The 144,179-nt window shown below is 42.0% G+C and overlaps 1 protein-coding gene across 2 annotated transcripts; it reads right to left on the bottom strand.

The window, feature by feature from the left end:
- Positions 1–38,976: 38,976 nt before the first annotated feature.
- On the bottom strand, positions 38,977–128,171 carry RUNX1 (RUNX family transcription factor 1). 2 transcript variants are annotated; one of them, XM_074946555.1, is made up of 6 exons: positions 127,902–128,171; positions 122,114–122,270; positions 101,985–102,089; positions 77,157–77,348; positions 45,678–45,839; positions 38,977–39,470 (listed from the first exon to the last, which is right to left on the bottom strand). In XM_074946555.1, exons 1-6 carry the CDS (start codon positions 128,169–128,171, stop codon positions 38,977–38,979), a joined length of 1,380 nt encoding a protein of 459 aa, XP_074802656.1. The 2 variants fall into 2 exon arrangements, with proteins under 2 accessions (XP_074802656.1, XP_074802663.1); XM_074946562.1 differs by lacking the exon at positions 77,157–77,348.
- Positions 128,172–144,179: the final 16,008 nt, after the last annotated feature.

The following is a 144,179-nucleotide window of genomic DNA, read 5'->3' as shown; positions in this document are numbered from 1 at the left end:
GAAAAGGTGTCAGTGATGCGGCCCTCGGGCCAACGTACTAGTCCTCATGTGGCCCTCGTGGTGATTTGAGTTTGAGATCCCTGCTCTAGTCGTATATTAGGAATACAGTCCATTGTGTTGAAGTGCTATATAGCTGCACTCAGTAGTAGGTACTACTATCAATCATCAGTTTTCATCTTCCAGTATCACCAGCCCCATGCATTCAAAAATCATGAATCAGACCTCCAAAATGTTGAAATTGGCTTAACAAGATCAGATATTATTGATTTGATTTCTGTAGTCTTCAGGATGCACTTGGGTCAAGTTTTTCTCTGCCACCTCAAGGCCTAGACGCTTATTTTTTTGAAAAATGAAAGTGCCGAAAGTCTTATTCCAAGACGTGGGACATTAAGAAGCACACCACATATGAGACTTTGATAACAATCATATTGAATTATCCTAATGCTTCAAATAACAACAGTTATGATGTATAATCTACAGTACACTGTGCCAAAGTTTACGTGTCTCTCTCTAGCTTCACGACGCTGCCCTCTGCTGGATGGAATGTCATTGTTACATGAGGTCAGTTGTGTGTGATTAATTATTGCCTTTTAGATCTACTGAGGATATAAACCCTAAGGAAGGGAATTGGAAGAAACCTGGAAAAGAGAAAGAGGGTGAAAAAGGGGAAGATGGAGGAACAAGGAAGTGAAAAGGAGGAAAACAGGGAGCAAGGAGGAGGGAGAGCTTGGAGCTATTTCTGATGCTATAATCCCACCAATCTGGGAGCACCAGGTCATCTATTATATAGGCTCCTATACATACTTATGTATAATACACACACATTTATAGAAAATATACTCATGCTTATCAAATGCCTGCTGCTTGCTCTCACCAACTATGAACATAAACTGATCATATCTATCTAGCTAAATTATATGACTAGAGTTGCATGGGAACCTGATTTTTCGTTTCACTGGAAAATCCAGTATTTTGAAAAAAATATCCTTCGAAAATGAAATACAAAAATTTCCAAATTTCCTGTGAAATAAAATTCTGAAAAATATTGTTTGGGTCAAATAATTTTGTTTCAATAAAATCAAAACATTTGGATCAGATTTTTACACTTGAAAATTTTTTTTATATAAAATAAATGTTGAAACAAAAAGTCATTTTGAAATGAAAAATCAAAATGTTTTGTGCTAAAAATGTTGAAATGGGACACTAATATTTTTGAAATACTTCATTTTGATTTTCCCCCCAAAACTAAATTTAGTGTCTGTGCCTCTCACAATCTTCAATGTATTTATCCCCACAACAGCCATGTGAGGTAGGAAAGCACTATTATGCCCTTTTTACCCATGGGAAACTGAGGTATAGAGAGACTGTGTCACTGGCCCATGATCACATAGAAGGTCTGTGGTGTGAGCAAGGAATTGAACTCAGGTCTCCTGACTTTGGCACAAAAAGTAGGAGTGTGTTAATAAAGACTGTGGCTGACACAAAGTTGGGAGGTATTGCCAATACAGAAAAGGACCGGAATATCATACAAGAAGATCTGGATGACCTTGAAAACTGAAGTAATAGAAATGGGATGAAATTTAAGAGTGCAAAGTGCAAGGTCATGCACTTAAGGACTAACAACACATTTTTTTGCTATAAACTGGGGACCTATCAGTTGGGAGTGACAGAGGACGAGAAAGATCTGGGTGAATTGGTTGATCACAGGATGACTATGAGCCACCAATGTGATGCGTCTGTGAAAAAGGCTAATATAATCCTAGGGTGCATCAGGCGAGGTATTTCCAGTAGAGATAGGGAAGAGTTATTACCATTCTGCAAGGCACTGGTGAGACCTCATCTGGGATACTGTGTACAATTCTGGTCCCCCATCTTTAAGAAAGACGCATTTAGACTGGAACAGGCACAGAAAAGCGCTACTAGTTGATCAGAGGAATGGAAAACTTTTTGGCTTGTTTAGCTTAACTAATTGATAAATACATCAGAGGGATAAATACAAGGGAGAGAGAGGAGTTATTTAGGTTAAGCATCAACGTAGCTACAAGAACAAAGGGATATAAGCTGTCCATCAACAAGTTAGGCTTGAAAATAGAAGAAGGCTTCTCACTATCGGAGGAGTGAAGTTCTGGAACGGCCTTTCAAGGGAAGCAGTGGGGGCAAAAAACTTAACTGGTTTCAGGACTGAGCTTGACAAGTGTATGAAGGAGATGGTCTGATGTGACTGCCTACAGTGACATGGTGCCCATCTGTGATTGCTAGTAGCAAATATCTCTAACGGCCACAGATGGGACACTAGATGGGGAGGGCTCTAAGTTACTACAGCAAATTCTTTCCCAGGTGTCTGGCTGGTGGGTCTTGGCCACATGCTCAGGGTCCAACTGATCACCATATTTGGGGTTAGGAAGGAATTTTCCCCTTGTCAAATTGACTGAGACACTGGGTTTTTATTGCCTTCCTCTGCAGCGTGGGGCATGAGTCACTTGCAGGTTTAAACTCGTGTAAATGGTGGATTCTCTGTAACATGAAGTCTTTAAACCATAATTTGAGGACTTCAGTAACTCAGCCAGAGGTTAGGGGTCTATTACAGGAGTGGGTGGGTGAGGTTCTGTGGCCTGCAATGTGCAGGAGGTCAGAGCAGATGATCATGATGGTTCCTTCTGGCCTTAAAGTCTATGAGTCCCAAGCTAGTGCCCTAGCCACTGGAACCTAACCTTCTTGGTATAAAATTTATAATTAATTTGTGGCTGGATCTGGGGAAGCTACATATCCTTTCACCTCTGGGACACAAGTCCAAATATGACTCAAGGAAACAGAAGTCTACTGTCTGATGACTGTTCCGTGGCTTTTATATTAAATGGATGTGATGGTTTCAGTCCAGTTTCTATGCAACAGATATCCACATCACAGAAGAGACCATCATAAATGCCACTTGGCACTTTCTCCACAGACCAAAGAATAGGTGGCCAGAGAGAGGGAACTATCTGTTCCCCTATTGAAGCCAGGGTGGAAATCCATTAGTGAGAAGCAGTGTGGGGATGCTTCTGCCTTTGCTCTACTGTTCTGTGGCTAGAAGAGTCCAGTCTCCAGTGTGGTTAATCTAGCACCTTCCACAAGCACCAAATTACAATAAGCTTTATCAGGTATCAAAGTGACCAAGCACCAAGGTGAGCAGGGTACATCATCACACTGCTGGAAGTCCTACCTCTCTTCTTGGATTTCTTGGGGGATTGTGGTGCTGACTTCCTGAAGTTCTTCCCACTTAGAAGATTTATTTCCAGGAGATCCTTGCTCAACTCAGCAGCACCTTCTTGATGGGCAAGGGGATTGGACTGCCCTTCATTTAAACCTTCCTGCCCCAAACGAAACACACGAAAGACAATTTGAATAATACAATTTCTAAAAGCTAGGAACACAAACAATCCAGAGAAGCAGTGAAATAAATAGCCAGCCATCAGTGAACCAGCTGTGTGGTGAGGAGGTGAATTTTACAAGTATTAGATGATGACTAGAGCTGGAAATTAAGAAAATATAGAATTGGTCTTACCATTTTGACTTTCTTCCCAAACATCTTGGCATAAGCTGAAATAAAAAAAAGGAGGGGGGGGGACATTTAGCAGCTTTTCTTTTGAGAGATGGTATCTGCTTTCTTGCAAACTTAATTGTGATGCACCATTTGACAAAACTGCTGGAAGAGTCCCGTTTTGGTGGGGGGGACAGTAAGGAGGATATATAGATTGAAGGGACACACCATGTAAGTACACCAAGAACTCAATCCTGCAAGCTCCTACGGGTGGGAACTGTCCATACTCACCCACTGAAATCAGTGGGCCTACTTGTATGAGTAAAGATCTGCAAAACAGGACCCCCCCCAACATGACAGAGGCCTTCCATCAAGGCAGTGTTTCCATTTCCCTTGCTTCTTTTTCTGTTTTAATTTAAGGTGTATATTACTGCCCACCCTCAATAAGTATCATTCACTGAGTTGTCTGGTCATCCATTTACAGATGTGGAAAATGAAGGAGATATGTTAAATGACTTAACTGAGGTGACAAAGGGCATTAGTGTCAAAGCTAGAACACATGAGTACGTGGCTCTCACGCCTGCGTTCAGATCATTAGCTAATACTCTCATCCATTGTGTAAGTATAGTTTAGTCCTGGATGTCAATCCCAGTGCAGCAGTCGCAGAACTGAGTGAGGCTCGTTGGGGTGAAGGCCTTTCCCACATGAGGAGAAGGGCAGAGGCACTGGGAATCAGGTTGGGGAATAAGGAGAGCATGCTGTCAGTTGGGACGGACATTTTGAATGTGTGACAGGAGGAACGGAGGTGGAAGGGGTGCTTCAGAGTGTGCCGAGAACGTCCCCGGCCCTTTGAATTTTTGCCTGGGGCCCTTCTCAGTGCCATACCCCTGATTTTAAGAACTTTTTGAAAGAAGAATTTTAGAATAGAGCACAAAGCACAATGGTTATGCAGCCGTTGTGCAGTGGCCACTGCTTATCATGCTAGCCAGCACTGCCTTGTTGTTTCCTTGTGCTCCCCCTGCCTGTTTGTTGTATCCAGCTGTTGTCTCTCATCTTCTATTTAAATTGTAAGCTCTTTGAGGCAGGGGCTGTCTCTTTGTTATATGTTTGGACAGCACCTAGCCCAACGGGGCCCTGCAATACAAATGCAAATATAAATACAAATCATCATCATCGATGCCCAGAAGAGGGAACTGAGGTGGAGTAGCCTTGCTGGGAATTTCAGAAAAAATTTGCATTATTTATAGTTATCTTTTTTAAAAAATCTGCTTTGAATCATAAGAGAGCAACCTAGTGTCAGAAGCTACTAAGTGCTCAGAGTAAGGACTTTGCTATACAGAGAGTTAGTGCACGGCAAGCCAGGGTGTGAATCTACAGCACTGCAGCTTGGCTCTCACTAACTCTCCATGTGGACTGTGTTACCACAGTCTGAAAGGTCTGTAGTGTGCATTCACGTGCTGCTGTTTTGTTGCAGGATGGCATGATTTGCTGGTGCATGAGATGGGTGGTTGTGTAGCCCCCCGCCTCCCCCCGCCTCTTGGTTAAGTTAATAAAGTTGTGGCTTGCTGATTAAATCCACCCGTGTGTCTATCTTCCATTTGCCCATGTGTCCTGAGCCATAGCAAACGATACAGGAAGTGTCCTTCTGGGTCGCAGTGCAATAAGCAAAGTACCTATGAATTAAATTTCCATTCATTGGGCTGGACTCCTCTCATGCCAATGTAACTCAGGAATAACCAATGAAGCTACAGCAGTGTGAAACTAGAAAGTGAGAGGCGGATGGGGAATCATTATCCTTTTAGCAGACACAGGAGCTGTGATGTCGCCCAGCACGTACATTTTCCTTCTGAAAGGAAGAACGTGTCACTTCTTTGCACAAAACAAAAGAACACAGGCTAGACTCCAGCAGAGATTTAATAAGAGAATTTACTGCAGACAAGAAATTAAATAACCAACTCGCTTATATATTTATCTCAGTTATTGTCTGAGTGAACTGCTCATTTATGCAGAAGGACAGTGTTGACAGTTTTGAGGGTGAGATATAAGGAATTGAAGCTGTGGATTACTGGGATTGGAGACAAGGAGGCTGTATGGGGGAATGTGGCAGAGGAAGGCAGTTTAGGCTCTGATCCTGTATTGGGATCTGCTAGCATGGATCCCTATGTCCCTGTGATGTTTCATTGAGTTAGACAGGCCCTCTGCATTTGAATGAATTTTATCCTGAATGAAAATGACTATTCACCTAGGGCTTGATCCAAAGCCCCTTGAAATCAGTGGGATTCTTTCCACTGGCTTCAATGGGCTTAAGATCAGGCCCCTAGTTTTGTCCCTCTCCTACAACAGACACAACTCACAGGTAAGTGAGGATAGTAATGGGGCCTGTAATAAAGCAATGCGGAGTTTGCACAGTTAAAGTTAGAGAGTCAAGAAATGCAATATACAGGGCCTGATTCTCCAGTGCTTGGAGCCTTATGTGTCATTTTTACATGTGCAAAGTGACCATAAAATGCTACCATTCTAATTTGCACAGATGTAAATGATTACATGAGTTACAAGGCAGTGGAGAATCAAGCCCTCAGTATTTGTGTACAATGGTCTAAAAAAAAAAAAGCAATCTGGCTAAATAAGACTCAAATCTTGGGTAGTATGTGTCGAAAGATGTAGGAGGCAGAACATGCTGCCTCAGATCCCCCAGCTCAGTGCACCCACAGAATAAGGTAGCAAATTCCACAACAAGCTGGCAGTTTGGAAATTTATGTGTTTATCATTTTGCTCACTGAGCTAGCCCTTATTATCAGGAGAGGGCCACGGGCACAACGGCTAGCCAATCTTACTCAAGTGTACACAAGCAATATCATGCCAGACACTTCTGGCAGAAACTGACCCTCAATCGAAACTAGAAGAAAACAACAGTAAATAGCCCCACCTGCAGTACATTTTATATGGTCAAGGTGATACAAGCATGGTCCAAAACCAAACTAAAGACATCTAGTCTTTCCATTAGCTTTAGCAGGCTTTGGATCAGGCCTTAAGTTGCCATGGGCTTGATTCTGTTCTCACTTACACCAGGGTTATAACAGTTTAAATCCATTAACATCAATGGTGTGACTTCCAATTTACACTGGTATGAGTGAAATCAGATCATATATATAAAATCTGTCTATCTCTACATTGGTATACAGGTGAAAAATAACTGACATAATATTAACAGCTTGAATGGGCTTTTTCAACTCACATCTGAGGAACTGTCCCAGACTGAGGTGTCGGTAGAGGAGGTTTGGGAACAAATTGATAAATTAAACAGTAATAAGTCACCAGGACCAGATGATATTCACCCAAGAGTTCTGAAGGAATCCAAATATGAAACTGCAGAACTACTAACTGTGGTATGTAACCTATCACTTAAATCAGCCTCTGTACCAGATGACTGCCGGACAGTTTATGCAATGCTGCTTCTTATAAAAGGCTCCAGAGGTGATCCTGGCAATTAAAGGTCAGTAAGCCCAGCTTCAGGACCAAGCAAATTGGGTGAAACTATGGTAAAGAATGGAATTATAAGACATATAGATGAACACAATATGTTGGGGAAGAGTCAACTTGGCTTTTGTAAAGGGAAATCATGCCTCACCAATCTATTAGAATTCTTTGAGGGGGTCAACAAACATGTGGACAAGGGTGATCCAGTAGACTTAGTGCACGTGGATTTTCAGAAAGCCTTTGACAAGGGCCCTCACCAAACACTCTTAAGTAAAGTAAGCTGTCCTCGGATAAGAAGGAAGGTCCTCTTATCAGTAACTGGTTAAAAGATAGAAAACAAAGGGCAGGAATAAATGGTCAGTTTTCACAGTGGAGAGAGGTAAACAGCGGGGCCCCCCAAGGATCTGTACTGGAACCAGTGCTGGCCAACATATTCATAAATGAGCTCAAAAAAGGGGTAAACAGGGAGGTTTGCAGACAATACGACATTACTTGAGGTAGTTAAGTCCAAAGCTGACTATGAAGAGTTACAAAGGGATCTCACAAAACTGGGTGTCTGGGCAACAAAATGGCAGATGAAATTCAGTGTTGATAAATGCAAAGTAATGCATGTTGGAAACCATAATCCTAACTATACATACACAGTGATGGGGTCTAAATTAGCTATTACCATTTAAGAAAGAGATTTTGGTGTCATGGTGGATAGTTCTCTGAAAACATCTGCTCAGTGTGCAGCGGCAGTTAAAAAGGCTAACAGAATGTTAGGAACTATTAGAAAGGGATAGATAATACAACAGAAAATATTATAATGTTACTATATAAATCCATGATACACCCACACCTTGAATACCACATGCAGTTCTGATTGCTTCATCTCAAAAAATATATATTAGAATTGGAAAAAGTACAGAGAAGGACAACAAAATGGTTAGGGGTATGGAACAGCTCCTAGACAAGGAGAGATTAAAAAGAGTGGGACTGTTCAGTTTAGAAAAGAGGAGACTAAGGGGGGATATGATGGAGGGCTATAAAATCATGACTGGTGTGGAGAAAGTGAATAAGGACATGTTATTCATCCCTTCACATAACACAAGAACCAGGGTCACCCAATTAAATTAATAGGCAGCAGGTTTAAAACAAACATAAGGAAGTACTGTGGAACTTGTTGCCAAGGGATGTTGTGAAGGCCAAATTAAAATGGGGTTCAAAAAAGAATTAGGTAAATTCATGGAGGATAAGTCGAGCAATGGCTATTAGCCAAGAGGTCAGGCATGCAACCCCACATTCTGGGTGTCCCTAAACCTCTGACTGCCAGAAGCTGGGACTGGACAAGAGGGGATGGATCAACCGACAATTGTCCTGTTCTGCTCATTCCCTCTGAAGTGTCTGGCACTGGCCATTGCCAGAAGACAGGATAGTGGGCTAGATGGACCATTGGTCTGGCCCATTATGGTCATTTTTATGTCTTATGAAAGCTACACTGCCCCAGGAGTGGACCAGAAGAACTGAGCCTCGGAGACATGCAGTAATACTGGCAGGGGACAAAACAATTTGCAACCCCCCTTTCTGGGGTGCAGCTCTTTCTCCATCCACCCATCACACTGTCAGCCAGCATGTAGGGAGTACAATACTGGCTCCACTCGTTCCCCACCTACTCTCTGCTCAGCTGCTCCCAGGGGAAGTATCTGGCGCACAGTCTCTGTGCTTGGACTGTGAATCTGGGAAGCCCTTATGTGCATGGGGTAGGGAGTCCTTACTCTCTCCTACTCCCCTATACGGCCACAAATTAATAGGCAAGGGAGGATCCAACTCAGATTGTGCAAGGTGCAAACTGTATATTGGCCACCTGCAGTTGGAACCAGTGAAATGTGTAACAGAATTATGGGACAAGACCAAACCAAGCAAAATACTAGGAGAATAACCAGAAATCCTATGGCCCAAAGTATAATAAAGCAGTGATTACAAAGCCAGATAAATTGGTGAAGCAAGGGAGTGAATACATTTAAGAAGTGAATTCACAGCAGACATGGAAACACAATGACCATTCCCATAGGGTAATGACATGAGACAGATGAGCAACGTATAACAGGAAGAAAACAAGTGCAAAACAAAATGAAGCAGCTTTCCATTGTTTCATGACGTTAAACCCCCTAAACCAATAAATACTGCGGCACTGCAATAACCGGTCTCAGCAGCAAGGAGGGTAAGAAACAGTCACATGCCAAGAATGAGAGAAAACTGCCAAAACAGAAAGACACAAAAAGAAACAAAGTCCCTAAGCACTATTTTTTTTAACCAGGCGATAATCTATGATTCGCCTCTCTAAACCTCTATTTAAGAGCACCACAGTCAAGGGACATCATCATCTAAACACACTATTACAGATAATAGGCAAAGTCATAAAATGACACCCCCAGGATAAAAGTAGCTTAGCTAGGATAGCCAGCTAACGCAAGAAAACACACACAGTCACAGATCCTAGGGTCATGTCCAGGTGATGAAAGGCTGAAGAGGTTCTCAGTTTTAAAGCACTTTTGAAATGTTTGAATTCTCAAACTGTAAAGACAGGAATATGTACAAATATATGACAGTTGCCTTGCAGCACCAGCTAGAGATAAATTTGCAAAACGGTTTCAGTGGTAATCCCTGTTTTCACATATTCATAATTTTACAAAAAATGCCCCTTTTGAGGAGAAATCTTCCATGCTTGGGTTTCTGCCCCAAAGAAAATTTTACTGGAAAATTTCAGCAAAATCCCCCCAGCTTTTTCTGTATTCTGAAATGATTAAATAAATACAGTTTTCCTATTTAAAAAATGGCCCTACCCCCAGTGCAGACAACTCCAAGAGGGGTGAACTTGGAAACTTGAAACACAACAAAATTGATATGAGGTTTAGAAAACATGTCCCATGAGGAAAGGTTGAAAGGACGGGGTGTGTTTAGTCTAGAGAAGAGAAGGCTTCAGGGGCACATCAGAACAGTCTACAAACCTGTAAAAGGTTGTTTTAAAGAGGATGGTGATCAATTATTCTCCATGTCCAATGAGATTAGGACAAGAAGTAATCAATGTAGTTTGCAGCAAGGAAGATTAAGGCTGGTCTAACTCTGGGAAGCCCCATCCTGAGAATTAGGGAGCCATGACTGGCTCCCTGGGAGCCCCCAATCTTTGTTGCAAAGAGAATCTGGGACAATAAATACACATCGTGACACTAATAGTCACGATGATATTAATAGTCTTGTTATTGGGAGATAATTTCTCACTCCTTGCCAGAGGATGTTGTGCAGTTCAAGACTATAACAGGATTCAAAAAAGAACTAGGTAAGTTCATAGAGGATAGGTCAATCAATGGCTATTAGCCAGGATGGGCAGGGATGGCGTCCCTAGCCTCTGTTTGCCAGGAGCTGGGAATGGGCGACAGGAGATGGATCACTTGATGATTGTCTGTTCTGTTCATTCCCTCTGGGGTACCTGGCATTGGCTGCTGTCGGAAGACAGGATACTGGGCTAGATGGATATATTGGTCTGACCCAGTATGGCCGTTCTTATGTTCTTAAGTTCCCATGACCATATATCCTTGATTCACATAGAAACTACTGTTCCTGATAAATAAATCAAGCAATAAATCCTGCTGGATAACATGATGACAGCTATGAAAATAACATGGATCACCATTGTACATACAGTATATGACACTTCAGTTGACTATAATATATATAGTCCTTCTAAATACCTGAATATATATTTTAAAATTCATATTTGGCAGAGGCTTTAACCCTAGACTAATTATTCTCTGGTGCTCTGATCCCTTACAGGTTCAAACTAACATGGCTGAAAATGTCTCTTTTTATTTGGCTTGGTGTTTAGCTGGATGGTTTGGTTGCCTTGACTTTATACCATTTATGGATAAGTAACATTTATTGCTGCTTCCCATGCCAGCCCCTCCGTGGAGTGATTTAGAACAGTGTTCAGTGCACACAGGTTCACATTCTTCCTTTAAATGCATCCAGTATCTCAGCAATAGGGTTAACTTCGACCCTTCAGATAAATCCTGCTCTTAGGTTTCATTTGCACACTTTCAGTACTTGATTAATTAAGTTATAATGAGTCCCTGTTATTTTGTGTCTCGTGTTTCGTGGAGAAGTTTTATAGCAGGACCATGAACAAATATTTAACCCAAGCCCTAGAAGTTTGTGATTTAAATGGCACTCTCTATGTTTCACGTCTGAACCCAACAATTTGCTGTATATGAAACATTAAGATGCAGTAATGAAAAGTTCTTTATTTAAACCTGGTTTTAGAAAGGAAAATTCCCTGATTCTCATTAACACTAAAATAATTTTATAGCTCTCTGGTGACGGAAAGGGGCTTTCAAGTGAGCATAAATGTCATTTGCACTATTTTTGGTCCGTTTACTTGGCTAAAGTGGTATAAAATGGACTCAGTGTACATGAAAATCAAACTATATAACTTTAAGTTCTTGAAGTTAGAAAACAATCTATAAGGGTATACATGTGGGTGTGATTTTAAAAAGCACCTAAGGGATTTAGGAGGACCACATCAATTGCCAAATGAAAGTCAACAGGACTTGTGCTGCTAGCTCCTTTAGGTGGGTTCTTAAAAACTTCCCCGTAAATGTATTATTGCTTCCAAACATGGCTAAACTTGATCTATGCACAGCAGATATGGCCCCTAAATTATGCAAAATTTGAGCTGCACTGAATATTTGAATAATATTTAATATCTGAATTACACCTTAAATAATATTGGGAGTCAAATGTATGAAATTAATACTAGGACTCATACCACCCATGAAAAACTACAGTACTTTCCCCCATTAAGTGCTGGCAATAACATATACTGTATTTTGTTACACACTTCCCTCAATTTTAGCATCTCATAGAAAACAAACCTCACTAACATTTTAAATACTTTGCACTTCTATAGCATCTCCCATCAGAGAAGACTGAAGGGTTTTTGTGCATAGTACACTTTGAACTAGGGCAGTATTATTGTTCCCCATTTTATAGATGGGGAAACTGAGTCACCAAGCAGTTACTGGTAAGCGACTTGCCAGATTATACTCAAACACTGATGCTTCCTTCAACCTTCCCTCATCTCCTCTACCAAACCAACAGAAAACAACTGTACCCCATGCAGACTTTTTATACTCCCCCCCCGCCACAAAAAAAAGCGAATCAGAGATTCCGTGAAGTCACTATTGTTATCAATTTTATATAGCAGGTGCTCAGATACTGAGGTAATGAGCAGCAGCATAAAAACTTAAAATACATAGATAGATTTCCTGACCTCCAATCTTGAGCTTTAATCACTAGTATCCACTAACTCATCTTGTAGAGCTATTGTTTACATTTTAGAGGTGGGGTAAAAAATGAATTAATGATCTGACACTCCAGCTAGAATCTAGGGGACTCGTAAATAAGCCCCAGATCTGAACCACCGTGCGTCTCAAAAAAACTTGATTTACAAGGTGTTGAAAAATCGAAACCATCTCCAGTTTTGCTCATTTCTATACAGAAATTAGTTTTGAAATAGACTGTACTTTAGCTATATTGAAACATGTTTACTAGACTGCAACCCATTATTTATGCATAGAACTGGGTGAATAATATTTTTAGTTTGCAGGCAATTCCAAAAAATTTGTTTAGAGTCTAACCAAAAATTAAATTTTTCATTATTTTCATAGCTCTATGCATAAATGCAAGACAGCAGTCTATTAAACATATTTCAATATAGCTACATTACAGTATATTCAAAATGATTCAGTAATTCACATATATATTTTATTTCAAATACCTACCTGGAAACAAATTCGGTACCTATGTATTGAGATCTGAGCAGAAGGTGAATTCACAGGAAAAAAAAAATCTCAGCATTTCAAAGGGTTACCTTTCTGTGTCTACCTTTTAAATTGCAAGGAAGCATTTCAGACAACTTTTGTACCTAACCTCTGTTTGTTTTCGATGCACATAACAATCATGCTGAACAAAAAAACAAGTGGCATCTTAACTAAGAGACACCTTCTGAACCAAGAGATATTTTTGCAATTACCTTTTCGTCCAGTGGTTTTGGGGCTTAATCTGGGATTGGCACGTTTTTGTGCCTCGTCAAATGCCGATAAAATTTTCAGGATCTTCCCTTGTTGATCAACTGCAGGGTTTTCCAAAGCTGTACGCCTTTCGTCTTCTTTTAGGAAAAAGAAGAACATTACCACTTCTTTAAACGATTTATCTAAAATATTTTCATGCATATATAAACAATGCCAAAATATAGATTATCCTCAAGTTAAGAACTCATATAGCGCTGTCTCTGCGTATATAAATTAACCTTTCCTCATGTTCTTACACTTATAACCCAAGGAAAGCATTGAACTTCCTGAAAGTGCAATTCTCAAACAGAGTTTTAGAACAATTTACTCTTGATAGTTCAACTAAACTGAACGACTGGATATAAAAAGTTCAGTCATGATAAGCTTTCTGTTCATATTAGCCATGCATTAAAAGGACACAATACATTTGATGGGCCAGATCTTCAGCTTGTATAAATTGGCATTGCTCAATTATCTTCAGTGGAACTCTCCTAATGTGTAGAAGCTGAGAATCTATCCCAAACATAATAAGCATTGCTCTTGTTATAGTGAAACCAATGGTCCCGTCATTGGTTTAATTAACTCTTATGAACCCTTCTTTCATTCAAACTCACTTACTACCTAAAAGCTTCGTATAGTGCCAGGATTGCACTGAGACACTGGATTGCACTGTGGCACAGTGTGAGATGGCACTGCAGCATTGCTTACCTTCTTGAAGTTGCAGTTTTTCAGGCACCCCTGGAGAAGCAGATGCCTGAAAAGCTGTAGAAACAACAGCAGCTATAAGAATGTGAATTAACACACTAGTTTCCATTGTAGCCAAATAGGACCGTTTTGAGTCCTACGTCTCTACTGTGAGCACTTTTCTACAAAGCTTGTCAAGACTCCTTCGTCCACGTTTTCTGTCTGGTTGAACGAGCCATCCCAGCTATGCACTTTTAAACCTCTGCTTCCCCTCATTACCTAGAGAACAAATTCCCAATCAAATTCCACTTTACTAACCTGCCTTTTGACATTTGGCGACATGTCTCTTTCTATTTTTGGTGGTTTGCTTTGTGCCATTCTGGTAATAGAGTTTCCAACGTCAGAGCTCTTTTCTGTTCTTAAGCAAACACATTAACTTTGTGTTATCGCTGCTTGAACAGGAGAATCTCCCAAACATGTATGCAAACTTTGGAATAGAGTAAGGGGTCAGCTATCGGCAGTGCAGGAACTAGCCCCAGGTCTTACATTGTCTCCTTTCTGCATCTTAACAAGGATGCCAATTAAAGAGCAAAGATTTCAAACATCCCAGTGACGCCAGCGGTCGGCATAGCAAACAGCCAAGAAACAGAATAAACAGCAAAGCCTCCCGAGTAAGCCAAATCACCAGGACTAAATAAAAGTATGAGATAGATGCATGAGGATGTAGGCAGCCTGGGCAGATTTGTCAGAAGTGAGACCACGTCACTAAATATTTGGGGTGTTAATATCATTCCACCTATCAAGCCAAAAACTTTGCTCAGCTTGAGTCTTCTGACAGCTGAGCGCTTTCCATTGTTATGTATTACAGGCATTCAATCACCTTGGTATCACAAATTTCCTTATGACAACAAGAGGGTTTCTTCCCACTGGCTGAATGGAATTCAAGCTTCATACTATATAATGTCTACACACTGATGCATGTTGTTTATTTACTTTGCTATTGCACTCTGTGATGGGGTGTACAAACTCCATCACTGAGCAACAAGGGGTTAAGGAACTGCTCTGGGTCCAGTAAGCCCCACCCCACTGCCCCTGCAAGAGATGCACAGGCTGGAGGAGGAGTTAAAAAGGAGCAGAACAGCTGACTCGTGGGCAGGCCAGGGACCAGAGCAGACCTGCAACTTGCAGCTCCTGAGGAAAGGGCTGAGGAAAGGCAGGGTACCTCCCACCAACCACTGATCATAGGTCCTTCCCTGAGGGAAGGGAGGACCTGCTACAGATACACCCTGAGAGGAAGGCAATCCCCTCTTACTCTCATGTGAACTCGTTTGTTTGTGCTAATTCCCTATGTATTGTTTGTGGACTATCCAGATAGGGGAGAGACCTGGAACTGACCTGGCTAGAGGGCCGAGTCACAGGAGGAGGTAGCCACCACCCCAAGAGAGCCAAGCATGGCCATGAGGAGGAGCCCAGGGGTGAGCTGACCCCCTTCATGTCTCCTTGCCACAGACTACAAACTGTGGACAAAAATGGGGTAGTAGGACATGTCCCAGGGAAGGCAGACTTATGGCACTCCTGGGTGTCAAACCTCAGAGCCCTGGCCCAGAGCCTAGTGGAGTGGGAGGGCCTGGGCTCCCCTGCCAACCCCGTTCCCCCCACCCCATGTTGAAGGACTTAAGACCCTGACAACTAGATAATCTTCCCCATAAGTGCCATGCATCACTGTCAAATCTGAGCACTTCACAGACTGAGACATTTACCCTCAGAACTCCCCTATGACATAGGGAAATGTTATTATCCCCATTGTACAGGTGTGTAAATTGAGGCATGGAAGTTAAGAGCATTCCCCAAGGATATGCAAGGAGTTTATGGTACAGCTGAGACTGGAACCCATCTCTCCAGTACAGGGCCTTACCCACAAGACCTTTCTTCCTCTTTGTACACTCCATGTTATATATACACTCCTAGAAAGAGGAGCACTGTTGTTACTAAAAGAAATAAATAAGCCTTTCTGAAAGAAAACAGGCAACCTAAAAGCCTTTAATGATGCCTACCTAATGGTTTGGTCCTGTTTGAAACAGCAATAAGTCATCGTGGACTGTGGCACTTTTAGTGTGTGTTAGTAGGTTCACATGACCAGCTAGTTCATGGCAGCTAGTGCGCTGTAGCTTTACACGGGAACTTGCTGTGTATTCGCTCCCCCTGTAGACAAGCCCCCAGATTTCAGAGGGAGTTTAAGTACCCTGTGGAAACATTTTGCAAATGGTTGCAAAGTCTACTTAGTTCTACTGTAAGCCTCTTTAATTTGTTATTGATCTCCAAAAAACCAGTGCTTGCTGTATGAAACTGGCTCATATCATCCATTAAGCAGCTGTGTCTTGAAGTAGCTGGTGTGAGTACTGATCATGCACAGACTATCCAGCACTTTTGAGTGATTAAGGAAGCAGCTAGAAAACACCATGGGTGGTGGTGGTGGGGGGCAACCTAGCTTTTATTTACTGGGAAAAGATCACTGCATTTACAAACAGGATTTCACGGTGTAGGAGCACTTCATCGATGCATGGATATTGCAGATTACTGATGTTTCAGAATATGAATGTCAATAAAGCATGGAAAGGGATGGTCCACTAGCTAGCCTGCTAGTCAAGGCATCTGGAGTCCTGGCTTCAAGACCCTGCTCTGCTGCAGACCCCTTTTGTGATGTTAGGAAAGCTGTTTAGTGTCTGAATTCCCCTTGGGGCTGATAACATTTCCTTACCTCGCAGTGGTGTTGGGAGGCTAAATACATGAAACATTGAGGAGTTCAGATACGACAGGGTTTGGGGCCCTGTAAGTACCTTAGACAGATAGAAATATAATTTCCTAAATATCCATCTATTTACATTGCGGCTTTGTATTTTTCTGCAAGAAAAATATACTCTCTCCTACGAAGAGTTGGAAAAATGCCCTTGTTTTAAAATGAATGTATTAAATGACTTCTTTTTAAAGGCCCTGATCATGCAAACATGCACTCACTCATCTTTCAGCATGTGAGTAATCTCACTGAAGTCAGTAGGACTGCTCACTGGCTGAATGTTGAGCACATGTGTAAGCGTGTGCAAGATTGGAGCTATAGATTCCTGGCCAGCTTCAGAAAAGCTGTTACAAGCTGAAATCTCTCTACGCCTGATAAACCATTCAGGGATTCAGCCCTGTCATAAATATAAAGGGAAGGGTAACCACCTTTCTGTATACAGTGCTATAAAATCACTCCTGGCCAGAGGCAAAGTCCTTTTACCTGTAAAGGGTTAAGAAGCTCAGGTAACCTGGCTGGCACCTGACCCAAAATGATCAATGAGGGGACAAGATACTTTCAAATCTGGAGGAGGGGAAAAGGCTTTTGTCCGTCTGTGTGATACCTTTGCCGGGAACAGATCAAGGATGCAAGCCCACCAACTCCTGTAAAGTTAGTAAGTAATCTAGCTAGAGAATGCGTTAGGTTTTCTTTGTTTTGGTTTGTGAAATTCGCTGTGCTGGAGGAAATGTGTATTCCTGTTTTTGTGTCTTTTTGTAACTTAAGGTTTTGCCTAGAGGGATTCTCTATGTTTTGAATCTGACTGCCTGTAAGATTATCTTCCATTCTGATCTTACAGAGTTGTTCTCTTATCTTTTTTGTTCTTCTAATAAAGTTCTGTTTTTAAGAATCTGATTGGGTTTTTTGGGTCTTAAAAATCCAAGGTTGGTTTGTGCTCATCTTGTTTATCCTCAAGCCTCCCCAGGAAAGGGGGTGTAAGGGCTTGGGGGGATATTTTGGGGAAATAGGAACTCCAAGTGGTCCTTTCCCTCTTCTTTGTCTAAGTCACTTGGTGGTAGCAGCATACTGTTCAAAGACAAGGCAAAATTTGTGCCTTGGGAAAGTTTTTAACCTAAGCTGGTTAGGGGTTTTTTCATGTGGGTCCCCACATCTGTACCCTAGAGTTCAGAGTGGGGAGCCAATATAAGGACAGCAGTGTCACCAGAACTCTCCCTAGGGATTACAGATTGGAGCTTTAAAGTAGCCAGAACTCTAGTGGCATCAGCCATTTAGGGAGGAGCTAATTCAGTGTCCTCCCGAACTCTTGTGACCAGACCTGCTCAGCTTTGAGAGCTGAGCTGGTTGCTTACAGCTTACCTCTTGCTATAATCGAGGTTGCAATTTCTTCCTCTACCCGGGACCTCTGCAAAGAGGCATTTTGTTATGCTGGCATTTCTTTATTGTTATGCCTGCTATGGAGGCCTTTCCATGGTTTTGATTATCGTGCCAGCTGCCAGGTACACATATGCGTTAGAGCAGATGGAATGGGTGAGTGTATGAGCTGTTGTCATTTGGATATTGGAAAATGTTTAAAATGACATAAAATGACGTAAATGACATAAAAGCACTGAGTGTGTGAGGTGGAGTGCAACAATATTTGTATAAAATCCAGAGACACAAATATAGTTAAAAATGTACAGCTGAGACCTAATGTATTTGGGACTTGGATAATAAATGTCACCTCAGAAACAGGTTTAAGTTAAACCCATTTTAGTGCTTCCCCACTGATAGCTCTGAAGACCTCTGTGTATGCAGAGGAAGTGATGACTAATGTGCTTAAGCTCTGAAATCAAGAAACCCGTTTTTGAGCTGAGAGGGCAGTTCAGTTTCTATTTCTGGTCAAATCTTGGCCTCCCTGTTGAGTCTGCTAACAATGGTCCCGTTAGTGCCAATTTTCATGTGCACACAGCAGTGGACCTAGAGATTACCAACTCGTTTCATGCGGCCCACCAACTATCCAGCAGAAGGTCACATCATTAATGCAGTAGCACCATGGAGCTGATTCAAGCTGCAGCTAAGAGTAAAGATGGATCCTATGACCAGTCATTTGAGCAAACCAATCTCATTACTTGCAGCTATAGAGCAGTTCACTTCTTAATAGAGGTATGCAAGATTAAATGAGACACGAACTAATATTTTTACTTACAAATAACCTTGCCTTTAACTGGGTACAGAGTCACAGAAGAGATCCACTTCTCCTCAAATCTTACTTTGCTGTAGCCAGCTCCTTCCTCCCCAACTCAGTATCAGGATTTAGGTTGAAGGACGTCAGTAATTTATGCCAGTGGCATAATGATAGTGGGAACTTTGAAGTAGGAACAAAAGTTACACATAGTGTTGTATGAGGGGAATCATTATGAGCATTGTCTGCAGTTGAAATCAGGTAGGCAAGCCTGCAAGATCTGGCCTGGCTGTATAGATCTTGGCAACAAGTTAAGTAAAGTGTTTCCTGTCACTTAATTATTCTCCAGTATCTTTTCATATGTTATAATAGCAAGATGGTAACAGCTGTTACATCTGGCATCAAATCACTTTTCTCCCAAGCCGCTGCCGAGATCATTTCTTTCTCCTGAATGTGGTCAAGATGGCGGTAACTATTAACTCAGTGGCAGTCTGGCATTGGTTTCCTATGTCAACAGGTGCGATGTGTATAGACAGGACATCTGAAAGACATAAATTGGCTGTGTGTGGATCGTCTTCCTCATGCCCACTACATTAGCAAGACATGAGAAGTAATTCTTCTGCTCTACGCCACGCTCATTAGGCCTCAACTGGAGTATTGTGTCCAGTTCTGGGCGCCACATTTCAGGAAAGATGTGGACAAGTTGGAGAAATTCCAGAGAAGAGCAACAAAAATGATTGAAGGTCTAGAAAACATGACTTATGAGGGAAGATTGAAAAAATTTGGTTTATTTAGTCTGGAAAAGAGAAGACTGAGAGGGGACATGATAACAGTTTTCAAGTATGTAAAAGGTTGTTACAAGGAGAAGGGAGAAAAATTGTTCTTCTTAACCTCTGAGGATAGGACAAGACGCAATGGGCTTAAATTGCAGCAAAGGAGGTTTATGTTGGACATTAGGAAAAATTTCCTAACTCTCAGAGTGGTTAAACACTGGAATAAATTGCCTAGGGAGGTTGTGGACTCTCTGTCATTGGAGATTTTTAAGAGCAGGTTAGACAAACACCCAGCAGGAATGCTCTAGATAATACTTAGTCCTGCTATGAGTGCAGGGGACTGGACTAGATGACCTCTTGAGGTCCCTTCCAGTTCTATGATTCTATGATTAGAGTTCAGTATATCCTCAGGGGCCTGACTATTTCTGACATTTTCCAAAGATCCTAATCCCTGATCATCTTCTTAACAACTGTCTTGCTCATAACTGACCTCCTTCCACACCACTGTGCCCTGGGACTTGTCTTGCTTCTTCTTTGGTTCCAGCTGTGTTTCACAGAGTCCTTTGCATTTATGCATACAAGACAGCTATTCACTTTTGCATTCTGCAACTTTCCTGTGTCTTCTCAGGTTGTTAAGGTCCTATGCATGCTGTCTCATTTAGTGTTTAATATTTCTAAAAGGCTCTAGAATTCCTATATTGGTTCGTATTATTTCCACAGCATTGCTGGCCAGGAGACCGAACCTGCTAACAGAACTAGCCTTTGTAAGCCAGCATATTTTTCTGAAATCCTTTTCCCCTCCATTATAGCAATGGCATTTGTTAGTTCTAGTAAATATCCACATACCATTAAAGTTATGGTACTGGTGTGTTGCTCAGGGGATTGATAATGATGAGCTATGGAGTCTCTCTATTAGGGTGCCAGTTCTTACATAGATATCAAATCGGCACGGACCAAAAGTCATTATTCTGGGAAGGCTGATCAGGGCCTATATGATGGTGGTCTCAGTCTAGCTTCTAGAGGGCAGCTGTCCATGTCAAAACACCAGCACTGACACCCTGCTTGGCAGTCTCAGCAGAGGGATCAAGAACTGAATAGGTACGGCAGCTGATTTACCCTCTCCAGGCAGAGGTTATGGAAGAGACACAGTAAGGGGCAGAGTGAGGGAAGCCATCACTGCCAATGCTGTGCCTGTTTGGGGTCAGAACAGAAATCTGTATGCCTAGCACTGTCGAGCCAATGCCTTCTGCTAGCACTACTTTAGCTTTAGAAAAAAGAAAAGAAAGTGACGGATGAGACACTGAGTCAGAAATTATTACCAAGCTAGGTTCTGCAATGAGAGAATACACTGCAAGTGACCACCACTTTCCAAAGCTCACATAGAGCATGTCCAGTTTCGAGGATGTGCCACTGTCACAGAAATATGCAAACTCCTGCTTTGTGTGATGAGTGCATATTAAAATAATAGTATTTTAAGGAGCGCACATGTGAAATGACTGAGGCTGATGATGGCGCATGCCTCTGTGAGCCATTCTTTCATGTCACGGGTTGGACTGTGGGAACCTTAAATGGTCCTACTGGTGTTTTAATTTTCTCACTGTTGCCATTTTGCCAGAATACCCTTGAAACAGAAGAGGGAAATTCTGCCTTTTGTTACCCCAGTGTACATCAGAAGTAATTCCTCTGATCAGGTGTGTTATTCTGGCCATACACTGTTATGAGAGCAGAACTGGGCCCCAAGCCTCGGCTTTTTCAAAGGTGCCTAAGGGATTTAGATGGCCAGATCTCACTGGGCATCTAATCGCCTTTGGTTCCAAGGCAAATCCTAGCCCAAGAGTCTCTCTCACGGATTTTTACACTGCTTTATATATATGTAAATAAAATCATTTGGAATATTTGAATATTACATGCATCTGAAGGGTGGACTGGAATTTCAGGGTCAGCACCACAAGGACTTTGAATGCATTTGTGCCAGCACTGCTTGACCTATTATTTTTGTGTGTCTGCTCTTTGGAAACACCCACTGTAAACTGAGTTTCTCTCTGATTTGTCCTTTACTTCTTAGAGATGGGTTTGAATCAGAACCCCAGAGATGAACCCCCCTGTATTTTTGAGGGACAAGATGGGGGAGGTAGTATCTTTTATCGAACCAAATTCTGTTGGATTTTTGCGTGATATATGGAGTTGGGTCAGACCTTCACCAGCCAGTGCTCATCTCTAATTGATTTTAAAATTGCCTGGTTCCTCTTGCTGGGGCCATTTATAGAGATGGGCTTTACCACTGCAAACAAGCCAGTGAACAGATTTATTTGTCATTTCCTGTTGATTCTGGTGAGGTGAAAGTATGCCTGAGCTTGAATGAATGCAAACATTTACCAAGCAGAATGCCACTAAGTTAGAGAAATGTTCTGATTGTCCCCTGGATTGCTTTTTGCCTTTACTCTGGGCCCTTTGTGCTAGTTCTGGGTCCACCAGAGAAAATTACAAATCTCAGGGTCACGACATCAGACTTGATGGGAGCCTGCTCCACCCACATTGTCACAGAGTCAAACCAGTCCTTAGAAACCTGCAGCCATGCAAACCAAGGGTCACAGAATGCCGATACCCCTGACCTCCAGGCGTTGGGATCCGAACGAGTTGGAGGCAACTACTGGGCAGTAATGTTCTGAATGTTGCCAGTGAAACGGGAATTGTGCTGCTTACAGAGCACTTTAGGAGGCCTGCACCATGCTGAGCCATGGCATCTGATGCATAGCTGCAGCAACAGACCTACATAATCTTGCCAGAGAATTTATCCTATTTGCCTTAAACCTGGAATTATAATCAGGTCTTGGCTTCTTCAAAGCCTCCTTGCTTTGGGTTTTCAAAATCTGAAAAAAAACCCTGAGACCCGTTACCTTAGCATGAGGTCTCTGAGGTATGGAGGGGAGTTTTTTGATGCCACTTCCCATTTGGAAGTTTTTGATGGATTTTGATACTTTTGACCCACTCCCTCACTTCTTGAAATGTTACCCTGCATTGGTTTCCATGGTCCTGCCCACTGTTGGTTCTCCTCCTACCTGTCTGATCATTCTTTCAGAGTTTCATTTTGTAGGTCATCTGCTTCTCTTCTTCCTGAAGGTGTCCCTAGAGGCTCCATCCTTGCCTCCCACCCTCCTTATCCTATTTCTAGGTGTTCCTAGCCACAAGCATGTCTTTAGCAACCATGCTTATGCTGATAACTCAGAAATCTACCTCTGGAATGGTGAGCTATCTCCCTTCATCCGTTCTCAGCCTGTCTTCCTGACATCTCTGCAAGGATGTCGAGGCATCATCTTAAACTCAACATGCGTAAAACTGAGCTCTTGACTTTCCCACCCCCTAAGAACTTAAGAACAGCCATACTGGATCAGACCAAAGGTCCATCTAACCCAGTATCTGTCTTCCAACAATGACCAATGCCAGGTGCTTCAGAGACAATGAACAGAACAGGTCATCATCAAATGATCCACCTCCTTTATTCTCCCCCTTCTTTTTCTATCTCTGTGTACAGTGAAAAGAAAAGGAGTACTTGTGGCACCTTAGAGACTAACCAATTTATCTGAGCATAAGCTTTCGTGAGCTACAGCTCACTTCATCGGATGCATCTGATGAAGTGAGCTGTAGCTCACCAAAGCTTATGCTCAAATAAATTGGTTAGTCTCTAAGGTGCCACAAGTACTCCTTTTCTTTTTGCGAATACAGACTAACACGGCTGTTACTCTGAAATCTGTGTACAGTGACACCATGCTCCCAGTCACTCAGGCCAATGACCTGGGTGTAATCTTTACTTGGCCCTTTCACTGGACCAAGTATTCATGTTCATGACTTTGTTACACATCATCTCTAAAATCTGGCCTTTCCTCTCTGTCTACACAGTCAAAACTCTCCTCCAAGCCCTCATCTCTTCACGGCTGAAACCACCTCTTTTCTGGACTAGACTACTGAACCTTGCTGGCCTCAACTCTAATCAGACTTCTGCTGCCAAAAGCATTCTCTTGGGCTGTCACTGTGACCACGCCAATGCCCTCTTTGAGTCCCTTCACCCTTTCCCCCTTCATCTCCACATCAGCTACAACCTTTGTGTCTTTTACCACATCACAATTTAACCCCCCCCCCGATACCCTAAGCTGACCTAGTCACCTGTCATGATATTGACCCTGCCGGCATTAACCATCCTCCTGTCAGATGCTCCCTCTGGGTTTTCTCCCATGCTGCCCAATGTGCATGGGGAAACTCCCTGATAAAATCCAAACAGCCACTACCTTCCTCATCCCTTCTTAAGCCTCACCTGTCATGATGCCTACAATATCTGGCCTGCTGATCATGGCTAGGCAGAGTTAAGATGTGACCACTTTTCCCTTCCCCTTCTTTCTGTGTCCTAGTCCCGTCCTCTGTGCTTTCGTATCCAATTTAAAAAAAGAGTAACAAAATTGTGCCAGTTCTGCACTATGTTCATTTGCGTGTTTGCTATATCCCCATCCCCCTATCCTTCATCTCTGTGTTTCTCTAGATTGTAAGGCCTTCAGGTTGGGGTTTGTCTCTTTTCTGTGTTCATACAGCATCCGGCACAATGGGGCACCCATCCTTACTGGGACTTTTGGATGCTTTATATTGCCCAAACTTATAGCAATGTTCAGATAGGCCACAAGGTGGCACTACATCACAATGGGCCACTTGTATCTTCCCCATGTACAGAAATAAAAGAAAATCAGAAAAAAGCGTAGAGAAGGGGACCAGGATCAGTGGTTGAGATGTTCAAAGCAGCGTGGGAGAGTTAGCCACATGTTTTCCATTCATTTTAAGAGAAGTTGCGTGACTACATCCCCTTTGCCACTGTGGAAGCTGTTTAGCTAAATCCCTTGGTGGTGCTGCGTTGAATATCTCAACCCTCATTATTCAGTGCACTAGATTGAAATGGGTTTACAGACAAGGTCAGTTAACTTTTACTTAGTTCCATCAGAAAAAAGAAGCACATGGTTATTCTGACTAGAGCAACCACTAAAACATTTAATTCATTCCCGTAGTTAGTTCTGTGTCACAGTTAGTCTGATTTGGAGGCCCATGAACCATAGCTGGACCTGTGCAGTATGGTCGAGATCTTTCTTACTCACAGTTGCAGTTTTCCATTCAGTGCTGGCACTAGTTACTAGTTCTTATAGTGACCTTCTCAACCTAAACTCAGCAAGCCAGCTCCATGTGAACCAGGAAAATATCTGCTAAGTTCACAGAGGACAAGCAAACTTTGCAAACACTTCTCCCAACTTTATTGATTTACCAGCATACCAAACAGCATTCAGATTCCCAGCAAATAGCTCAGCCCTGTTTGAGATGTTGAGCTTCCATGTACCATTAGATTTAATGGCTGACAATTACTTATATTTGCTTCATTTCAGTTACTGTTGCTTTGTCAGTGCCACAATGCTTAAACTACCAGTGGCCGGTGATCAGCCTTTGAAAGCATAGTATAGCGCATGATATTTGAGATGTCTCTACTAGAACCTTTCATCCAGAATGACCACAAAGTGCTTCATAACCTTGGCACTCAGAGCATTAGTGGAATGGGTAGCCAGCTGCATGCCGCACAGGGTGGAGAGAGGGGAAATTCTGATACGACAGCAAACCTCTGCTAGTGATATGGGATTTTTTTAACATCCACACAGCGCCGGCAAAGACCTCTGTTTTTAAAGTCTCAGGCAGCTTTTATTCACCTACATAGTAAACAGCATGGCTCACAATGTATCTGTTGCAAATAGATGAAGGGCTGAGACAGCAGTGCTAGGATTTCACCCTGAGAGTCCAAGGAATCTTGACATTTCAAAGCAGATGCATAGAACCTTGAGTCATTCCTTGTCTAACTAGATATTTACATCCCTTCCCCCTCCCCCGACACCACAATCACTATAGCATCTTGGTACATAACCATCATTAGTGTACTCAGCCCTGCAACACTCCTAGGAGGGAGGGAGGTATTAGTGTTCCAGTTTCACAGATGGGGAAGTGAGGCCCAGAGAGAGGGCCCAGAGTGAGGCCCAGAGAGAGGGTTGATTTGCCCAAGGTCACCCTGAAAGACTACAGCAGAACTGAAAATTGAGCCAAGGTCTCCTGAGTTCCAGGACACTGCCTTAACCCCAAGACCATCTTTCCTCCATTTGGGGTGGAAGGAGTAGTGGTAGTCTAGTGTTCTGGTGCTGTGCTGGTGCAATCATTTCTCTTGGGGAGACACTGCTGCAGTGATGGGATGAGAAGGAAAGACTAAAATCAGGCATAACACCAGGTAGCTGCCTAGGATCCTTTGGGATTGCCAGTTCTTGCCAACCAATTGCACAATCGTTTCCATATATCTGGGCTTCTCTCTCTATATGTAAACACACTGAGGTTTTAGCTCAGTCACCATTTTAATCTCAGTAACTCCGCAATCTGAAATGTATATTTCATGTGGTGTAACGTGTAACAGTGTAGTATACGTTATCGTGAAATGACAAATCCATTGTATTAAGCACCTTGTGGAAACTGCTGTACCCTCCCAGTGTTAACAGTGACTGCCCTCTAGTGGTACAATTACTAACCACTTGTCTGACTGCCTACAGGACTACACGGCACACTTCCTTCAGCGGCGTGTACTGTACACACACATGTACCCCCCCCCCCCCCCCGCAGCAGGGGTATCAATGGCAGTGTAGAAATGACACACAGCTTAGGCAAGTAGAGAAAAGAGAAAAGGGTGTAGATATATACTGGTGTACATACCTGGCACAGCTCTCGACTCCCTCAAGCTGCGCCTTCCTCTCTACACTGCTATTTTTTAGCAAAGTAATGTCCTGCTGCCAGAGCCTTCACTCAGCAGGGGAAGACTCCAGCCGCTCCACACCACTGGAGCCCTAACCTGCTGCCTCCCCTCTGTCAGAGCCTTTCACTGACACATGCAGCTACACGCTGCAGTGTGGGCGCGGCCTGCTTTTCCCGGGGGTGCGCAGCTACACACACGCAACACACTGCCACAAGCAGCGTGTCGCGTGGATGTCGCCTCAGAGGTTTGCTGAGTTCACAGCAGGATAAAAGACTGACTTCAGAGAGCAGGAGGAGGAGGAGGGACGGTGACATTTTAAATGAAAACTGTAGCTCTACAGTCCGCCCTGGAGAGTTAGTAAAGTTAATAACCACATGAGAGCACGCCGGCGAGAGATTCACACAGCGCAAATTGCTGCTTGAATGAAGAACAAGTAGGTCACGTTGCTTCATCAGGCCTTTATTACTCCAGCGGCTTCAGTCCATGTGTGCCACACGTTTCGCCCTTCAATGCACATATTCAGCTCCTGCTGAAGTCAAGTAGCTCAAGAGCTTTTCAATGGGAGACAAAGGCTTCTAAGGGCAGAATGTCTAAAGTTTAAAATCTTTGAAGGCTTAAGCGATGTTCCTGCTCTCTCACTTTGTTATTTCACAGACTGGGTCTGTCTCCCCTCATCCTCTGTCTCCTCCTCCCCATTGCCCCCTGGCATCTTTGTGCTAGGTCTCTCCTCTGCCCTTTCTGTTGTCTCCCTTTTTCTGGAGAGCACTCTCCATTTCTCTAGCTGCTCCCCTGAAATCTGTAGTTTCTCACCTTTTCACTTCTTCCCACCCTTGTCTCCCCTTCCTGACTCCACAGTGTTTTCCTTAGAGCCTGATATAAACCCCATTAAGTCAGTGGGAGTTTTTCCACTGACTCTAGTGGATTTGGATCAGGTCCTTAGTTAGGGGACCCAGGTGGTCTGCAACTGACCTATAAAAGTGCATGCAGAGAGCACAGCTGCAGAAAGGAGAGAAACTGAACTCTTTTCTTTCCCTTTCAGCAAGGTCTCTCGCGTGTCGGAGTGTACATGCGAGTAAAGGGTTCACTACTCAGACCTAGATCTTGTTATGTTCACAGCCTAAACATGGAGAAGCTAGATAAAATCATAAATACTCTTGCTGGCAGTTTGTAACCTTACACTACTATGTTTCTTAGAATTCAGAACGATAACACACAAGAACCCAAAAACAGAGGGACACCAAGTAGCTGGTTCCCTAAAACAGAGAGGCACAACTCACCCCACCTTACTATTCACTGTCTGTCTGCAGATACGCTTCACTATAGAGCTTCCGAGTCTGAAAGCTCCCCCCTCTTAAAGTGATAGCTTACAATTCCAATACAGTCCTCAATACGCCACATATCTATAATGGTTGAACTAAAACAAAACAAAAAACTCTTGAACTTTGGGGTATCTAAAGACTGGGATGAGATTCCAGATGCACTTGGCCGCTTTCCTATTTTACTAATTTTGTTACGGTGCTTCAAAAAGAGGCACCTAAGAAATTAAACTACCCTAACTTACCCTAGCATGGTTACAGGGAGTAGAAGGGAAAGTTGACGGCAGAAGAACACGAGGCAACAAAAGAAGATCGTGGATGGATGATGTGGTGTCCTGTGTGGATCAAAAGGGCTATTCATTCGCAAAGAGATTAGCAGCAGATCATAGTGAATGGACTACCATGGTTGTAAACCTCCAGTAATGGAGATGCCACATAAGAAGGAGCAGCCTAGGTCAAATTCTACAGGCAAGTCCAATCTCCTACAGTGGGAGATGCATTTGTGTAGCTGAGGGCAATACTTAACACTGTGTGGACTTGCTCCTTTCTAAAGTAATGCAGCTGGTTCTGGCTTGATTCAAAAATATTGCCTCTGGAGCGCTTTTCTCTAAGAATCGAGGTATCAGGAAGTCATAGATTTTAAGGCCAGAGTGGACCATAATGATCTTCCAGGTTGACCTCCTGCATAGGACAGACAATAGGTATAAGTTCTATTTAACTTCTCCATTGAGAGGCCAATGCAGGGCACTGGGGTGCGGTAATATCCTAAGCTTTTATTTCCTCAAGGCCTGGTTTTATGGACGTAGCAAACCACCCCATTAAATCTCTCAACACACAAGCAAGGAAGAGTAATTCACTCTTCTACACAATAGACTCAATTGATTGAGTCAGATGTTTGGTACCTAAACCAAATACCTGAGGAAGGTGGGGTGAAAGGAGGCATGTGCTGGAGGGAGATGCACAATTACTAAACCAGAGCTAAAGAATATCTAAAGCGAGAGCTGAAAGTTATTAAAGCAAGTGGGAAATGCTGATGAGGGAAATTCTTCTATTCAGACACCCAACTTCATAGCAAATGAACCTTCTTTACCATCAGTGAAGGAAAATTTACTGGCATGTTTTGAAGTGGCAGATGTTGGAGTAAGGTTCTAAAGAGGTAGGTGAGCTAATGAGATGGTTTGCCCCTATTCAAGCTGGTCAAGGATACTGAATCTTTCCTTTATGTTGTGCATGGATAAATGTGAAAGCAAGAAAAGGGTGTAAGGGGGTGTGTGTGTGTGTGCATGCGTGCGTGCGCGTGTGCACCAGTGATAACTGGACAAGTCTAGGGGAAAGATAATGATTCCAAAGCACTGAAAAGTACTAGAAAAATCTGCACTTAGAGCCACATAACAATGGTCAATGCAATAATCAGATCCCTGGCTATCTGTCAGTTTCTAATGATGAGTAATTGCCAGTAATTGGGAGTATTGGATCGTACAATTGTACAATTTATATGGGCTGTGAGACAAAGTACACTGTAAGGGCCCAGCCCCGAGAAGTCCTGTGTCCCGATATAAAATGCTGAGCACACACTTAAGTCCTCTTAGTTTCAGTGGGAGTTGAAGGTACTCAGCACCTTGCAGGATCTGGCTTTGTAGTGACACAAAGGAGAATATAACCCACTGGATAGTTTTGCTGTCCTGGTTTCTGATGAGCAGTTTATTTTATCAGGGATATAAAACAAAACTTAGGGGTGTTCTCTTCAGTTATTTACAGCCCTGTTCATGAGCTCCTAGGAGCAATTAGCCTTTAGACACTGGGCTTTTAATAGCATCTTGACAACAGTGATTCATAAGTCTACATTCTATTTTTCCCTTTCTTTCCTGATGTTGCTTTTCTTTTCTAGTCAGAAAATAGGTGTGGGAAGTAAAGGATGCAGAAAAAAATATGCTTTGTTTGAACAGGTCAGACCTAAGAAAAGCAAGATCCTGGGCCAAATCCTGCTTGCCTTATTCATATGATTAGTCACCCCGTTGAAGCCAGGCATCCACCTGTGGAAGGTGAACAGGATTTGACCTTTTATGTGCTTATGATTATTGTAGCAAACAGGGCTTTAAAACCATTGCACAGTCCAGGGTCGCACCCAGGAATGACACAAGAGCCGCCTCTCTTTTGGTCTTTTTACACTACCTGCTGTAATCAAAGCAATGGTGGTTGGTGACATCCACCACTCCAGATGAGGGAACTGAATGAATGACTGGCCTCCCAATCATGCAGTGTGATTTACTGAATCAAAGTCTGGTATCATCTTGGCCATTGAATGTATGGGCATACATGGTAGGGCAAGGCCTGGACAGACTTTTGGCCCAAAGACCCTAAAATCTGACCAACATGTCCTGAAGAGTCATAGCCCTGTCACCTCATAAGAAACAGGAAGTGATGGAGACAGAGAGCACCTCTGACAACAAAGATTGCCTCCTGGCATGTCTGGAGAACAACCCCCCTTTATGAACTGTGCACCCACCATCTTTCATTGCTTTTCACACATAGTTTTTCTTCTGTCTCAATAATGGTGAATAAGATTCTGGAGCGATAGGAAGCAGCGAATTAGACATGACTCTGCAATGAAATATGGCAGCAAAATGCCAGTGCAATTATGGATTGCCCATGGAGAAGCATCAAATTACAAAGCAGGGCAGTGATAGCCCCAGATTAGCCCCACCCTGCCTATCGTCTCTTGTATGCTGTTGGGATGTCGACTCCTCCCTCTGTTCTCACTTCATTGCCTGTGTGTGTGTTAAATTTTCCAAGAACCACCTTTGGCGCTTTCTCCCAAGCTGCTGCTAAGCATGGGAGAAGCTCCGTTTAAACATCCTCTATGCCACTATGTTATCCCTTGTCTCCTCTGCTGTGATGCCTACAAGACACTGAACAGTGGGTAGACAAGCTGGTGTGCTGAGATCGCTGCCCATTGTGCTGACCAGTATCATCGTTTTGTTACCTTGTGTTCCCCTCATCTGTTCCCCATACCCACCTGCTTTCTGTAGCATTACTCTTAGCCTGTAAGCTCTTTGGGGCAGGAGCCATCTTTTTATTGCCTGTTAGTACAGCACCTAGCACAATGGGGCCACCGCCAGTCCCACAATACAAATAATACACGGTAATAATAGTCCCCTTTTAAGTCGTTTTGGTGAGACTACGGGTGAAATATGACGTTCACTTCTGGGCATCTCAACACCACAAATGTCCTGGGGAGGAAACTAGACGTGGGCACAATGAGTGCCATGTCTCCTCAGTGAGAGATGTTGGTATTCCAGGGAAAATTGGTTGAGATTTGGCAGAGTTAGGAGGCGCTGGCCATCACCTCTCGTGCCTGCGCAAAATGGGCAAATTTCTCCTCATGCAGATGGACAGCACAAAGCCAATGCACCATTTCAGCCCTCAAAGTAGCTTTTCAGTGCTACGTAGGCTGTGTGGTGATCCCCCGCACAGAGTGAGCATCATCCCCTATTGTTAACCTTGGTCTCCCAGTGTTCAGCACGGAGGTAAGCTGTGTTGAGCGTGCATGGAGCAAAGCTTCCCAGCCAACATGCACCACCTCCAGGGTGCACATTGGGACCCTGCCTCACGAGCTAGACAGGGAATATGGGACAGCTCCATAGGAACCCTGTTTCAGTCACAGCTTGCTAAACTGTAGATTCCATAGGACACGGGCTGTATTTCCTCTGTTTGTATAACACTGAACATAACAATGGTCCTCCATACTCAGATAACTATAAGCTGGTGGAATAGCCTCCAAAAGAAAAGCCACAGATGCTCCCTCTCTAAGTTGGGACATTTAAAACTACATTAGACAGAAGCACTTTTAACTGCGTGATAGGAAGCAGTCCTATGTGGCAGGTGATGGGCCATATGACGTGACATAACTTGTCCATCTCTATTTATTTTTTTATGACTCTCTGTTTTGTGAAGCCCTGAAATTGAACATAACCCCCTCAGAGCTTTGAAAGCACATTGTGTTTGAAAACACTGTATTAGCTTTTCTTTCTAATTTGTTTTAGCCTCCTCTTGCAAACCCAAACAATTCCTAGACAGTGACTCGCAATGACTAATGCAGTCTGGAAGACTTCTAGGTGTCCCTGTAATTTAAAACCAGAAAACAAGCTCCCTAATTCAGCAGCTAGACATTCCATTGAAGACCTGTAGCTTCTGAGTTTTTATTTTCCTTCTCCTCAGGGTTAAACATGCTTTTATCTACAGCTTGTCTCCCTCCCCCACAAAGCAATAACGTAAGACCTGCAGTAGTTTAAGATGAGCTGTAATTCAAACATTCTTTGGCTATGGTGCTGCCTACATTCTAAGTTCTCCTGCACTGGGGAGCCCGGTGGCAACATGGTAGCTCCTGGACATACTTAAAAAAATGAAATGTGCTGTGAGCTTGCCGTAAAGAAGGGTGGGAAACCATAGTTTAGGCAGGTTCCCAAATCATTCTATAGCTCTGCAAGACCCCGAACCTGTCGCACAAAGCGGGAGCAAGTTTAAAATACAGTTTTGGCCCATTTACACTGCCATGGTTTAGCCGTGTTAGGAAACCAGGGTGGCATAAGCCAGTCTTCCAACATGGTAGAACGGTAGTGTTGTTGGAACCGTACAATGTAAAGACTGTGAATAAGGGCCTCCCTATGCACAAGAGGATTTTACTGAGTTTATAGCCAGGTGTGTGTCCTCACCAACCATGCTTATAATGTAATTTTTAACTATCTGGGTGTACCGGGATGTTTTATACCTGCTCTTGAGAAGGGCTGTAACATGATTTCCAGGCTCAGACCAACTCCAAACTTGCCAGCGTGTGAGACAAGCCACAGAAATGTGAGACCAAAAATGTGGCACACCTGTGCTTTGTTGTGTGTTGTCCCCATGGCTGACGGTTTAGTGGCTTCTAGTGTTTAATGGCTTCTAACCTGTGTTTAAGGATGTTTTTTCTCACTGTTTGAGTAAAACTGGTTTATTATTTGACGCATACAGTGAGGAAACCTCCTTAACAACAGGCTTTATAATTATAAGCCATTAAAATCTGACACTCAACAAAATGCAACAGCTCATTTGTCCGCCATGTCATTCCCCCTGTCACAAACAGCCGCTTCTGTCCTTTGTCTCCATCACTTTCCCCACTTGGCTCCCTCTCCCAGTTCTTTACCCTCCCCTCTTCCTGCCCTTCCCAAATGAGCCAGAGGCTGAAGATAAGAGTGCTCTTACTCCACTCCCAAAATAAGGTATCAGGAAACTACCTGGAGCTATTAGGGAACAGCAACGGAGGAGTGTTCTGGTGGCAATGGCTCCTCTTGAATTTCTCACTCTCCTTCTTATCTGCCCAGACAGCAAGCTCATCTAGGGAGGTGGAGGTGGAAGGCATAGGCGGCTCCTCAGGGTCCTTCCTGGCTCCACTCTTCCTTGGGATATAGATGGGCAGCAGATGGTGGCTTGCAATGGCTCCTTCCATGTGCACGAAGAGGGAAGGTGCTGCCAACACACACCTGGGCCCTGCACATAGTCATGTCACCACCACCACACAAGCCCGGGAGCGTGCTCCTTGGACAGTGTCTCTTCCTTCCACCCCGCCACCAGTTGGCAGCTGATGCAGACTATTGTCCAAGCTGCTGCAGTCCAGTTTACACTGTCAACCTTAGCAATATTGCGGGACAGGGAGTCTCAAGGGGCTCTAAAGTGGAACTTATTGTGAAATGTGTTACGGTTGAAAGCTCTGGGTTGGATCCCCCTGGACTCCTCTAGCAAGGTTTTGCTCCCACCTGCTCCCATCAACCTAAGCAAGCTGAGAGCTCCGCTCTATTAGCCTCAGTATCGTTTTCAAGAACTAAGATAAACATTTCCACTGATGTGCCCTGGATATAATAGTGTTTGGTGTTTGTTGCCTCCCTGCTTGGCATGTTTAAGCGAGAAACCAAATGAATAGATTCCCAGTACCTCACCAATTTCTCTACAAGTGCACTCACTCCAGTTGTGTGGCTTTTCCCAGGCAAAGGAGGAAAATCTGTGTGGGGGACCTCCACTAAAATAGCAGCAGCCCAACGCTGCTTGTGCTGAGGCAAGTGCTGCTCTGGGGCCATACTGAACTGAGTTACCAGTAATTCTGTCAGATGAGCACATCTGCGCAAGCTTCCACAGAACCTGGTTCTGTCTGGGGTGTGGCTTGTATGGTTACTGCGCCCAGTAAGAGAGTTTAACCATCTCTAATTCGGAAACAGTTTTCCCTTAGTTCATGTTTCTGACCATAATTTTATAGTGACTGCATGAATCATCACGTGAGGGACTGTGTGGTGTCTGACAAGGTGTCATATAGCAGAACAGATTCTCTTTATACTGGCTTGTTTTGTAGATCTCACTGACAACATAAATGAAGGCAAAACTGATAAATACTGTACTGCACCTTGCTGTATGGAAGGATGCATAAGAGGCTTAATTTGTATTACATAATACAGTGTATTGACAAATTTAGTGTAAAGCTACAAAAACATATTTTAAAATATACGCACAAATGGAAGATGTAAGATTGAACTTTCAGTCTTAGCTCTGTTGATCCACTCGATTCCCTGACATTAATGTTGCATTAATGCTAGTCGTTGGCATAGCATTTCTTCATTTGTTTGAAAAAAAATTGCCAATGCCCCTTGTAAGTTACATTATCTAGGACTATTTGTTTTGATGCTTCCTGAATTAAAGTACTGCTCAGCAGAGCCAGACAGAATGCATCCTACAATGCCAAATGAAGTGGTGAAAGAGATAAGAGACTGTTGGAACACCCACTGAAGACTGCAAGTCTCTTCTGAAACAGGGGAAATTTACTTTAATGTTTTGTATCTGAAGAAAGATCTAGAGTGGGAGAGAAGATATAGGACCTCTTGGAAAGTTCTGATTTAATTAAGAAGCCAAAGACTTAATTCAATTGTTAGGCCTCCGCAGCACTTAAGTTCGATTTTGAAGACTGAAGTGGCCTAATAGGTCTTGTGCTGGCCTTCTCCAGAAGGGTATGGAATTAAAAAAAAGAAAAGAAAAGAGTAAGCATGTCAGCATATGACTGGCAAACTGTAAGGAAAATCTTTTTGAAATTGTGACTGATACCTTGCCAATGGCCTTTCACTGTCGGAGTTATAGGCTAGTCCCTTCCTAATAAAAGAACAAACCAATCCAACGTGCATACTTGCCAAACATTTTATTTGTCATTCACACTAATTATAATATTGAATTTACAGAAGAAACTGTGGTACAAAGAAAGAAAGCAAGTCTCCATTCGAACTAAGTTAGCAGTCCCGCTGCTCGGCATGCTAGTCATAATGAATTTTCCTGTAGCACTGGACACTGTCTTCACTATGTACAGTAAGTGTCTACTTTGACGTGGTATTTAGAGACATCTTGTAGTGGGGGAAATCTACTCCATTTTCTTTTCCTATCTGGTTAAAACAACAACAACAACAACAAATAAACCACCAGTGCTGGAAAGTTTCCCCTTCTGAAAATGTTCAGGGTGACAGTGTTGAAGGAAAATGTGACCATTCCAGTACATTGCAATGTCTGTTTTGTAAACATATCCAGTAAATGCTGAACAAACATACTCTGGTGCTGTTCTGATAGGATCACATTTCCCATTGTTTTCTCTATCAGATTTACCATACAGTCATTTCAGACTGAAAGTTTCTTTTTTAAAATGAAGTCATAACTGTCACAGCCAGAAAACCACAAAGAACCCACAGTTGTTTGCACATTCATTTCACCCCTACCAAAAAAAAAGAAGTGAAGAGTGTTTGAGAGAGACCATGCTATAACTGTTTATAAAAGTGAATAAAATGTAGTTAATTTTGAAGCCTAAAATAACTAAGTTGGAAAGAAACAAGCTTCACTCCAGTATTTAGCCAACACAAGGATAAATTCATTAAAAACGCAGAAAAATTTAAAAAATGCAGAGTAATTACAAGCACTAACAAGATTTTGCTATGTAGCTTTTTAACTCTATTTACATACATAAATACAAGTAAGTCTGTTGATGCAACTCTTCTACAATAAGGAGGAAAAAATGCCAAGTGATCAGTACTGACCAAGCTAAATGAACAAAAACTGTTAGGATGCAGGTAAACAAGAAAGAATTTTGCTCAAATAAAAGATCATCTATTATTTCTGAATTGTCAAATAAACGAATGAAAAAGGTCACTCAGAAAATAATAATGAATGTTTCAAAGACAAAGGTAAACCAGGACACATATCACCTATCTCAGACTGTGGGCCACTTTCTGGAAATTGATTGTTTCCTTTCCAAAAAATTATTTATCATAATTATGCAAAAAATCCTCAGTAGCAGTACGACAGGATGGGCCTGACTGCTACATACACAAAGGCCTGCTCTGGCTGTGTAACGGGGGGCCTTAAAGTGGGTATAACTGTAACTTACAGAGCAGTGTAAAGGGGCCGTCATGCAAATGAGAGTTAAGTCCTATATTTACTTAAATCTAATAGTAATTTGACTGCTAAGCTGGGTTGTTTCAAACATGGTTACAAATGATAGTTTGCAAAAAGAACATTCAAACCCAGCCCTTGGGGGAAAATATGAATTATTGTCTATTGTAGTGGGATTAGAATCCTGAGCCGTCTGCTGGGGCAGAACAGTTTGTAGGGAAATGGAACTGCCCTTTTAGGTTTAATTCAACAATGGGAATGATAAAACTGAATTAATTTAGAGATGCATGAATACAGGAAATGTCTTCCTTAAACTTCCTTCTTTCAACTGCTAAGTGCTTCTGTACAGTCTCAAACATATGCCACGTACATTGTCCTCATCATTTATTGATGATGAAGACAATTCCTTAAAAACAAAGTACATGGCTACTGGGCATGAAGGGGGGATAGTTTTCAAAAGACAGATGTGGTTTGTTTTCTGGCCAATTTATGATTTTTCATGTGGACTTGTATGGATTCTCCAGTAGCGCTACAGTCTAAGCAGTGAAGAAGGACTTTTTTCAAGGTCACTGGAGACAAGAGACACTGACTATGCAAAGTGTCACAAAGGCTGGTTTAAAGTTCAGTATGGTCACCGTACTTTCAAAATATACTTTAACGCTTTGTGTCTTCCACTTCTTTTGTTCTTAGCAAATTTAATATAGAATTCTTATATTGAACTAAAAGGACAATGCCAATTTATGTAGTTTAAATAATAAGAAAACAACTCTGAGCGTCCACTGAGATCCTTTGAAACATTCCCCATTTTCTGCATGAGAATGACCTTATTGACCATGTTAGATGCTTCAATTTGTAACTTGTTTTATTCCAAAGTGCTACTGCATCTGACCAAAACAAAGAAGCAAAACCTAACACACATATATATATATATAATATATATATATATTTATATAAAGAAAACTCGAAAAACAAATGGTTTTAAATAAGTCCAGCTGTTTTGCTGCCTGCAGCCAAGGATCTTTGTAATTCAAATCCTTTACATTTTTTTTTTAAACATCAAACACTGATCTGAAGTCCTGCTTTCAAATACTCTTCTGAGTTGACCTGCAATTGTTTCACTAATTTAAGAGATACATTAAATAACAATCCGATCATTTTGAATGCACACATGTCAACATCAGCAGTTTGTAATTAATGAGTAGTACAACAAATGCATTCAGACCAAACCCTCCAATAAAATAGTGCCTTAAAATTTACAGTGACATCTGATATGTTTGTGCTGTTAATGATGGGCAACAGTGATGATTCCATAATAGCAGATTAGTACTATTATAATGCATTGCAAATTTTCTACAGGACAGAATATTCTGTGCACCAGTTTTGAATATTCTTCTTCCTTCAGAACTATATGACCACAGAACTTTTAAACTCCACTTGTTTGATATTCTGGTTTCCAGTTGAGTCTGAGAGCACTTTTCAGCTCCATTTACTTGTGATTTGTTAATCTGCTTTCTTTTTGAATACACTGGTATGTAGAATGTTGTGCTGGAAACTTTGCGTGAAATTCTGACCCCATTTAAGTCAATGGCAAACCTCCAATTGACTTAAATGGCACCAGGATTTCACTCTTGGAGTGCCAACTATGTGCTAGATTCTGTCCTTGGATGAGTACTTGACTCCTACTAAAGTCAATAAGAAGCCCAGGCAGGATCAATAGCAGAATATGGCCCTAAATATTTGGTTGAAGGGAGATGCATGACCCCATTGTGTCTGCTTTACAAATTATATACTTCCATACTGCTGATCCTTAAAATGTTTCAACCGTTGGTGTTGAAAGACAAGCAGAGGAAAAGAATGACTTTATAGGGTTTCAAATGGCAGATTAAATAAATGGAGCAAAATGTAAACAATATGGCTAGATAACTAGATGTCACGTTACCCATCGTTATGTCAGCCTTTTTTCAATGTTATAAATTTACCTTTGGCTGCTGTAAAAAAAAAGAGCATATTTAAATAATAATAGTATCAACAAATAAGAAAAGTCTAAACATCAAGCATAAATATTGAGGAAATCATCATAGTACAGTAGTTGAAAATGACCTAAGGCTGTAGCCATTGCATTAAACGAAGTCCAAAAGAAAAAAACGTTAAATTACCTCATTGAAAAGGGGCTGATTCTTTCAGCTGACAAAGCAATAAAGAAGCAAGCATGATTTTTTTTAAAAGTGAAATCTTTTTGCAATGTATAAGGTGCCAAAAAAGAAATAAAAGAAGTTAGATGCAAAGCAGGATGAGTTGCATCCTTAAAAATTAATAATAATAAAAAAAAATCCATATTCTTTGGAATATATAACCTGGTAAAAAAGTCAATGTCCAAGATATAAAACTTCTCATTCACAGCATTGCTAAATCAGAAGCATTCACAGTTTCCCTCTGGGAATCTTCCTATACTTCCTTATAACTAACACGTCCTTATGACTAAGTATACTCACTAAGATTGTGTTAGATTTTAAGTCTGAAAATTAGAAGTGAACCAAAGCACTTTTTAGGACTTTGGAGACCTCCAAAATAAAGGATGTTTGGAGGCCACTGGTCCAAAAACAGCCTGGGTGTCTATCTACCCACCTTCCCTATCTCTAGACCAACTTCAATGTTTTCCTTTCCAAAGTTCAGCCCTTGAAAAAGGCTACTTTTCTGGAATGACATCCCTTCACTGATTGGCTAACACCATGACATCATTCCTGAAGTCCTGACTTCTGGACCGTTTGCTTCTGAAAGTGATGTATAAACATGGCAGTGCCCACAGGCAGGAAAAGTTATTTATGGGATACCTATGGACATCAGCAGATAAAAAGCACTTTAGTCCTGGCCCATCTCTACTTGTAATTAATTCAATATGGTCGCCATACTGCTTCTTCCAGCCTTGCTGTGCTGCCCATGTTGGTAGGGGAGTTGCTGTGACTACCTTCTGCCTCTACCACATCGCTTTGGTTTGGAAGATTAGGGTTGAGGAGAGTAGACCCTGTGGAAGCATTAGTGCAAGGAGGGAGGATACGTGGAGGTGACCGATCTCCCCCAGACATCATGGAGAACTGGTATGACCCTGCTGATGTTCCGTAATAGAGATGGTAAGAAGGTGAGCTGGTCTGAAATGGGCTGCCTTGAGACTGAGAAGAACCAGGATATGGAGGAGGGAGATAAGTGTGATATCTTGTGGCAGTGGTCATAGCAGACATACCAATTCCTATTCCTGAACTGACAGGTGTTGGGGTGTAGGTGAATGCTCCAGGATAGTGCATACGAGGATCAGAAATTGAAGGAAGAGTAGAGAACGGGCGATCAATTCCCACCCTGGGATCACTGAATGCTGTTAGGTCAGAAGCACCTAGTTTTTGAGAGAAGAAAAACAAATCAATTTTAAATGGAAAGAACAAGATTTTAATGAGTCACAAAAGGACAATGCTTTCTCATGGCAGATCAGTGATAGGTTATTGGTAACACTGGCTATCTGAAACTTTTGGATTCATTTCAGTAAAGGGGCAATTAAGAGGGATTGCCCTTGCCCTATAGGTTTTTATTTGTCTGTTTGTTCTCAAAGCACTTGCAGCCTACGCAGCATTTACAGTTTCAGAGTGCTCTATAAACATTAACAAAATAGTCATCACAATGGCCTTGTCAAGTAGGAATACGATAGTAACAAGTAGTTTTGGAGAGGAGGAAACTGAGACACCAAAGCGAAGTAATTTGCCAAGGACCACACACTGGCAGAGATGGGACCTTGAATGCAGGTGTTGCAGGTTTTCAGTCCAATGCTTAGTCTCTTATAACTGCCTTATTTGTCTGTCTTAAAAATCGGAAGCTCCTTGGAGCAGACTCTGGTTTTAGGTATACATATGTGTGTTCTGTACACTACAGCTAATAATAGTGGTCCACATTGCCTATCAACATGACTGAAGTTAAGAAAAATCAGGTCTCTTTAAGGTGTCCAAAGTTGAGCACTGAAAAATGGAGTCTCCTGAAATCACTACCGACTTTTGAAAATCTTGGCTTTAAGAAATCAACAAAATGACATCAGTTGCAGATTTGTTTCCAAGCGGGATACTTTGGGATTAAAAGATTGAAGTGGGTTTTTTTATGGAAATGTTTTACACCTGACTGAGCTGAACATCTGATATAAGAACAGCCATACTGGGTCAGACCAAAGGTCCATCCAGCCTAGTATCCTGTCTACCAACAGTGGCCAATGCCAGGTGCCCCAGAGGGAGTGAACCTAACAGGTAATGATCAAGTGATCTCTCTCCTGCCATCCATCTCCACCCTCTGACAAACAGAGGCTAGGGACACCATTCCTTCCCCATCCTGGCTAATAGCCATTAATGGACTTAATCTCTATGAATTTATCCAGTTCTCTTTTAAATCCTGTTACAGTCCTAGCCTTCACAACCTCCCCAGGCAAGGAGTTCCACAGGTTGACTGTACGCTGAGTGAAGAACTTCCTTTTATTTGTTTTAAACCTGCTACCCATTCATTTCATTTGGTGGCCCCTAGTTCTTATATTATGGGAACAAGTAAATAACTTTTCTTTATTCACTTTTTCCACACCACTCATGATTTTATAGACCTCTAGCATATCCCCCCTTAGTCTCCTCTTTTCCAAGCTGAAAAGTCCTAGCCTCTTTAATCTCTCCTCATGTGAGACCTGTTCCAAAACCCTCATCATTTTAGTTGCCCTTTTCTGAACCTTTTCTAATGCCAGTATATCTTTTTTGAGATGAGGGGACCACATCTGTACGCAGTATTCAAGATGTGGGCGTACCATGGATATATATAAGGGCAATAAGATATTCTCCATCTTATTCTCTATCTCTTTTTAAATGATTCCTAACATCCCGTTTGCTTTTTTGACTGCCGCTGCACACTGCGTGGACGTCTTCAGAGAACTATCCACGATGACTCCAAGATATTTCTCCTGATTAGTTGTAGCTAAATTAGCCCCCATTATATTGTATGTATAGTTGGGGTTATTGTTTCCAATGTGCATCACTTTACATTTATCCACATTAAATTTCATTTGCCATTTTGTTGCCCAATCACTCAGTTTTGTGAGATCTTTTTGAAGTTCTTCACATTCTGCTTTAGTCTTAACTATCCTGAGCAGTTTAGTATAATCTGCAAACTTTGCCACCTCACTGTTTACCCCTTTCTCCAGATCGTGTATGAATAAGTTGAATAGGATTGGTCCTAGGACTGACCCTTGGGGAACACCACTAGTTACCCCTCTCCATTCTGAAAATTTACCATTTATTCCTACCCTTTGTTCCCTGTCTTTTAACCAGTTCTCAGTCCATGAAAGGATCTTCCCTCTTATCCCATGACAACTTAATTTATGTAAGAGCCTTTGGTGAGGGACCTTGTCAAAGGCTTTCTGGAAATCTAAATACACTATGTCCACTGGATCCCCCTTGTCCACATGTTTGTTGACCCCTTCAAAGAACTCTAATAGATTAGTAAGACCTGATCTCCCTTTACAGAAACCATGTTGACTTTTGTGCAACAATTTATGTTCTTCTATGTGTCTGACAATTTTATTCTTTACTGTTGTTTCAACTAATTTGTCTGGTACTGACATTAGACTTACCGGTCTGTAATTGCCAGGATCACCTCTAGAGCCCTTCTTAAATATTGGAGTTACATTAGCTATCTTCCAGTCATTGGGTACAGTGAGCTGATTTAAAGGACAGGTTACAAACCATAGTTAATAGTTCCGCAATTTCACAGTTGAGTTCTTTCAGAACTCTTGGGTGAACGCCATCTGGTCCCGGTGACTTGTTACTGTTAAGTTTCTCAATTAATTCCAAAACCTCCTCCGGTGACACTTCAATCTGTGACAATTCCTCAGGATTTGTCACCTACAAAAGACGGCTCAGGTTTGGGAATCTCCCTAACATCCTCAGCCGTGAAGACTGAAGCAAAGAATTCATTTAGTTTCTCTGCGATGACTTTATCGTCTTTAAGTGCTCCTTTTGTAGCTCGATCATCCAGGGGCCCCGCTGGTTGTTTAGCAGGCTCCCTGCTTCTGATATACTTAAAAAACATTTTGTTATTATCTTTTGAGTTTTTTGGCTAGCTGTTCTTCAAACTCCTTTTTGGCTTTCCTTATTACATTTTTACGTGTAATTTGTCAGTGTTTATGCTCCTTTCTATTTATGACAGCTAAAATCTGGTCCCATTGCTTTGACACAGATGAAAGTGGGCTCCCTCCCACCATTGCCTCCTCCAAAGGGATTAAAGAACCTGAACAGATAATGGCCTCCTTAAAAGGATCTTCATCCTGACTCAGATGAATGGAAGCTGTCAGTCCTCTGACTTGGCAGCTATGTATTATCAAAATAACAATAATAAGAAAACTTTCCTGAAGACAACTCCTTTCCGACAAGGGGCGGAGTCTGTATGAAAGGCGTGTGTGTGCAGAAGGAAGCACTAGGAAGAAGGAAAACAAAGTACTCTGCTCTGACTGGATTGAAAGGTAGAACAGACATATTACAGTGTCAGGTTCTGACAGCGTGTCATAGCCAGCTTTCTTCAATGAGTTTCTAAACCTTTCTTAGAAGAACTCTGACATATGGTGTAGGCTTCGTTTCTGAGTCTGCCATGTTACAAGTAGGCTGCCTTTTTGTTTAACAAGATCAATGAACCCCTGAATACATTTCCTTCCACCATACAGCACCACATTGCAATTTTAAATTGCAGTTATGCAGTATTATGGAATGGTGGCAGCTAATCTATAGTGAAGGTTGACGCTAGATTCACATTGTGGTCCTGATATTCAATGCTCCCTCTACTACCAACTTCCCCAGAGAAAGATCAGTGTCTTTGAAGTTTCACATGCCACACCTAAGGCCAGGATAGGGTTTGTTTATGGCAAATCTGACAAAATCAGAAAATGAATTTTAATGTTATGATGTTTCAAAAAGGTCCCTGTTCATCAGTTTGAAAATTTTCCTCATTTTTTTTCTTGACTACCAGAGCTGCAGTTAACTTGCCCTACAGACTTCCAGGTTGTTGTTTTGCTGATCTTGCCAAGGAGAAGTTCCTTGGAGTGTTTTTGTGTGCAAGTGTGGGTTTTCCTGGGGGACTTACAATGATACAAAGAGAGATTTTATGTGACTACGGAAGAGTATTTAAAATCTAAATAATATCCCACAAACAAAAACTTAATTACAAACCAGTTAAGGTTGCTTGAAGGCAAAACCCACCCACCCAGAGCCATGAAAGCAAGGAAATTGCACGTGAAAGAAGCACTCAGACAGCAAAAATTGGGGATTGGTCCTGCTTTGAGCAGGGGGTTGGACTAGATGACCTCCTGAGGTCCCTTCCAACCCTGATATTCTATGATTCTATAACACTAACTCCGGTCACTGACAGATTCTGCATCTCCACATGGAACCCACTTCCACCTCCAATAGATACAGAAACAAATTACACCCCCCAAATTCATCTGACGTGCTGTAATGTAAAACCTTTCCACCGATCTCACAGTTTCCCACATAAAATAACTCATCATACAGTAACTTAGTGTGCGTATTTCTATAATAACTATAAGTGAATTTCCTCGAGATCAGAGTTAAGGTTTTGTAATACTGTCCGCGTGAGATGAACTCAGGGCATGTGGTGTATTTCTTTATGTGTTGGAGTTGGAAGTGATTTTCCTGTCAGTGATAATGTTATGCCGGAGTGGTAAGGGAAGATGAAAGAGTGTTCCCTTTACACAGACACCTGTACACATGTACGAACTGGAGAAAAAATGGGGGCAAAAATATGTCTTTAAAAAAAAGAGTTTAAATTAGTTTTCCTACCATCTTTAACACACACACACACACAATCTGTATGTTAAAGCTGGTCAAAATGTTTGGTTCCAAAACAATTTTCAACAAAAAAATGGTTTTTCATTTGTAAATAAAATCTTTCCTGGACAATTTTGTTTGGTTTAAAAATTTCTGGTTAGTCAGCTAAAGATTTTTTCCTCCTGATTTTTCTTTTTTCTTTCTCCCTTTTTTTATTTTGCTCATGGAAAAGGGGGTGGTGGGAGGAAAAAAAGGAGTGAAAGAGGAAGAAAAAACAAAAATAATCAAACCGTTTCATTGTTTTGGATTTAGCTTGTCACTGAAAAACAAAACCATTTCACAAAAGTTTTTTTTTTAAGTTTTAATTTTCCACAAAAAGCCATTATCAATTTTCAGCCTGCTTTAATATCTACTTCTACTGAGAAGCCCAGATAAGGATAGGTAAGTGATTAAAAAGTGCATCTTTGAAAACAGTATTTTTAAGCAGGTACAACCCACTACAAGTCCAACAGCAGCATAGACTATAGGCCACTCAAAGGGTCCCACTGATGTCAGAAGGATCCCTACCTACTCCAACAAGGCCAAAATTTGCTGCCAAGGGGTAAAGTTCCAAAGAGCTGTGCAGGAACTTTTGTTGTGTGGTTCCCATTCATTTAAAGAGAATTCATGATGGTGAACACCCAAATGTTGGTTCAAGATTCATAGATTCATATATACTAAGGTCAGAAGGGACCATTATGATCATCTAGTCTGAGCTCCTGCGCAACACAGGCCACAGAATCTCACCCACCCGCTCCTGTGAAAAACCTCTCACCTATGTCTGAACTATTGAAGTCCTCAAATCGTGGTTTAAAGATTTCAAGGAGCAGAGAATCCTCCAGCAAGTGACCCGTGCCCCATGCTACAGTGGAAGGCGAAAAACCTCCAGGGCCTCTTCCAGTCTGCCCTGGAGGAAAATTCCTTCCCGACCCCAAATATGGCGATCAGCTAAACCCTGAGCATATGGGCAAGATTCACCTGCCAGATACTACAGAAAATTCTTTCCTGGGTAAAATGTGGGGGTTAATGTCAGTAGATGCACTGTGGTAAATGATACAAAACCAGGTGGTAAGTGTTCATTTAGAGATACATTTTTATGTTGGCCTATAAAGTTCTGCAGTGCAATTCGACAAAGACATAACATGACACAGTAAAACACAACACTTAAAATGTCAAAAAACCCATCATCCTCTGTTCAGCTGTAAGCCCCTAATCTTCTGTGATCTGCTCTGAATTTAGTGTGAGGGAAGGAAGCAGAGATGAAACATCCGCAGCATTCATTTCTTGGCAGATATTGCAGCTTTCCAGCAATCTAAACTATTTTTATAGTTCTGCATATCTCCCATTTCAAAGCAGCTCAAATTAATTTCTCTTCTGGTTTTTGACAGTGACATTCTGGATTTCCCCATCACTTAGGCAAAGCCAAGTAAACACTTGAAAACATTTTCTTGCAGACTCAAAATGTTTTTCATCCCGAACTGAGTAAAAAGTTAAGAAGCTCCAACCACTGGTATCTCTGTGGTTTGGAAAGAGTCACGTGGCTTTGGTGGTACCTGTTTAGTGTGAAAAGAAAAGGAGGACTTGGGGCACTTTAGAGAAATTGGTTAGTCTCTAAGGTGCCACAAGTCCTCCTTTTCTTTTTGCGAATACAGACTAACACGGCTGCTACTCCGACACCTGTTTAGTGTGAATAACTTTTAGGTACTTACTTGAGAGTCGGCTTGAGAGTTCCGCAGTGAGGGATGTCATGCCACTAGCTCTCCCAGGTGAAATTGGAGTGGCAGGGTGCACGGAGGGCGTGGCGATTGATCCCAAGTACTGGTAGGACTGATCATAGGACCATGGAGGAGATGGCTGTACTTGCCTTGTATCTGCAAAGGAAAAGAAGTATTGAGAGAGAGGGGTTATTTTTAGCTTCTAAACACCAGTGATCAAACATAGGAACTGAACCAAATGGTTTATACAGAAACATCATTACAATTCACTTCAAACATTCCCCTTTGTTAAGACGCCTTCAGATGAATGGCTCTTTAAAATGTTATTTGTGCTGCTGTGATTTTTGATCAGTTGAAGCTTTTTGCTAATTCACATTGATGGTGGTCAGGGAAAAGCGGATTAAGCTTCCCAAGGTGAGAGTGTCAATGCACAAACTGTTCATTGTTGAGGTACCTTAGTATTTCACTTGTGCAGTGTTGCTGTTGCTGTGCCACAAAAGTAAGACTCACATGTCACTGAGTAGAAGACAGCTCTGCTAAATTGTGACAGTTTAGACTGGGATATTCAAAGGATGCTAAGGGAGTTAGGTGCCCAGTTCAAAAGGATGTGGGTGTCTAATGCCCTTAGGCTTACTTGAAAATTCCAGACTTAGTTCTGTGACAATTAATTTTGTTAGAAATAGTGGTTACAATGATTACGGAAGGTTTGTTAATAGATGTGAATGAAACGAATAGAGCTGGATGAACTTCAGTTCTTGTGCAAGCCTCTTGGAACTGAAAAATTGGGAAAACAGGATATTTCATGATTTCTGGTGCTTCTAGGCGAAATCTGGAAATGCAAACAGTTTTTTTTAAAATAGGGCAGAAAGTTAACCAATTATTTTTTAGCCTCAGAACTAGTTTGACTTAAGTTTGGGGTCAAAGGTTTGTAGCAGGGATGAGGGGCAGTATTTATATTTGTCCAAAGCAGTTTGTTCATTGTAGGAATCACCTCTTTTTGCCAACTGAGCATCCACATGTGAAACTGGCATTTTCCCACCTACACCAGCTGCCTTTTACTTTCAGGAAAAAACACAAAGCAAGAATGGAAATTGTCTCTTTTTCCCACAAATCTGAGGTTTCTCACTAGTTTTCCCAACAGTGAGAATTTTCTCCTACCGCTCAAACTGACCAATTGTCTCTTTGAAAGACACAAATATCAGAGTGGCAAAAAGCTGATACCATGCACAGAATGAATACCAGCATGGAAAGAAATGCTCTCAAGTTCTAGGTGAAGGACTTTGAGCTTTCATAAGAAACCATATTTGGAGATTTTTATTTTGTTGCGAATTATGGAGATGAGATCTACATTTCGTTTCTTTTGTTTGTTTGGAAGTGGAGATTTATCCAAAAGCAGAGTGGAGTAACCTGGCCTTTTAAAAAGTTACTTGTAAAGCTACTTGCAGATTAAACCTACTAAATCAATCTAGTCCCATTGATTTCAATATGTCTATTCACCTGAGTGCCAGGATAATTGGATCCTGGAAGGACCAGCTCTAGCAGGGAAACTGTATAGTTCAGTCTCCTTGCCCATTCAGTCTTTGGTGAATCTGCTGAGACTGCTATCCCAGAAGCCAATTTTTTTTTACCTCTTTTATCTGAAGGATTTTCTAATACCCCCATCACTGCAGAAGAAGGTCCCTAATGGGCTTTCTGGACTCTCTGCTTTTCTTTCTTCCTTGGAGGGAAGAAGCTCCACTTCATTTGTATTTGCTTCTGTTTTCCTTCACCACCATTTCCAGTTATGGTAGGAAAACTATTTCAAAGAGGGAAGGCTCTTGCAGCATGCCCTAAATGTGGTCATACTCTGAATTAGTCTAATCGGCCCTGGAAGTTTGTTTCACAGCGGAACCCCCGTGATTCAGCATACTTATCTCCTGCTCTCACGTGCTCTGTCTTGGCCGATAGGTGTTGAAGAAGAGTGAGGAAGGATCTCTACCTATGGGGATCGACATGTGAGTGCCTTTGGGAAGGAGCAGTAGCTTCCCATCATCTTTCTCTGACTCTTCTTGGAGAGGATAATGGGAGGCAGTCACACCACCTATTCCAGTTATGCCACGTAGATGGGTCAGCACCACCTTCTCACTGATTGTGTCTAAAACTAAAGGAGTCAGCAGTCTGAACACTGAAATACGAACTCTACCCCTCTTTTAAGGCCAGTTCAACTGCCTCAGTGCTGTGCCCTGGCCAGAAACCCAAGAGTGGTGTATTTTATGATGCATGCACATGCCCATTAGCAACTGGACAGAGGCTACCAATATATTTGCTCTAGCTCATTCAAGGTCCACTGTCAATTACTGTTGACCTGAGATGGATTTGAAGCAGTGACAGAGAAATGAAAGGCTCTGTATCTCATTACTAACCCCATAACCCATCTCAGTCTTCCTCAAGTAAAAAAAATCTAACTGCCAAAAATCAAGCTTATGTTTTGTTACCTGAATTCCCAAACACATAATTTTCATTAGTAGTTGGCCTAGAATGGCTTTAAAAATGAAGAGCTCTGATTGGTTAACAAATTGCATTCCATTCAATGACACTAATGCAGCATAACCACAATACCTGGGTTGGAAACTCACTGACCCCATCCGCCTCTTCCTTCAGTCATTTACTACCAAATAAAGTGATGAAAATAGCACTGGAAAATTTCTGTAGGTTTTTTTTTTTGAGGGGTGGGGGTGGGGAGAGGGTTCTGCCACTGTTTCAGTATTTAGGGCTTCGTTCAACTCCCACGAAGGTCAATGGGAGCATTTCCACTGACTTCAAAGGGAGCTGGAAATATTTCTGATATCCTTCTTTCTTTAGGACCCAACAGTGAGCTTTCAGTTTATCTTAACTTGAACTGCAGACTGTCACAGCTGGAGGCAGAATGAGGCTGTTTAAAGAAATACAATCCTCCTCCCCGCCCCAAACTCACCATTCTATTCCCAATCAGAGTAAAGATTTAATTTTATCAAAATGTAGCAACCTGGGGTGGGGAAGTCGGTGTGTGTGTGTGTGTGTGTGTGTGTGTGTGAGAGAGAGAGAGAGAGAGAGAGAGAGAGAGACGTTAAATGTATGAAAACCTGCTTTACAAAAATCTTAGTTTCTTCCCAAACCATAGTATCTCCAAAAGAATCTGCAGGGAGAGCCGGAGGTACTCCAGTTTAACTTCAGGGAAAAAAATAGGGGCTTTAGGGCCTTTGGGGTCTTAATGCCAAATAGGATTGCAGAATTATTTAAAAGGAGATCAAAACAGCATGAAGTCAGTGGAGCTGCAGCTGTTTATACCAATTTGAGGATCTGGGCCCAATTCTTTCTGCATTTCTCCTATTAGCATGCACTTTCATTTCTGCTTTTCATCATAGGAGAAAATATATTTCAAAAAATGAAAACAGTTAGTAATTGCAATAAAACACTCCAGGGCAATAATTACAGCACAGTAATTCACACCTTGTTGTGTAGTCACTAGATCTTGGCCTCTTGCCTAACAAGCTATTAAGCATGATGTATTGGGCCATCTTTTATGCCTCGTCATGTTGTAGTGCCCTGAAAAAGTTGTGGTGTTTGGCTTTTTAAAAAAAACCCTCATAATTAAACAGTGCCAATGTTGCGTAATGTTTAATGGTTAATAAAATAAGCTTTGGCAAAAGACTCAGGTAAGAGGGTTAAATCTCTTCCCTCCCATGTTGCTTCTTGTGGTATCACATATAGCATTTTTCTAATGATTGTTGCAGTGGAAAATCAAAGCATAATTTGCAGAAGGTTGGCATCTTCAAAGAATGTTGATAATTCTGCCTTCCAACCTGAGATTTCACCGTCACTGGTTTGTCAGCAGGTGGCGCTGGAGAACTTTTTGCACAGCCCCATAATTGTTAGCACATATTCTGGCTAATGTGTGCTTGGCACCAAATAATTGCACTACAGAAGTATCATGCCTTAACAGTGGTGATTTTCCAGAACTGTATGACCCACGACAGGAAAGAGTAGTAAGGTTGGCTTTGAGTCCCCATGCAAAATGCCATTTTGCACATGCAACTCTCCCAAGAGCTGTCTAAGCCATTTATATAATACTTGTAACACTCTTTAGTCCAGTAGAACCCACAACTGTACTCTGAAAAGTGATTGTGTAAAAGTAGTGCCTTCTTACTTAGCAGATCTGTTCCCTGGGTGTATTCAGTCTCATTTGCTGACTTTAGGGACTTTTTCTCTTTTTTTATTGTTTGTTAGCACTGCAGAACAAGAGTGAGCAAATACCTGCCAGGCAATGGAGTTGCACAGATATAACTCAGGGCATAATTTGGCCTACAGAAACTTTATTAATGGCAAGGATGCATGAGGAGGAGAGAACTCAGCTTGGCTTCAGAGCCCCAAGTGATTTTGTGGGGCAGTCATTAAAAAACCTCCCAAATAGCTCTTTACCTGCAAACTGAGCACACATGACATAGAAATCAGTGAGACACAACAAACACAGAGCTTCATGATGCCATTTCTATAGAACCACTTTTCAGATCAGACTTGCACTTCAAAATGTACAGCGAAATAAAGCCAGATGCTCAGCTGGTGTAAATCAGCACAGTTCCACAAACTTCAATAGAACTGTGCCAATTTACCCAAGCTGAGGATTTGGCCCCTTTGTTGTGGTAGTGGGTGGGTCTGTTTTCATCACCCACTCATTTCTAAGGTAAAAAAAAATCCATATTGGACCATAGGAGGGAAACGACATAAAAGATCTTACAATCTGAAACTTCTTAATCGTTGTGGTATAAAACTAAATCCTTAAAGAGATTGGAAGTTTTAAGTTTAAGTGGTCAATCAGATATGGAAATCAGATAGCTGGTACCACTGTGCCTATGAGAATGAAGAGAACTGTCTTAATGATTATGTGAATTTCTGTCTTGTCTGTGCTGGGTAGGATACAATCTGCCTTTGGAGATGGTTTGTGCCACCATAGTACAGAGTGAGACAGCGTAATGCATAGTACAGAGTAAGACAGATCTGTGTCACGGCAGATCAGACTTTACAGTCTGATTTTAGCCAAGTGGAGCAATGTGAGCCAAATCTCACTATGACATAGTGTGTTTACTGGAAGCTTCAGCAAGGAGCTGCAGGATGTGAGTCAGTTTTTCATGGTGCGAGTCAGGATTGAGAATGATGCATCAGTAATCAGCAAGGTAATAGGTACCCCCTTGACTAGATTTGGGTGCATTTTACCTCCATTTTACCTGGACACCCCTGGCTAAACTAGGGTAAATTCCAAAGGCACCACATGAAAATAATGTTTCATTCCCATAAACAATACATACTTAGCTAAAAAGTCTTATTATCTTGACATCTTTCCTTCCAGAAATGATTTTACAGCACAAGGGTCAATGGGTAAAAGGGAGTCACCCACAAGTATATACAAGTAGCAAGCAGTTGCTTAGCCAGATATCTGTATCAGTTAAAATTCCATAATAACATGAGTCAGTCCCTGGTAGCATGCTGCAGACAAAATGTGAAACAGCCTCTGCAGTTGCCAGCCATTTCTCTCAAGTTCCAAAAATGTCTGTCAGTCACACACAAAAATTTCTACCAGTCACATAGTGTCAAGCTTTGCAACTCCTCCATAGTCCTGGCTAGCACCTTAAAGGGAACATCTGGCACAAAAGATGGGATGAAAGAAGGCTGGGATCCCATCTCAATGGCTAAGCAGGGGCTTACTAATGTCATCCCAGAGGGAGATAAGAAATTACTAGGGCCATCAACTACTTTGCAAAGCTTCACTGACTCCAGTATTCATTTTCTTTTTCCCCACCGCCTGCATGATTTGCCAAACTTTCCAAAGGGAAGCAGTTCTCATCGTGCGAATTTCCCTCTCTGCCAGTGTAAGTAAGGAATGGTCTTGATTAGACATGTTCATTCAGAGAGGTTTCTTGCTGAACAGGGGCAATGGGCTGAGAGGAGGGAAGTTTTAGGCCTCAGGAAAAGAATGAAGACATTTTGCAAAGTTCTTTTAGTTTTTTTCTCTCTCCCGCTTTTCCCTTTTTTCTCCATAATCTTTCACATTCCTTTCTCTGCTTCATCCACTGCTACCCTCACCATCTTCCATCTACTCCTTCCAACCTCAGGTGCACAAAGGACCGATTGGGGCCCTACAATCTTGCATGGATTTGACCTGATCTCCCATCCAGCAGCATGACCAACATGGCTCCATCACTCTCTCCCTTTCCTACCGACTTGGGGCCCAACAAATCACAAAGACAAGACTTAAATCCCAGCCTACAGCAGCACTCTGGAGAGCTGTGTCACCTTTCAGCAGCTGAAAGGATTAGTCAGTGGCTTGGAGAAGGTGGCACTTTCCAAAGGGCCAGGTCATCGCTGGCAGCAGCAGACACACAAGGCAAATATTCTAATGCTTCTCAGTGCTAGAATATGAGGAACTGGAAAATTACAGAGCAAACTGTAAAAATTCCACCCTCACCTATTTCACTATACAGGGTGCTTCCCCGAGCATGACACACGGTGGAAACTACTACGCTGCTCTGTCACACCACAGAGCCATTTCCCAATGTAACGGCGAGGAGATGTTTGGGATTCATGGAAGTGGGCACAAATTTTAGGGGTGGGATTTTTAAAGCCACCCCAGGACTTGAAAATTGGAAATGAATGGGAATTGGGCATCCAAATCCCCACTGCGGCTTTGAAAACCTCACACTAGATTTGCAATGGTTGACAATGGCTCTTTTGGCAGAGAATTCCAGTGGTTGCCACCACTCCATTGTCTTTACATGCTTAAGGTTTAGCTGCCTGTTCCACATCGACTTCAGTGCCTTCCTCTGTGGGAGCCGCAAGATAACCCCCCTTTTATATGCACTTCATGGCACACTGTTGGCTTGAAATCTCTGATTGTGTGGAGCCCCCAGATTACCTCATGTAGCCCTTCCACTATATGAACTGGTGTCAATGAAGGCCACACCGGATTATGGTGCACATCATGTTTTCCTGGCACTGCCAAAGCTACTCAATCTCCATAAAAGGCACCTTTCAGCACTGGCCTCATACCCCAATATTTACTTTTATGTCAGCGCTTCTGAGGTTTTGTGAAATGTTCAAACTGTTTGAGGAGTTCTAGAGGAGTCTGAGCCTCTGAATTGTTTCCCATGGGACCATGAAATGCGTGCAGTTCCACACAATTCCTGCAGTGGCATCAGTTCCTTAGGTTTTAGAGCACAATATGGGCTAGAGTGGCAACCTTTCAAAAGGTTACTCTTAATTGCACCATATTAATTTACCTTTACTGCGGTATTTGTGGAATTCCCTAAGCTTATTATTATTGCAGAAGTTGCCAACATATGCTGGGTGTTCTACAGCTATGTAAGAAGATACAGTCTCTACAAAGTGCGCAGCCTATAATGTGAGAGACGAAAAAGGAAACACAAATATTGGAGAGGATGAGACACAACAGGCCAAGAGGCCAAGGTGATGGCTGGCAGTTCTAGTGTTAGTTTTGCTTTTTATTTATTTTCTATGTATCATCAGTCCCCAGCTTGCCCTCTATGTAGCCCTAATTTGTCAGTTGGCTACTTTCTTTTAGGCATTGCCCAAGAAATAAGTCTTGAGGAAGCAAATCTCGGAGTGCCTCTAACTGCTGGCGATCGTCATCCTCCAGTTTTTAATGCCCCCCACTGCAATTCTGTAAAATAACACATGAACAGTTTCAACAACTACTTCTTTAAAAATGGGTGGGTCAGGGGATGTCACTGGGCAGCTGGCCCCAGTAAATGAAGTAGGTCCAGAACCCCTGTGCCAGAGCAGGTTCTCCTAATTGGCCGATTAAGACCAGGGTTGCAGCTGGAGGCTAAAAAGGATCAAGGAAAGACCCAGTGAAGTCCCTGGAGGAAACCAGGAAATAAGAGTCCCAGTGAGTCAGAGCAGACTGGTTCAGTCAGAGGCAGGTGAGAGCTGCCAGAGGGACTGGAGAATGTCCTGGAAGGAAGCAGAAGGTGTTTACAAAGCCAAGGTGAGCAGCAAGGCGTGGTTGCTGATTGGTGTCTTCAAGCCAGAGAGTCAGGGCTGGAAAGGGCTGAAGGCAGGAAGAGCAGCAGAGGGAGATGCCTTCTGGCTCTGAGCCAGAGCCAAGGGCCAGAGAGGGCTCAAGGCAGGGGTGCAGTGGAGGGACTTGCCCTCTGACATCTCCAGGGCTGGAAAGCTGGGCCCAGAGGCACCATGACAAGTGATGCTCCACTGACTAGGATGCTCCCAGCATAGTGGCTGAGGGGGTTCCCACTAGGAAAAGCAGGGTTGCACCCCAGCTAGAAGGGCAGGGCTGGCTCTCCTGGTACCAGGACAGGAGAGGACTAGGCTGAGTGCTGGGGTGTGGTGAGGGAAGCTGGGGCTGTGGTGGAGAGCTGGGACATGGTGAAGAATGCCAGGGTTGTATGTTGCGCTTACTGTTTGGACTATGTTGGGCGACTGCTGGTTTATGGTACTGGGACTGGTTCTGTTATGGTTTAGGGGCACAGTACTTTTGGATTACATGAACTCCACACAGGCTATGTGTATATTTGGGCAGATGCTTTGGACTATTTCTGGGGACTTAAAAGGAGGGGAAACTAAGGCAGGTGCGCTTGCCACATGAGGGCGCTCTGGTAGGGCTGCCCTCTTACAGAAGGGAAAAAACAAGCACTCCCTAGCAGTTTGTTTTAACTTGTTTCACTCTATTCCAGGCCATGTCAGCAAGTGAATGCTGCAAAATAGCTAAAATGGCAAAAGGATACCAAAGGCAATGGAAGAAAGTACTTGCTGAAGGGAGCCCCCACCCCCTCCATTCTCCTACACTGCGGTTTAGGTCCTCCCTAATGAACTGTCCAAGCTAGAAGCAGAGAACAGCTTGCATGCTGTATTGTACTGCCAAATAAATACATAAATAATAAAGATGGAATGCTTATGAAATACTGATTGTCTGGGGGCCCCTGGGAATCTTCTGCAGTTCTTCTTGCTAACCTGATGCCAACACTGGGAGGCGCAACAGAGCAAGCACTGAACTGTGAAAACTGTGATTTCACAATCAATGTGTGTGCTGTTCTAGCAGGTTAGTACATAAGCTGCTCAGATGAAATACAAACCATCTCTCCCACTGAGTAAGCACACTCTTTCTGGGCTGGCGTCACGGTTGCTTTGAAGAACACGACTGCGTTATGTGCAAATGGCAGAGTCTCGCAGTGCCAGCGACACACAGAAATCAGAAAGCTAAGTTTTGTAAATTAAGGATGCATTGTTCTTTGTCTTCTGAGGTATGACTCACCCTGGAGAGTGATTTATTTATTTATTCAAAAAACTCTATTCCTTCTCCCCCCACACCCATCTTCCTCACTCTCCAAAAAAGAATATTAACAATGAATGAAATCAAAGTATTCAACCCTGACCTTCTACTTTTTTGGCTTCCTGTGAAAGGCACTCAAGCAGACTCTGGCATGGTGCAGTTTTCCCCCCTCCCTGTCCCCAAATTCTCTCCTAGAGCATAAAAAGAATAGCTAGGAAATCATAGCTCTAAGACTCGGGAGTCAAAGAATACCTTGGCTACCATGACAGCTTCACACAAGCTATTGCTATATTCTTTATAATAAGGCCTGGCATATAACTGACCCTTATTATTAATTATTATTTGTATTACTGTAGCTCCTAGGAGCCCCCTTCATACACCAGGCCCCCACTGTGCTAGGCACTGTACTAACACAGAACAAACATTATTATTGGCCCACCTTTCAGCTCCACTGCTTCAAACATCTGTTTATCTAGGTACTTATACATTCCCCAGCATTGCAGAATTTTAGCACCTCACAAATGTTAATGAATTTACCTTCACACCACACCTGCGAGGAAGGACAATATTATTATAATCCTCAGTTTTACAGATAGGGAACTGGGCACAGATATCAAGACTCCAGTTCAGCAAAGCACATAAGCGTGTGCTTTAAATGCTGAATCAAAGCTTAAGTGAATTGCTCAAGGTCTCAGGATCTGTAACAGAGCCATGTAGCTAGAGTGCTGGTTTAGTGCCCTAACCACAATACCATCCCGTCTCCTGATGGCTACTACAATATTTTTCTTGTACAAGAGAGGGGAGATTCAAGGAACCCACCAATTGCTTTCTGGTGCCAGTCCATGGGGAATGGAGGAGGAGGATGAGCAGTGTGGTCAGCGGAAGTGGGGTTGCTCTGATTTCATAGCTCCACCATGTTGTGCCTGCTCTCAGCAGCCCTGGGGTAAGGGTCACTGGAAACGTAATTTGCCAATTGCCAAACCACTGAAACATCTTCTTGAAATGTCATAGAAGGACTTGGGACCTTGTGTTCGAAAGGACAGTCAAGAAGGCACACAGTCTGGTTTTAATTCATGTGGAATTGCCTCCTATTTCTATATATATGTTTGAAGACCATTTAATTTGAGGTTGGACATTTCTTAGAGGAATTATTCCCCTTGGAAATAAAGAGTAGCAAAGAAGCAAGTCACCTCAACGAGTCTGTACAGACTGCTGTGGGACACAGTGATAAAGGAATGACTACAACATGGCGTCAAGTATCTCACAGGTAGCTCCTGAAGATGTGAACTAATTACACCATATTAAAGTTCTCTAGCTCACAGATAAGCAAAGACTCCTTCCCAGTCTCATCTTTCATACCTTCAGCACTTCTCTCTCCACATCAAAGCTGCATAAGAAAAAACTTGCTCTCTGGAGTTTGCAGTCATTTTATCCACCACAAAACTTGACCTTGATGTGAACTAATTAGGATTGAAATAGACTAATAATACAGGTTGGCAAGGTGGAGCTTTGTCAGTATAAAAGAGGCCTTTGAAGATAACAGCCATTTACACTTTCATGATGTCATCCCTAGTGCTCAGAAGAGAGAACATAAACTAATCATGTGGAATTCATCTAGGGGCATTCTACACACAGCAGCAGAATATCATGCCTCCCCCCACCCCCAACTTTTATTCAGGATGGCAAATTAAATCTGACGGGATTCTTTTAAATTCCAACACAGATTATTATTTACAAAAAAAAACTTTTGTTAATAAGAAGACCTCTGATGATCTAAAGATGCACTGGTTCATTTTATTGACTTAGAGAAAGTAAATGACATATCAAATGCAACCTTCAGACTTTAACAGATGAAGTCACCTTGAGAAAAATGATACCTAGCACAGTAGTATGAAACCTCTCTCCAGAGTACAGCTTTGATTTATAAGGTGAAGTAAGGACTTCATCATGTGAACATATATTTTTAAAGTTACGTTGGCTTAGACTGTACCATGCGTTTTTTAAAGTAGATAACTGAGATAACTGACAGGTTTCAGAGTAACAGCCGTGTTAGTCTGTATTCGCAAAAAGAAAAGGAGTACTAGTGGCACCTTAGAGACTAACCAATTTATTTGAGCATAAGCTTTTGTGAGCTACAGCTCACTTCATCGGATGCATTGAGATAACTGAGAAACTGTTGCTATTTAAAGTCCTAAATGAAGTGGGTGACTTGTGAAGAAAACAATAGCTCTTGAAAATAATATTAAAATCTCTGCTTTTCTAAACACTGAGCTAATGATTTACATCAAACTGGTTTACAGAAGATCTGCAAAGCTGAAATGAAAAATGAGTTAAGCCCCCAAAAATGTGCTGAAAGCCCCAACTAACTGGGCGGTGGGACACATTCAACCCATAAATACATTTAACATACCTTTTAAAAAATGCTTTCCTCTCTCTGTGAAATCCTCTGGCACTTCCTGTTTAGTTGAGGAATGCAACTTACTGTAACATTGTGGATATCAGAAATTCCATGCAGCCCTATGGCACCAGTGAAGTCACAGAAGGCTGTATCTTGTGATTCTTTAGGCAATCGTAAAATGCCAGAGGATTTCATTTACAGAAAGAAAGTAGTAAAAGAAAGGTAAGTGGAAATGTAATGGCCTCCCCTCCAGCCCCAGGTCATATAAGCAGGGGTCTTCAAGCACACATATCTGGGTTTGGTTCAATGTTAATGTTAACTTTGCAATTCACTTTTCAATGCTACATTGACTAATTTCAGATCAGGACAAATCTAAATCTGACGGAGAAGAGATATATGCCGTAAACTGTGAAGTCCAAGTGTGGGATTCTCAGAAGCACCATGGAGTTTATACTCCTAAATCACTTTTTGAAAATCCCATCCAAAGTGCACAAAATGAACCACGTGCACACGTCTTTGTAGGACGGAGCCATTGGCCAGCATCTGCAAAGTTAGGTGCCTAAAGTTAGGCCCCTAAATATGTGGCGTGAGTTTCGAAAGTGCAGAGCACTCTCGGCTCCTACTGAGTCACTTGTCATTTCATCTATTAGCAATTTGATGTCCGTGGGAGTTGCAGGGGCTCAGCACCTTTCAAAAACAGGCCACTTAATATAAGTGATGAAATATGGATTTGTGCTCCTAACTGTAGGTCCCTACATTAAAAAGAATGGCCTTCATTTCTATTTTGTGCCCTGATAGTATTACAATAGACTAGGGAATGAAAATAAATTTATATATAGCTGGAACTACGCAGTACAATTAAAGGAAAATTGTAATATATTATAAAACAAACAATCTTCATCATAATATCTGATTACTATTTATTAAAAAAATGTTGCAAAATGGCACATATGAAGAAATGAATAATTAACATTAATAATTAACAAAAAGTCATAACTTTTTTGACAGTCTGAGAACATCAGTTTTTTGCATAGCTCAGCATGAATAAGGAAAACTATTGTATGTTCTGATTATTTGTGTAACTAAAAAAACAATTTGCATTAAACCACTGATAAAGTAACCACAACTCTTTTCAAACAACTTGGAAAGGCTCCTCCTTCCTCCATGTTTCAGGAAGATGTCTTACACTTCCTGTGTCTCAAATTATGTCATCTGACTAGACTTTCTGCTGGGAAAGATCAGTAAGATAACAGCTCTTACCCTAATCATGGATACTGACTCGCCAGCAGCTATATCTAAAACTTTTTAGAATCTTGACTGATCCCAATGACACCTCCCTAAACGCATTGAAGACAAAGAGTTAATCAATAATTTTCCAGTGACCTTATTGTGCACTCCTTACCCCGGCAAACCTGCTAAGAAACACCCTCAAAGCTGAAGGAATCTTGATATGCAGTTTCCTGCTTTATTTAAAAGGGTATGTCAAGACTGGTAAACCCCAAATTTGACCTACTGTACATTTTTGTTCATGCCTGTGTGGAAAGTCCAGGAACTTTTGTATGTGCGCGTGTTTAGTTTTAAAAAGAAATACTTCGAAGCTCATTATTTCTAATGGGGGGAAATAATGGCAGTGGCTGAGCGCTCACATGTAACCTGGTCTGTGTGTGTACAATGGAACAAAAAACAATTTCAATCAGGAAATGGATTTCATTTTCAAGACTCCTAAGAGTTCTTATAAACAACAGCAAGAACAAATATGATCAAAGCCATTTTGACTGTCTTTTTAAAATGACCTAAAACTGCAAAGGGACGGCAAGAAGCCAAGTCCCTTTAAAGGAAAGTGCCATCTTTTACATTTTTTGCTAACATGATCCCAAAATGATGAGTTAGCTGCCCTTGTGTTAATCTCGCTTGCAAGTGAATTAAATACAAAATGACTTGCTCCCACCCCATCCTCACATGCTCCTTTAGCCAGTCTGAACCTACAGATAAGCTGATGATGAGACACTAAAAGGCAAAAGCAGACAATTACCTAGGCAAATGTTTGAAGGATTTGGGCCCTGGAGCAAAATGCTGTTTACTAAAGACTGAAAGCGCCATTTGTACTTAGCACAACCAAGTCTGTCTGAACTCAGTCGTTCTGGATAGTGGCCACCAGTGGACTCGGAGCAAGGTTTATAGGTGTGAGATAACATCACACTCCTGTCTGTGTTTCATCGCCTCAGGGCTTTTGCAGTATTTTTAAACAAGAAAATGCAAGTACCAACAAAAGCATATTATAACATCTGTCTTTATGTTCACTTATTGCACTGGTTAATCATTTATTTTTATGCTGCAGACCACCCTGTCAAGATTCAGAGCCAGATCCCCAGGTGATGTAAATGTGCGTAGCTCTCTTGAAGTCAGTGGAGCGATGCCAGTTTACCTCAGCTGACAATCTGCTCCATAGTTTTCACTTAACTTCATCTCTTTCAAACCTAACTGCAAACAAATAGGGTTTCCAATACGTATGTCTTTCTTCTTTTCCTTAAAAAAACCCCTTGTAAACATACATATCGGTCAATTTGTGGGAAGAGTCCAGAGAGATCAGTAAAAGGGGAGATAGAGAGAGATAAGAGACTTTGCAGCATAGGGACCACCCCTTCCCTCTCCACTTCTCTCTACACTTCATACATACATTCTTCTCTGCATGGTTATCATCAGTAGGATCAGTGATGATATGGACAGAACATGGAGGAGTCAGGACATAAATGGAGGGGATAAAAAGATGGTAGGAAAATTATTGCGCAGATGAGCAATCTTCCATCTGTACTATGGCCCAGCACCATAATATCTGAGTGTTGCATATACATTAGTGGCTGTGTCCTCACAACATGCCTATGAGGTCAGGAAATGCTTTTGTCCCTATTTTAGAGAGGGGAACTGAGACAAAGAGAGATTAAGTAACTTGAACAAGACCTCACAGGAAGCTTGTTGCAGAATTAGAAATGAAACCCATATCCCTTTAATTTCAAACAAGTGCTTTAACCACAAGACCATTCTTCCTCTTCACATTCCTGATGGAGGAAACATTGCCATTAACATACCTGACAGAAAACAAACCTTGATGGGTCATGGGCTACACTTCCCTTTTCCTCCACACCTGAAAGACCTCAAAGAAAAGTGCAGAAAAGTACGACACAAGGTTAGGACCAATAACAGGAAAAGAACAGAGCCAGAGAACAAATCAGAACTTGACTCTGACGTAACATTGTAATATGCAGGACTAGGACTAGCCAATAGCAGAGTTTCTGAAGGTCACAAGTCTATCTAAGGTTATGTCTACACTACAGCGGCACAGCTACGGCACTGCAGCTGTCCCACTGTAGCGCCATAATGCAATTAAATCGCTACAGCAATGGAAGGGGTTTTGCCATCGCTGTAGTTAATTCAGCCCCTCAGGAGACAGTAGCAGGGTCTATGGAAGCATTCTTATGTCGACCTAGCAGTGTTTATACCAGGGTTTAGGTCCGCTTGATAGGTCTGGCAGGGGTGTGAGGGATGTAGCTAGGTCGAGCTAAGTTTTAGGTGTAGGCCAGGCCTAAGATACCTGAACAGGAGAACTTGGGCAGGGAGGGGACAAGAGAACAGAGAACCAAAGATTGACAGAAGATGAGTCGAGGGCGAAGGGAAGCCTGCATTACACTTGCCCATGTTTGTACCACTTCTGTGTCAATAAATAGAGTACTCCAGTCCCCAAGGCTGTCAAACATAGCACCCCAAGCACTAAATTCTCAAGGAAGGGAAGGAGCAGCAGCAGCAGAAGAGCAAGACAAATCAATGGGAAGATACTGATAATACTAAAGCAGCAGGAGGTATGTTTTCAGTGATTGTGTGACAAACTAGATGCATGTCTCCCATGTCTAATCCACCAGCAGAGTCCTATAAAATTGCCCCTTAAAGAATAGCACTCCCTTATGTTTTACTGCAGGATTAAGCTGTTTTTGTTTTGTAAATCCATTTTCCCGTCAAATAAATTTAAAAAAAGAAAAGAAAAAGGATGCTGCATCAGAGGATCAGGAATGTGTCTTTTAAAGAGACAGCATTTCCTCAGTCTCGTCTCTATTCTGCCCCCTCACCCCCATGCAAAAAATAAGTAATAAGACAGACTTTGCTGGAGATGTGTCTAACAAGGCCTTCATTGTTTCAGACAGGTGTGAGACTGGAACTGATTCAGAACCAACAACCCCAGTATCAGAGCCAGCTCTGTGAACTGAAAACATGCACCAACCATCCAGTAATACCACTGCAGCCAGCCAGAGACTCAACAATTTAAGGCTTAACACACACACAACATAAATCAGATGAGGATGTACCAGCCAACCGTCAGCTTCTTGGGCAGATGCCTGCAGACTGTCTGTGCAGATCAGACCCTGCCTGTTTGGGTTATTAGAAACATTTTTTTTGTCATATAAAGAGAGGCTGGGTGGAGCAGCTAGCACAGACACATTTATGTTTGCCCTATCTTGTTCCAACAGCCCTCGTATGTACGCTGTTTGTGAGGTAGTGCTTCTTGTGAAGTTGCTTTATTCAAAGCACAGGAGGGAATGAATTACATCTCGTGGAAATGTTTAATGTCTAGAAATCACATGTACATGCATTCTGTACCAGCTACTCTCACAAAACAAAATCATTCCCTGTCCATGGGCGTTTATGAGGCTCTAAACATGACCAAACAAGCACAAGAATTAATACAGCCGCTTACTCTCATATACATTTCCTTCACTTTTCCAGGAAAACCAGTTTTGCTCTCTCTTCTCCATCTCCTGATACCTGCTTTGAACTAGACCCTAATCTGCATTTGGCTATAATTTGGATCACTCCCATGACAGGTCAGAGCAACAATTCAGAATCTGGGATTAAGGAACCTCTCGGTTATGTTTGGTTATCCACGATCTCATAAACCTGCCCAAAGAATTATTCCTCCTTTGACACACTACTGCTGGTTTTGTAGGAGCCAAGAAGGCAAAGCTGTAATAAAGGTGTGATATACAGGAGTGCTGATGAGAGACTAAGCTTTGATTCCTGGCCCCAATCATATGGACAGGATAGAAAATTTCACTCAGAGTTCTCTGCTGTACTACTTGCTGTCTGGAAAATTATGGAAGCCGGTGGGCACCTCCTCCAGGTTCTTTTCCAGATTCAGGCGGCTTCGTTTGCTCTATTTTTAGTGAAAAGATTCCGTTTATTTCTGACACCATGTAATAAAGGTGTGACACACAGAAGTGCTAGTAATAGACTGGTCTTTATTTCCTGTCCTGTCACATGCACCAGTCCTGCCTCTCTGCACCCTTCAGTGGCTGAGTCCAGTGTTTGAAACCCTGACTTGCTAATGGCTGCCGTTTGGAACAGCAACAGCAGCTCTAGATCTCCACAGCCATCTTTGGCTGCCCCAGACTCTGCAGCCCTTACCTTCTAGTGACTGCTCAGGGGAGCTAACTAAGCCATGCATAGCTCTCTCTTTGCGATTCCTCTGCTTCTGTAACACTTATTGTCAGTACTCCCTTTCCCTTGCAGAGTGAAAGTCAACAGGCTGACTGCTGCTCCCCCAGTTCAGAGCCGATTCATATCCACTCCAATAATAGACCAGGGCACTCACAGCTGTGGAGCTGTGGCCATTTTTCTGTCACACACACCTGTTTGGTTTTATGCTTTTGGCTGGACAGTTTGAGCCACAGCTGCGAGTGGCCTTTGAAGGGTAGAGTCTCCTGAGTGGAATCAACATGATAGTCTGGCACAAGCAGCGAGGTATGCACTTAAAATAATAAAGAAGTGAGTTTACAGAAGTATTTGTAGAGGGGAAAAAAATGCCAACATGCTAATAATCAATGCATGTTTACATGCAAGCCAGGCAAATATAGTTTGCAAGCCCTGATTTGCAGTCTTTACCTGACTACCTTCTTGAGGTAGTTTTATGCTCATTACTAAAGTTTTCACCTTTATAATGTATAGCAGCTGCAGACATTTCTAGGTGATACTATTGTTCATAAACTCAGTAATATAGGGCCCACATATGCTAACACCGTTGCTTGTAAATTGACATATGTGTGTAGTCTCATTGATGTCAAAGAGACCACTCTTATAAGTAAAGTTACATGCATACGCGTCTGCAACCATTGGGCATATTTTGTAATCAGGATGTTTAAAATAAAATATACTGCATTTCAATACCTTTGTACATGGAGCTCCAGGGTAACTCAGAGGGACAACTGAAATCAACTGAAATGGTATGTTTGTTAGCCTAGCTTTAAACCATATTATACAAATAAATAATCACGTCTGTCAAAGTGTTGCTATTTCTACAATTCTGCTTGACAACACAATATATTTCAGAAAAGGGGAGATTATAACAACTTCTCTGAATACTGAACACTTAGCAGTGAATAAAACAAAGATCAAATGACATTTGGTTAGATTTTATTTTTGATTTCCAAGAAATTAAGAGAATCTATAATTGACCAAGTCACCTCTAAAAGCTTTCATCATTATGATTGTTCAAAAGAGCAAACAATGTAAATTACTGTGGCCTGAATTTTCAAAAGTGAGTGGTGATCCATTTCGATTGTTGGATGCTCATCTGGAAATCTTGAAGTGTCTGATTTTTCAGAAAGTGTGTGATCTGCAGTTTCTGAAAACCAGGCCTCTTTAAGGTGTTCCAGGAAGGTCATCCAAAAATGGAGGCAACCCAAATCACTAATCACTCGTGAATAGCTCAGCCCATAGATAAAAATTAACAAATCTCTGAAACAGAGACAGAAAGAAAGCACTCGTTAGAAATGTCAAGTCAACTTTCTTTGCTCATGTAGATTTCACACAATGTATATGAGTACGTTTCCCACTACATCAATTCTTGTATTTGAGATGTGTTAATGGAGGAAGAATGGTCATATTGTGACAATAATCTTCTTGAGCATATAATATGCGCTTCTTCATACAATTTACTGTTCTTCAAAATTTATCCCATCACATTTTGTTTTGTATGTAATCAAGCTCCTCTTTCTTTATGCACCACATACTGTATGGGATGTACAGGGAGCCTCCAATGACAGGCAGACTCCAATGATTTGGGTGGCTGCAGTGGTGCACCTATGTATAGCTATGCTAAGTGCTCAATGTGTATTTGTTATGCTATTCCTGGAGAGAGTTCTGTGAGCCACTCATGACCATTACAGCAACTCTGTCCACACAGCCTCTTGTAAAGGCCACACCTGCTAATGTGACAAGGGAAATCTGCACTTTATATTTTATTTTAAGAGAAAAAATCTAGTGCATAAACCCCACCCTTAAAGAAAGCAGAGACAGTGAAAATCCTATTGCAACAGTCATGCCAGCTTAAATAGTCTTGTGTGGAGGTAGAGTTGTGGGGGTGAACCTGGAAGGGGTCATTGGATCCGTGATTATGTGGATTTAGCATATACCCCATGTCCACACCCTGCACGCTATTGAATCTTTGTATAAAATATGCCTTGTGAGGTATCATTTGAAAATTCATAATTTGCTGGTCATTACTGTCCTGATAAAGTGTGTGTGGCAATGTCGTATATGAAGTTATACGATTCCACCATATGGTGTTCTTAACACATGTTCCAAACTGAGGTTGGCAAACAGGTCTGTCTCAAACAAAGGAATGTGTGCTCTGCTTAATTTGTGTTTGAGCACTAAACAGAGTCATTAAGCAGGAAGGGAAATAAAGGGTGCTCAAACAAGTGAAGAAAAAGCAGCAGGGAACATGCTTCCCCATAGACTCTTTGTCTCCTGAATGTCATCTGGAAATGTTTTTCAAGAGGGGAACTGGCACTATAAAAAGGAAGGACAAACACCCCCACAGCACTCCCCATCTCTCTGCCCATCGCCTTCACAGCACCTGAAGAACAAAGGCAGTAGCACTGGACTGGGGGAAGGGTCCTGACCTAAGAAGTTTGGTCAGTAAGACTGCTGAGAGCATGCAGTGAGAAAACTTTGTTTTGAGTTTAACATAGTTTGGTATATTAGGCACCAGTTGCGTTTTATTTTTCTTATAACCATTTCTGACTTTTATGTCTCATTACTTGTACTCACTTAAAATCTATCTCTTTGTAGTTAATACATTTGTTTTATTGCTTTATCTAATCCAGTGTGGTTAACCAAAGTGTCTGGGAAACTCCATTTGGGGTGGCAAGTTCTGTGCATATTATTTCTATTAAAGCAATAATGGACTTTGTATAAGCTTGTATTGTCCAGGAGAGGCCTAGGCAGCAGAGGACATAAATGTCTTGGGGAAAACCTAATACTGGGGGTATGTTGGGGTCACTCTGCAGTATAACCAAGGCTAGTAAGAGCCAAGGCGTGTCTGGCTGCAGCACACACACAGAAACAACTGGGAGTGACTTGCATGCTGGAGGCTGCTTGTGAGCAGTCCAGGCTGGAGGCTACAGCTGCAAAGCATTGAAAGGGCACCCGAGGTTAGAGGGCAGGGGTGACACCACTACTCCTTAGTCTGGATTGCATCCTGTTATGTCACATATGGCTTGGGGGGAAGTCATGCCAGCTCAAAGAGTCTTGTGTGGGGGTGGAGTTGTGGGGGTGAACCTGGGAGAGGTTGTTGGATTCGTGAGTATCTCGATTTAGTGGTGTGGATCTCACACACCATGGATGTGAAGACTGTGGTTGCTACTCCAGCTAATAGGAATTGCAGCCTCATGAGCTTACCTGTGGTTTAGGTGGGTTGACTTTACCCCTGGGCTAGTCTTGTCTGTATTTAGAGAGGGGTGAATTTCACTCAGGGTGAAATTTCACTCAGGGTAATTTCACTCAGGGTGAATTTCACTCAGGGTGAATTTCATATCATGGGAAATATCTGACTTCTGCTGGACTCATTTACAGTCAGAAAAAACAAATATTGAAAACTTACCATTCAAACAATATTCTCATCATTTTATCTTTCTTCATTTTAATGTAGTTGTAACATTTAGAGATGTATGTGATTTCCATGGCACAGCTGCTGAGTGTTTTGGCAATTTGGAGAATATCTACACAGCACAACCAGGGGAAAAAATCAGTTGCAGAATCAAATTGGTCTCTTCTGGCACACGAGTGCCATCCGATGAATAATAAGCTCGTTTCAGCCGGTTTTATTTTTTAGGGTAAGGAGCTCTTTTTTTTTTATTTTTTGTTTATTTTATTTATCATGCGAGGTAATTTGAGCTCTGGTATCAAACATGAAGTGTTCTGCCAAGAAGGGATTAAAGGAGAAAATTCTATGGAAAGAAACTGGGTTTGTCAGTAAAAGACTAAGAGATTTTATTTACCAGAGTTTTGCAATCAGCACTTTTAATCTTCATCACAATTGGGCTATTCAAAGGCCAAGAACATGCTTCAAAGGCCATTAAAGAATAATCCAAAAACTAGTGGGTGTAGGACTCGAATGTGAAAATGTGATCAAATAGGCAACAGCTTGTGTGTGTCTGAAGTCCAGGATAGTCAGTACACCTGCTTGTTAGGCAGGAAGGTATTTTCACTGTCAGCAAGTTCACTGTGTTAATGTGAAAGGTGAGAGTAGTGGGGGAAGGAGCCATGCTAGAGCTCCAGAATCAGGTTGTCTAGTGAAAGAATACTAATTGCTCAATGCCACTGTTGATCTGAATGGCAAATATGAAACTCAAATAAATAATAGCATGACTTAAATAATTGCATTAAGGGCTCAATCCTGCAAGGTACTGAGCACTCTTAACTCCCACAGAAGTCAACAGGGAGGGAGGGAAATCAGAACCTCTAAGTGCTCAGAATCTTGAAGGATCAAGCCACAAATTATTTTGGCACTGGTGGTAAAAGTGTAATGGTGTTAAGGAAGCCTGAAATTAATCTAAGTTATTTAAACTCTTCTGTTGAAAACTGAAGGCAACAACAACTAATGAGCACACGAACCAGTGCAATATACCAGGCCAGATTCTGCTCTCATCTGCACTGTAAGTCCAGGAGAACTCCTTGTGACTCTAGTTTTGTGCTGGTGCAAATGAGAACAGTTTGGCTCAGTGAGCCTAAAAACTACAAAAAAGATTTGTGATGTTAATTAAAAACTAAAACAAGGACATTTTTTCCTACCTGAAAATTAGCTTTCTGTAAAAAGTCTTCACCTATCTGACATCATGCTTTGCTCCACCTTATCATGTGATAGACCAGACAGACAATTTTGTGGCCAGGGCTTAAGGGCCAGATTTTTTAAGCTATTTAGGAACCTAAAGATGCAAATAGGTGCCTACTGGGATTTTCAAAAATGCTTAGGTATCGAATTCCCACTAGGCAACTATCTGCATCTTTAAGTGCCTAAATATCTTTAAAAATCTGGCCCTAAATGACTTGCCCAAAGACACACAGGAAGTCTGTTGCAGACCTGGAAAGAAAACCCAGGTCTCCTGACTCCCAGCTTTCTGCCTTTAACCCAAGACTATCATTCCTCCAGTCAGATTTGCTCTTTCTGCTAGGACCTTCCTGCGAACACTGGGAATAGAATAGATAAGAGCGAGCTTGGGTAGCAGAAGACCTTGCTAGGGGACTGAGAAGCCATTTATATTGCCCCGCCTGTAGTACCTTTGAATCTTTGAAACTTCAGAGCAATTGGCATATGAAGACAAATATCCTTTAAACCTACAAACACCAGGAAATTGCCTGGCTTAACCCACACTATGATGGGCCTACCTCTCTCCATCAGAGTCTGAAGTTGACTAAATAGCTGAACCACTTCAAGTGGAGCACAGAACTTTTTTTTGGAATTGAAAATAAGGGGACAGACTATATTCCTGAGAAAGGCTTCTGCCATGAAGGTGGACATACTCTGGAGTCCTGCCGGGTGATGAAGAGCTTGTTTCATTGCTCTGCTCTTCCTCAGGTGCGAGAAGATGGAGGAGGGACAAGTCTGTGCTTTAGAGCAGCGGTTCCCAAGCTGTTGGATGTGTACCCCTGAGAGTACGCGAGCCATCTCTGGCAGGTACGCAGGAGAAATTGTGTAAAGGTAGATTTTATTTATTGCATTTTCATAATAGGCTACTCAGATGAAGCTTTAAAATCCTGTGGGAATTTGTTATATAAAATACAGTCGTTAATTTACTTCAAGATGTACCAATGAGAACACAGACACATCGAGACCCTGAGGTACAGAGCCCTCACCTCCAATCACCGTACAGAGTGGGTTCAGTTGCCCAGCAACTGTCCAGTCTAATTGAGCTCAGAACTTACTCAGAGTTCTTTTTTTTTTCCAGTTGTATATGTTGTACTGTAACTATATCTGTATGTTACAGTGAAATATGGACAGACGGCGAAAGATAGGTAGTGTTAAGAAGAATACACAAAGTATCAAATGATGAGAAGGATAGGGGTACGTGAGCAGCTGGTACATCTGGAAGGGGGTACATGGGCAGCTGGTAGACCCAAGGGGGGTAAACAATAAGAAAAGTTTGGGAACCTCTGGTTTAGAGGGAAAGAGTGGAACTGCATGAAGCACACTGAAATGACGATAGGCAGAACACACTGGACGTCTGTGAAGGAAATGCACTAGTTTGAAATGAAGTTTTTCCTTTAACAGGCAAAGTGAGAGATTTACACTTCTGGCAACAAAAAGTCTTAGCTGGCTTTAGTTTATTCCAGCAGCTCTGGTGTTAGATAGCTGATTGAACCTGTATCTGAAATAAGATGTATTCAATGAGCTCCAGAATATTTGGCAATCTAAGTGGAAATAAGAAATGTCTGAGGAGTTCACAGAGATTTTATCTCATCCTGGAGATCTTAAAAATAGTCAAGGGAATCCCCAAGCAGTTTCCTGCCTATAAAGGGGACTGCAATTTGGCATTGTTTTGACTGAATGAAGACATAGGGTGAGATTATTGGTCAGTAGCAGCAAAAGCAGTGACCTGTGTGAGAGAGGGAGATATTTTAGGCCTTGTCTACACTACACAGTTTTGTCAACAAAAGTCAGCTTTTGTTGACAAAACAGTGGAGGTGTACACATTGAAATGCTTCTCCTGCTGATATAACTCCCCTGCTATGCTGACATAATACAACCACATTGACCAGAGGCCTGGGGCTTATGTCGGTGGAGCTAGGGTAATGCAGTGTTGGTAGGGTTGCCAACTGTCTCATCACACAAACCCAAACACGCTTGCCCTGCCTCCTGCTCCATCCCTTCCCCTTCCTCTGGGAGGGAGTTTGGGTGCAGGAGGGGGCTCAGGGCTGGGGCAGAAGTATAGGAGGAGGTGAGGGGTGGGGGCTCTGGCCAGGAGGCGCTTACCTCGGGCAGCTCCCAGTTGGTGGTGCAGCAGGGCTAAGACAGGCCATGGCCCTGCGCTGCTCCCAGAAGCAGCGAGCATGTCCCTCTAGCAGCAGCTCCTAGGAGGGGGAAAGGAGGTCTCCGTGCACTGCCCGCACCTGCAGGCACCGCCCCCGCCGCTCCCATTGGCCGCAGTTCCCAGCCAATGGGAGCTGCAGAATTGGCGCATGGGGTGGGGGCAGCATGCAAAGACCCACCTCCCCCTCCCTCCCGCCTAGGACCAGCTGTCAGAGGGACGTGCCAGCTGCTTCTGGGAACGGCGCAGGGTCAGGGTAGGCAGGCAGCCTGTCTTAGCCCAGCTGCGCCTGTGGACATTTAGTGCCTAAAATCTCCCGGTTTGGCTTCAGTAGCCTCCAGGAGATAGGGCCTGATTCCGGGAGACTCCCGGCGAAACCGGGAAGGTTGGCAACCCTATAAACAGAGGTGATAAGCCCTGGGGGGCAGCTGGGCTCCTGGTAGGGAGCTGCACGGAGCTGAGAGCCCTGGCTGTTAATCCTCCACACTGCCCCTCTTCAGTCGGTGGAAGTGCTCCTGGTGAGGACGGACACCTCCAACAGAAGGAATGTAGTGTGGACATCAGCCACCGCAGTAATTAATGTAGTGGCTATAAGTCGACCTAAGATAGGTCGACTTAAGATTGCAGCGTAGACATAGATAAGAGAGAAGTTATGGTCATGAGGTCCAATGAGGAATTCTGATGCCAAAGGGAGGGAATTCCATCGGACTATTCCTACTTCTAAGAGACTTCCCGATGTAAAATCTGTAACCATCTCCCTAATATGCCATGGCAGAGCTGGTGGAGATGCCCTTGGTAACAAAATCATGGCCATTAAAAATTAATATTTAGACAAGACCCAAAGGACGCTAGGAGCTTTACAGAACATATAAAAGACACACGCACCCTGCCCCAGGGTGGCTAATTTGAGATATAATAAAACAAGTAAGAGCAACACACAATGGAAAGAGGAGGGTCCAAGAGAATGGAAAACGTGAAGGTGAGGATTACACAAAAACAAGGTTACATATTTCCTGATGCACACACATTGCACATGGCTTCCCCATATTCATTTTTAAATTATGTTTTTTTCCGCATCTTATGCCCTGCTACTTGTCAAACCTTCTGTCAGACACAGACACGGCTTTGGGAAAATGCGGGTTTCGGGATGGGGTTTTTTTTGGCAAAGTGAGCGGGCTCTTCCAACAGAGAGTGCTATGCAACCTAGTCTTGCCATGCTAGAGATGGAAAGAATCGCATTAAAGATGCTCCCATTTAGTTTGATCTTTTTTAAAAAAACTAGATTTTCAAGAATACCTTTGGTTTGGTTGGCACAGTTAATGCTGGGCAAAAGTGGTAGCATTCATTTCTGCAAAACTGAAGGGCAGAATTAGGCCCCTTTAAAAATCAGACCCATTATAGTCTTATGGTGGTAGGCTTCTAGGAAAGCAGTGTGAAACTTTTTTCTGGATTAGAATTCTATTTATTTTAATGAAAGAAAAATTGTTATGAGAACTTTAATATGGTATGCTTTCCGTGTCTTACAAGAGCTGTTTTGTGACACAATAAATAAATTTGATATCGAGGGTTTGCTTCTCTTGTAGAACAAAGAAAAGGAGGACTTGTGGCACCTTAGAGACTAACCAATTTATTTGAGCATAAGCTTTCGTGAGCTACAGATGCATCTGATGAAGTGAGCTGTAGCTCACGAAAGCTTATGCTCAAATAAATTGGTTAGTCTCTAAGGTGCCACAAGTACTCCTTTTCTTTTTGCGAATACAGACTAACACGGCTGCTACTCTGAAACCCGTAGAACAACACCATTCATTTTTAAAGGACAAACTGCTGAGATGATTTATATCAATTTAACTGATCAGAGATTAAACATGAGTCAAAGAAACACATTGTACTCTTAGAAAAAAGCAGATTTCTCTGTCTGACATTCACTAACACATTTAAAAGATAAGTGAAGAGATCATTCTTCTTAGGCATGAAGAAATCTCTTTTCACTATTAACTTCGAATGCCTTACATTTCTTTACAAGATGATGTCCATCAGTCTCTACCCAACCAAGAAACATAATTTAGTTAATCTTTTGCCCTATTCAGGAAAACCCATAGAGCTGGATTCTGGCTGCCAGGCATACATAGGTATGTGTGCGCACACACACACACAAACACGAGTCCATACAGAAGACAGGGTGCATGGGACAAAAGTTTTCCAGCCCTCTCTTGGATCCTCTCCAAAGCTGTGGGGAGGATGCTTTGCAAACCATCTGCAACAGAAATGATGGCAGAGCATTCTGGGGTTAGGAGTGGGGCAAAGGTCCATACCTTGGTGCTCAAACATCCTTTGACCCAGTGGCAATGGCAACTATGTTTTCCTTCCACCAAAGCAGATTTGTCATGCTCCTAACAGGAGTAATCTGTATCGAGTGCCTTTGAATATTGCTGCTTAGAATACTGTACCGGTGTAGTATGGGGGACATTGGTGGAGGAATACAGGCACACAGTAATGCTGCTCTGCCAGCAAATGTGTACACCTGTTCTTGCAGCTATTGACTAAGGAAGTCTGAATTTGATCCACACCCCTCATTATCCATTTCTTTTTTTAGATTATATAATTATCACAATCACAGATGCAAAGAAACCAGCATAAATATACAATCAAAAATTGTTTGAAAATATAGTGCAGACATGTAATCAGTAATTAATCAGTAAGGTCTGAGATATCATATTTAACCTTTTTTATATAGCTTTAGTGGTAGAAGTACAAACTATGCAATTACATGACCTATGGGGTATAAATCAGCATAATAAACTACTCAGATTAATCAAAGAAAACAGTATGATATTCCATTAATAAGCTATATACTTATTGTAAGCACCTACAGTTCAAGGAAAATACATTAATCGAAAAAGAGGGAGCTACAGCATCATCCAGAGAGAACATATTTAGAAAAATAGAAGTATTTTTAAATATTACACAGTGAAAAGACAATTCACTGTCCTAGTCTTGAGTGTCTGCCTGTCTGTGTCTGCAGTAAGAAATCAGTCAGTTAGAACTCTCTAAAGTGCCTTAAAAATTACATTTTACACTTAAGCCAAAGACGTTCTCAGCAGCAAATGTCACTGACTGCCAGACCATTCTGAAACCCTACCCTATGAACACTTCTAACACTGTTAACGTATTAGAGAAACCAGGTGCGATCAACACGGCTACAACAACACTGCAAACTATTAGCCTATGACCTACCAAGCTGATTTAAAAGTGGGGGAAAAAAATTGGGGCAGGATACAGTTGTAATAGGAGCAAAGCCATTGAAATTCCTTGTGCTTACACATAGCCCTTGATTCCACTTCACTGTTTCTTTAGTACATGGGAACCCTGATAAACAGGGCTATTTTCAGTGGAACAAGATTATGATAGTATGGACCTTGAAACGTCTCTTAAACAAAGCATACTGCACCTGGGAGAAGACAAAAGGCTGGGTCGTAACCAGAAAATCTCAGCTTTAATGTTCCTTACTCACCCAAAGAGTAGATCTCTACATTAATAAAATAAGCACATAAATATGTAAAAGTCTTTGTTTTGTTTATAAACTGCAACACTGGTTAAAAATCTGTCAACATTTTTATTATGAATTCTTGTTTCCAGGGTCTTTAAACTTGGCCATAAAAATGTAGTCCCAGATGAAACTTAACATATTAGGTTACAGGTTTTTTTAAAAAGCTCCAATTTTTTAAGGCTATCAAGGTGTAAAACGAACCAGAAGTGTGTTGTTGAAGATGATTATTTGCTTTTTCTAGACAGGAAAAATAGCTGTCTTATTTATTTTTCAAACTTATGGGTGATTAATAAATCGTGAGTTGGAAACACTGTTTTGGCTAATTTAAATAAACCAAAACTATGTAGGTCTTTCATTGGAAATATATGTAAATATATGTTACCCCTTAAAATTGCTTATGGTAGTTACTGTGCATTGGCTCAACTCTAATGGCCCCACAGGAGTAGATTCTTGGGTCAATGATCTACAAATTTAAAAATATTTATGTTGGCCCTGACCAGACAAATTGTAATGGAACCATATAATCCATATTTTTAAAAGTTTCTAATTATGTATCTACCTACTCCAGTCAACATTATGAAAAGCCAACTTCCTAGTTATGTATTTACTCACTCCAGAATGACACTACAGGAAACTCAGTCACAAAAGTATATACTTAAATCATGATCAAAGGCCTTACCTAACTGCTCAAAAGCAACAATCCGGGCCTAGCTCACACTGCTCTGCCCGTTCTTTCTTTCTTTCGTTCTTTCCTTCTTTCTTTCGCACAAAAAGGGGGTGCGTTAAGGCTGAATAGTTATCTGGATTTTCAGCCTTAACTGAATTTCCTTGTTTTTGGGAAGTTAGGTCAGGTCGTTAACATTATAGGCTTGGTACTTGCACAAAGTAATCTTTCAACTTGAAACTTGTGTGATGTGGTAGCTGCTCTTCTCCCCCCACCAGCTTTTGTCGGTGAACTGGTATGGTTAGATCTTTCAAATGAACAGGTGTACTTTCTCCCTTCTTGTGATATGAAAGAAGCATAAAACTCGATTACAGCAATTTATGATCTCCTAACTTGCATGGACTTGTATCCATGACACAAGCAGCTTTATGTTCAAATTCAAGACCTGATAAAATGGGAAGTTAAAATTAACCTCAAGCCCTTTATAGATGAAAACCTCAACAAATAAACAGTGGTTTAGCGGCATGGCAATCTGCCCCTTTAAATCTATGAACTAGCCCAAGATGTCTACTTTGAGTTAGGGTTTTTTAAAAAAAAAAACAAAAAACCAGATTCTGATGAACAGAGGAGTAGCCTGTGATTCATACTGGGGTAAGTTAAAGCAAAGTTTACCACCACCAATTAAAAGCCTGCACTGTACATTTTTCTTGCCTCCTGTCTATAAAAAGTTTAATGCTCTCTTCATTCAATAGGTGGTTACATAAAGTATCTGAAGCTGCAAATATTTATACATCAGCGGAGTAATAATATGGAAAATGTCAGAAATATTTCATTTCTGTTAGGCTATATTCTGCAATTTAATGATGTTATTTTAAAAAAAACAAACCACCCTCAAAACCCTGCGCTCCTTAAGTGTAACATAGAAGCTCAATCTGGAAATCAGACATTCTTCAGATCTTGAGAAATATATCAAAGCTCTGATTCTCATTTACATTAAAGCCTCTTTACACTGTGGGAGAGCATGGCCTCAAAATGGGTGTAAAATAAAAAGGGGTCTTTGCATAAATAGCCCTACATTTTGACCCAAAGAGGCTTTAGCCTTAGCCTTATTTTCCTGTTAGTGGCTACAAGTCTCACCAAGCTGTTCAAATTTTGGTCAGGCTAATGTGCAATTTTCATGGAGGGGGAAAAACAACTAAACTGGTGATTTAGCATGAGAATATCAATGAGGAAACATTAGCAGTTCAATTGCTATCATTTTCTGACCTACTCCTATAAATTCACAGGCTAAATGTATCAAAATTATATTTTAAGAAGCAAAGCAATATACTAAATACATTTCCGGAAGTAGCAGCTGAATCCCTAGTGGAGTGTGAAAGAGTTATATTGCTCTGAAGTTGTACTACTGAAGAGGTCTAAAACAGAACAAGAAAAGAGGGATACTTGATGTTAAACCTGATACTCTGCTACGCATATAGTGTTCCAAAGTAGTTGAAGAATGCAAGTCTGCTACTAATACCTCCACCCATGTAGCCATAATAATACATTCATTTTCTTCGATAGCAATATATCTGAAGGCAGAAGAAATCAAACTTACTTTGTTCTCCAAATCAGACTCTCAGCAAGGCGACTGCCAAAAGTCTTTAGAGATGTAAGACCAGATCCTCTGCTGGTGTAAATTGGAGCAGCTCCAGGAAGGACCTATGTGCTCCTTGAACTTTTCTGCATTCTTTTTTTTTTTTGCAATGCAATTCACGATAGCATGTTGATTTAATTCAACAACTCACTTACTTCTCAGTAGCGGCCAGACCCAGACCCTGTACGCACTGAAGTCAATGGGAGGTTTGCAAGTGACTTCAATGGCCACACGATCAGGCCCGAGAAGATAAGGATATATAACGAACACTTTAGTTACAGAAGTAATACGCTTTTCTACAAGTAGTGCAAAGAGTGCTGCATGCTAACCCAGATTTTAAAAAATAGAACACTAAAGAAAAACTATTGATTCAAAACCACTATAACTAGTTCTATCCAGAACACCAGGAGAGAAGCTTGATCAAATCTATTTCATTCTAACTGGAAGGACAAAGTTTAATTCCATCAAGCAACAGCATTTGCTAAGATAAATATGGTCATTTACCTTAATTTTAGATGTGCTTAATTATGCATGTGCATTTTTGACAATTTTGTAAAATATACAGTAGTCATCTGATTCAATGCCCACTGAATTTCACCTGATTTAATAGATGCAAAGTAAGATTTCAGAAAATTATCCAAGACTGGATTGCTTGATTTCATTCATATTATCTGGACTTGAATCACAAATGAAGTCAACATTTTGAGTCCCCTCTTAGAGGTTTTAATTAAAATAAAAGCTATAGGATATCCTTATATCACAAATGTTTGCTCTTACTAGCAGTGCAAGTACTTAGTTCTAGATTGGTCTTCTCTGCTGAACAATGGGCTCAGAGCTTTTGTGTGTAAATGGTTTCTTAGGAAAACTACTGCAAGTTGCTGACAGTGTGTCTCCTTCACAAATGCATATAATTCGCTGACTAAATATTCATCAGGGAATACAGCTACATATACAAAAAATCCAAGAGTACAGCATCTTTTTTTTTAAAAAGGCTTGAAGAATTACAGTCCCAAGACATCTGAGGATAACACCATGAACTCTACTGTCCAAGTGAAAGTTGCTACAATAGATGCACGTTAAAAAGGTGCTAGGCTTTAAAAAAAATATGGTCACTTGTTAGAAAAAAACCCCACAGCTGAATGCTGCACAGTAAGCGAAGAAAATCTGTTCTATGTGCCTTTCTCACCCCCATCTTCCTCCCACTGTGTTTTATCAAAATGTCACAAGTGACCTCTGGAAATGGAATTGCCATTACAGAGACAAGGTGGGGGAAGTAACATCTTTCATTGATCAACTTCTGTTGGTGAGCGGGACAAGCTTTAGAACTACACAGAGCTCTTCCTCAGGTCCCGAAGAACTGCTTTTCATGTAGGCCGCCCTACCATCACAGCTGTTGTGCTGTCTTCCATGCATCTCCTGGTTACCAAAACAACATGGAAGTTATTTGTGGCAGGGGGAAAAGCATCTTGAAGGGCCATCTAGTACTGCAGACTATGTTAAGACTTTGATGACCAACAGCGGTTCCTTCACTTTAGGGGAGGGTTTCAGGTACTTACCCTGAATCTGACTCTGAGGCTGAGGGTTAAAAGCAGTGGTGTGGCTCAAGGAAGCTCGTGGGTTAGGTGTGGGGGCTGGGTGATGTGGGCTGACCCTCATGGCTGTGCGACGCAACTGCTCCAGTTCACTCAGACGCTCTGAAAAGGACAAGCTCCCGGGCTTTGTCTGTTCATCTAGTTTCTGACGATGTCCTAGTGTGGGAGGGGGGGAAAAAGATCAGAAAATCTCACTGACATATGCCTTTTTTTTCCTTGATCCATTGGCAATGTACCTAACTGGCTAGTGGCCATCTGAAATTCAGCAAAGACTGTTTGCTCTGTATTAACAGGAGACACAATCAAGTCATGCACAGTAATGATATCACAAAGCGGTGTTAACTCTTATGAGGTATGGACTACTCAAAAAAAAATCCACTAGAAAGTCACAGCACCCTATTATCCCTATTATTGTGTATAAAAAAGGCGCATTTGGTGGGGCGAGGGCCTTTCAAATACATATTTTCAGCTTCTGTCACCTAAACCAGTACTGAAGTAGCTCCTCAAGCATTCAAACCCAGATTGTCATAATTCACTGCAATTAGACAAGGAATGATACTACAGAAATAAAACCCCAACCCCAAACAAATAATGTTCTCGGATGCTTTAGGAACTGCTCTTTACAAATAAACAGGAAAGGAATACAAGAAACCGTGTTTAACAAATGGAAATTATGGGGAAACAAAGTGTCTTTTACTAATATCGGGTGTTTCCAAAACATTAAAAGGTTGGACTGTCCCGTCCCCTGCTGTGCCCTGAAGAACATCTTGCGAGATAATGCTGATGTACTCGTTGCTATCTTAAGTGGTATATGCCAGTGCACAGTGAACTCAGCCGCCATCCCATGGGAGTTTCAGGGCCAGTGGCCATGGGGGAAGCCCTGCTAAGCCCTGCTCCAGCCTCCTGGTAAAACTTTGTTGGGTTGGTGGTGGTGGGAGGGTGAGGTCTGGAGTATGTGTGCATGGGGGACAGCCTTTGGAGAAAGCAGAAAGCAGTGGAATGGCACAGATCCAGCACAGAATTTCCAAGGTCTATTGGTTCAGGGGATGAAAGCCCTGTCCAGATGCACAAGGGCACCATGAAAGGACAACTCTGAGTCATCTCTTTCCTGCCTCCTGGGGGTGGAAAGGAGTTCGCTAATTGCCTAAAAGTTTCCACATTGTCACCACTTTCCATCCCATTTGTGTCCCCTTGCTTCCAGTTCTATATGATTAAGCTCACTATCAAAGTATCTCATCATTAGAGCCTGACACCATGTTGCTGAATGCAAATGAAAGATTCTAAATGTAAACATACAGCTACCAGTGTTGCACCTGAGACCTATCACCAAACAAACAGAAAGTGCTCTCTGAAAAGTTCTGTCGGTCCCCTACAGTACAAAGCACTCTTTCACACAGCTGTAACAACGCTTTAATCAACACACGGGCACTTCTTTTTTCATTCTAGGGGGGAAATGTACATTTAAAAGCAGTTCCCAGTAGCTACAATTCTAAAATTAAATTCTATAACTCGCATTATGGTTCCAAATCTCACTGGCTCAGTTTTCTTCCTCCCACCAGACCCTTTGGCGCAGCTTGCACTTTCTCAGATTCCACACTGCACTATAAATTATCCCAGGGAAAAAAAATTAAAAAGACACAGTATAGAGTCGTGATTTTATCATTAAAAAGGCTTTAAGGGAAAAGAAAAAGAAAGACTTTCATCCAACACTTTAGTAGTTCAAACACAACTTTCTTTCATTTGTCAGCAATGCAAATCTGGATTCTGATTCAAATCCTTCGCTTATGGCACTTGACTTGAATGCAAACACACTGAGTCACGCAAGCTGTGTACATATGTAAAATGTCTCGTACATTCTGATTATATTAAACATGAGCCTGCTGGATTGAAGGCCCCTGGGCCAGGATTCAGAGTAACCCCTAGCAAGTCTATTGCCGTAATATATGTTATTCTCAAATCTATCAATTTATGCTTTTAATTTAGTGCTCTGTGTAATGTTTTACCCCCTTAGCTTCCCTCCTTCTTCTCTGTCAGGTGCTGCTCTCATGGCATCACATATTATTCCTGTGGCATGGAAATTAAGGGCTTGTCTGTACAACCCCTAGATATACTGGTGGCATTCGAGTAACCCCACTGAAGTCAGTGGGATGAGGGCTGGACAAAAGCTGGTGAGATGAGAGCTCCCCTTCCTGTTTCAATTTACTTTAAGCACTGTGAGAATGCGCCTGCTCCAGTACCCAGGATTCTTTCAACCAGTTTACAAAATCCTCTCTCTAAGGCCAGCTCTACACTTAAAAATTAGCTTTCACCTTGCTACATCACTCCAGGCTGTGAAAAAATTGTGTGCCTCGTGCAATGTAATTACCTCCACCTAACCACCCGTGTAGACACGGCTAGGTCGACAGAAGAATTCTGCCATTGGCCTAGCACCTCTCTGAGCGGGGCATTAACAACATCAGCCCTTTCCATCAATGTAGGAGGCAAAGTGTCAACGTGCGATAACGGCACAGCTGCTGCACCACAGCTGCGCCACTGTAGTGTAGATGTGCCCTACGTGACCAGTGCAGTTCAGTGCGAAAGCCTGGCAGCGGGAATCTCTGTGGCGAGAGCAAGGGATTGAAGGGGGAAGACTCGAACCAGGACTTTTAAGATTCCACTGATGTAAATGTTACTTAGAAGAATTACAGGATCCCCCTGGCTGCGTCTTGAGGAAACGGTCATTTGTTTTGCGTGGCAGCTTTGTGAGGGGAGCTACTGAGACATATCACTGGAAATGTCATTTCAGGTAAGTGCCACTTACTGCAAAAGCAAGTGGTTGTTTTTTAATCAACCGAGCTACGCAGCCTTTTTCTACGAGATGACGCTGGCAGGCAGCAACATAAGAAGTTTAACGTCACAAGCGTCTGCGCAGCGTCAACGTGCAGTATCGGAAAAATGTAACTAATATAAATGGCTTCCCCATGCTACAAAAATGCATGGGCTGAGCATTGCCAGAGCGACGTATTTATTTATTGGCTTTACTCGGAGCAGTCTGCAAACATTGGTGAATGTATCCTCATGTCACCCTTGTGAGGGAGGGATTTATTACTATCCCCATTTTATAGGTGGGGGAATTGAGTCACAGAAAGAAAAATTGACTTGCCCACAGTCACAGAGTGAGTGGCAGACTCCTGACTCCTAATTTAGTGCTTAATCACAAAACCATCCTTCCTCTGTATGTGAGGATGGAGAATGATGGAACAGGAATTCATTCACAATGCAGTCCTCTCACACTTTATAGCCCATGAAAATAGTGACAGTACTGAGTTTAAAGGGAACAAAGGGAACCAGTCACAGCAGAGAGGCAGAGAGAAAATAACAGAGAGGTAATAATATTAAGGGTGAACATAAAAACATTTAGGTGTTCTGTATTTATAAAACAGAATAATTTGTGGTAGGGTCACTTCCCAGACAGTGATTTGTTTTCCCTCACATGGGTTAGTCAATTTAACAGTCTTCTTCTTGTTATCTTGTGGGCCAGATCCTCAGCTGGTATCAATTGGTGCAGCTCCATTGATTTTAATGCTTTACAGCAGTTTAGGATTTGGCCCTGAAAATCTGATTCTCTTCTCACTCCAGCTTGTGTAAAGCAGAAGTAACTCCACTGAAATCAGTGAGGTGTGAAACTGATGTAAGAAAGGAGAATTGGGCTCAGCGCTTGTAGTGCCAAATGATAGATTATACTTGACATTGGGGCCCAATCCTTCATTCCTTGCCTTCTCAAAACTCCCATTGCTTCTGTTGTGTCAAGTGTCCTCTGAACACAGAGAGGGAAGAAGGGGGTGGCAGGTTTTTTTCCTGGACTGCAAGGTCATGGAATTAATGCAGTATTTAGGACTCTATTTAGAATAAACAGGGCATCCAATCTGTTTGGTTGAATCACATTTTTATATCCCTTTTAAATATCACCTTCTTTGCACAGAATTTGAAATAAGGTGCATAGCGAAAACACTAACTGTTCTGATATTTTTACTGAAATACAACATGAAAGTCATTTTCCTCTAACTGGGGGAAAGTGCACTTTTATAGGCTTTAAGAGACTGTAGAGCATTCAGCTTGGACTGGGTCCATCTGGCTGGAATGCAGGATTTTGAAAATAACAAAACCAAAATATCTTGGCAGCCCCCATTTTTTTGCACACTGAATGTTAATTGTAAATGTTTACTCATTTAGTGTTTAATATTGTGGCTGGCCATAGGGATACAATGTCAGCATTTCTAGTTGCCTCTTGCTTCTTGCAAAAAGAAATAAACTCCAGAGTTATCTTCCTTTAAGCCTACTTTATTATTTATTTCTTTAAACTTCCTACATATTTATATTTACAGAATCAGGTGCAAAAGAAGAGAAGATAACAAGAAAAGACATAAAATATGAATATGTTTAGTCTTCCAGTCCAAAACCTCAAGCTACATTAACTCCTCTTTGAGACTGCATATTATTTTAAGAGTAGCCTTGGCAGAATTCAATTTTTATTTTTAAAATAATTTTGATGGACAACATCAGTGTTTATTTTAAAGCACATTTTTCAATTTTTATCAATTAAAATTTTCACCATTGTGGTACACTGGGAGGGGGAGGGTCAGACAAAAATTATTTAATGACAGTAGACATTGGAATTCAAAAAGTTAAAGCTTTATAACCATTACAACACAAACTGTCAACATCACATGCCAAAATATACAAAGTAAATATCCTGAAATGAAATTTTGTAAGTTCTCAAGCAGCACCTTTCTTTCTTTCTTTCTTTCTTTCTTTCTTTCTTTCTTTCTTTCTTTCTTTCTTTCTTTCTTTCTTTCTTTCCCTACCTGTAAATTTCAGTGATCCTCAATGGAATTGTTTCTCCATCAGTTTGTGTGCATATGGTGAAATCGACATTTACCGTCATTGACCATTAAAAGGCTAATCCTTCTAAGCCAATTTATGAGTAAACAGTACGGCAATGGTTTACAGAAGATAGATAGGAATATCGTTCAGTTTTATATCTCAGTTCCAATTATTGTTACAGTGAGAAAAAAAGTGGGTGGAGGAGGGAATCGTGCATTCAACTTAGCACATGGCAGCAATAATGTTTTGGGTTTTTTAAAAAGGTACTGTACATCCCTAATGCCCACCTTCCAGATGGTAGTAATATCAAGGTAGATACAGTTTTACACCAAAAAGCTTTGCATTGTGTCTATAATTCTGAATAGATTCAGTTATGTCAGTCATCCAACATATCCAAACTGACCACAGACTGGGGGGCGCTGGGAAGTGCATGAATAGGCTGGATATTATGTATGTGTGACATTCCCCTGAGCACTCACTGACATCCAGATGGTCATCTAAAGGGGAATGTCTGGTGATGTCACCACAGAGTATAGCCAAATACAAACTGACCGATACTGTGATATCATTCCTAGATGCATCTTCTTTTGCCATTCACATAGCCAGCATCCCCCTTTTGATGTCCTTTTGGGAGGACAGTTTATTTTTGTGGGTATCTGCAAGCATTTATAGATGTTAGACAATCCCACTATGATCTCTCTCTACTATGGGACTCAGACTTCACAACCTTAGCTGCCTTTCTGGCAGCTCCTGAACTTGTCTGGGCATTTCTATTTCTCCACCCTGATAATCCAACTTGTACATGTGTTAAATTAGTTTTCTATGTTCTTTTTTTCCCCATCCTCCTGTTTAAACCTGTTCTGTTCAAAAAAGTACATTCTGGGTTGACAAGAACTGTAGAGCAGTGGTTCTCAACCACGGGTCCGCGGCCCCCTGGGGATCCATGAACACTTTCAGGGGGGCCACGAAGCTGGGAGAGGGGCAGGGCTGAAGCCGGCAAACTTCCCCCCCCCAAGCCAGGAGCAGCAGGGGGCTGAAGCCAGGAGCCCCAGCACCCCCCTCCAAAGCTGGAAGCCGCATTGCGGGTCCCCCTCCCCCCCCCCCCGCGGCACGTGTACACAGCCCCTAGCTACCCCCTGCATGCACACAGTCCCTAGCTACCCCCTCGCTGCACCCTGAGCTACTCCTCTGCCTGCACACAGCCCCTAGATACCCCTCTCCCTGTACCCTGAGCTACCCCCATGCTCGCACACAGCCCCTAGCTACCCCTCCCTGCCTGCACACAGCCCCTAGATATCCCTCTCCCTGTACCCTGAGCTGTTTTCAGACTTTTTGAACTGAGTCCCCACTTGAAGTTATAATTTTTGGTTGCATATCCCACACAGCCCAGACAGGCTGGGTGGCCTCCTGAGTCAGTCAGGGGGTGGAGGTGGCGCTCCCTCCCTGGACCCCACAGTGCCGAGTTGGCTCGAGCCCTTGCCCCCCAAATAGAAGTAAAACTATGCCTATGCCCAAGGGTCCCGCCCGCAGCCCAGAGCCCCCACTGGGCCTTGGGGTTTTTATAACATGTTGAGGGTGGCCTCAGCAAAAAAGGGTTGCGAACCCCCGCTGTACGGTACTAACTGGTAGCTAGAATATACCCTACCCAAACCTTAACAAAAAGGAAATTTGTTTTGCTTCCCATTCCTCCACCAACATTTCTACTGACTGGTGACTGATATGGATATGGATGCTGGCAGGCCAGGTGCCAGTTCATGCTAAGGTCCTCATGTCTCAACCGGACACTGACAGATACATAGCTGGAATCTGACTGGCTCACTTGTGAGTTAATATTGATAAAACAGGTATCAGAATTATCAGAAAGCGTTCAGTATTTAGACTCTACTGAATGCTTGTGAGTTGCTGCATGCATTAATCTCACTTGTAATATCTGTGCTCCATATGGTACTGTAATATTTGAGCAGTTGTATGGTGAGCCTCTGTGACTGTGTGAATTGCCATTCGGGAGAGGGACATGAACTGGTGTGAAGAGCTGTTTTTCTACAGAAATTGTTACACCACTCTCCAAAAAGGAGACCCATCGATACCAGACAGGCAATAGCTGCATCTTACCCTCCCTACATGTGGATTGAGATGCCATCAACAAAAGGACTAAAGACTGTTCTGCTCTCTCCCCATGAGTCATGTAAGTGGACTCCTCCCATCAGCTGAGTTTGCATATAGCAGGAGGGGCATAAAACCCCCAAACCAAAGGCGGTTGGATTCTAAGGGGCGGGAGAGGCAAGGTGTTTCTAGGCATAAGCAAGAGATCACCAGCTGTTTAAGCCTGGGCTAGCCCTAAAGGACGAATAGAGCTTGTGGATTATAGAAGCCTATATTACCTTTTCTAACCTAAGACTGTAACTCATTTGTGTGACTATGTGTGCTTGCTTTAAACTTGTAAAATCTCTCTAATTTCCTTTTGCTATTTAATACATCTTCATATAGTTTACTGGAGGATTGGCTACAAGCGTTGTCTCTGGTGTGAGACCTAAAGCGCAATTGACCTGGGATAAGTGACTGGGTCTTTGGGATTAGGAGTAACCTGAATATTGCTGTGATTCATGTTACACGGGGCCATCTATCACAGTGATGCACTCCCCTGGGTGGCAAGACAGATTGGAGTACCGAAGAGGCCTGTCTGTGACTCCACGTTAAGGCTGTTAAAGTGCTTGAAGTGTCTGCACTTGATGTAGTTCGTTGGTGAAATCTAAGTTCAGAACTCACAACCAATGTGGGGTTTACGCCCTGTTTTTTAACCGTCCGCCCTGAGGCTGGTACTCATGCTTGTGCATCACCGCTGGGAGCATCACAAGGTTCACATGTGGGAATAGGCCAGCTCACTGACGTAACAATAATGCAACAGAGCATATGGAATGTTTTAAAGTAGAATCAGTTCATGGAAGTTACATTGGTTTGCAAAATTATACCCTCATCTTACTTTTTTTAACCACAACATATGTACTTTTAAAAGAGCTAATCCCTGTCAAGGTTAGAACATGAGCAACACACTGCCAAAAGCCTCCTTTGGTTCTTTATTGTTTGCATTTTCCCTCACATAAACTTCCCTAAAAATATACTCCAGACATGGGGCTAAGGCCTTAAAAGTTAGGTCAACATGGCTACTGCACTCAGAGGTGTGAAAAATCCACACTCCAGAGCACAATAGCTATGCCAGCCTAACCCCCAGTGGTGACACAGTGAGGTTGATGGAAGAATGCTTCTGTCGACCTAGCTACCGTCACTCAGGGCAGCAGCGTTCCTACACCAACAGAAAAACCACTTCCATTGCTGTAGTAGGCTGCGTCTACACTACAGGGTTATGCCAGCAGAGCTACAGCGCCTTAGCTATGCCACGATAGGCCACATCTACAGTCTGGGGACTAACACATAATTGCTGGCGACATGAATAAATGAACAGGTGTGGAAACAAAACAAAACAAAAGTAGAAAATGATAGCTCTGTCCAAAGTAAAAATCTAAAGAGACATTAGTTTCATACTGTTATTCCTTTTTGCTTAAATGATTTAATCAGTACATTTTAGGGCTTGCAAAAGGTACCAGATTGGGAACCTGGGAGACTTAATTCCTTTAGGCAGTACATACTTCCTGATCCTACCTTGCCTCAACTGGAATGACAAAATCTAAGACCTGGCCTAAACTTAAAGTTAGGTAAGGAAAAATTCACAACCCCACCTAAACCCGAGTGTAGTTACAGCTGTGCCGATGGAAGAGTCCCTCCATCAACCTAGCTACTGTTCTTTGGGAAGGTGGCATTCCTTCCCCTACAGAAAAAGCCTTCCATCAGTTTTGACTCTGTCTACACTACGGGATTATGCCTGCATTGCTACAATAACCATTGCTCATCCTCCGAGTGTAAGCCAGGGAATTACAACAGGAAAAGTGAATTTTCCCCACTTTAGCTGTTTACTGTTCAAACTTGGACAACACATGAAAACATTATCCTTCTCCCATGAAAAAATTAGCTACACTGTTTCAGAGTAGCAGCCATGTTAGTCTGTATTCGCAAAAGGAAAAGGAGTACTTGTGGCACCTTAGAGACTAACAAATTTATTTGAGCATAAGCTTTCGTAAGCTACAGCTCACTTCATCGGATGCATTCAGTGGAAAATACAGTGGGGAGATTTATATACATAGAGAACATGAAACAATGGGTGTTACCATACACACTGTAACCAGAGTGATCACTTAAGGTGAGCTATTACCAGCAGGAGAGCCGGGGGGGGGGGGAGGGAGAGGGAAGAACCTTTTGTAGTGATAATCAAGGTGGGCCATTTCCAGCAGTTGACAAGAACGTCTGACAAGAACAGTGGAGGGTGGGGGTGGGGGGAATAAACATGGGGAAATAGTTTTACTTTGTGTAAATGACACATCCACTCCCAGTCTCTATTCAAGCCTAAGTTAATTGTATCCAGTTTGCAAATTAATTCCAATTCAGCAGTCTCTCGTTGGAGTCTGTTTTTGAAGTTTTTTTGTGGAAGAACTGCAACTTTTAGGTCTGTAATCAAGTGACCAAAGAGATTGAAGTGTTCTCCGACTGGTTTTTGAATGTTATAATTCTTGACGTCTGATTTGTGTCCATTTATTCTTTTACGTAGAGACTGTCCAGTTTGGCCAATGTACATGGCAGAGGGGCATTGCTGGCACATGACGGCATATATCACATTGGTAGATGTGCAGGTGAACCAGCCTCTGATATTGTGGTTGATGTGATTAGGCCCTATGATGGTGTCCCCTGAATAAATATGTGGACACAGTTGGCAACGGGCTTTGTTGCAAGGATAGGTTCCTGGGTTAGTGGTTCTGTTGTGTGGTGTGTGGTTGCTGGTGAGTATTTGCTTCAGGTTGGGGGGCTGTCTGTAAGCAAGGACTGGCCTGTCTCCCAAGATCTGTGAGAGTGATGGGTCATCCTTCAGGATAGGTTGTAGATCCTTGATGATGCGTTGGAGAGGTTTTAGTTGGGGGCTGAAGGTGATGGCTAGTGGCGTTCTGTTATTTTCTTTCTTGGGCCTGTCCTGCAGTAGGTGACTTCTGGGTACTCTTCTGGCTTTGTCAATCTGTTTCTTCACTTCAGCAGGAAAATAAAATAAAAAAAAATCTTTGCCTTCCTTGAGTACAGGGAACGTAATTTAACTCACAATTGTTTTGCTGTGCAATAGTTCAGAATACCTGACTTTTCACTGAAATGGTGTGAACTTTTTCTTCTTTGACTTAACGTCTCTCCACTGGAGTAATACTATGTAGTGCCCAAGCAGGATTCCAGCTCATTGAGAGTTCATAAATTTCTTGTGGTTCTGCCTAGTTTTTATTTTATATTTTTGCACCATTTTTACTTCCTTCATTTTCTTTGCAGCTGCAGAGAGATATAGTAAGCTACTGTATAGTATTTTGAAAGCAGGGCCTCTGAGTAGTTTCCAAACTGCATACAAGCAGGTTATTCTTTAAGCTTGTTTTCTTTGGCTTGGTGTTAGCAACACAGAATGAGTCAAACAGTATTAACTTTCAACAGGGAAGTGATGTGGTCAACCAAAACTGTTCGCGGCTAGATTGTGAAGATAGGTAGAGCAGGTAACCAAGACCAGTCCATAATGCAGTGTGGCTGCAGTGTGCCTGCAGGAAAGGCAGGCAGATTCTTAGTAATTAAGTCAAAGTTACAGGCTAAACTTTTCTGCCAGTTTGTGTTAAGGTTACACCGTAGCTTTACAGTTCTTGATCACTCAGTCTTAGGAAGCTGGTCAGATGAGTTCTTTGCCTTGAACTATTATACTTCAGATGAAAAGTTTTATGCTGTACAAAGAAATGGGAGCACTTTCCATCACTGGCTGGTTTAACTTCCTTCACATATCTCCCCTCCTCCATTTGTACATACTGCTCCTCATCTGTTCAGGGGTACGGAGAACAAATAAGATGCTCTTTCTGTGATAGGCAGGCTAATATTGCTTCAGATATTGACAGAGTGTGCTGTAGGACAGACAAATCTTTCTTGGTTACTCCACAGATAGAAGTACACAGCCTCCTCTATACATCATTCTCCCTCTCTTAGGACATAGGAGTCGAACTCCTCTGGCAGAGGCCATTGCAAACCAACATGTGAACAGCCTGGCCCCCATGAAACACCTTTTAACGTTTGTTAAAACTCAATTGCTTCTTCATTTTGCCCATCGTGGCTGATAGGCAAAAGGCAAGAATCTGAATCACCTCTGGAGCAGAAATTCTTTTCCAGGAACTTGTTCATTCCAGCGTATCAGAGAAGGATACAACAATGACAGCCTCCAGTGTTTCTGTGTGTCTACATGAAGGAAACAGGTACAGCGTCTGATAACAGACGACAAGCTGAGCTCTGACTGCAGCAAAAAAGCATTTTTACTTCTGGCAATTAACCACAACGTGAAAGACACGGCTGCTCACTGAGAAGCAATGATGTTGTGCAGACACAAAGCTATGCCGTCCCCCTGAGTGGCTACCATTCTGTTAAAACCCATAACTAAGAAAACTTCTTACTAAGCAGGACTCCATGAAAGCTCTGCATTTACAGCAGATTGTTTTGAACAACACAGCATCATGTAGGAATAGTTTTGCTTTTAAATTCCAGTTCTAAGGGGCACAACTCCTCACTCCGAGCCCCGCTCTTGGAGGAAGTGACAGGGCCTGGAAAGCAGAAGCACCACAGGTGTTCCGCTGCATGGAGTTGGAGAGAGGAAGGGGACGGTGGAGATGTCATGTAACGGGACTTGGTGGAACTCCCTTGGCACACACCATTGGACTTCGCTCCAGGGCAGCTCTCTCAACAGCAGTGCAGAAGGCATTTGGGGGAGGATGCAGAACGGGACAGAGGCAACGCCAGTAGGTCAACAAACTATATAGATCCATTGGCTAACCACCCTATGTGGAAGGCGCGTAGACAATTTATGTACTGCAGCCTGGAAACTGCAATGAGTTGACTGCACAGCACATCCTAGGCTTGATTCCATTTCCCCTGATCCCACGCAAGGCCCCTACGGAAGCTTAGAACCTCTCATTGGTTCAGGCTTTAAATCAAGGATCAGAATATGGTCCTTAATGACAAAAGGAAGACTAAGGAAAGACAAGACAGATAAGTCTGAGAGAGTTAAAGGGCCCGGTCTTGTGAGGTGCTGAGCAGCACCCTATAGGACTGGATTCTAAGTGAGAAGGAACAATCAACAGGTATATATCCAGCTGTCTACTTTGTGCGCTTTCTTCTGCCTGCTAAAATAAATATATTATGTTAAATAAAATAACTTGATTAGGTTGCCTATTAAACACCTTTGCTTACGCACAAGTCTACTTGGTATTTCCCCATATTCCTATGGAACAGTCAGAAAGACGTACTTGTTCACCAGCCTTAATAATACAAGGGTCTCCTTGGATAAATGATGATCACCTCTCCTCTGTGTGCTGCAGGGGTTTGGCAGTGCTGCAGAGTCAGCTGGTGAGGAAGTGGAGTATTTACTGCATTTTTAGGGAGGGATTTTCAAATGCATTTGCACTGGCCTAACTGCTCCCATTGACCTTATTGAGAGTTTTACCATTGACTTCAACGGGAGCCGAGTTAAACCAATGCTGAACATGTCTGAAGATCCCAGAATACAAATACAAGTACAAATAAACACTTAAAAATATGCATCATGGTCAATAAATGAGATTGAAGGTTGTAAAAGCAAATAGCCACTACAGAAATAAGGTCAGCAAGAATGAGAAGATTGAAGAGAAATTGAATGATTTGGTGACTGTTTTAGATTCAAAATTGAACTGTTTGAAGAAAGATGGATCAAGTAGGATGAACTGATGATTACAAAAAGAAACTAAAATAACTTTTATAATGAAGTGTATTCTTACTGAAACTCCTTCCCTATACTGCCTCAAGTCTGCTATATATCTGACATCCTCTCATTTACTGCTCATGTAAGAAAGGAACTTGTACTGTTAGCAAACTAGAGACAAGGTGAGGGAGGTAATATATTTTATTGGACCAACTTCTGTTCATAGAATCACAGAATCATAGAATATCAGGGTTGGAAGGGACCCCAGAAGGTCATCTAGTCCAACCCCCTGCTCGAAGCAGGACCAATTCCCAGTTAAATCATCTCAGCCAGGGCTTTGTCAAGCCTGACCTTAAAAACCTCTAAGGAAGGAGATTCTACCACCTCCCTAGGTAACGCATTCCAGTGTTTCACCACCCTCTTAGTGAAAAAGTTTTTCCTAATATCCAATCTAAACCTCCCCCATTGCAACTTGAGACCATTACTCCTCGTTCTGTCATCTGCTACCATTGAGAACAGTCTAGAGCCATCCTCTTTGGAACCCCCTTTCAGGTAGTTGAAAGCAGCTATCAAATCCCCCCTCATCCTTCTCTTCTGCAGACTAAACAATCCCAGCTCCCTCAGCCTCTCTTCATAAGTCATGTGCTCTAGACCCCTAATCATTTTTGTTGCCCTTCGCTGGACTCTCTCCAATTTATCCACATCCTTCTTGTAGTGTGGGGCCCAAAACTGGACACAGTACTCCAGATGAGGCCTCACCAGTGTCGAATAGAGGGGAACGATCACGTCCCTCGATCTGCTCGCTATGCCCCTACTTATACATCCCAAAATGCCATTGGCCTTCTTGGCAACAAGGGCACACTGTTGACTCATATCCAGCTTCTCGTCCACTGTCACCCCTAGGTCCTTTTCCGCAGAACTGCTGCCTAGCCATTCGGTCCCTAGTCTGTAGCGGTGCATTGGATTCTTCCATCCTAAGTGCAGGACCCTGCACTTATCCTTATTGAACCTCATCAGATTTCTTTTGGCCCAATCCTCCAATTTGTCTAGGTCCTTCTGTATCCTATCCCTCCCCTCCAGCGTATCTACCACTCCTCCCAGTTTAGTATCATCCGCAAATTTGCTGAGAGTGCAATCCACACCATCCTCCAGATCATTTATGAAGATATTGAACAAAACCGGCCCCAGGACCGACCCCTGGGGCACACCACTTGACACCGGCTGCCAACTAGACATGGAGCCATTGATCACTACCCGTTGAGCCCGACAATCTAGCCAGCTTTCTACCCACCTTATAGTGCATTCATCCAGCCCATACTTCCTTAACTTGCTGACAAGAATACTGTGGGAGACCGTGTCAAAAGCTTTGCTAAAGTCAAGAAACAATACATCCACTGCTTTCCCTTCATCCACAGAACCAGTAATCTCATCATAAAAGGCGATTAGATTAGTCAGGCATGACCTTCCCTTGGTGAACCCATGCTGACTGTTCCTGATCACTTTCCTCTCATGTAAGTGCTTCAGGATTGATTCTTTGAGGACCTGCTCCATGATTTTTCCAGGGACTGAGGTGAGGCTGACTGGCCTGTAGTTCCCAGGATCCTCCTTCTTCCCTTTTTTAAAGATTGGCACTACATTAGCCTTTTTCCAGTCATCCGGGACTTCCCCCGTTCGCCACGAGTTTTCAAAGATAATGGCCAAGGGCTCTGCAATCACAGCCGCCAATTCCTTCAGCACTCTCGGATGCAACTCGTCCGGCCCCATGGACTTGTGCACGTCCAGCTTTTCTAAATAGTCCCTAACCACCTCTATCTCCACAGAGGGCTGGCCATCTCTTCCCCATTCTGTGATGCCCAGCGCAGCAGTCTGGGAGCTGACCTTGTTAGTGAAAACAGAGGCAAAAAAAGCATTGAGTACATTAGCTTTTTCCACATCCTCTGTCACTAGGTTGCCTCCCTCATTCAGTAAGGGGCCCACACTTTCCTTGGCTTTCTTCTTGTTGCCAACATACCTGAAGAAACCCTTCTTGTTACTCTTGACATCTCTTGCTAGCTGCAGCTCCAGGTGCGATTTGGCCCTCCTGATATCTTTCCTACATGCCCGAGCAATATTTTTATACTCTTCCCTGGTCATATGTTCACCTTCAAAGTACCTTACAAACAACAGTGGACTGATCCTCTTGTGAACTAGGTGCTACAATTAGCTAATTAAAACAACTAGGAATGTAGGTGGGTAGACCCTGTCTATACTGAAGTTTTTTGCACAAGTGTATCTACACCAGCATAAATGTTGACTTGCACTGATACAACTTATCCCACAGTAAGCTGCACTGCTGCAAGTCCTGGCTTATACCAGCTTTTCCCAAACTTGGCACACCGCTTGTGCAGGGAAAGCCCCTGGTGGACCTGGCCGGTTTGTTTACCTGCTGCGTCCACAGGTTCGGCCAATCGCGGCTTCCACTGGCCGCGGTTCGCTGTGCCCAGCCAATGGGGGCTGCGGGAAGTGGCGCGGGCAGAGGGACGTATTGGCTAAGGAAGGACTAGAATGCTGGAATTACTGTCTCTTAGGGCTGGTCTTCACTATGGGGAGACTGATGCTGCTGCAATTGATTCAGCAGGGATTGATTTAGTGGGTCTAGTGAAGACCTGCTAAATCGATGGCAGAGAGCTCTCCAGTCAACCCCAGTAATCCAGCTCTTCATTAAGAGTAAGGGAAGTTGACCAGAGAGCATCTCCCATTGATGCAGCACAGTGAAGACACAGAGGTAAGTCAACCTAAGCTAAGTCGACTCCAGCTATATTATTCACGTAATTCATGTTATTCACGTAACTTAGGTCGACTTACCCCCATAGTGAAGACAAGCCCTTCGTCTCATGCTCTTACCACTGGAACATGTCTTGTCTCACATCATGAGTCACTATACCTAGCCTACTCCTAAAATAAAATATTTTCTCAGTGAAATGCAAACACACATGTCAGTGTGTCATTTATAAAGCTGCTTATATTATTATGAAAGTTATAAAATAGGTGCCTATCACAAATGACAGCAGAAAAATACCCCACATTGAATAGATCTAAATTACCAATCATATCACTCTGTTACGGTCTAAGAATAGATGGGCCTTGCACCATACCCTGAAAGTCGACAGACTTAGGCCCTACCAGCCTGGTGGTGAGTTTCAAAGTCAAGGGCTCTCCATTGAGAACACCCTGCCATTGGCCACAAGACATTCAACCCTTGGGACTATCATGAAGAGTGGCCTCACATAAGGAGAAGGGGTCTCTTCAGGTAGCCAGGATCCAAATCACAAAGGTCTTTATAGATCAGTTTCAACACCTGAAATTGCACCTTCAATGAGAAGTCAGTTTGGACTTTGAAGAATTGATTTAACATTAACCTCTCAAGCTGCCACTGCCAAGCAGGTAGCCAGCAACATTCCATACCAACAATGGCTTCCAGATGGTCCTAAAACTCAAGCCCTTGTAGAGCGCATTGCTATAATTCAATGCCGTCATGTAAACATGTGTGTGTCATAAGCAGACGTATTTCCTCATAATTTAGATTCTTTTCAGAACATACGATCACTCATCACAAACCGACAACACAATTTATTTCTTTTACGTCTCTTGCTCTCATTATGCCCTACAGCAAAATGATTTTGTTAACAAAATAATTTTAAAAATTAGAGGTTGGAATGGGCAATATACATACTTGGGAGGGACAATTGGCATCTGCATGACATGAACTTTATCTTTTGTGCCAACATTTCCTTGCTGCTCTGGGAGAATGCAAAGCAATCCCAGCAACTGATAGATTGTTGGGAATGCCCTGCATTTTCCATCTGTTCAGATGTCTTTTCTTCAGCATGCCATGTTTCCTTTTGTATATGCTCACATAGTGCAGTGTTTTATTCTGCTTAAAGTTGAACTCAGTCACTGTTCCTGAATGGTTTTCCCAACATGACTCACATATGGAAAAAAATGTAAAAAGAATACAAGCAATGAAATTATATATATATAATATATATTCTTTTTACTAGAAGTGTACAGCAAGCAGTGTGAAATTACAAAACATTCTAGCTCAAATCTAAATTTAGATTTGAACTAGAATGTTTTGTAATTTTACATTGCTGCTGTACACTTCTATATGAAAATTATATAAGCTGATTTTAAAAGTCTTTGTTGTGTACTCATAATTTAAACCCAGAACTCCTACTCCCCTCTAAGTTTTAATAATACAAGAAAATACATGAATACAGAATATGCACACATCAGTGCTCAATCATTTGTGTTCATTGCAGTCCATTGCATTCTTTGTCTATACATGATCTATTTACATTGGAAGCTCTTAGGGGAAAAGTACCTTGGCCAGGATTTTTTAAAAGTATCTAGCAATTTTGGGTGCTGATCCTTAGAGGACAAATGATCTGTGAAGTGCTTAGCACACAACTGGTTCTATAGAAGTAATAAGATTCTGAATCACTCTCTCATTTTATTATCTAGCAAGCCAAAAATATCACTTAATTTTTTCATTTGAATTTTCTGCCAAAGAATCTGTGAAATATTACAAATCCCCAGGTGAATGAAAGGGTCTGGTAAGTAATCAGTGAAATCCTGGGGGGTACCATCATTTTATGACAGTGACACAGCCACTTATTCAGATGTGATTTCTAAATTACAGTTTGATACAAATCTTTTCTTAAAAGTTAGTCTCAGTTCCAAAGAAAGAAAGAAAGAAAGAAAGAAAAAAAAAAGAAAGAAAGAAAGAAAGGATTTGAAGGCATTTAACATTATTTTAGTTCATTGAGACAAAAAGAAAGATTTGAAAAATGTTTTGGCTTTCAGTCAAAGCTGTATTTAATAGAAACTGAGTACAGACACAGAAGTCCCAAACTAATTTATTATCATTAAATTACTCTGTAGGGGTCTAAGGAGTTAGCAGATTAATGCAATATGTCTAGTAAAATAAGTTTTCACTTTTGGGACCTAAAGCTTTTATCTAACCCTCACCTGACAAAATCTAACATATATTGTAAAGTCAGGTTGTACAAAAGAGTAGGTCCCAAAGCAATGCAATAGCTTTTCCTTGTATACAAGCCCGAAAGCAAGGTTTAAAAATCGTAGATGTATAAAAACCCAGTGAGATCATCCATCCCAGATGTGAATGCAGAGGGGACCCTCTGTACACAGATCTCCCAGCTCCTGTGGGAAAGAGAGGCAGAGGCTATGACTTTCTGAGTTCCTAGAGGGTGCTCAACCTCTGCTCTGCCCCACTCCACTCCACCCCATGCCCTGCCTCTTTCTGCCCCTGCTCCTCCCCCTCCCCCCAGTGCTTCCTGCATGCCGCTGAACAGCTGATCACGGCGGGTGGGAGGTGCTTGGAGGGAGTGAGAGGAGCTGATCAGCGAGGCGGGAGGACTGGGGTGGGGGAGAGGGAGGAGCAGATCCGTGGGGTTGCCGGTGGGTGCTGAGCACACACTATTTTTCCCCCCAGGGTGCTCCAGCCCCGGAGCACCCACAGAGTCAGCATCTATGAAGAGAGGGATCATTCACTTGTGAGGCACTTCCCACCCCCTCCAAACCCTGTGGAAGGTGCTCCGTGGATCCAGGGTTTGTGCAGAGTGGGGAACAGACTGCACAGATGAAGGGAAGGCATGGACTGGCCAGACACACAGTGTCTCCCCTCCAGCCCTGGGGAGAATTCCCAGAAAAGATACCTGGGAGAGGAGGAGGGGCAATCCCCCAATGAAAAGTTCTCCATAAGAGGATCCTTGGAGAGTTCCTTCCTCAGAGCCACCTTCCATAGGTTTTTCCATGGCAAGGGATGATCTGATCCCTGATCTTTACAGCTGGGATTTAATCACTTACTAGCCTCTGGACAAGCTGCTGTCCTGCACTTAAATACACTGATTGATCAAAAGTGGATCATAAAGGATCAAAGGTGGAGAATGAATACTGGCCTCAGTCTTCTTGTTAACGCTGCCAGATGGCAATAGAACTGGATAATGTCTGTCTGGCCAGCCTCTTTGCCCTGGTCTACACTACACAGTTAGGTCAACATAAAGCAGTTTATATCGACCTAACTATGTCAGCGTACACACTACAGCCTTGCTCCCTAATACGTGTGCCGTACTACACCGACATAATAAATCTGCCTCCACAAGAGGCATAGGGCTGATATTGGTGTAGTTAGGGTGATGCAGTGTCCACGTAGACACTGCATTACTTATATCAGCCTTTGGCTGTCATTCTTGCCAAGTTCATGACTCCGTGCTGGAGCCATGAAATTGACAAGCAAGTCCTCCCCATTCTCAGCCCAACTGCTGCCCGCTGCCTGGGCTCCTTGCTGAGAGCCCACTGGGAGCCTGGGCAGCTGCCCCACTCCCAGTGAGGACTGGGCAGGCAAGAGCCCAGATGGCTGTCCCGCTCCAGGGCGGGAGGGGTGTGCAGGGAACAGAGAATGGTGGGGCAGCTGGTGTGGAGCCGGGAGCCCGTTGGGGGGCAACAAGTGGAGCTGAGAGCCCGGCAGCTCCCCACACTGGCCTTATTAGGTCAGTGGAAGTGCTCCTGGTGAGGACGCATATCGCCGACTGAAGGACTGTAGTGTGGACATGCACCACCGCAGTAATTACTGTGGCGGCTGTAAGTCAACCTATATTAGGTTGACTTAAGTTTTTAGCGCAGACATGCCCTTTGTTACATTCTTCCTCAAGTTCTGCTCAGCAACCTACACCCCAGACTGCTCTTTGAGAGGAGTTCATATGGTTAATTATGTGTGGCCAAAATTAATTGGGACAACCATATATTCATGCTGGACAAACACCTTTAACATTCAGCTTTTGCCTGGACAACTCAGCTTAAAAAAAAAAAAAAAAGTAAGTCTGGCGTAAATCTACAAACCCTTTGGAATTTACACAGTGCCTTCAGCACAGAGCTCTACTAGAGAATCACTTCAGAGCTGTATAGTTCAAACAATCCAAAAGGAAGAACTAAAAGAAGTCAAAAGAAGGAAAATAATTTTTAAGAGCAGCCATACGTCAGACAGCCTTAGGGCCATATTTAATGTAAGAATCGTCATAATATTTCTACCAAGTTTCCAGGAGCAATTCTCTTGATCTGCAATGCTAATGATTTTCCCCATGGAGTTAGTTCATAGAAACGCAACTTGCTATATGAGTCATAGAATCAGAGAAGATGGAGTTGAAAATGAGCTCTGAGGTCATCGTATCTCCTTGCCAGCACAGGATGTTTCCCTCTTATACAAAAGTCAAAAATAAGCATTTATTAAAATCTGGAAAATGAAAACTTTTAAAAAATAAATAAAAGTAGTGGAGGAAGACTCATGTCCTTTTGTGCTTTGGCTCTGTGCACTATGATCATTTTACAAGAAACACTGCATAGATATGCATATTCAGAAATGCAAAAAAAAAGAAATTAAAACCAGACACAATTCTGTAACTAATTTGTACATGCAGTTACCACAAATGGAAATTTGGTATTTACATATGCAAATTGACTAATAAACAAATATTTGGCCATTTCCACGCACAATCATTGTAATCAACTACCCATAAAGTACATAATTGTGCAAGCATTTCAGGATCTACATCTGAGAAATTTGGTTTTGTATGTATCTATGCAGACATGCACTCACAGTAGTACGTGGTATATTACGTAGACCTTTACACGTCACAAATACTTAATAAAAAAAATCCAGAAGTTAATGGATACCTGCTTTTACATCCTTGGATATCTGTACTTTTCTACTTGACAAAAATGGCTTAAAATCATATTACATGTTCTTGTTTCACCTTTTGCCCGTCCTATGCACATAAATTAAGGAGGCAGCCAGCTTCCATTATTACGCCCTAATACCACACCCCTAGAATTTTGAGTCAAACATGTTTGACCAAATAATCTCTGAAGACAAGAGAGCGCTTTTCTGCAAAGTTTGAAGACAGTTTGTTGATCGGTGTTTGCTTGGGTTTTTTTAAGATAAAGCTCATTAAAAATTATCCTGGTTTGGATTTTGACCTTTGTCTTAAATTTATTCTTAGCTCAAAAATGGCTTGTTGCTGCTTTTTCAAACTTTCCATACAGTAGAAAACGTAGGCACTAGTTATATATGTTGACTATAAAGTAATTATATTGTAAGTATAAAACAAAGTTCGTAACAATTTTTGTTGCTGATAGATTTAGATAGGTATATACATACACTCCAAAGCTCTCTAGATGCCCAAGCAATACCTGCAAAGTCTACACTGCTATTTTTCACACTGCCTCCCTGCTGCTTCCCCGCTGTCAGAGACTTTCACTGCCATGTGTAGCTACACACTGCAGTGACAAGCGTGGACACAGCCTGCCTTTCACTGTGGCATGTAGCTACACATACCCTATGTGTAGACATAGACAAGATCTTAGAAAGAACACGGAGGCATTTATACAAGAAGTAGCTCATAGAGATATTCCTTTGGCTCAAGTGGTAGAGGCTTGTGGTTTTAGTCTTGAAGGATCAGGGTGCAAAGATCAACTGTGCAGGTGTGTGTTGATTTATTGTGAAGAGGGGATAATCTTTCCAAAGTTAATGTTGCAACCACAGCCCCATTATCAGGCTGATTTTGCACTCTTGTAATTCTGAAGGCAAGGTAAAAAAAGAAAAGAAAAGACCATAACAAGTTCCTCATGTTTTCAGATATTTAGGGTTAATACTCGGTAACTAGAACAATTAAAATTTTGTATTAGGATTACTACCTTAAGTCCACCCCAGCAGAGGTGTCAGCCTGCTATTGTGAAAAGTAAAATATGAGAATTGACATTTTTCTGTCTGATCCTTGGGTACAAGACCAATGCTTGGAGAGATTACTGGTCCTGAAAGCACAATTAGTAGTGTGCCTGTCCAAGTGTTTCTAGCCCTGGCAGGCTGCGAGATACTGCTCCTTAAAATCATATTATTTTGATTACCATTTTGGGTTTTTTTCCCCACTTCAATTTCAACATGATGTTTGCAGCCAATATATCACAAGCCACTAGAGTTAGAGATGAGACACACTGTCAATTCAAATTTGACCCTCAATTTAAATGTCGTAAAAAAACCAAACCAAAACAAAAAAGCCCATCCCCTAAGACGAACAGAAACAGTGCCATGACTTTAAAGATTTCCTATAAAACCATAACGCCCTCCCCCAAACATTTCTATTTAGGCCGCAATTTAGCAAATCCTTGAAATAGATACAGCACGTTGGGCAAGGCTATTTGCACATCCATGAAAATGCAATCTTAGGCTATGTATGAGCATATGTAAGGCTGAGCACCAGGGACAGGCCTCCAGAATGGGCACTGATATGCACCCCATGTTACCTGCAAATGTACAGAGTTTTAAAAAAAGTGTAAAGGAAAATGGGCATATATGAGGGACCCTGGGGAAGCTCAGTGGTTTGAGTATTGGCCTGCTAAACCCAGGGTTGTGAGTTCAATCCTTGAGGGGGCCATTTAGAGATCTGGGGCAAAAATTGGGGATTGATCCTGCTTTGAGCAGGGGGTTGGACTAGATGACCTCCTGAGGTCCCTTCCAACCCTGATATTCTATGATTCTATGAGGGGCATGCTCATGAAGCAGTTAGCTATGTCCTGATCCCGCAGACATTTACGCATGTGCATAATTTTACTCATGTCAATAAAGTTTTGAACTAATGTTTCCTTTTTAAGTTGCAATTTGATTGTGAACTATTTATTTCTAAGCATGGCAGGCCTCGAGATACTGGAGCTTACATCTTTCATGATCCCCTCAGTCCAGCAGTGCTTCTTTTGACACTGGTCCAGGTCTGAACATAGCAAAGCCTTGACCTTGGAGCAGTGTAATTTTCAATCCCTGCAACACACTGCACGTACTACAAGGAACCCCTTAAAATATGTTTATGCAGATAGCAGTAACACAAGTTATTTTTGTTCAGATGACTGCATTGGATCTAATTGATTCAACAAATCCAAAGTGCCATAAATACAAAGAGTGAGAGAGTATATAAAAATAAGGTATGGTTCAGTACCGCCACAATTGCCTGAATGTTATGAGAGATACTGAAAAGAATTAGACAGTGGAAGGAACTTTCTGCCTAATTAATAAAAATCAGGTGACATGACACAGTTTAGGAAAACCTATTATAACGTGTGCTCTGGGTAGCATCTCTTCTCTGCATTGACTGGGGCTGGATTAGGCCCATCTAGTCAAAGAGTTCACTGCATTTTCCTCAACTATCTAAAGTGTATTGCATGTATCATATATATGGAACCATTGCTGCAATTCAAGAAACTCTTGATTAGATATCAAACTACAGTGCTTAGTAGCAAATGTTCTGTTCTTTCATATACAACAGATTATCTGGCAATAATGAGAGTTATGTGTCTCTATCAAAAGGAAATTTGACCCCTTAGTACTACGTGCATAAAACTTCCTTGTGTGTACTACTCATTTTATACGTTTGACTTCCCGATGACAAATTGAAATTGCATACAAAAAGGCTTTTACATGTGTTTGAGTTGTAAAGATACATATGTAGCTTCAGCAGGGATGTTTTCTTTACTTCCTCTCTTAAATGTAAAACCTTATTAAATATTAACTATTATACCAACTGAGCAATTGATCTAAACCAGGAGGTAGATCATCAGAATGATATTGTTTCTTAGAACTCTATCAGACACATATTCAAAAAACCTAAGGCCAGGTGATTGTGCATGCAGATCTGGTATTTGCATATACAAATACCTGTTTTGCATGCACAGTTGCTGGTTTTCTAGAGATATTTCTCAGGAACAATGTAGACACTCATTCAAAAAACAAAACAAAAGAAAACATCACCACCACTAAAAGAAAAGAAAAGAAAAGAAAAGAAAAGAAAAGAAAAGAAAAGAAAAGAAAAGAAAAGGTCCTCTGTGTTTCAAAGGCTGGCCTCAAATCCTAAAAACCCTGGGACCTGATCTTTAATACATTAGTACAGCTGCATACACTGATTTACACCTGCTGAGGATCTAGCCCATAACTGCAGGCAACTATTGAGAATAAAAGGCAGCTGAAAGCCGGAGAGTTTTCTAACCTATTATATTTAGCCATTGGAACCTCACTGTTCTTCCAATACTCAGTAAATAACCCTGGCTTACACGGATCACCCTCTAGTGGGTGTTCGTTTTTTTCTGTTCTCCTCTCCTGGGATGACTTCTCTTAAACAACAGTTAGAACCTATGCCAAATGTGCAGAGGGAATAAAAGAAGGAAACCACAAACCTCAATTTACATCAGGGCATTTTGATAAAAAATATGAAAATTCTACATGAAGTTTAGTGACTGAGGTAAATTATTGCCCATGGTAATAAGCAGAGCACGTGTTGCACAAGCATCTGATGACTGTACATCTGTTTTTTCCAAAAACTGTACTTGTGTGAAATTTGTGGATTTGTCCCTACAGATATCAAATCATTCATCTTCTATTCATACTTAATGCTTTTAAAAAATTTGGCAAGGACGACTGTCTGTGAAAATGTGCACCCCAGTGGAGTAAATTCCATCTGTCTGTTTGAAGGGCTGTTTTTAACAATTACAGTTTTCCTAAGTTATAAACCAGCATGAGGCACAATAAACTATACACAAGAACAGCCGGTTGTCATCTTTCTGAATTTTTTTTTTTTTTTGCTTTTGTCTGCCAACTTTGAAAAGTTAGATCAGTGGCATCTTGGTTTCTAAAGTTAAAAATCCTATGACCATCTGAAAGTCAAAGTGACCAGGAAATGCTGCATAATGTATGTCCTGTCCTTTTTTTACCCAATATCCCTTCTGTCTTGTGTACTATACAAATCCTACCTGAGTTTGTTGCCTTCAAGTGCAGAGCACTTCAAATACTTTTTTGAACAACCGAATACACTCGTGCAGAACTAAGCTCTAGAGAGGCATATTTAAAATCATTAGTGGATAGCCTTAGCTCAAAGCACATCCATTGCTCCCAATGAATCTTATATTTTGCTGCATTTAATCTGACAGGTGATGAACCCCTGTTCTAATATGGAATCTCACACCTGCATTAACATTGTTGCCAGATCACTTACTTCTGGGTTCTCGAGGTCCATCCACCGTTATCTTGATGGCTCTGTGATACGTGGCTACTTGTGGAGGATTTGTAAAGACTGTGATGGTTAGGGTGAAGCTCTTCCCTGCAACAGGAAAGCACATTACTCTCTTACTGATGATTACAATACAACATGCACTGAGAGAATTTGTATCTGTCATTTTCAACAGCTCGAAAACACATCATATTTTAGTCTCTATATATTATATATGTGCCCATACGGTGCAGCATTTCACATCCACTTCAGGGCAATCCAAGGCTGTGTATACTCCATACATGGCTACTGCTCCAAGCATGTATAATTGATTTACAGTTAATGTTATTTCTACTTTGTAAAATACACAGTTTACAGCTGGACAGTTATATTTTAAATTATCTACACTACCACTTACAAATTATCTATATTTGTTAAGGGTGTTAATTCACAGAGCCCTATAAATTATGGCTGAGTTCCAAAGCTGTCTAAGGAATCTGAACACACAGTTCCCATCAACACCAAAGGGAACTGGGTGTTCAAGTCCCTTAGGAAGCTTTGAAAATCCCCTGGTAGATGCTTCAAGCTACTGTTAGATCAATTCTACAGAATAAACAGGAATCCTTTAAAATGCAGAGAAATCTACTACCATAGCTCCAAGAAATTGCAGAGAACAGATAACAAAAATCTCTATAGTTTGTCTGAAGGGAATTAAAGAGTTCCATGAAGACATAACAGAGATTTTATTGTTCTGGATTTCCTCTACTTCCTCCCCCTTGTTTTAAACCTGGACAAGAATATTTTATACAAACTCCGTTTTTTTTTTTATTTTATCCCTTTGTGGGTAAAAACTAGCTTCCTGGATTTCTATGGAAAGTTTTGCTAAGATATTATGGTGGGTTTCATTATAATTCAGAGGGAAGACTTTTCAGATATGGTATGTGCACACCATAGTTCTGAGTTTTGAAAATTAGTTGTTTTGGTGGTTCAAATGGATATAAGAAATTATGATATATGCTGCCATGATTATGATGCATTTAAATATTTCTGTTTCTGTTTTGGTGTGATCTCCTTTTACTCTCATTTGTAAAATTGGGGAGGGGGGATAATACTACTACTTGTCTAGTGTCCTTCAGATTATTTAGTTACTGAATGTGTGGCATATTGACAATATAAAGCACTGTATAAATATTAATTATTACTTTGGCATTTACAGAAATAAATACTTTGGCATTTACAGTACTACCTGTAGCGTGTTTCAGTATAGTTATCTGAATGTCATGGGGGACATGGATAATCATGAAATTGTCAAGAAACACGGCCCTGATTTGGACAATGGGGAGTTTCAGATAATTGAGGTTATACTTGCACAGGCATGTGCTGTACAAACTTTCCCACACACTCTACAAAAGGCACCTCATTGCTGGACTCCAACATTCCTGTCATCCAAGTCTCAGGCTTCTTCTGATGAAAGCTTCCCATTGTTATAGTTTGCTTTGTTTATCTAGATGTAGGTATACATCCACGTGTGACGAGAATGAGACAGCTTCACTTACAATAGTATCTGAACTCAGTTCTTATCTAGGTATCGGTATGGCCCTCAGCACTAATATCTGAGCACTTCATAATCATTAATGGTTTCTGTCCTCACAATGTCCCAGTGAATTAGGATGGAGCAGTAAAGCACAGGTTAAATAAGGGCTTGTTTACACAGTGCAGCAATGCGCTCTACGGGGGTGTGAATTCTAGAGCATACCAATGTGTTGTGCACTAACTGGCCCATGTAGATCCTGCTGACGTGCACTAAAAGTTCCCTTGCACACTAAAGTGGTCCCTTTCCAAACAGTAGTACATTAATGTGCCCTAGGGAACTTTCAGTGCACACCAGCAGGGTCTACACAGGCCAGTTAGTACACAGCATGTTGATGTGCATTAGAATTCACACCCCTCTAGTGTGCATTGCTACAAGCCCTAAGTGTCTCAGCCAATGTCACACAAGAAGTCTGTAGCTGAGCCGGGAATAAAAACTCAGTTCTTCTGCATCCCAGTCCAGTGCCTTCCTAATACCCTTCCAACCTCTGCTGAAAAGTAGCTCCAGGTATTGGGAGGAGCTGTAGAGGTGGCATAAAAGCCACCTTTGATCCATGCCTCAAGACGGCTGACCCTGGCTTGGGTCCACTCAGCCAGACTCAAGGCCAAAGTGTTTTTGACATTTTTTAAATACCAAATTGTAAGACAGATCATAGCAATTATGTTGCCAATACTCAGACTTTTCTATGAGGGATCAAAAATAACTGCTATTAAAAACTCCCCAAGAAAATTAACACCCCAAGACATGAGATTTTTAACTAGTATTAAAGGGACATCATCAAGCCAAAGAACATATCCTGCTTCTTTAAGAAAATATTTTACTTACTGTTATTACAAGTAGCACCTAAAATGCCTATAACTGAAAGAGATTAGAGAAAAATAATACTTTTCTATTTATTAATCTATTTCTAGCTATAATGTTTCCAGTTTATTTACTTGGGACATTTAATAGCACTTAATGGGGGCGTTTTCACTGTTTCCCTAACACACTCAATCAGTCCCCCTGTTCTTTCTGTAGGTTTTTCACACAGCACAAGGAGCGAGAAAAATATTTTTTAATAGTTAAACATGATTGTAAAATCAGAAAAATTACTATAGAGAATCAGGGCCAGGTGCAATATTTGTAACTGCTTTAAAGATATTCTTCAAAACTTATTAGATTTCAAAATGATGGTGCCTCTTGTGACACAATTTGGCAAAAGCAGGAAGACACTCCGCTTACCTTTCACTGTTTATAGAAGTCTACCCATTAACCACATGCTGGTTAACCACAGGACTACATAACCATATGCCTATGTGTCACTTACTGTTACTCTCTGATAATTCCACTGTAGTCCTCTGGCCATTTTGTTTAATTTGCATTTAGTTTTACTCATCACACATGTATTAACTATATGTCTGGTTGATTCAGGTAAAATTAGCTAGAAATGCATCCAACCTAATTTTAGCTGAATTAATCAGGCATACAGTTAATACAGGTGCATAAAGATCACAGGATGAATGCACACCCAGACTTTCCCCTTGCATCTGTGTATTAGCATGCAGCCTAAGTATGTGATCTCATTTTATCCAGATACACATGTGCCTATTACACACAGAGATGTATGCAAATAAAACACATGATCTGTCAAAACTGGTTATTAAATTTTGGTTCAAAAATAATATCAGATTAGTTTCTTGATAAACGACAGTCAGCTTTCCCCAGTACACAGCCCTTTGTTAGCTAATGGGAAGAGATGAGACCCCTGGTTAAACAATCCACAAAGCACAAATGGAAAGACTAGGCACAAATGAAATATGGATCATGTACACACAGTATGTGGCAATTAAAATGGGAAATTACTGTCCATATGTGGGCGTACTGGGTGAGAATAGCGAATGATCTCGTATGAGGTCCTTATCTTTAACACTGCTAATGAGCAAGATTTAGAGACCGCCAGTCCCTCTGTAATTATCCATGGCAGCTCTCGGTCCCAAGGATAAAACTTTCAGGAGCCTGGGGCTTTTTCAACAGAGGGCCCTTGGCTTTGGAATATACTCCCAGCAACAACAAAATAAGCCCAAGTCTTGCATCTTTAAAGGTACAGTACAAGATGCACTGTTTCAGTCAATCAGATCTGTCCCCAATATTAGGGTAGCACAACAACCTAGCAATGTTTCTCCTGCAAGATCCCCACCATGATTCACTTGAAAAAACCATTTAACACGGGGAAGAGAACTAGCTGTATTTCTGGACAGGCAATAAGTAAAACTTAATTTTGTATATGGTGCCTAGATACTACATTGACGGCTGTATTAGAAACCACACAGGAATGCTCTCTAGAGCAACTGGTGATTAAAGCGTCAAAGGAAAAGATAGATTTTTAAAAAAATCTTCTAAAAATCATAGCTTGATGGTCCAACGATAGTGCACTGCTCTGCCAGACACGCATCCATACTTGTGTCCTCAGCTGTCATTTCCAGTCTGGCAGGGACTGGAAATGCAGTAAGAGTGCAGTGAGACCCAGGGAAAAGTGAGACACTTGAAGTGCCCCCTCTGGATGATGCTTGCCATAGTGTTGAAGGGCTCTTCAGGGAGCTGCATTCCAGCCTCTTCAGCTGGAGAAAGGGTTGCTGTAATCTGGGGCCTTTGCAGCTTTTGAGAGGGAATGAAGTCAAGGTGGAAAAATAGCGAATCCCAGACAACAACCTAGTAACATGCAAAGAGGTTTTGTGTATTGCATTAGTCATCCCTGAGAGACGCAATTACAAGAACGAGGTGGCTCTATGGATGGGAGGCATTTTTTAGAATGTGTGTGGACGCAAAGCAGCACACCCAGACAAGCTACAGAGAATGGCAAACAGAAAGTAGCACAGAAGACATGTGGCCAGCAGGGCTCACCAGACGTTTTTAAAGGATGGTTTTCTGTCTTCTCATGTGTGTTGTGGTTGTGGAAGAGAAATAAGTGGGGGGAGATGAGAGAAGAACTTTAGAGATTACAGACCATATGATGAGTTCCCCATTCCATTTTTATTCAGTTTTTCTCAGGCAAAACTCCCGGCTCAATCAATGTGGGGTGGAGGGGGTGTCTGAATGAGGATTGAACAAAAATGTAGTAAAAGCTTTAAGATTGGGCCAATAAGGTGCGGAAGGGAAAAAAAGCAAGAGACGCTGATGATACGGCCACAATAGCTATATGCTGCCTTAGGATTTCTTTTGTCATAGAATATTATTGGTTTTCTTAAGTAATTACAATGCATTATTTTAACAAATTGGAAAAGAAGCCAAAATGGGAAAGGAGCCAAGAATGTTTGTGCTGACAAGACCAAGCGATATGGATGAAAAAATATGAAGTGTAATACAAAAATACACAATACAACACAAATGATATTTTGGCTAATTCCATGATGTCTGAGAGAGGTTTCCAGGTTGTAGTAAGAGAAATTATGGTACAATATTTTCTGCTACCACTTTTTCATACTTGTGTGTTCGGCTGATTTTATTAAACCGTGCTAAATTATTATTGTTATATATCTTTCAAACTTCTCATGACACTTCCCTAGGTATCTATCAAAGTGCCAATGTAAAGATGTCTACTATTTTTTTTATAATGCATGTGGGTGTATGTACACGCAATATATACACACATACAAACATGCACACACACACACACAACATTAACAACTATACATTAGGGAAACATTTTGCCACTCTTGATTGAGTAATAGCTTACTACTTGAATAATCCCATTGAAATTGATATGAGTAAGAGTAGTAGAACTGACCCTTAGGCCTGGTCTACACTACGGGGTTAGGTCGAATTTAGCCGGGGTAGGTTGATTTAAAAATGACTGCGTCCACACAACCAACCCCGTTCTGTTGACCTAAAGGGCTCTTCAAATCGACTTCTGTACTCCTCCCCGATGAGGGGAGTAGCGCTAAAATCAACCTTGCTGGGTCAAATTTGGGGTAGTGCGGACGCAAATCGATGGTATTGGCCTCTGGGAGCTATCCCAGATTGCTCCATTGTGACCGCTCTGGACAGCACTTTGAACTCTGATGCACTAGACAGGTACACAGGAAAAGCCCCAGGAAGTTTTGAATTTCATTTCCTGTTTGGTTAGCGTGGCAAACTTAGCACCACTCCGCAGCAGAGGTGACCATGCAGTCCCCCCAGAATCATAGAGCGTAGAACGTTTCTATACTCCCCCTATCATCTCCGTCCCTGAGGTTATCGCAGATTAGAAGGTGGAAAAAACGCACTCACGATGACATGTTTTCCGAGCTCATGCAGTCCTCTCGCACTGATAGGGTACAGCTTAATGCATGGAGGCATTCAGTAGCAGAGGCCAGGAAAGAATTAAGTGAGCACAAAGAGCGGAGGCAGGACACAATGCTGAGGCTAATGGGGGAGCAAACAGACATGATGAAGCATCTGTTAAGGGAGCAAACGGACATGAAAGGAAAGCCAACAAGAGCACAGACCCCACTGGATCCACTGTATAACCGCCTACCTTCCTCCTCACCCAGATGCCCAAGAATGCGGTGGGGGGGGGAGGCTCCAGGCACCCAGCCACTCCACTTCAGAGGATGGCCCAAGCAACAGAAGGCTGTCATTCAAACAGTTTGATTTTTAGTGTGGTTACAATAAGCAATGTGGCCTTGTCCTTCCCTCCTCCCCACCCCACCTGGGCTACCTTGTCCGTTATCTCTTTTTTTTTTTAATTAATAAAGAAAGAATGCATGGTTTCAAAACAATAGTTATTTTATTTCGAAGTGGGGGAGGGTGGCTGGCTTACAGAGAATTAAAATCAACAAAGGGGGCGGGTTTGCATCAAGGAGAAACACCCACAACTGTCACACTGAAGCCTGGCCAGTCATGAAACTGGTTTTCAAAGCCTCTCTGATGCGCAGCGTGCCCTGCTGTGCTCTTCTAATTGCCCTGGTGTCTGGCTGCTCAAAATCAGAGGCCAGGCGATTTGCCTCAACCTCCCACCCCACCATAAATGTCTCCCCCCTTACTCTCACAGAGACTGTGGAGCACACAGCAAGCAGCAATAATAATGGGAATGTTGGTTGCGCTGAGGTCTGACCCAGTCAGCAAACAGCACCAGCGAGCTTTTAAACATCCAAAGGCACATTCTACCACCATTCTGCACTTGCTCAGCCTATAGTTGAACTGCTCCTTACTACTGTCCAGGCTTCATAGCCATGGGAGCAAGGGGTAAGCTGGGGTAGGTGCGACCGCACGTTGCTGGTGGCTGGGAGAGCAGCCTCCAGCTCACATGATATTCCAGGCAGGACTGAATCTCCATGAGACGAAACTTAAAGAAGAGAATGACCTGGAGTCTCTGGCTCCCATTCAGTGCTCTAAGAGGAGGATAGCTATGTCTGTCCAGGAGCCCCTGATTGACCTCACCGAGGTCTGCCAGGAGCACCCAGGAGACGTACGACAGCTATCAGTCCTACTGCACCATCTGCCATGAAGGCAAGGAACTGCTGCCGTGTAGCAATGCAGTACCGCGTCTGCCAGCAGCACCCAGGATATGTATGGTGATGGTGAGCTGAGCGGGCTCCATGCTTGCCGTGGTATGGCGTCTGCACGGGTAACCCAGGAAAAAAGGTGCAAAATGATTATCTGCCATTGCTTTCACGTAGGGAGGGAAGGAGAGGGGCCTGACGACATGTACCCAAAACCACCTGTGACAATGTTTTTGCCCCATCAGGCATTGGGAGCTTAACCCAGAATTCCAATGGGCAGCAGAAACTGCGGGAACTGTGGGATAGCTACCCACAGTGCACTGCTCTGTAAGTTGATGCTAGCCAAGGTAGTGAGGACGCACTCTGCTGACTTAATGCGCTTAGTGTGGACATATGCAATTGACTGTATAAAATTAGTTTCTAAAAATCGACTGCTATAAAATTGACCTAATTTTGTAGCGTAGACATACCCTTAGTTAGCTGTTGCTTAGTGCATTGTTTATATTTTTTAAACGCTTCACCTAATTGTGTGACAGTCTAGGAAAAACTAAACAAGGTAAAATTCTGTCCTCAGATGTCTGTCTTGTTCCTGTTGTCTTCAGTGGCAGTTTCAGACAATGAAGGACACAACTTTGCCAGTGGCATTTCATTCAGTGGGCATCTCATAGGAGAACAATTATAGTTAAAGTAGAAGATATTAAAGAATTAACTTTTGTTAACCATTATCACATAGATACCATAGACAGCTACTATTTCAAGCGCAAGAGAAACTGCAGTAACTTCATATACTACTATGTGGTACCTGTTGTCAAATACAGAATTTTTAATGGTGACCACTGCACTAGAGGCCAGATTTAACAGTGAGAGCACAATGGGTATGCCTGCAAAACTGTGTACAAATGCTTATTTGCACCTAGAAACGAAATAACTGCGTGCACAAACAGGTAGTTGCACCTACAACAGACCAGGTTTTTTTCACATGAAAATCGAGGCCTCTGTGTGTGAGATCTGGGATTTTGGAGAGGCAGCTGTTGCACCCTTCCAGCCAAGTGATCCCATCACCTTAACCTTATGGCTCTGTTCTGAAACATTTCTACAGGGTAATTCCAAGTGTCTCATTGCACAAAGTTCTTACTTCGACATTTACCTGTACAGGGTGAAATCCTGCCCCCAATTAAATCAACAGATGTTTTGCTATTGACTTCAGTAGGGTCAGGAGGTCATCCATAGGGCCAAATCCTGCCCTTCATACTCTGCCCCAAATAAGAACCACAGAATTTAATCCACTGTGTGATAAGATTCTGAATCACCTGAATACTAATGGCTCAGCAACCCAGACACCAGTAATTTGGGTGCAACTCAGCTAGTGGCTTCCACGTTTTGCTTTCATTTCTATTTCCTGCAGCACTCCATAAGGTATGTCTACTTTGGAGCTGGAAGGTGTAGATTCCAGTTCATGGAGTCAGACCCACGCTAGTTCTGATCAAGTTAGGGGGCTAAAAATATAGTGCGGCTCAAGTAGCGATAGGGGCTAGCTGCCCTGAGTATGCACCCAAGGTCTCACATGGGATTGTACTTGGTGGGAGGGGGAGCTAGCTCATCGCACCACTTCAGCTACACCCCTTCTTTTAGTGTGCTAGCTCAGAGCTAGTGTGGCGTTGTCTCCTCAAGCTGGAATTTATACCTTCCCGCTTCTGTGTGGACACACCCATACTGACCAACAATAGATGCAAGCTGTACTCTCACATTTCCCTGCCCGTACACCCACCATTTCTACAACGAGCAAATCAAATGCTTTCGGGATTTATAATTAATTTTCCTGCATGTTGAATTAGACGGAGTTTCTCAACATTTTTCAGAATATGTGCGAGCAACTTAGAGCCGACACACAGGTCTAAAAATGTGTCTGGTTCTCCACGCCCCATGGGGCTATTCTGGCAGACAGGGTATTGCTGGTGTACAACAGTGTTCTGGCCACAGCGCTCTGCACCAGCTATGCCGCCTGTGCTACCACAGCTATACACTCCCTGAGGAGCCCTCTTACACTGGCGAATCCCCAGGTAGCTAATTCAAATGGCTTAAAAAAACCTTTTTTTTTTTTGCCCCTTTGCCCTGCAGTAGCAGAGTTGACATCTGGCCTCGTGTGTGAACGCCTCCTCTTTGCTTCAGAAAGAATCCCCGAGCAGTACACATTCCAACCAGCATGACTGAGGATGCTAGTATACACACCACAAATGGGACATGGTGAACGCAAATAGCACAATTCTGTCTGAACACTTTTTTATGTATTACTGTAACAGCTATTGCCTTAGGGTTTGATCCTGCGATTCTTGGAAGAGCAATCCTTGCTTACATGAATAAGGATTACTCGTGTGAGTAAGAGCTGCATGACTGGGCCCTCCGATTGTGAACAGTGACAGATTTTCTCTCTATTTTTCAGTTGTTTACTTTTTCATTTGACAGTGTTTTATGTAGAGTCAGTTTCATTTCTGCATTGATGGTCAGTTTCACTTCCCAGTCTCAGGCACTAGCATGATGCCACCCTTCTCCTTCACCGCTCGGGGAGTCCCTGATCTCAAGTTTTCCCTGCCACTCTGAGAATGTGTGTCACCGTGCAGATGGTGCTGCTGTTCCATGGTTTGCCTGGCAGAGACTTGATAACCCTTTTCCCCTTTAAGAATTGAGATTATTCATTTATCAGTTTTTAAATATTGATGTTTTAAATAAATGTGAATTCCATACAGTTACTTTAATTGATTTTTTTAAAATGTAAACCTTGTTTATATTTTATGAATTTTGGAACAGGGCAAGTGAATTGACTAAATCAGAGATGTGGCTAATGCACGATTTCCGCACTTGTCTAGATACCAAATGGTGGTTGTTAGTAGACTGTGGATGGTTCTACTATCACCATGTTCTCAGAGACCTCCCTCCTGCCATCCTGGTCCCAGACCCATAGATCTCATGCCTAATCTCCTCCCTCTTGCTCAGTAACTTCTTGATACATGTCTTCCCTCCTGATTTGTCTGCATACTAGCATCCTCAGTTATGCTAGCTGGATAAAGTCCACAGCCACGTATCAGGCAAGAGGCAGTGGGAGGAAAGAAGTGTAACAGGAAGTAACTGAGCAAAAGGGAGGAGATTATGCATGAGGTCTACAGATCTGGGACCAGATCTGGCAGAAGGGAGGTCTCTGAGAGCATGGTGATAGCAGAATAATTGTCTTACATTCAATCTGATTACCTACGTGGGATTACATCAACATCAGCAGTACTGTCCCCCACTAAAAAGCAAAATATCTGGAGATGACATCATGGCACTGGTCAAGTTCATCGGTCAGGAATTTGGCCAGCTACATATATTTGTACATTAACATCTTTAATTTTATGTGTTTCCCCTTTTAAGCATCACAGCGGTGTGGTGTAGGGTAGTGTACATTGGAAATAAGAATGATGTTGGAAACTAGGGGGGGAAAAAGGGAATATATTTCATCCTGCCCTAAGAAACAACAGCTCCACTTTATAGGGAATGTTGTGTGGGAATGCTTTGTTAGGCTGGAGGCCTGCAGATCAAGTTTTCAGCATGAATTAAAGCATTTGATTAAAAGACTGAAAAAAGAGCTCTTAATGGAGAAGCCATGCAGCCTTGAACTATAAGTAGAACTGCTGCAGCACCACTATAAAATTCTTAGGAACATGGGTGGAGACAATAATTACAGTACAGGAAGAATGAGACGCTGTTGGGTGCCCAACCTGTGTGGCACACTGGCAGTACAAAGGGATTATACAGCTTGATTGCGAAAATGTGATGTTTATTGCAAAAATATTATTGAGTGCTGAAAGGCATACGTGGACTTCATAAATATTTGCATGTTACTAATGTTTGTAAAAGGGGTTCGGAGGGTTGAATTATAGAAGAATGATTTTTTTCCCCCACAAAGATCAGCCTGACATATAGCACTTCATTTCTGCCATTCGGTAGCGAATTTTCTGCTCAAAATACTGGCTTGGTCCTTTTGAGTTATGGCCACCTATGTACGCAGGAGTGCTGCTTTTTTAGACTCATCCATCATAATATTTGACATTTACACAGACCCTTTCACTGCAAAAGAGCCCTCCAGTACTTTACAAATATCAGTAAGGCCTATTCCCAGTCTGGGTGCTTATTATGTAATAGCTTAAAGAGTACCAGCTATTGATTCACCTGCTGTAATCCTTACTGATTTTGTCTTGGCTCCTTGCCCTTTTGTCTGCACTGGTTTTCACTTTGGACAAATCCCAGTTCAACCAACCTGTTCAGACAGACACTGGAAGATCTTAGCATTTTGGCGATTAGTTCCCGGCTGGGACTGAGCACACTCCTCACACTGCAGAACAATGAAGCCAATGACCACCGCATGGCTCCAGGCAGACGCATGAACAAAGATGGTGTCAGTACACAGGCTTCAAAAGGGTGGAGTGTGCTCACTCTGAACATGGCTAGCAAATGGCACCTGTGTGTTTGTCAGCACTAGTTGAACAAGTGAGTGACCTCCAGCCGAGATGACCCCAGAGCAGTGGAGAGTAGAAAGATGACCAGAGAGATCAGTTCTGCAATGAGTGGTGCAAGGGTGGAACATCAACAGGAGGAGTGTTTGCAATAATTTATTTGTCTTGGGAGTAGGACGCATCTACACTGGCATTACACTGATGTAACACCCACTGATACACACCTTGGGGTAACTTGTATTAATGGATGTCCAAGAACCACAGATATGGATAGATTTTTGTATGAACACCTGACACCTCCCACTAATAGAAAGTTCCTCAGAGGGACTTTCTAATGTAGCTAAGCCTTCAAAACATGGACATTACTATGTTAGCTTTTAGAGCCGTGATGCGTAACCTTCAGCCTGTGAATTATATATGGCCTACCAATGTGTTTCCTATAGCTTCTCACTGAACTTCAGGAAACTGGACAGGAAACTCACTGCATGCACTGCCCTGCAGAGCTCTAGTAGCTTCATTCCTTCCTTCCAGTAGCTGCTCCTCCCCACGTCCCCCTTGCCAGCCTCCAGGAGCTCCTCCTTCTACACCCACTCCCGCCACCCAATGCCTCTCCCTTCCTTGCATAGCATTAGAAGCAACCCCTTGTCCACAAGGAGGGAGCAGAAGTACTACTGCTAGTTGACTGGGTGAGCCTAAAAACTAGAGGGCCTTATTTTCATTGACATAAAAGCCATTTTGGTACTTTGCCTAGAACAATGGGGCCCAACCTGCTTGCATCCTTTATGTGTTACCACAATATAAACATTAAATAACAATAATTTATACCACCTTGGCAGGGTAAAGCAGCTTTAATGTAAAGGAGAATCAGGCACAAAGTGCCTGAAGCTGGCAGCGTAAGAAAGCAGAGCTGAGCTTTGGGCTACAATTGGCCTGGGAAGAGGCACCCTGAAGGCAATGGGTAAAACCCAGGCCCACTGGAGTCAATGACAGAACCCTCATTGATTTGAATGGGGTCAGAATTTCACTCAGTGGCTCCAGAACAAGAAATGGAGGGGAGCAGTAATAAAGGAGCAGGAATAAGAGAAAAAGTGAGATGGAGAATACAGAAAAAGAGGAGAGATTTTAGTTAAAGAGACAGAGAACAAAAGGGAAAGATAAATGGTGTAAGAAGAAAAGTCATAGTCAAAAAGAGAGAAAAGGGATTAAAAATGGGAGAAAAGAGAAGCAAAAGATTTAAGGTTAAACAAAATGCCCCCCATGCCATTTACTCTAAATGCTATATGAGGATGCAATACAAACTGACCCAAAATTGCTGGAGGCTTATGTAAGTTTATATGCACATTATATTCTTATCATGGCCCTCCGGATGGCAACAGTTGTGCACCACTGATTTAGAACACCCTCAGTCCTTTTGCTAAGTACAAGAGAGTTGATGAGAGCTGCACACTTTAAAGTAGTCATCTGAAGTTCATTAAAGTGCCCTGAAGCCTGAGCACTAATTATTTTTCTCTTAATGATTTTATTTTGACTACAAATCAGCAGCTGTTCTTGGTGTGACTTTTTTTCCAGACAGTTTTGCTTGAGAAGAAGTCTAAAAGAGGGCACACAAGAAAGAAAAGCAAACCAAAACAAAAACAAAACAAAAAATGCTGAAAGGCAAACAGTTTTCTTGAAACAATGTAACCTCTTCTTTCAGTGAGATACTTTGTTTTCCATAAGCACCATCCTCCTAAGATGAACTTCTTTTACAATCATACAGAACAAGAAAACTCTCAGAGAGCAACACGCTATCTCATTATCATCATTATCCCAAGTTTAAAACAAAATGTTCAAGCATGGCTCCGTGCAACCAAAAAGTAGATTTATTGTTATTGGAACTAGGCCGGTAGTTCAGCACTTGGCATGAGCACTGTTTACAACCATAATGCTCCCGGAGACAGGGAGCTCTAAAAATCACCCTACCTTTATTTTTCTCCTATTGACACTTTCTGATTGAAACTTCTTCTGCCAGACCAAATTTAAGTAACCCAACGAATGTCTGTGAGCTGGCAAAGATAGCAGGAGTCATGCTGAACCCTCCAGACCACATGATGTTTTCAATTCAAATATCCTCACTGAACTGTATCATATACTTCCTTAACAATCAGCAATTCATACAAAAATGTCTGCATTGAATATATAACTGTAAACACAAGTCTGTTTTGGTTGTACAGTTTTATAAAGAATTCTTCTCCACTCTCCCCACCAAGTTTCCAGTGAAAGCTTGCACCAAGAAAGTGACTTTGTCTAAAGGACTGTGTTATTAATGAATATAATTCGCATATTTTTCCCCACACTGATGGATCACCACTATTTGATCTGCAAGATCTATGATACATTATATAAATGCAGAGAGTTTTCATGTCAGATTTTGCCATGACACTTAATTTTACAAATAAATCTAAAGGAATATTTCCTATCCTACCTGAAATGATGAGCTGAAACTTGTTTATATTGTATTTCATCTCTGTGCTTACATGTCTTACTCACCTGACATAGTACCATTCATAATACTTATTTGTTAAGCACTAAGAACATGCTAGATGCTGTACAAACTTAAAGATAGTCCCTATCCTGCAGACTCCTGCTTTCTAATAATTTCTTTACTAACAACTTTTACTTTCCCAGTCCTAAAAGATCAATGACTTTTGAGTAGCTCTCTACAAATAAACAAACAGAAAAAGAAAACCAGAAAAAATGTTTTTGCCAATTGAAAAACAAACATTTTACAATAATATTAACAAACAGCTGCACACCGCCTTGTGAAAAAACACCTCTCTCTCTCTCTCTCTCAGGGTGATATTCACTTTACTCATACAAAGCGTGAATCATCAATTTTTATGCAGGTGAAATATGCAAATAGTAGGAGGCAAAATGTATCCCCTCTAACTCAGACCACAACCTATGGGCTAGAGTAGTGACCACTGCCCCTTCACCAATTGCAACAAATCTTAGGGACACTGGATTGGCATACTCAAAATATCCAAGGCTCGTCCCCAAGCTACCCTCCAGCACCACCTTCCACAGCACACAGGGAAACACAGCTTCCTCCAATCACAACCTTCCCCCCGCAGAATCCCATTGTGTAGCATCAGTGGTGTGCTGGTCCTCCCTGCAGGGATGAATTTCACCCTTAGGAAAGGTTTCAGAGTAGCAGCCGTGTTAGTCTGTATTCGCAAAAAGAAAAGGAGTACTTGTGGCACCTTAGAGACTAACCAATTTATTTGAGCATAAGCTTTCGTGAGCTACAGCTCACTTCATCGGATGCATTCAGTGGTTTAAGAAACTTAGGAAAGTTAGTGATTGAGGATGATATTAACTTGACAACCCAGAAACAGAAGTCCTTTATCAATACACAGAATATGAACAACACAGGCAACAGACAGTGCTGGCTTTGTATCCTATTCTCAAACCTCTGGACCATCACCTCTATCCGTCTATCTTGCTGTTTATCACAATATCGTATGTTATACAACAGTGTTATTTTTAGACTACATCCATTGCAACTTTTCTTTTTCAAATACACTGTTGTTACTTTTCTTCTCTTTCCGTCTGATCAATTCTAATACAGTGAAATCTATATAAGAGGCCATCCTTTTTAGGCAACCTCCTGTTTCAAGAGACTCCCCTCCCCACAGTATTTTATTTTAAAACCCCAATTAATTGTTATCCAAGGGTCTGATACAAAACCGACTGAAGTCAATGGGAGTCCTTCCATCAATGTCAACGAGTTTGGATCAGGCCCCAGGTAATCGCTTAAGACAAGCTGTACTCCTTTTTATACTCTGTTGAATGGAGTACCAGTCTGCACTCTGAATACTGTTATAATTTTAAATGAGTTTAACTTTTAGTAAAAGCAAAGGTTAACAAAAATGTCTTTCAATAATATGTCAGAAAATGAAGCTACACAGAATGAGTCAAATTCTGCCATTAGAAGGCCAGTAAAAACCAAATGAACTCAGAATCTGGCCCAGTAACTTGTTAGCATATTTCTGTCACCTACATCCAGTTTAAACTGAGCTTTCTTCCTCAAATTTATGTCTTGAAGAAAGAGACCTGGAACGAATATTTCTGATTATGTCTTGTAATATCCTCTGAGTGTTCTCATATAGGCTAGTGAAGTGAAAACCAGTGCCACAGATTTACATTTTCTTATGTTTCATAGAAATGAAAAATGGCATATTCTTATCTGCCAAATTATTCATGTGGTTCTGACCCTGCCAGTTGCTGAATTTTTAAATTTCATTTTTATTTCTTTAAAAAAATACAATTTAAAAAGATCTTGCAATAAAACTAGTTATAATAACCATTAAATGCCAGCAAAATGTTTAGAAGTAAGATTGACAGCTTCTGCAGGTAAACCAAGATACATTCACATCAATTACTAATATATTAATCCATTCAAAGTAGTTTTCTCCAGAAAACATGAAAAAAAATATTGCCATCTACAAAGCAGACAGTATTTGGATAAATGATTCCATGTGGAAACAATGTAGTGGCCACTAGACCCTGAACCTTTCCCTCTCTAAATTAACTATTTCTATTTCATTTTAGCCAATGAACTTCCTGTGTGGTATTTGGCTTTTCATGTTAGCTTTATTTCATCATAGTAAGCTATATTAAGAAAGCTACCTATTTTGCATTGGTACAGAATAATTACATTTGAAAAATGGATGAGTGAAGGGAAAATTTGGAAGAAAAAAATAAAGAAAGATGTTTACCAGCTTGTCAGGCAGAAGCACTTAGAGTTTCTTAAGCCTTAAACTACATTTTTCTTTTAGAAATTACTTACTAAGACCTACAAGCCAGACAGGCAGGTTTTCCCAGTGGCATTCTGAACTGAGGGTGAGGAATAGTAATCCTGGACATCAGCCAATTCCAATGCAAACTGCTTTGTACTGGAGGGCAAGCCAAGTCTCCTAAATACAACATCCTGGTGTTTCTGAAGATCTGTGATACTCTCACCTTCCTGTGTTGGTATCGAGAAAATCAAGTGTTTTTTTTTAAATAATGAACATCACACTGCATGCCCAGCAATAGCAATACAGGCCTGTTGCTTCACTATTAAATGTAAAATGAACATCAAAATGTAACTCAGTTATTTGATTAACTTTCAGCCACTCTTTGGCACACACTTGTGCATCAGTGTGCACACAGGCCCAGATCCTCAAGTGGTATAAACTAGTGTAATTCCATTAAAGTCCATGGAGCATTGTCAATTTACATAGCTGAGAATCTGACCTGTGGTTTTAAACAAGGACACATGAAACAATAGCTATAGTTACCTATATATATAGTTAATGGCTCACGTTCCTTTTACAGCACCGCTGAGCGTCAGAATTAAGGGTAAGTGTTAAAATTAGTGAGAATGATTATTTTCTATCCTCTGAAAATGAGAAGTGGATTGTCAACATTTCTGTGAGGTGTTTAATGGTGATGTTTACACCGCCGATAACTGACACATCATAAGAGAAAGTGAGGCATGAACTTGAATTGTCACAGTGTAAAGCCCTTCTTTGTTACATCAGAGTACTGATTTCAAGTAATTCAAACCACACAAATGGTATCCACAATGACCATACCTGACTCAAACTTCCAATGACTGTTCATGTATAATTGACATCAGTTATCACTGTTGGGAGCTGAATTTACCCCAGCTCAAATATTACACAGCAAACAGAGTTTCACTTGATTTTCCTATACTGAAGAATCAAAAGAAGCAATGCCCTTTGATGCAGCAGCTACCTTATAATTTAGGCTTTATGCAAAAACAACAGAACATAACATCAGAAATCATGCACCCAAATGCAAACAAGCCACACCTTTGGAAAACAGTTCAGTGTTATACGAGTAAACAAAAACATATATTAGTCATTCACTCAAAATATGAATAGCTAATGGAGTTTATGAGATTAAACCTCCAAGACTGACTAGTAGCATTCAAGGTCCCCATATAACTTTTTTTATTTAAGGTATCACAGCAAGCACAGGATTTTTTTAAATAAAACTTCTAATTGTATATAAACGATCATTGTTATTAGCAAGCAAAAGGTATTAGCAAAGTAAATGGTTACAAAAATCTTCCCTACAAGCTTTTGGACAATTAGTGTTCTCCCTCAGCTATCAAATTTTGACCTTGAAAAATCACACAGACCACAGTTGTGATTTCTAGCTTCATTAGCATGGCCAGGAACCAAACTGCAAGTCTATTTTTATTAGCTTCTCAACCACTTTGCCAGCTATTCATTTGAATCTTCAAAATGTTTTCTAAACACTCATCTCTGAATCATAATGCAAATACCATTTACTGAAAAGGTGGAACCTTTAATATAACAAATGAACATGTTTAATGACTGATACTTTTATACATTACAGCATCTCTTATGTTTTCAGTAAATGGATATAATTATCCCTGCATTACCCTATTATTATCCTTCCTTAGCATTACTATGCTACATTTTCAACTGCAGTTCACCCCCCCACCAATTGGTTTCTGAAGCTAACCCAAACAACCAGGTTTGAATGACGGCAGGCTAATGAAGCTACAAGACATTTCAGGCCTGGTTGGATATTTTACACATACAACGTATTTGCTTTCTGAATTTATGACTCATCTTTAAATCTGTTCCAGGGGGTATGGCGGTCTCAAATTGCACACGGATTTTATATTAGAAAAAAAATTGTACAAAATACGAGTTTAATTTCAAAAGCAAATAAATTCTGCTGTCTATAATCAGCGTAACTTACACAGTCAAAAGGCTGATCTCACTCCCATTGCAATATGCAGCTTTGCAAGGAACAGGAATGGGCCAGCTATGCAATCCTCCTGAAGTATGCTTATAACACCATTCATGTTTATAGGAGTTATGCACACACACATCAAGAGCAGACTAGGACACTCGAGAGTACACAGAAGAATAAAAATGGGGGTGAGGAAGAACAATAAGCCATAAAGGGATCTGTCTGGTTCCAAAGAGACAACAGATCGCAAAACAACTAGTAAAACCAACCTACTTGAATGCACCAGATAACGTCAATTTTGGTTTATAAATTTTACAACATTGAACTAACCTAAACTGACAATATTGTATTTAGTCAGCCAAACCTTATGTTTTGACTTCACTTGAAGATAAGAACTTAAGAGAAGAACAATATATTTGTAAGCACTTTATGAAAGAATACTGAATATGAAGTACTTTTTAGCACCTTACCCTAAAACTGGAAGGCTGTATTTTCAGATTTTCATCAGCTTTTCTGCTATGGGCCTGATCCAGCAATCCTTACTCTGGCAAACAGACCCTATTCACATGAACAGTCCATGGGACTAATTACATGAGTAAGGAGAGCAGTGTAAGATGAGTTAAAAAAATTATCTTGTAATATAAACATGGCTGTTTACAATTTGTGTTTTCTATGATTACGGGCTTGAACTAAAGCCCATAGAAGTCAATGGGAGTCTTGCCCTTTGAATCAGGCCAGTATCATCCGTTCACGTGTTAATTAATGAACTGTGTGTGTGCTAATATTATAATTTTTGGATTTTAGCATCTTTTGGGGTGGAATTATATTCTATGTCATTTTAAAATCTCAGTTGTTGCATATAGCAATGATGCCTTTTTATTCTTACTTGAAATTAAAAGTTACCAAAGAGATACAGAGGGCCAGATCCTCAGCCACTGAAGTCTTCCATTCTAGTCTTTTCAAGTTCTTATACCATGCTCATCACTGCAGTATTTCAGTGCCCTTCATTAAGCAATGTGACTAACATCTGCCATGTGTTTGTTCTCTCCTCCTCTCCCCAGGGGGAGAAGTGTGTGCAGTGGGGTGTTTTGTGGTGGAATTTATATGTAAAATATAAAAAATAAAACCTATATAGATCCCCCCCACACACATACATATACACACACGTTGCTATATGGTTAAAGTTAGAGAAAGCAAGGTCAAGGACACACATGTTGCACTTGGAGCAGAAGATGGGGAGGTCTGGAATGGTCCTGAGCTCCTGAGGGAGTTCATTCCATAACCTGAGGGGAAGGACCTGGCCCCTCCCTCCCCCCAGAACACTGACTCCTGCACAGACAATCTTTATCCTTACCGTAGAAAGTTTCATTGTCCCTTAGGAGTGGAGTTATCAACCATAGTTTTGGACGTTAGAGTCATGTTGATTTACATCAGCTGAAGTTGGGCCCTGTTCACAAATTAATTTAATCGGAAGTAGGTGCTCTGTTCAGCCCTTAGTTACACCGATGAAATCATCTTGATTTCAGTGAAGCTAATGAGCTTGCACCGATGTAACTAAGGGCACAATCAGGATTGTCTTTTGGATATGCTTTTAAATAAGAACACTGTTAGGAAGTGTAAATCATAATGAGGATTGGCTTGTGTAAAACACTAAAAATGTGTGCTCAGTTTCTGTACTGCGAGAGTCTGCACAAGCCAGATCTTGCAGGATTCTCCCGTGCTGAAGCTGGACATATTTTGTGTTCAAATTGTCCCTAAGTAATTGAAACTTGATTCAAGTAGTAAACAGTCAAAATATAGCTGTGAGCAAATACGTACCTCTTCCACTTCTACCCACAAATCTGAGGTCATTGAACCTTGCTACTTGGTTTTTCATGGCAGCTGTAGCATTTCTGAGCTCTGCAGAGTAGTTTTCATCATTTCCAGCCATTACTGTGACCAGTGTCCCATCAGGAACGTCGCCTAAGGCCACTACCTGAAAGATTAAATAGAAGAATCCTCAGTCTTCGTAAGTGAAATGTATCAGTAAATAACCTGATGAAAAGGGGAAAAGCAACAAATTATATAAATTAAAAGGCTACTTGGAGTAAATAGGATATATTTCCAAATGTAGCTTACAGAGCCAGATACAAATATTTGTATCTATATATGTCTAAACTACCTAATTGCACCTAAATATGTACAATACACATAACATGCATACATTTATATTTACCAATACATAAATAAATCAAAAACAACAGGACCTGATTCTGATCTCATTTGCATCAGTGTAGGTCAGGGAATAACTCCATCAAAATCAATAGAATTACACTGGTATAAAATTAGTGCAAGAACAAAACCAGGCCTATTGTCTCTTGGACATAACAGAATTGATTCCGCAGAGTGTCTATCCAGTTTTGTGTCATGTAATGTCATTGATTTTAATGCTGATACACCAGTGCATAACTGTGGGAAATCAGGCCCAAAATATACACTTGATCACTGTTCACAAAACCATTTCTTTTTTCCTTTTAGAAAGCAAGTTAATGAAATTAGAACTGTCCCCAAACTTTGTTAAAATTGTAATGTGAACTGATAAAACCTGAAATATTTAAATCAAAGGCTTAAGCTCTGTCACTAATGTTTCCATTGTGTTTCAGCAGTGCCAATATCTATAAAAATCACCTCATATTTAGGAACATACGTGATGTTACATTTCTGACACAATGTGCTATATGACATTTAGATTTCTAGCCTCAACTTTTCTGATTTCTCTCAACTGTGTCACGGTGCTCATGTTCATTAACCATTTTAGCATTTAATTTCATCTTCAGCTCTTGTGCAAGACCCAGTTCTGACCTCACTTAGACAAGTTTTACACGGGTGAAATAATAAAATAAAATAATGATTATAATAAAATCTAGCTCTTTTTAGTTTCCTCTTTTACAGATTTTAAGAGGAAGTAAGTAGTCCTGCTTCACGTCCCCAGAGGTACTGCTTGATTTTTTCCCTTCCTCTTAGCATTTTCCAGTTCATGTTCATGTAGTTAAAATGTCTCATTGCTTTTCACAACTCAGTTTCTTTGTTACTCTTACATCACTCTGATATTTCTGAACAGGTCCATAGCTCCTTTACCTATTCCCTTTATTATACTTACTTCTTACTCATAATCATTCAGAAGTCTCTGATCTCCCTTTCACTTACATAGGCTACACTTTGCACCTTAATGTTCTCTGATGTGTTCTAAATAGTCTATAACCCTTATTCTTGATTCCACATATAGAGTTGTGCTCATTGTGTCGAAATTCCCTCTTTGTGCATATATTTCTACTTCCTCTTCCCCAACCCTCTTCAGCAGCCCATGTGTTTGCTTTTTGTTCTCATCTGTACACAACAAAAATGCTGTATAATCAGCATTATGTATTTCAAATCCTCCTGTTCTTGGCATGCAATGTTTTCTCTCTCCAGACTGTTGTGTGGTGTGGCAATTTGGCTCTCAAAATCCTCAATCATGAACCTGATGTGCTTACCAAGTTTTTTTTAAAAAGCCTGCAATAAAATAATTATTCTACATATATTAAAGACTTCAGATATAAGGAAAAACATATAGGAAAACCCCATTTTACATGAGTATTTGTGTGATTATTTAAGGAATTATGTACGAGTATATTAAGTGGAGAACAAACCTTCATGAATTACTGAGATAATGCTCTTAAATTGAAAAAGAATATGTTTAAAATTCACCATATTTACAATTCACCAAAGACAACTTCTATGATAAGCTATTTGAAGAAACGACTATAAAAATAATATATAAAACATGTGTGCATACACACAGAAGAAAAAAGAAAAACTGGAATGAAAAATCATAAACAAGAGGCACTGATGAAATACAAACATTTACATTATAAAACAGACTAAACAGATAAGTAGGAACTTGCTGACTGGAGATATCTAGTATTTTGTTTTAAAAATATATCTTCAGAATATCAGCAAACCCATGCCACAGCACACCTAAACCTCCCAATCTTGGTCCATCAGCCAAACAAAACTGGTCTCTTAAATTAGGATTCAGATGATTTCCTAACAGTATGTTGAACAATTAACCAATATTACAATTTATTATTAATCTGCATCAATAATTGCAATTTACAATATTTAAATTCCTTATAACTTCCCTTTATTTTGAAAGAAAATCCTGGATGTTTTTGGTTTAAAATGGAATTGTGATTCTAAAGACTATATGCAATAAGTGATTTTTTTTTAAAATCTATTTTATGTTATTGTCTGGAGTGTAAGCATAGGGGGAAAGAGGGCATATCAATCTGTAGAAATCTCTTGGTTTGTATTGGTCCAATGAATATTACCAAGTACCCTACAAATCCCACTGCTATATTTGAGCATAGGATCTTGGCAGTATATAGATGATTTGAACCGAACTCTGTGTAACTAGGTATTATGTGTTACCCAGTTCTCGCACGATACAGATTATTTTCAGATGGATCGGAATACTTTCAAAAGGGACCTTTGGAAAACACACAGTAATCTTTACAATCGGATTGTGTTTGTTTTTATAATCAGTCAAATATTTCAGGTCTCATTCCCCTGCAGTTCCCACTAGCCGGGGACTTTGGGTGGTGGTGAGCAGGGGGCGGAGCTGCAGAGCGAGTCAGAAAGCAGGTGGACTCTAAGGTGCCACAAGTCCTCCTTTTCTTTTTGCGGCTACAGACTAACACGGCTGCTATTCTGAAACCTGTCAAACCGTAGGAGTTCAGAGGTTCACCAGGAAACGCTGTTCCTTTCCTTGGGAGGGTGTGTGGTTTAATGCTAGAAAGGAATAATCTTGTCTGGTTTGAGCGTTTGACTCCCCTACTTTGCTTGCAAAAGCAGCAAGGGGCTAGCCATTTAAAACATAACGCGCGAGTTCCCAGCAGAAAAGAAGCTGAGGGCTGGTTACCCCGTCAATCCACCCTCCCTTCCCCTCCTCCAAGCCTGGCCATTCACCTGGCTCAGAAGAGCTGCTCTCTCCATTCAAACATCCCATTAACAACCAGCCGCTAGACACGGGAGCGCGGAACGGATCCCTTTCAGCAGCTGAGCTCTCCGCTCTAGCTGGGACCAGATCGCAACATTTCAGAGGCGCTAGGCGGGAGAAGGTGGCTGGCTGGAAACACTGGGCCCGTTTAGAAGGAGCGGGGCAGGCGTTGGGTATTAGTCACATTATTGGTTCCTTCGCCTTCCAATACAGGGTAAGATGAAAAGGTTTCAACCGCGCCACGCTGGGCAGCCCCCAGCTGCTCTGCAGCCTGCGCCCAAGAGCGCATCGAAATAGAAGAAGCGAATTCAAAAGTATCGGCCAGATTTCCAAACTTCGCTTCTCTAGGACCTGGGGGGCTGGGGGTTCAGTCTATTTTAAAGCAATAACGTTGTCGTGTTACAGCGTCCCAGCTACTCTGCTGCAGTTGTGTACAGTTTATGTGTACTGTGAATGGTAGAAAAATTCATGGAAGTGTGTGAAGGGGGATTTGGTTTTCGGAATTGATCATTCCGACTTGACCTTCCTTTCTCCCGCCTCTCCCCTCTCTTCCTAAACAAAACCCTCAGTAGGCAAAATAAACACTTGTACTTATCCTAAAGCCCTGTTCTGATACGTATTAAGGCTTTAAGAGCTCAACTGATTACCCCACATAATCAAATGGATACTGCTCTGATCTGGTTTGGCAGCGGTGAACTTGATGGAAAGAAGCCTGTCCCGTGGAAAGGAACAGGCTGATTCAGACTGTCCTACTCCCAATCTTAAATGTAACCATTTGACGCCATTAAAGGCTTTAGGGGAGCTACACCCTAACAGGGGCTCATCCTTGGAGACAATTAAAAACTTTTTTTTTTTCATGGTTGGAAACATATAAATCAACGGCAGGGAGTTCAGCATTATAAAGAAATTATTTATAGGCCAAAGTCTTTTTTTTTTTAAAGCGGGCAAGGGGGACTGAATACCTGAATCCAAATAAGAGGAAATCGGACCATGTAGACAAGAAAAGCTGCAGCAATTATATTCTAAATGTAATCTACATTCATTACTCTTCTTGATTGTAAAGACACATTGTACTGATTATCCAGGGAGGCAGACACAAAACTTAAGTGGGGTCGATTTCAGCATATAGAACAAGCATCTGTCTTAGATGGGGTCCTGCTAAAGTTTTACACTTGCAAGTTTTTGTTTCTTTGTTTTTGTTTTAAGATGTTTTAAGACAGGCTGGGTAAGTGTACTACAGCAACTCCAAGTACGAAAAAAATCAGAAGAGAAAAAGAGCTTCTGAACTTCTCTCCGGTTAATTTTAAACCACCATCCTCGGTGGAAAGTTGATCGTCTATGAAACCGCAAGATCATGCATCCTTTTCGTGCGAACTGAGCATTCCTCAATAAGCGGCCTTACGCTAGTGTTTCGAACCTTGAGGTTTAGTGACTTCCAGCAGAAGAAAAGCCAGCACTTTTCATAGATGGATCTGCCAAAGGTGGGCTCAGTTAAAAAAGAATCTGGAAAAACACTGATATACTTAACAACAAACGGATTATTTTCTAACTCACTATCCGCCCAGAACAAACCGCTGCCTAAATTAGGTACCAAAATAAAAAAGACCTGACTTCTAACAGGGATGAGGACCTGCCACTCTACACAAATGGGGGCTTAGCACCTCTGAGCTTCCATTATTTAGGCGCCTTCAACACAGTGTCAGTGCGAAACTTTAGACACGAGACTTTGAACATTGTGGCCTGTAGTACTTTATGGTCTTGCAAACATATTAATCCAGAAGTACCCCAAACTCCGATGTTTTAAAAGTGTCCCGTTCCCATTGTCGTGGGTTATTTCTACGTACAAAACACACTACAGTCCAGAAAGGGTCATTTTAGGCTATTGATACTTGTATCCACCCTGTGATTGATTGTGTTGCATCCTGTTACACAAGGTAGCCAGACACACTCAGCTCCTTGTTCTTTGCTTTTTATAGAACCACTCCTGAATGGTATGTTTATGAATGAGATGAAGAGACAGACCGGTTAGAGAGAGAGTCTCCAAAGTCAGCGTCCTGCCCCCACGCTCCCCTTCTCTCAGCTCTACCAAGTGTCTCATGTTAGCAAATCAGTAGGCTAAATACTGTTAAACAGGAGGGCCCGCTATACTCACCGGTGCATAAAGGGCAATACAGTGAATCAGGATACACAGAGCCGGTCCCTACAGCAACTCCGGCCTCCTTAGGTGGGACTACGCCTAAAACACACCTCCAAACTTCGCGAGCCGCGCTCGAAGGGGGCCAGATGAACAGCCCCCCACCCGGGAAGCAGTTACATGACATACACGCTGCGTTTCTGGTCTTACCCTGTGCACAGCAGAGGAGTTTGTACGTTGTCCCAATTCACCCCCGGCTCTAGCGTGACCAGATGTCCCGATTTTATAGGGACAGTCCCTATATTTGGGGCTTTTTCTTATATAGAGGCCTCTTACCCCCCATCCCGGTCCTGATTTTTCACACTTGCTAATGGTCACCCTACCCGGCTCCCACTGATCCTCCCTCTCCCCCCGGTTTAATACCTCCCCCAGAGAAGTGTCGAAAGGCCAAATACCTTGAAAGCAATTGGCAGCGTCTTGTTGCACCTCCAGTGCGTTGGGAGCACGGAGCAGAGGAAGTTGGGGCTGTCAGTGCGGACCAGCTCCCCGGGGTGATCCGCTAGCACCTCCACCATGCTGCGGTCTGCACTTCTCAGCTTCCCCACCAGGGCGCCGCTGTTCTCCTGGCCAGCCAGCGGGAGCGCCTCGCTCATCTTCCCCGGGCTCAGAGTGGTGGAGGGCGGCGTGAAGCGGCGGCTGGTGCTGGTATCTACGGGGATACGCATCACAACAAGCCTGTTGAGTGAAAAATCTCCCAAGAGTTCTTACAAAGCAGCGACAGGAGTGTAACTCTTCAGCGATCACCCTCTGGAGACCAGGATAAACGGGTACAGGCTTAGCACTCGGGGGGGGGGGGTCGTTTCTATGCCTGGCCCCAAAGTTAATTTTGCTGATCAGTTTGAGGCAGCGAATAAACTGAGCTTTAACTCTTTGGCTTCCTGGGCCTGCGAAGCAGAAGAGTTAATCCAGTAATCGAAACAATCTTCCGCACGGGGGTTTACTGTGAAGGCTGCACATTTAGTCTTTGGCTGGTACAAGCGTTATCAGAGGCAAAGCTCCCTCCAAAAATCCCGCACACCGAGGAAATGTGTAGGCAAGGGAAAGCTAAGACACACGTTCAGACACACAAGCAAAACCTGGGGCTTCCCAGGAGTTAATTCCCTATCAGTTTCTTCCAGGTGATTTTTCTAAAGTCCCAATAGAATACAAAATACATCAATATCCATAGACAACAGCCGCTCTCTAAAATGGCGAAAATCGGCTTCAGTCTTCAAAGAATACAATGCGCGAGCTAGGATTTTCAAAGGTCAGCTGACTAGAACAATGTATCTATACACAGACACACACATATACTGTACTTCATCAAATATTTACAGTATAATCTGTAGAGAATTTAAACACAACAGAAATCCATTAATGGTCTCTGCAGGGTTGTTTTTTTTTTTTTAAAGTAGCCTTGAAAATCAGCGTCAGTAGTTTGACTTGCGTTGCTCGAGAAGTACTCGTGTCATGATCTGTCAGTAATTTTGAAAAAAAATGTTCAGTGCATGGAATTCAGTCTCGACAGAAATGCCTTTGGTACAGAGTCTCTCATAAAGTCTTGGAAAGGTCGCAGCCGATCTCAAGCTCTGAGGCTAAACAGTCCACACATGAAAACGTGGGTTTGGGGATGTTGGTTAAATTGTGGGTTCTCTCTGTGGTTTGGGGTGTGCAACAGCTCTCTCTCTCTCTCTCTCACATACACACACACTCTCTCTTCAGAAGTCAACCAACAATCTGCAGCAGTTTGGTGAGTCAGACAACTTTTTTTTTTTTTTGGCAATCTCTGAGACAATCTTCCTCTAATTCGGCCGCAGCAGCCAGCTGCTTGACAATATTTTAACCACAGCAGGTGGAACTGCGCTTTCGGAGACACGCTTTTTCTCTTTTCGCCTCAACTCAACGAGATCGATACCGAAAGCTGGCAAGCAAGCACTAATCTCTGCTTGCAAAGGACTGCGAGCGTCCCTTCCAAAAAGAGAGGGGAGCTGTAGCCCTCGCTCACACAGAAGAACGACAGAAGTTCACAGACGCGGCAGAAGTTAAAATATCCAGCCCAGAAGATAGCTCAGAAAAAAAGCCCATTTCCAAAGCGGGGAGATCTCGAAAGTCTTCACGTGTCCACAGGACTCGAAGGGAAAGCTTCCTCCTGGCTGCCTACTGAACACAGGCTACACAGCTTTATGACCTTCTGTGAGGAGCTGTTTGTTTGCTCATGCTGATCTGGAAAGCCTGGTCCTCCCTCCTCCCTTGCGCCCTTCTGGCTCTATGAATGGAGATTGACTGGGAATGAATTTGCTTTTACTGTAAGAGTGCGGAGGAATGTCATTCCCTTAGCTCTTTTGCATATGGGGAGGACGCCGGCCAATCAGATCCCTTTCCGGTATCAGCCCGGGCGCGGCTCCAGTCCGGGGGCTCCTGGAATTGGCCCGGGCGCTGCCGCCGGAGCTACTGTAAAGAGCCCAAGTGTCAATGGGATGCCGCGGCCGCCACAACACACACACACAGAGGCAGAGACCATGTGCGGCTGCTGGTGCTCCTCAGACCCCCACCGCAAACACCGACTGCGGGGGCAGCGGCAGCAGCCCTGTGCATAATGCACCCAGCTCCCTGCCTGTGGTTTGCTACAGGATATTATACGCGGTGACACCAGCACCGAGAATGGCAACTGTCAAGCAACCCCCTAGCCTAAGCCAGCCCTTCAGAAATCCCTCCTCCCCCTCGGGCTTCACTGCAGTTTTGTCTGAACTACATTTAAAGACCACCTCTACTAGGCAATTGATAGGTGGGTCCCTGGGATGTCGCTTAGGGCAGGGTTAACTGTACATAATCAGCCTTGCTTTGAAAAATTACTCTCCCAGGCACCAAATATAATCACTTGAACTTTATCAGGATGACTGACTATATTGAAATGTGTAATGATATTTGCACTTGCCCCAAAACACACAGTCTGGACAAACACAATTTTGCAAGGCTATCCCGCCTCCCCCAGTTTAATCTGTCACATCTTCCTCCCTCCCGCTAGGGTGCTTTCAGGTTTACACAATTTCTATGTCCTCCATACTCCTGGGCTTGTAACATATGCACAGTGCCTGCATGGAATTCAGACCTGAAGAAGAGCCCTGTGTAGCTGGAAAGCGTGTCTTGCTCACCAACAGAAGCTGGTCCCATAAAAGCTATTACCTCACCCACCTTGTCTCTCTAAGAAAAGGAGTACTTGTGGCACCTTAGAGACTAGCCAATTTATTTGAGCATAAGGTTTGCTCACGAAAGCTTATGCTCAAATAAATTGGCTAGTCTCTAAGGTGCCACAAGTCCTCCTTTTCTTTTTGCGAATACAGACTAACACAGCTGCTACTCTGAACCTTGTCTCTCAAGAATCTCTTCCACAGGGGAGGCCAGGACAATTGCAGTCTTTGGCAAATGGCCACCATAGATACGCCTGCAAATCACGTTTTAAAAAGGCACAAATCATGCTATTTCAGTCACAAAATATTCAGTCAGAAAGGGGATATGGCAATGCAGGGGCGAATGCCTGTGCTCCCGCCATGCCTGTGTTCCTACCTGTGTTCCCGCCATGCCCTCCTGCTGTTACACAGTTCCAAGATAAATGAGGTTTGAGTAACATTGTGGGACCAGCAAACTACAGCTTGCACAAGCATTCACTTTTTTTTTTTTAACCACAGCAGAGTTTGTTCCAACTGTCCTTTCACCTGGCCTGTTTAGGATCTCCTATCACCCCTGAGAGCCCAGTGACTCATCTCCGGTCTAGCAACAGCTAGGGGCCCCTACTCTCCCTCTCACAACTACTATTATAGTCCCCTTTGGCCTCTCCCTCTCAGGATCTGCCCCTGTATGACCGCTCTGGTAGTGCCATAGTCACGGCTCAAGTCATAGACCCAGCCAAAAAATACAGTCCCCCCTGCACCACTATGGTGGGGTAGGTGATCCAGTCACTTCTAAAACACAAAAAGAAAAGGAGTACTTATGGCACCTTAGAGACTAACCAATTTATTTGAGCATAAGCTTTTGTGAGCTACAGCTCACTTCATCGGCTCTGTAGTTCACGAAAGCCTATGCTCAAATAAATTGGTTAGTCTCTAAGGTGCCACAAGTACTCTTTTTCTTTTTGCGAATACAGACTAACACTGCTGTTACTCTGAAACCTTCTAAAACACAGTTCTCCAATTTTCAAACAGGGAGCACAGCTTTGGCCACCCTGCATCCAGGGTATTTTCCTTGACAAGTCCTGCTTATTTCAGGACAGGAGGGTAAGCCAGGTTGTTAGACTGCCCATGGTCAAAATGGAAGTAGTGGGATTTCTGTTTGAAGCATTTCACTGTGGACATTGATGGCATGGGTTTAGTTTGGTTTTTCTTCTGATTTTTTTAAGCTGTTGCCCTTTGCCAAAGAGGAATCACTCCTGGCAGAGGGTGCTGCAAAGCTGCTCTGGGCCCAGCCGCAGCTGCCCTCTCTCGTGGCTATGTCCTGGCTAGCCTTGCCTCCCTGAAATTTCACACCCTTGCGAGCTAGATAAAACCGGGGTTACCAAGGCTGGCTTCTGCTGGTGCTTTTTCCACACTAGTGCTCCTCCTGCTGATAGGGCTGGGGGAGCTGAATTAGTGGTAGCAAAGATGTGACATTTTGTGGGGAAAATGGCAAGTATAGACAAGGCCAACATGATCTAACATAGCCACTCGGCAGACACTGTTTGGCCCATACTCTCCTTGCCATCAGCAGCATTTAAACAAGCCAAGACCTAAAACTGTGCTAATGATTTAATGAAATTACATCTCTGGGCCATGCCAGAGCCAGCACTCCTTTGAGATAACAACCCTGTCTCTGCCTCCTTATCCTTCCCAGGAGATGCCCCAGGGGCCTAGAGGCCACAAAGTTGTCCTCTCCTTCCTTCCTGCCTCCCCCTCTTGCAGGAGACTGAAGCTGCTCCTTCCCCCCTTCTCTCTCTGTGTCACATCAAGGGCTATTTCCTTACACTCCATCCCAGTCCTGGCCTCAGCAGCCAGGGAGGGCCCAGCAGTTAGTCCCATACAGGGGTATATGGGGTATGGTGCAGGGGGAGAGGGGGCAGCAGTTCAGAACAGGGATGAGGAGAAGCAACAACAGCTGCTCCCCCAATGACTGAGGGGAAGTGGGGGAGCAGGCACGGTAGTTAATAAGAACCATTGCTAAAAACCATTGCTGTACTGTGGTAACAGGCCCTGCCTTTAACAGCAAAGAGGAAGCAAGCTGAAGGCCTGTTCCTGGAGTCTCTGAGCTGCCTACGGTTTATTGCGCAATCGGGGGAAGAAAAAAAAAAACCCCACCAAGCCAAACCCCTAATGCAAAAGCAAAACAGCAAATAAACTCTGGGGAATGCGGTGGCGCTGCACCGCCCCCACGCGCCATCCCCTGCAGCAACGCGGAGCGGCCAGTAGAGGGGGCCAACAGCCTTTTTTCCTCGGCACTCTCCGGCAAAGCCGGGCGAAGCCGCAGGGCGCGGGTGGGGGAACGAGCCCGGCTGTCCTTTGCCCCGAGCAATAGGGCAAGCTGGCTCCGCACGTGCGGGGAGCCGCATCGCTCAGCCCGCTCGGGGCAAAACACGCCGGCGCTAGGCCCGGTCTTTCTGGACAGCTTCGCACGGGCTACACACACACACACACACACAGAGAGGCTGCCCGAGACACACACACACACCCCAACAATATCCCCCAGCAAGGCTGCCCGAGAGCAGATCCCGGGCAGAATCAAGGAGTCCGGGTGATGAACGCTGTCAAGTATCTAGCGCTCGCTGAGCCAGGCTCTGGGCGAAATGCTGCTCCCCTCCCAGGTTACATCAGCACGTGTGGCAACACTGAGCGGGTCCTAACTGGTAAAGAGCGATCCTCGCCGCGGGCGGCTCAGCCAGCCAGGGTGGGGCCCACTGCTGGGAGGGGTTCACCAGCTCCCCCCTCCAGACCTAACAAGCCGGGAAGCACGGAAGGGATCGGGTCGGGTGGCGGGCGCAGAACTGCCTGATCCCCGAGCCACACAACTCAGGGGTTCAACTCGCAGGACGCCTGCGTACCCTGGCAGCGCCCGCCCTGCGGGGGAGAAGACGTGGCATAAGGGGAACATCCGTGTTAGGCGTGTTTAGCCGCGGTCACAGCCCTCCTGAGTCGTGTCCCCTGCGGCCAGCTGGAGCAGGGAGATCTCGTTGCGCGCTGCGTTCCCTGCGCCGGCCAAGCCTGGGGTGCGCGAGGAGCGCAGCGCAAGCCAGCAGTTCCTTGCTTCAAAGCAGCTGTGTTAGGATGGCGTGTGCCCCCCAAGTCACGGAAGGGGGCACATTACACACTCCCACCCCCCCGGCTCCATAGCCAGCCGTCGTCCGGCTCCAGCGCCCTTCTGTTCATTACACAAGCGGGAAAAGTTCAACGTGGCTAACGCTTCCCTTTCAAACACAGCCGGAGCCCGGGCGCGGAGCTTCACAAAGCTGGTGATAGGAATATTTTTTTTTTAACAAAAGGAAAAGCACTAAAGTTGCACCAGATCTTGTTTACCCAGAATGAAGCGAACGCGGATTATTTCGCTGTGTAATTCTCCCAGAGGCGGGAAATTCTTGCCCTTCATTAGCATGTTCATGGGGGGGATTTAATTCCTAATATGCCGCCTGTTTGGTTAGTCAATAACCCTCTGCAGAAGGCTTCCGACGGGTATTTAATTCACCAGAGATGAGCACAGCCTGTGATCTTGCAAGTTCACTAGACATTTGTTTTAAAATTGCTCCGTTGTTGCACGAAGGAGCGTTTTCACATTTCATATTTCCAGGATCCCGCTTCTTGTATAATGCACGGTGCCTCCCAGAAGCTGCAATTTCCCCTTTCCTGGGAACTAAACGTTATTGGAAGGCACGTTACCGGCAGAAGCTGCATACTCTCCCAGCCTTGCACACACACGACCACCACATTTACAACGCGTCCTGAGCGGTATCTCCCGTTCCCTAACGAAAAGTTTCTTATCCATCAGACAGACGCAGTTCTTTCTAGTCTCTTTCAATACAAGAGAACAACAGTTTCATTTTAGAATGGCTTTTCGTCGCTCTATAGCTTCCATTTTTTTAGTAGGATATAGAGGTGATGCAATTTTAGTATTTCCCCCCAGAACTAACAGGGTAGGATCTTGATGGTTGTTCGAAATTTGTTTACAACACAGTATCTTAACAGAACCTTTAGTGGCAAATATAAAATAGGTCCTTACATAACAAAGTGAATGAAGGATACATGGATTACTAAATATACTTATTAAGGAATTACAGGGTCCAGCATTTGATAAAAAGGCGTTTAAAAACCTTATCATTCAACAAGAACACGTTTTGTGTATTTTTTTTTTAAATTCTGCCGCTTGTAGTATTAAATCATTGCAGTGGACTGTTTACTGTACAACTTTCCCCTGTGCTAAATTATCTGGAGTCTAAATTACTTCTGATCTATTTCGTTATATTTTTAGGAGCAATTAAAAAGGCAAGTGGGGATTTTTAAAATACAGTTTACTGTGTTTATTACGTATGGGATATATTAGTGGTGGATAACCTTTTTATAGACATTGAATACATAAGGAGAATAATTTCAGTGATGTAACATCTGCATATTTGTACATATTACATCATGAAAAATACACACATCTACAGAATCTGATTGCTTTTTAGACCAAGTAGGATTCTTCAGCTTTAGTCAGGTGGTTGAGAGGCACTTTAGTTTTAAGATTCATTAGTAAACTGAGCTGAATTTCACTCATTAGTGATCCTTTCTTAATCTGATTTAGTCAGTTGAAATGGAAATGAACTAGAAACACAAATGAAAATGGAAACACAAAATTTCCATGTTTAATAGAAGACAGAGGAAATATTTCATCCTTAAAACCCTGCACCATTTAGCTGGCATTATCCATGTTGAAAAGAAATGTATTACTAAACCAAGAGTAATAATAAAGCATTTTAAATAGCTTGAAGCCAGGCTTTATGTTAAAATAAGCTGTAACAAGGGGTCATATAAGACTGGAGTGGATGTGGTAAATACTGTGATGGAGATAATTGATAAAGTTGAACTTAAATGTTGTATGTTACATGTCTGTTAGGATTAAGGCAGCAGTAAGAATGTTTTAATGTTTTGGTTAATTCAGTTTATCATCTTCCATTTTACTGATCTGTGCGTGATGAACAGAGAAATATAATTTGAATCCACTGTATGGTGAAAATCTCTAGGTGGAGTTATTCTGAGTAAATACTCTGAAAGAATAGAAGTTAATGAAATAAACAGGCTGCATGAATAAAATGACAATTACTAGTGAAATGATGGTTGTTATATATGGAGGCCAATTATACATATATTAGGCAATATTTTTTGCTAACATAATCTTTCTTAGTATTCCAAAGGCTAAGAATTGTCATATGATATTGTGAAGGTTATGTATAAGAATCAGTTCAGAACACAACTTGTATTTTAATGATAAACAGATAGCATACTGCACTGCTTATATTTGTATTTTAACATCAATTTATTACAGCTGTAAACAAACCACATATGACTCTCTAGCCACTATGGGTTGCTTCTGTCACACGGGATTGCGAGACCACAAAGCACTGAGCTTTTTAAACTACTACAGTTAAGCAAAAGCTTTGGAAATATGAGAAAGCAGATTTAGGGATGAATTTCAAACAATATAAATTGCACTGGGAAAATTGAGCATGAATGCAATGCAAGTTACAGCTGCTGCATGCAAATACTCTAAGGGCAAATATGAAGAAAAATATACTTGTTCTGAATAGCTTAAATGCATGTGGTTTTGAGCATATTTTACAGAAGAAAAAGAGCAAGAAAAAATATTGTGAAATGAAAAAAGATGTAGACCTTAACAGAATTGGCCCATATAAAATAAAAGTACAATCTAAAACAAAAACAACAACAACAAAAAGGGCTCCAGTTCCCAATCCTGCAAACACTTACGCACCTGTGTAACTTTACTCTGGGCAGTGGTCCCAGTGAAATTAATGGGACTGCTCATATGAATAAAATTATACACATGCTTCATTGTTTGAAGGATTGGGGCCTAAAATAGAACTATTCTCTGGGTCAGTTAGTACATTTTGTGTCTGAATTGTTTAGTTTGTCTGTTAAGGCCCTCTTGCCAAAGAAATTGTGTGAGAAGTCTTTGCTTCTGCATGTGATATGTTGAAGGACTGCTCATGGGAGTAAGAGTTTGTAGGATCAGGCCTTTACAACTGATCCTGCAAACACTTAATGTTAGGAATAGCAATTGTTTTCATGAGTAGTCTGATTTAATTGGCTAAAAACAATTACTGTGTTATTTAACATATTAAAATATTTTTGTGCTGCTTGCCTTTGAGTTTTATGATTAAATACAGCATTGAGAAAAGTAGTATTCTATAGTTATAGCCATGTAATCCTCACTATATCCCACAATGGCCTTGTGTATACATTGAAATATATATATTTAATCAAAGTAAATTAATGTGTATGAGAGATGAAATGGGATGTGAGATCTCCAATATGTGGAAGACATTTTGCTCTATGTATTTAATTGGACTGGCTGGTACTTATCTATTGTTATGCGAGGACTTCGGCTTGGAAGAGGGTAACTTGGCTGCAATTCAACCCAGGCAAGGCTGAGGTTGTGCAGGTATGTCGGGGAGCCAACTAGAGAAATGGCACAGTTGATATGACCTCTGGACATCTGCCTACCTTTTGTTGGTCAGGTTTGGTGCAAAGGGAATGTTATTGAATCCCCAACCACTTTTGAATACACAAGTGCCAACAGTGGCCAAGAGCACATTGTATTATTTACTCTTGACCAGAAGTTTGTCACTTTTTCTTTTGGATGTGACCCAGGCTGGAGTGACCAATGCTTTTGTCACTTCAAGACTCTGTTACTGTAATATGGTTTACAGGAAGCTAAGTCTTGGGCAAATCACTTTCCCCATCCGCAAAATGGGGATTAAGACATCTTTGTAAAACCCATTGAGATCTACAGATGAAAAAGGCTATGCAAGTGTGCAGCATTATTAATTATTATTATTATTACACTTTAAGACCATTCAGAAGGTGCAGCTCTTAGTTGAAAGCCGTGTTGGTTAAAAAGTCTTTCTTTCTTTTGAGGCGCTCAAACTAGCCCCCTCCCCTGGTGTAGGCATGGGGTGGGGGGTTGGGTACCCTTATGTTCAGGGAGAGATTCTCATCTGTGGAATATGCTTTCGGCATCAAACGCCAGATTTGTTCACCTTCAGCAGCCAGTGACACGCCCATTTGTTCTTCCAGGCTTTCCCTGTGGGAAGGAATGAGTTGATAGGCGAGAGTAGGAAAGAGCTCAATTGTGGGGAGATATCAGAGGTGGGACATTGGTCCTATTTATTGCTTTTACAATGAGTACCCTGAACACTGGATCTACTACTTTAAAAAAAAATGATATAATTCAAGGCTCGATTAGGCACAGCTCTGTGTAAACTGCACGTCCTGAGTGGCCCCCCGGGAGGGACTGTGTCTCAGAGACACTCTTCGGAGGCACAATCCACTCCCCGATTCCTCTTTTCTCCAAGGAGGAGGCAAAGGTGCAGTAATTTGCTGCTGGGCAATACCAGCAGTCAGTTATGGATACTCCCCAATGCTGGCTCAACTTTTCTGGCAGGTTTGTTAGGGGTCAAAGCTAACGTTCTGCTCGTTCCTGGCTGCTCCCCGCCCACCTGCTTCAGGGTGTGTGAGAGTAACTGGGTGTGCAGTCCATGCAGACACCAGCATGCCCGGATCCAAGATCTGCATAGCCCAGGCAAGGGTAAGGTGCACTCTTACTCCTTTTTAGTCCAGTGCATGTAGATGTAGCTCAAGTCACAAGCTGGCCCTACATATACTATAAACTTTTTATATACAGGATATTTTTACTTTGTGTACTACATTGATGTCCATAAACTGGCATGCTGCAGTGAAGGATTGGTCAAAGTTTCCACTGCAAAGCCATTCTTCTGCAGTTTCTAATTTGGGCATTCCATATTGTGTTGGCTAGAAATTTGAAATGCAGGTTGGATGCAACTTAAAAAAAATAAAGTTGGTTACTCAAGGCAATGCTGTAGACAAAGCAGAGAAGTGCTCTTTTGAAATGCATAAATAGAGGGATCACATCTAAGACCAAGGAGGCAATTATTCCCCCTTTCTCAGCACTCAGATCACAGCAGGAGCAATGTATTTAGTTCTGGGCATCATACTATTGGCTATATATCAGTAAATGAGGGAGATTCCAGAGAAGGGCAACTACAGTGATTAAAGGTCTGGAAGGGACTACCTATAAGGAAAGATTAAAGGAATACAATATATCCATATATTTGAGGTAAAAAAGAAAGCCAAAGGGGACAGCATGACTGAGGTTTACAAGTACATAAAAGGGTACTATAAAAAGGAAGGGGAGGAACTGTTTTCATTAGTTTAAAAATGATAAGACAAGAAATAACAGATGCAAACTGAAGTAAAATAAGGTCAGTTTTAAGAGCAGGGGCAATTCTGATCATAAGATCAAATAGACAGTGGAATATGCTGCAATATCACTTGAACTTTCCAAGTCACAGCTTGAGAAGCATCTTTACGGAGAAAATTTAGAACTAGTAGGCACAGTGCCCAAAAACGCAGTGATGAACGATGACTTGGAAGCCCTAATGATTTTAAGCCAATTTACAGATGCTCTAAAAATGAACTTATAAAAATACTCTCTGGTTTCTGATAATTTCTTTCTTTGCAGAGCTCAAAAGCAAGAAAATAAAAGGCTGAATTAAGAATTTCCCTTTAATATCATAATACTGTAGCTAATCTGAGAGTAGAAGCCCAGTTACTTGAGATACATAGGAGTGTGGGGTGTAGAGAGCATGGAAGTGAGTGACCTGAATAATTACTACTGTGTATGTGTGGCAGCTGGTTTTGAAGACTTAAATGAGGACTGTGTACCATTATACTGTGAGTTACATGCCTCTGTTAGTATAGATAACATCTTTCACACCTAGTGATTTCAATGGCACCTTTCTATACTAAGGTTTACATAATATCAGCCTACATGGGTTCATTGTAAGGTTTAGGCTTTTGATGGGATTTCATATACTGTGATTGCAAGGACAGAGTGAATTGCTTTCTCCCCTTTCTTTCTCCCTCCACATCTTGTACACTGGTTCTAGGGTGAGGAGACAAGGTGAATTCTGTCAGCTCCTTCACTTAGCTGCCCATAGTAGAAAGCTCTCCTCCGTGATTTGCTTAGCATTTTCAAAGTTTCACAAGTAAGCATCATGGAAATTGATTGTGCTTTGTGCTCTTCCTGGAGTTCACGGAGAGTGTGGATAAGACACACAATGACAAGTGATTACATCATGAGCCTCAGCTTCAGTTTTATTGGCTGAGATATAAGGCTGCCATTCTGTCTCTAACCCACTTTGTGATTTCAATTACAATAGAAGACGTAATGTAGAAGATTACTTACCCTCTGACATCTTGGCAACACCTAGGAACTGCAGAGTGAGGTAAACACGCAACGTAAGTCTTAGCTCCAGTTACATTTCTCACAAAAATGAGTGTATGTAGCACAGGACAGATTCTGCCACCTTTTCTCACATTGACTATTACCTTTAGTGTGATGGAATACACCCCTGTATTCACACCCTACACACTACTGGAATACTCTTTGTACAAAGTATGCCTTGTGAGGTATCATTTGAAACTCATAATTTGCTGGTCAGCATTGTCCTGATAAAATATGTGTGGCAACATCGAATGTGAAGTTATAAGATCCCTCTCTCTCTGTCCCTGCCCTCTGCATTTTCTACACCTGAGAAGACAAAAGGAAACAGCTGTTGGACTCTGGGGGAGGGAGTTTGAGCAGTAATTTTGCTGGAAGCATGTGGAGAGAAATTTGGCTTGAATCTAATATAATTTGTTAAGTTAGGCACTAGTAAATGATTTTTCTTTATTTTTCTTGTACCCATTTCTGACTTTTACACCTCAATACTTATACTCACTTAAAATCTCTCTCTTTGTATTTAATAAACTTGTTTTATTGTTTTATTTAATCCAGTGTGTTTAAATTGAAGTTTCTGGGTAACTCTATTTAAGATAACAGGCTAGTGTATATTACTGAAAATGAGATCGGAGGAAAATGAGGCTCAATTAGGGAAAGACCAAGTTAAAAATTACTTAGACAAGTTAGATATCTTCAAGTCACCAGGGCATGATGAAATACAGCCTAGTATACCCAAGGAGCTGACTGAGGAGATATCTGAACAATTAGCAATTATCTTTGAAAAGTCATGAAAGACAAGAGAGATTCCAGAGGACTGGAAAAGGGCAAATATAGTGCCAATCTATAAAAAGGACAACCCAGGGAATTGCAGACCAGTCATTATAACTTCAGTACCTGGAAAGATAAAGGAGCAAATAATTAACCAACCAGTTTGTGACCACTTAGAAGATAATTAGGTGATAAGTAATTGTCAGCATGTATTTGTCAAAAACAAATAATGTCATACCAACTGAACAGCTTTCTTTGACAGGGTAACAAGCCTTGTGGATGGGGGGAAGTGGTAGACATGGTATGTCTTGACTTTAGTAAGGCTTTTGATACTGTGTCGCACGACTTTCTCATAAACAAACTGGAGAAATACAAGCAAGATGGAGTTACTATAAGGTGGGTACAAAACTGGTTGGAAAACCATTCCCAGAGAATAGTTATCAGTGGTTCAGAGTCAAGTGGGAAGGGCATACCAAATGGGTTCCCTCAGGGATCAGTTCTGCGTCCAGTTCTGCTCAATATCTTCACCAATGATTTAGATAATGGCATAAAGAGTGGCAAAGTGCGGCCACTGGGAGCTGAGAGTGGCCGTATCTGTGGACGCTCAGGTAAAAAAACCTCTCACGACCTGCCAGGGGCTTGCCCTGAACAAGCCGCGAACCAAATTTGGGAACCCCTGTATTAGTAGAAGTGTTGTAAGCAAGATACTACAAGTAATTCTTCAACTCTACTCTGTGCTGATTAGGCCAAAACTGGAGTATTGTGTCCAGTTCTGGGCACCATATTTCAGGAAAGATGTGGACAAATTGGAGAAAGTCCAGAGAAGAGCAACGAAAATGATTAAAGGTCTAGAAAACATGACCTATGAGGGAATATTGAAAAAATTGGGTTTGTTTAGTCTGGGGAAGAGAAGACTGAGAGGGGACATGATAGACAAAGGACAGAGTTTTCAGGTACGTAAAAGGCTGTTACAAGGAGGAGGGAGAAAAATTGTTCTTCTTAATCTCTGAGGATAGGACAAGAAGCAATGGGCTTAAATTGCAGCAAGGGCAGTTTAGGTTGGACATTAGGAAAAACTTCCTAACTGTCAGAGTGGTTAAACGCTGGAATAAATTGCCTAGGGAGGTTGCGGAATCTCCATCATTGGAGATTTTTAAGGGCAGGTTGGACAAACACCTGTCAGGGATGGCCTAGATCATACTTAGTCCTGCCTTGAGTGCAGAGGACTGAACTAGATGACCTCTCAAGGTCCCTTTCAGTTCTATGATTCTATGATTCTATAAAGTCCAGGACTGGGAGTGTGTTGGGATCACCCTGCCATATAACCCAGGCTGGTAAGAATCAAGGTGTTACTGGCAGGCTGCAGTTAAAGCAAAGACATCTGGGAGTGACCTGTATGCTGGTATCTGGTTGTGAGCAGTCCAGTTTGGAGGCTAAACACAAGACATTTCAAGGCACCCCAGATTACAGGGCAGGGGTGACACAGCACCCCTCCCCTCACTGGTCTGGATTGTACTCTAGTATGTCACACTGACTCCACAAGTAGACAAAATGGGAGACTACTCACAGAGTAAGGCTATACTCAATGTGAGTATGGTAGTAGTTTCTGGCCACATACTTTTAATATACACATGGCAAGGAGATTTGCTGAACAAGTAAGAAGGAGTTCTGAGAATGTCCATTTCTTGTTCTTCTGTAGTGCATACCAGACCTCAGATAGTCAGGTGAAAAAAAGGTCCCTGACCCAGCAATTGAGTTGCATGTTATTCACATACCACTGCCTTGGTGAACCAAACATTTATTCCTTCTAACATTCGTGGTGCACATCTAAAAATGACTCTACACAAAGAAGGCATTTTGCCTCTGAGCTGTTAAGGGACCATGCTTGGGATTTTCACCACAAGATCATTTGCCTGAATCAGAGATGGAGGAAGAAAGCATAACTGAAATGCAAAGGCCTATCAACCACGATCATCACCACTAATGCATTTTCACAGCCACAGACGAAGCCGCAAGTTAATCTCATAAATTGTTTCTTTTCCACTTAACATTCCACCTGCAACTGATTGCTCAGTGTACCACTTAGATGCTCTAGGCTCTGATATATTGTTGCCAGTCTTATTATAGCCTTTCCCCCACTATGGAACAGCTTTAGTATATAATCTAGTTTACGGTAATGTATATGCAACAGGATTAAGAATAGACTTGAAGAAAGACGTCATTTCAAATAATCAAGATACAGACTTTAATGTTATAATAATTAGAAAATATTTGATTATAAATATTTTACATACATATGTAAGATGAATTCCAGTTAAATGCTGATTTGTTTAATCCAAGAAATTAACATAATTTTAATATATCAATATGTCACCTTCTTCTGGAATTCATCTTGTAAGATTGTTTGCAATGCTGGTATGAGTGTGTACACGTTAGAGTCTAGAGAGGGGTAAGGCTGTTAGGTCATTTAGTCCATCTCCTTGCCAGTATAAGAATGTTCATTATTGTGTTTTTTCTGGTTTAGCTGTTTTTTGTTTTGTTTTGTTTGAAATATGGCTGTGGGTTTTTGCTCTGTGTTTGTACAGCATCTAGCACAATGGGGTTCATGACTGGGGCTCCTAGGTATGGCCACTAACAAATAACAACAATAAAAGGGATTTACAGGCAGGATTTGCTATATGTATGTGTATGCACACTGTGACAGGGTGCTGGGCAAAGGGTTGCAGATTCAGCCCTCTGTGAGCCCCACTCCTCATTAGGGGAACAAATTAGGATGGGCTGGAGGTAACCTGGCCCTCATTGGGGAGGTGGAGACAACTGCTACCTAATTAGCCCAGGGCTGCATAAAAGCCACAGGGAAAGGAAGCCAGGGGAGAGTAGAAGAAAAGGAAAAGGGGAGGGAATGGAAGCAGGGAGGTAGCTCTCCACTCCCTCCTGCCTGCAGATGGTGAAGAGTAACTTGTACATGGTGAAATGGTGGTGGGAACAAGCCTGAGAATAAAGTGCACCAGTGGTTACTAAACACTGGGTCTCCAAGTGACTTTATCAACCCAACAGGGATAGGAGCCAAGAGGGCCCTGCCACACCCTGGTACACACACTCACACTTTTATATACAACACACCCCCAATCTTTTAAGAGCTCCTGTTGTTAATTATATTTCACTAGTGATTGTACATAACTGCCTTTATTTGCTAGCTGTGTATTTATTTGTTTTTAGTGAATCTGAAGTCAGTTGGCCAGATCCACAGCTGGCATAATTCAGCATTGCTCCATGGATATCAACATTGATCAATTGGCAGCTGAGAATCTGTATTTAAAAAGAACTCTTTTACTGGGTCTTTTCACCTTTGGAAATTACAAGCATTGTAAGATACAAGTTACTTTACCAAA

Source organism: Natator depressus, chromosome 1 (assembly GCF_965152275.1).
Source record: "Natator depressus isolate rNatDep1 chromosome 1, rNatDep2.hap1, whole genome shotgun sequence".
NCBI lineage: Eukaryota > Metazoa > Chordata > Testudines > Cheloniidae > Natator > Natator depressus.
This window is presented reverse-complemented; position numbering and strand designations above follow the sequence as displayed.

Excerpts from the sequence above, each read along its gene's own strand:
- RUNX1 (XM_074946555.1), bottom strand. The coding sequence starts at position 128,171 with ATGCGTATCCCCGTAGATACCAGCACCAGCCGCCGCTTCACGCCGCCC. Across the intron at positions 45,840-77,156 it reads GCCTCAGAGTCAGATTCAGG|ATACAAGGCAAGTACAGCCA; the intron begins GTAAGTACCTGA and ends TTTCCTTTGCAG. Across the intron at positions 39,471-45,677 it reads ACTCTCAAGCCGACTCTCAA|GTGCTTCTGACCTAACAGCA; the intron begins GTAAGTACCTAA and ends CTCAAAAACTAG.